The sequence below is a fragment of the Apus apus genome, chromosome 10 (assembly GCF_020740795.1).
Source record: "Apus apus isolate bApuApu2 chromosome 10, bApuApu2.pri.cur, whole genome shotgun sequence".
Classification (NCBI taxonomy): domain Eukaryota; kingdom Metazoa; phylum Chordata; class Aves; order Apodiformes; family Apodidae; genus Apus; species Apus apus.
In genome coordinates, this window is record NC_067291.1 from 15,819,158 (window position 1) to 15,963,336 (window position 144,179).

Below are 144,179 nucleotides of genomic sequence, written 5' to 3' on the forward strand. Positions count from 1 at the left end.
GAAGGGTGGTCTCCATCCCTGGGGAACAGATTACCGGTCATGGCAGTGATGTGTGTGTTTTTGGTTTGAACCGGGGAAGAGAAAATGTGCCAGTCTGTGAATGGCTGATGTCAGATTGTACTTACCCTTTTCCCAGATGGGAACAAATTGTGTGTTTATTTTTATTTCTGTATTATAACCATCATTTGCATTAATTTGTTTATAAGCTAACTATTTTTTAAAAGAGAAGTGATAGCAACCTTGTACTCCCCATGCAGCAGATATCCCCACTGAGTTGTCCCAGATGGCAGGTAACTGGAGCCCTCCCTGCTGTCTTGACCAAAACCCAGAAACTTCCCACCTCTTTTTTTTCCTTTTTCCACAGAATCCCCACTGTGATTCTGCCTGGTTTGAGAAGGATTCTGCTCATTCTGGGTTAAATGCAAGTGGGTCTCAGATACAGTGTGGTCCCTGCACCTTCCTTGCTGAATGGGCATTTCACTTCAGGAACTGAAGGAATATAACTGGAAAAACATTCAACTGGGGGGGGGAAAGTAACTGGAAAAACCTACAGGAACAAACCTTGCTGCTAGGAAACAATCTCAAAGCAAACAAAATAAAACTGACAGCAGTGGGTTGTCAAAATTAGAGGGGTGGAGAACAACAGGAAGGGAATAGGAAGCAGCAAGAGCCTTGGACGTAGTGAACTGGGTCCTGCCTGTATTTACAATGTCTTTATTTCAGCAGGTTTCTATGCATGTAGGTGAGCAAAGCAGAAAGCCTGGGCAGTGTAGATTAGTTGTTTGAATGAATCCCAACAGCGGCATTTCATAATGTCTTGTGCAAATGTGTTTAGCCTAACAATTTCTATTACTTGGCATGTGATGTAGTGCTACCAAGGAAGCCTGTGGTTGCCTTGTCAAGTTTTTATTGAAAGAGGGAAGAGCCCAAGCTCAAATCTGTCAGCTAATGAGAATAAATTCAGCCATGTCTCCAGTGAGCTTCCACAGTGCATGAAGTGCTGCTCCAAAACAGGCATTCCAGCCTTCCCATCAAGTGTGTTAGAGTTGGCATTTATTTCTTTTCTCCTCCCTCTGAAAATCTGATCATCTTGCACTTCACCTCAAGTTCAGTGAGAAAAGAAAGCCCCACAGTGCCTTTGTGTGCCTCAGATTCCTCTCTGTGAGGTTCAGAAAATTATTGCTTCTCAGTGATGCTGTGGGAGTCCATGGGCACTTTGATGTTGGGTTTGACTTCTGCAGAAAGAGGTGAAAATATTGTTTTTAGCTGATATATCTCTAGTGCACCTTCCTATTGGGGCAAAATTTGTTACTGCCTTGAGAATGCATGTAATGCCACTGAAGCTAATTTTTTTGTATGTAATATAATGATGCTGATACTATTAATTTATATACCAGTATAAATGAGAGGAGGGTTGTGTAGCTTTATAAACAGTTAAAGAATTTTTGTAGATGTCCAAACACTCTACGAGTTAGTCATAAAATTATTTAAATTATGAAGTAACCGACTATTTAATCTCATTCACATTACAGAATGTAAGAATTGACTTTGAAAGCAGACAGTGATTTCTCTGTCTGGGTTAATCCAACAGTTGCATTTCTATTGCCCCTTCTGTCATTTTCCCTAGTGATCAGGAAAACTGAGCAAAGTAATTTTTTGTCAACTGTGCAAACATTAGAATGGAAATGTGCTATGAGTTTGGGAAGCAGCAGTTGTGTAGTTAATGGTATGTATTTCTAAGGATATAGGTATAAGCTACAAGCTCTGTGGGTGTGTCTTTGGGACTGTAAATCTGCAGGTTTCATCAGGTTTTTTCACTGAGTTTAGATGATGATTTGACTGTCACTGTCTTACAGAATAAGGATGGTTGCTCAGCTGCTAACCAGAAAAGACATTGTCCTTGAGGATATATCTGTGCACAGAAGAGGTGTCCGTTTGACCTCTCCCTTACAATGCAGATACAGTGAGTGATTCTGTTTTGGCTCTTTTATTTATTGTCCTTCCCTGCTGTATAAATGCTCAGTATGAATTGCTCAAAGATCATTAGATTTAAAAAATCTGGAAGTGATCCATCCATCCTCATTTTCTCTGAATTGCCTTTCCTTCTTTATAAGGAAAACTAATTCTGCATTGGTGACTTTTACTGGCAGTGAATTACCATAAGGGAGTGTTTTGGGGTCTCAGCTGGGATTTCACGTGTCCTATGTGTCCTTTTCAGCTTCAGGTACTTGGTTTGTGGAGCTGTTTTTTGTGTTGTGCTTGTTTGCTAACATGTTGTGTAAGAATCCACGTAGCCTAGGAAATAGCTGAAAAAACCCCGTATAGACTGGAAAAGCATCAGCAGAGATGAAGGTGCCAGCTTTGCCAGCACTTCTTTGTGTACTAACGTTATCACAATTTGAATCCCATCAGTAAGTTTTATACAGAAACAGTTTCAAATTGGACAAATCTCAAATTTGTTGCAAATATGGACTTAGCAGAAGGAATATGATGTTTCCTCTTAGCAATCATAAAGTAGTGGGCAGACATTGCATTTTAGTGTAGGATTAAATACTTGTTCTGGCTGTTTGCTTCCTAAGTAATCAAACCTACCCACCAGATTGTATTTGGAAGCACTTACCACTGTGGTATGCTTTGGTTTAACTGTTTAGAAAAGTGCCTGGAAGTTTGAGGATGAGACATGAATCATGGTCTTCAGCGGCTGTTCACTTTCTTGATTGACTTGTCTTCTTCCTACGTTCCTTTTAGTCACCCTGGGAGCTGCTGAAGCCATTTCATGCAGGAGGCATTGCTGAGATTCCCCTTGCAACAATGGACTTGGATAAACCATCCGTCTGGGGTTCGCTGAAACAGAAAACTAGACCCTTCTTGCAAAACCTAAGTGTGAAGAAGACGAAGAAGAGGTCTAGCAAAATGGTGGAGAGGAAGGTCCACTCCCTGGACCGACGCCTCAGTGTGTCGGTGCCTGACATGCTGGAGGTGGAAACTCTTACGGAAGAAGAAACGACTTATTCAAGTACTCAGGTGTTGTCAAACTGCTCCCCCAAGAGCTTCTCCAGGTCTCTGAAGAGCAGATGTGCTTCAGTAAGGCTGGCAAGAGAGGACTGGCCGTGGGCACCACAGCAGCAGGGGGTGTGCACAGAGGGGACAGCCACCCACCCGGACATGCAGGTCATGGGCAGCCCCACGTCTGAGGGGAAGAGGAAATCCAGTGATGACCTCTTTGAGCTGCTGCAGAGAGCCCGCCTGAGCACCACGCTGACCGATGAGGGGGCAGAGGTGGGTGCTTGGGCATCAGCTGGACTCAGGCTTGTTGTGCTTCTCCTGAATTGTCTGGGCTATAAAGGGGAGGAGGAGGGGGCAAGTAATGACTGGGGGATAAGAATAAGCATAAACCATTCATGACCTGGAGCTGCAAAATAACCGCCCTCCATTCTTTTTCTTCTGGCAAGGTTGTGATACTTCAGATTTCTCAGTTTTGTTGGAATTGCTTGCTTAAGTCAGAAGTTGTTGCATCCCTCTGAGCTCCAAAATGTGCTGCTGATGCCTTTGCCATAGTTATTCTTTTTAGTTAATAAAGCTTTACCAGGGTTGCTGTATAGCAAACTCAGGTTACCATCCACCCACTCAAGACTCAGCTGAAGTCAAGAGGTGACAGACAATGAGTGAGCGAGGTGAACTCTGCTTGATCCTTGAATTAACCAAAACAAGCATGTGATGGAGAACAGTGAATGTGCAGCATCATCTTCAGGGGTATCACAGAATCATAGAATGGTTTGGGTTGGAAGGGACCTTTGAAGGTCCTCTTGTCCAACCTCCCTGCAGTGAGCAGGGACATCTTCAACTAGATCAGGTTGCTCAGAGCCCTGTTCAACCTGACTTTGAATGTTTTCAGGGATATATTTTTGGTTTATGGAATTAAAAAATCCTCCTGTTGAGTTTTCATTGGAAATGTTAGATTTTAAACTTTGTTTTGAGGCCTGTTCCCCATAATGTAGGTGCAACAGTTAGGGTAGCTGCTTTTCTTAGTCATCTGAGATGCAAAAATGGAAAACATGTTTTGGTTTGAAGTTGTCCTTTGGGAGTGGTGTTTTCACATGTTAATTCACATTTTTTAACAGCATGTTCAAAATGATGAGTAGTGCTGCTGTGGGGAAAATGGTCCTTTCTGATACAGAGCTCCTTGTTCTGCAGTCCTGTGTGTTCTCTTCAAAGCAGTGTTAGTTCCAAGTCTGTTGTGATGCAGAGTATCAGCCTGGTAGTCACTGACCATCACTTCCAGTTCAGTGTTGCTAAATTCTTAGCACATTGGCTTCACCTTGTTGGAGTGCACCATTATTCAGAGGTCTGCTTAAGAAAAATAGATGAAATAGTATGTAATTTTGTTTCTGTGATTAAACTTTACTCACAAGTTGTAGAAACTCACCCAATATATGGTAGATTGGACATTACGAACACATCATTTTAGTTTTTACAGATCGTTTTAATGACACAACAGTTCCTTCCTGCTGTTGTAGAGCAGAAGCTCTAACTTCAATTTATTGCAGCAACACTGAAGTTAATCCTAAATCCTGCTTTGAGTTGGAGCACAGGAAGTGCTTCAGGAGAAGGAGGTACCTGCATTTAAGTTTCCCAAATTGTCTATTTCTGTACGTGCTTGTGTGTATAAAGAACTTACTATGTACTTTTCTACCAAATCATATTGCTATATGAATATCCTACCTTCCTTCCTAAAATCTGCCTCCAGTTACAACTTTATAATATAGAAAGATTTTTTTTTCTAAAGCACACAGAGTAGAGGATAAAGCAAAGCAAAGTAGAAATAGGTAAAGAGTACTGAATAAATGTAAATGTGAATTATGTTCAAAGCTGAATTTGGTAAACACTTCAATATTCAGCTTTTTGTGTACTTCAGTGAACAGCTACAGTACACTCCGTGTACTTTGGATGGAGAAAGCTTATTGCAGAAGTTGTTGGTCTCCTAATTCTGGGTGGGGTTGCTGTCAGGAGCACAATAGCTCACATCATTCTTTAGTGAGCATCGCTCACTGATCACTGAGGTAAATCAGAAGGAAGGCAGATCCCTGGAACAAAACAAACTAAAAAAAGCAGAAATGTAGGTTGAGCTTTTTTCCCCCTGAATTGCTTGTCACATGCTACCTACTCATTTCCTGATTATCTTTGGTCACCCAATATTATCAGATACTTTCTGAGCCTCATGCTTGAGCTCAATGTGGGCTTGTGGTTTTTACAGTCATCTGCCTTGCCGTATAGAGTTCTCACTGTCAGAGCATGTGTCTTCAGGGAAGGCTCTTGCCACAGGCACTGCACTTTCATTTGCTAAGAGACTTACTTCATCTGTTCTCCATCACAGCCCAGCAAGGCAAACTTGAAGGGCGAAGGAGCAGCTGCAGTTGCATTGAACCCGCCCTCCCTGGTGGACTCAGGTTGCAAAGGGCACCATTAATGCCACTTTTTGCAGTTGGGTTTTGTCTGTGGTCACATGTCATTGCTGAAGTACTTGAATGACACTTCTTTATCTTCTTACTGACACCTTCCACTGAGTCAGTGGCAAACCATAGCCTTGTCACATTACTGATGCACTCGGTGCCCTTGTATTTGCAATCACTCTTTCACAGAAAACAAGAGAAGATAAGAGGTTGTAAATCTTGTCTGAGGGAACATTTTATTTATCTTTATATATATATATTAATCTATATACTCTTATTGGATACGTTGTTGTAGAGATACGTTTGAGACTATCACCTGCTTGGTGGATGTGGCCACTTGTTTATTCTTTGAAGTTCAGAACCATCACAGTAGTTAAATAAAATCAAGATTTCAGGACCATATTTTCAGCAGGGAATTTATCTATATTCAATGATCTCATTGAATTAGCTACATAGAAATTAGCAATTTACATTATATAGAGATAAAATTAAAAAAAACCAAGTTTTTTATTTAAAATTATAATCTTTGTTCAAAATCTCTTGATGTAATGCAAGCAAAGAAGGTAGAATAAATATAAAATCATAACTTTGAGGGCAATATTTTACTATCAATGCTATCAGGCCAACAGAGAGGGTACTGTTTTAATGTTATAATTTCAATACTGTTATTTTATTCTCACAGAACTGTCAGAGTTGGAAGGGACCTCTACAGATCAGCTAGTCCAATTCCCTTGCTAAAGAAGGATCTCCTAGAGCACATTACTCAGGACTGCATCCGTGTGGGGTCTTAAGTATCTCCAGAGAAGAGAACTCCACAACCTCCTTGGGCAGCCTGTCCCAGTGTTCTGTCACCCTCAAAATAAATAAGTTTTTTTTTTTTCATATTTAGATGGAACTTCCTCTCATCCAGCTTGTGCCTGTTGCCCCTAGTCCTGTCACAGGGAACTACTGAAAAGAGTCTGGCTCCATCCTCCTTGCACTCCCCCTTTGGATAAGGTCTTCCTTCAGCTTTCTCTTCTCCAGGCTAAAGAGCCTCAGCCTTTCCTCAAAAGGGAGATGCTCCAAATCCCCCAGTCATCTTTGTTGCCCTCCACTGGACTGTCTCTAGTAGTTCCCTGTCTCTCTTGAACTGGGGAGCCCAGAACTGGAATGTTTCAGATGTGGCCTCACCAGGGCAGAGTAGAGGGGAAAAATGACCTCCCTCAACCTGCTGGCCACACTCTTCTGTATGCAACCTAGGATTCCATTGGCCTTCTTGCCCTTGACAAGGGCACGTTACTGGCTCATGGGTAATTTATTCTCTACCAGGACTCCCAGATCCTTTTCCTCAGAATGGCAGGTCCACCCCTAACCTATATCGGTGCATGGGGTTTTTCCTCCCCAGGTGCAGGACCTTACACTTGCCCTTGTTGAACCTCATTAGGTTCTTCTCTGCCCAGCTCACCCAATACCGTGTTTATGCCATGTAAAATAAGCTGTTAAGAGAAGCCATTATAAGTGTCAATGATAATGCCTGAAGGAGATTCGTGTGAAGCCAGAGACTATGAGAAATCGTGGGTTTAATGCACACAAGTGAGATTTTATGCATACTAGGCAGGAAATTCAAAGTTAGGGTTCCCCTAGCACCTGTAATTCAGCTCTGTTGTGCAAGAAAACTCTTCTGCTGCTTTTTATGATGATAATTTTTCTACCTTTAATGTGTTTTTGCAAGATGGCCAGGTTACGATTACTGTGGGAACTGTAATGTTAAATTTTGTCTGTCATGCAAGTGAAATTTTACTTGCAATGCTGGATGACTGTACTTCCTGATATGCAATGTATGTGTTTGGGGGGTGGAAGAGGAGAGGAGTTACAGAAAAGAACGTTTATTTCAGCATATCAACATCTCTAAGATTTATGATCTCTGGTTCTATGTTTGTACAGTGTTCCACACAATGCAAATCTCACCTGAGAGACTGGGGCGTTACCATATTGCACATAACATTTTCACAGGAGGATCGAATTCCACCTTTTGTGCATTTCTGTAGACAGGTTCTTCTTAGCACAAATCTTGGTATTTGAGTGGGCAGTGTTTGCTCTGCCATTAGGCCAAAAGATTTGCCTAGGCATGTGGGTCCTCTTCAGCTAAAATGATGACCAAAGACTATTGGAGCAGTCAAAATAGCATCAGAGGTGTCTCGACCAGTGAATCCCTTCTGTTTGTCCAGTCTAAATGCTGTGTCACCACAGCCTCAAGTTTCTGGATGAGTCAGTATTTAGAAAGAATTTTTTTACTTCCTCTCTTACACTGGGAACTAGATACAAATTGTTTGGGTCTTTCAGTTACTGCCAAAAGTGTGGGGGAGCATGTGTTCAACATCTCTTTTCCCCTTTCCCTTTGACCATTTCTTTAACTGTGTTTTCTTGAGCTTTTTTTGCACCCCCTGTCAGAAAACCTTTGCTTGGACCTTGCCTACCTGCTCTCCCACCCCTGGGTATTGCTGCTGTTGCCACTTCTGGTATTTTTAATTTTGTATTAGTGAGGACACTTGGAGATTCGACAAATAAAATTCTTCTCGGGATTGGGGGCCAGCATTGCAACACTGCTAAGACACCAAGTGCAATAACCTTCAGGCATCAGAAGAGTCTGTAGTAAGGACCTGCAGCACTGAAAGCACAGGTCTCTACGGGGGAGGAGAAGAATTTATTGCAATAGCTGGAAGCAGACACTTATTTTTAGATTAGACTCAAGAGACTTAGTGCAGTTATTGTAAAACAGGAAAAAGAAATGTACTTTGAATTACAGAGAGGAAGGTTCTCTAAGCAGAAGTAAAAGAATTTCACTGGTTACATGTATGCATGAATATTTTCTTGATCCCTATATTACTGTTGTCTAATTAATTGCATCTACTTTCACAGTACCCATGTGGAGAAATGGATCTAGACTCTTCCATATCATCTCAAATTTTTGATGATCAACTGGTAAGTCCTTTCATTTAAAAACATTTTGAAACTTGATCAGAAGAATTTATTTTAGGTTTAGATTCTTTGCTTCTTACAAACTAAAAAACCCAGCAAGTGAAGAAGCTGTCCATGGATTTCTCCACTGTGGTGGTTTTTATTTGTTGGGTTTTTGGTTTGTTTAGTGTTTTGGGTTTTTTTTTTTTTGTTATTGTTGGGTTTTTGCTTGTTTGGATTTTTTTATTTGCTATTGTTTTGTTTTGTTTGGTAGTCTAAAGCAGTTGCTAATGTTTTAATATACCTGAATATTCTGGGTTATTTTTTTAAGTCTTCTATAACTTCCATGATGCACTGGTCACTGCTGAGAGCATCAGCATAAATACTGAAGTAGCAGCCCTGTGTACAAACTGGAATCAAATAAGGACAGGCTGTTTTCACCAGCTGTGCTGACTGGATGCTGCTGCTCCTGTTGAAGTGTGTAACCCTGGTAGCATCTCTGAGGAACAAGACTTCTCTTGAGTTTGATACCTCAAAACTTTACCACTAGCATTCCTAGTAAATGAGTAAAGTGTAAAGAAATTCCATCCTATCAGTAGCTATATGAAACACAGTCCTGGTGAGTTCATCAGATGAGTACAAAAGGACTTGATGATCCTTATGGGTCCCTTTCATCTTGAAATGTTCCCTGAAAGCACTATAAACAGCTCAGGGGAAAAAAAAATGCAGGAAGATGGTAGGATTTGGAAAACCTGGGCATGCATTTGATTCTTATTACCACCCATATTCGGGTACAAACCTCCCAATTTTACCCCTTCCTTTGCTGAATGTGCCTGATGCTGATCATTTAAATCCCAGAATCGTCATGGTTGGAAAGGACCTCTTGAGTTCAACCATCAAAAAAAACCAACAACCCAACCAAATAATAAAAAACCAAACCAAAACACAAAGCCTGGTAAAGAAATGTGGTGGATTATTTTGTTGTGTTTTTTTTTTTTTTCTTCTTCCTGTAAAGGATTGCCCTAAGGGAAGCCAAGAACTTTGTCTCTGCAAAACTGAGAGCACACCTGCTTCGTTCACGGTTGCTTCAGGAGGTGTGCAGTGGTGACTGATTTCTTTGTTCTTCTTAGGCTCTAGAGGAAGCAAATGATTGCCTGAGTGACCTGCCCAGTCCCTTTGCCTACCTGCTGACCATCCACCTGAAGGAAGGACGGAACCTGGTTATCAGAGATCGCTGTGGTGAGCCCCACCTTTCAGCTGCTTTTCTTCCAAATTCACGTGGCTCTCCCCTCACTTCAGTTTGGTAGCAGTTGGCTTATTTTCTTATCTCTGAAGGAACAAGTCATTACCTTGTGTCTTTGCCTGGGTGAGAACATTCAATGATTTGGTTTATCCACCTTAGATACAGGGGGAGGGAGCTGTGCTCTGCCTACTGCTCCTTCTGCCTGACTGCACAGCTGCAATCACTGCCTTGGCTGCACTTGGCATCTGTGTGTGTTCAGGAACTGTGGAGTCATTCATCTCAAGAAATTCTATTTGAGCTTAAGAAAAACAAAATCAAAAAGTATTTTGAAATTTGTTAAAAGATGGAGCTATTCTAGGAGTGCTTTTTGGGGTTATTTACCAAGATTTTAATAAAAGGGAAAGCATGGGAGCAGGGCTGTAAGCCAACAATCCCCTGTAATGTGGGATGTAGCCTGAAGAGGACAACGCTTAAAAAAAAAAATGACAAAAAGCCAAAGAAAAATTACCAATTATATATCAAACAGATTGGTAAAGATTTGGGGAATTCCTAGAAAAACTGTGAAAGTGCCTGCTGTTAGTCTGACTCTTCAGGCTGTTGCAACAGGGAGTAAAAGTGCCTACAAGCTGCCAGGCAGTAGTTTCTCCGCTTGTTGTGGAGGGAAGAGCTGTCCTGCTGAGCGCCCAGCAGAGGCTTGTAGGGCTCTGCAGCAACTGCTGCTCCAGGACCTTTGATCTGAACCTGTCCGAGTGCTCTTCCATATGTCCAGTCTTTCTGCAGTTTAGATTTATTCACTTTATTTCACTTTTCTTATGCATGAGGAGACAATTCTAATAATTTTTGCATTGCAAAGTAGATGAGCAATTTCTTTCTTGTGATAGAACAGTAAGGTTTATTCATAGAGTTTTAAAGAAAATAAAGTTGCACGGCTTGAAGGCCTTTGAAGGTTTGCATCTGGAGGGACCTGTATGGATTTAGAAACCTCCCCACATGAAGTGCTTCTTGTTGGGATTTCCCTTCTCTGTTATCTCAGTTAACTTATTCCATGCTGGTTTTTCATATCTTCATCAAACTGTAACTCTTGGCCAAGTATATGCTTGTTTTTCTTCCCAGCTCCCAGCTTTTCGAAGGAGTAAATGAATACTTAGATTAAGATCTTTAAGCAAGAGCATGTCTTTCCTAACAGTGTAGCAGTTAATCAGATTTGCTTGCAAGCTGCACAAGCCAGGACACATCCAGCTGCTTATATGAAAAAGATGCTATAAATGAGCAATTCCAGCAGAGAAGTATTTCTGAAGAAGACAAAGTATAGTTTTCTCTAGGCTGTGTAAGAAAGTAAATGCTTGTCTTAGTGAAGCATTGGACAACACAGTAAAACAGCATAAGCAAGGGGGGAAAAAAAGCATTTTGGTGGGTCTCTGCTTTGTGGTCAATTACCACTCATTTAGTAAACTATATGATGTCATGCATCATTCAATAAAATTCCTGCTATTGGTTTGTTGTTTTGGGTTTTTTTCACAGACACTGGGAACAGGGGGAATAGTGACTTAATGATTATTCTTCAGTCACCATCATGTTGTAGTGGTGTTTCCTCAGAAAAGCAGTATGCTGCTGATGCCCTGATGCACATTTTGATAGGTCTCTGCTGTTGTACTGGTTACTTAGGATCTTTGTGTGACCCTCAGGCCTGACATGCAACCACTGTGCTTTTAAAAGTGGGAAGTTGTCAGCTTTGCTCATCTCTCCAGTGTCAAAAATCTCAGAGGGAACTTGTGAGCCAGGAGATTGCAACTTCCCTCTTCTCCCTCCACCATGGTGCCAGGTAGAGCTGCTGGGCTGTGCTGGGCTGTACCAGCCTGCTCCAAACAATCTGAGTATAGGAAGGTCGGCAGCAGCCAGCGGGTCCTGCGAGTCAGGCTGCGGCTTGGGCTGAAAGCAGAGTTGTCCTCATTAACGTGTTGGGAACCTTCTATTAGACTAGGTTGCTCAAAGCCCCATCCAGCCTGCCCCTGAACACTTCCAGGGATAAAGCCTCCACGATTTCTCTGGTCAACCTCCCTCGACCTGCTGGTCATAGCAAATACCACGTGGAGTGTGCTATACGTTAAATAACGAGATGTTCACATGAAAACCACCGGCTGAGAAGAGTATCCCAGCATCTGTAGCCGATATCAGTTTTGTAATTTTTCGAAGATGTAATATTCAGTTATTACAATATCAGCATTGCTCTGTAAAAAAAATAAATCTCAAAGCAGTCATCAAACCCACCAGTTTACATGTCCTCGGGGGGAAGCTCCGCATCTACTCCAAGAGGAGGAAATTGTCACCCAAGCCTGGTGTCCTCACCCCTTTTCCCCCACGTTCTCTCCCCGCAGCGGGGCTGAGGGGGCCCCGCGGCCGGGCCGTGCTCGCCCTCTCGTGGCCGTTTCCCGCAGCCTGCGGGGGAGCCCCGGGAACCGGCACCAGCCCCGGGAACCGGCACCAGCCCCGGGAACCGGCACCAGCCCCGCCGGGCTCGTCCCGCGGAGCTCCCCGCTCAGCTGCCGGCTCCGTTGCTGCCCTAAACGCCACAAGTTCAGAGCTGGGCGAGGATGCAGCAGCTTTAGCTGCGTTGTGTGTTTCAGCTCTACAGCAGCTCTTAGGGCAAGAAGTGATGAACAAGATCAGCTTTAAATTCAAGCAAAGTCTCTTGCATTGCAGTTCAGTCTTGCCTTCTGCCTCTGTTTTGTTCCAATGTAAGAACTCTGTATCTCTGAGTGCATATAAGTGTAAGGTGTGTGACAAAGGAGAGATGTTCCTGCCATTGAAAACGGCTTTCTGGAAACTCCTGGTTCTGCTCAGCAAATTCACAAGGCTCTCCCTGAATTGACTCATTATGTGCTTAGCAGTTATTAAGGAAGAATTAATTACACTTGGCTGAGCAAAGGTGAGCAGTAGTTGGGCTGGAAACCACAGGCTATGGGAACAACATGTGACTTTACTTTTTTTCCCAACTTTCCGGGTATTTTTGCAGACTTTTGGACTCGCTATGCACTGCTCTTTCCAGGGTATGTTCCCTTTGGTGTGATTTAAATTCCTCCTTCACTTTACCAGATCATTATTACTCTTTCCCCCCTTCCCCACCTCTGTAATTTTATCTCTGTTAACATCTGCCCTTTCCTATTTTTCTCTTCACCTTTTGCCTCTTGCATCACTGTGTGTTTTTTGTCTGTTGTCTCCCCAGTTCCTGACTTTCTGTAGCTTCTCTGCTTGTGCCTGCTCTCTACAGAAGGGATGCAGTGCATCAGCCTGAGAGTTTGGCTTAGCTGCATGTGTTCCCTGTTCCTCCCTGTAAAGTGTGTAAGCACTTTACAGCAATAAACAATGCGAGAAGAATATCTGAGATGTGGTGTTTCCTTTTTTTTTTTTTTTCCCCCCAAGTGTAGGGGAAAGAAAAAACCTCCCATACAGCAGCACCCAATGTGTGCCTCAGCCAAGGTGGCATTGTGCTGTTAGAGTAGGATCTCTGTTCTGGTGCAAAGAGGAGGGGCTCCAAAAAAGTTCCTCTGGGGGTCAAAATTGCAGTGTCTTCTATTAGGGATGCAGGATGAGAGAGGTGTTACCTCTTGGTCAGCTGGCTTGAGGTCTGATTGACTTGCTTTTCACGGTCTCTTGGGGTACAGTCTAGCTCAGTCCTCCATTAGAAGCAGCCTAAACAGATGGTGAGGTGTGTTGGCAAGTGGCTTTCATGTTACCTGCATGTACCTTTGGTGCCTAATGTTAGACAGTGCATAAGACCTGTGTTTCTAGTTCTTGTAACTGATGAATTAAACTCCAAAGGTTATGGGTCTGTGTGTACATATACAACAGCAGAAGTTTGGGTTTGTGTACTTTTTATAGTGTTACTATTACTAGATGACATGATGTGTCTCTGTGAAGACAAGGAGCTTGTGATCAATGCAGTTTTTGTACAATAAGCAGTAAGAAAGTGAAAGCTTATTTTATTAATTAAATACTTGTGGGGCACTGGTAGTTCTGCAGAAAAGGGATAATTACTCTGTTTCTTATTTGGTGTAAAAAATAAAAGTAGTCAGCATTCTCAATCACCAGTGCTGTAATTTTGTTGCACTCTTAGTGGACTTATGCCCTCACTGGACCTTTTTTTTTTTTTTTTTGTGAAGCTGGTGACTTTGAGGTCCAAGTGCTTTGACTGTGAGAGGCTGGAGCCTGTTTCTGCTTGCTGGTTCACTTTCACCGGGCTTGGTGATACCTCCTGTTTGTTTGAGTCAGTCTAATGAAATCTGAGATGTCCTTGTCCCTTATGGCTCTGAGATGCTCTGACTGTCCACATTGCTACCTGTACAAGCCACCTTTGCCCAGTGATGATGCTGTGACACTGAGCAGCAGTGTGATGGCACAGCTGTAAGTAAGTTCCTTGAGTTGACAAACTCAGCTCTACCACTGTAAGAAAACAAATATTGGGTTTTGAGTGCCTGTAAGAGTGAGAAGCCCTTCCTGTTTCCAAATCTTGTACTTTCAGAGTCTATTTTTTCAATTGTTAAATGATGTGGTTACAAGAAATACATTTTTTGGATGTGGTATCAGCTGGTGAGTGGTGTACTCATTACTGCCTTTTTCCCTCCCTCCCCTGCAACTGTGCTGCTCCAGCCTGAATTTTGTCTTTTTTTCCACACAGTCTTGTGTTCTCTAGATTTTTTTACAGGATCTTTGTGCCATGTCTCTATTTCTTTTAGGTTTCCCTTGTTGCTTCCTGTTGCTGCGCTTTGGTTTTGCTCTCATTTCTCTCCTCTCATCATACAGCTGAATATGTGAAGGAGCAGGGTGGGTTGCAGGAGTACAGAAAGTACTGTCACCTTTCTGGGTACATCCTGCCTCCCCCATCCGGGGCACATCATCACCTGCTCTCACATCTACCATCACCCACTGCCAGAGGGTCCTGGAGCTGGCAGAGAGGCTGTGCTGCTCTGCTGTGTGGCAGTTCCCAACATCAGTGTGAGCTGTGCCAAAACTCAGTCTGCCAAGGGCAAAATAAATTTAAAGAGGACAGAAAAATGTGTTCTTTTAACTTAAACAGTAATGAACCTGCAGTAGCCCACCACACATAGCTCTGGGCTATCTGTTGCCTGGGTCCATGCTGGTACCAAGCTGCTGGAGGAAGGGATGTTTGTGCTGTTCTAGGTGTTTCTCAGCAAATTTTCAGAGCAATTAGGCTGAATCACTCCCTGCAAACACATTGGTTAATTTAGACTTCCTGTGTTTTCAGGGTATCTGCAATTAGATCATTAGTCCTTCGGGTTTATTATTGAGATGTATTAAGCAACTTTTCACACTTCTTTTTGAAAAGCTTAATCATGGCAAATCTGCAACTCTTAAGACTTTAAATGATGTTGGGTATTATTTTGATGTTTTCTGAATCCCGTGTAGCTCTGAGCACAAGGGCTTGTGCTGTGAGTGCTCATGCCAAGGCCAGTTTCTGGAAGTGCAACTTTGTAGAGCCTTATACACAGTGATCCCTGTGAGTATCCCTCCTTGATTGGCTGTGGGAAATGAAGGCATAGAGATAAGAACCTCAGGAAAATTGAGAACAAACAAAAGCAATTAATCCATTATATACATAACCACTTTTGGTAAAATAATGTTAAATTAAGGAATACAGGGATGGCAGCACAGGAAGAGAATACACAGGGCCCAGAGAATACATGTGACTTTTCTGGTAGAAAGCTGTAGATAACTGTAGATAACCAGTTTTTTAAACTGACCAAGCTTCACCAGTTGTCAGAGCTGGTTCTTGGGGGCAGCTGCCTGTGTTAACAGCTCATGCTAGGTCCTTCTGAGACCCCTATAAGGAGATTTTTTTAAGGCCAAAGACCAATAAAAAAAGATTTACACTAAAGGCCCTCAGTGCTGGCTAGTAAAGTCCAAGTGGCTTCTGCCCTGTCCTCATCCTCTCCTGTGTGTTCTTACCCAACTGGCAATACATCATTCAATTGGTCTAATGGTGTTTTGGTCTTGGGTTCTTTCTTGGTTTGTTTATTTTAGTTCAAATTTTTTAAAAACATTGTTTCTGAAGAGTCTTGCATAGAACACGACACATTTGCTTCTTTCATTCTAGTTTCTACAGTTCAGGCTTTCCCCCTCCCCATCATCTTTTTTCCTTGTCATCTTCACACTTTTCTGGTCTTCTGGGTTTGGAGGGGTTTTTTGGTTGTGGTGGTGTTTTTTGTTGCTGTTTTGCCTTTTTTTTTATGCTTGTCGGTTTATTTTAACTTGAAACCTATTGGTGATGCTTGTTTCCAAGCAAGGTTTCATTTCCATCTGGTCATGTAAAACTAGCTAGGCACAAATCTTTCCAAAATTAGCTAAAATTCCTGCCAGCAGAATACTTTTCTTCCAGATTTCCCCTTTAAACCTTGATCTCAGCTATTTGCCTACAAGAATATAGTGGTTTTCCACTTAAAAAGAAAAGTGTGTGTTCCATTTTAAAATGTCTTTTACTTTTCTTATAAATAACTCCAGTAATTCTATTTCTAGGAAGATTTTAAGAAATTCATTCTTTACATGCATATAAAATAAATCCTTCATTTCCTTCTTCAGATTAAAATTTAGTTTTTTAACCAAAGCTTAAGATGGTCTAGGTTATATTTTACACTGTTCTTTGATTTTTCAGAATGTTAAGGCAAGTCGGTGGTAACTTTTTTCTTTATTTATGTAATAAGACTTGTTTCATATGTTATATTTCCAGTAAGTTTACTCCTATAAAATAGTGTGTGGCTTGAAATTATATTGGGTCTTCTGGTTTTGGGGTTTTTATTCTAATTAAGAAGTGTGTGGCAGTATTAAACACAGCTGATGTGATCCATCTCTCGGTAGCTGCTAGAGGGCAGCAGTATCCATTTTAAAACACCATTAACAGTTTCTTGGGCTGCTAAACCCTTTCCTGCTGCTGTGTCCTAGAAACTTTCGCTCACTGGAGCTTGTGAATATTTTAGCTGATGCTTTTGTTCTGCCTGCACTCGTTGCTTTTTAGTGTTAGTGGAAGAAAATAGAAGTAAATGCTTATTACAGAAATGAATTCAAGAGAGGGTCGCTATTGAAGTGATGCATAATGTATCTTTCTCTAATGTGAAAACAGGTCCAGCTGATGGAATGATATTTTAGAGGTCATCCTTTCTTTTTATTCTCATTGGGTTTGATTTAGGCTAGAAGCAGATAATCCTGTTTAAAATATTTTATACATATATTTTGCTATGTGAGAAACTTCCTGTCTTGCATAACATCTAAATTAACCTCAAAGCATCATACCTTGCCTTTCCCACCAGAGAAGGATTTTTCTCAGGCTAAATTCTCAAATGATTTCAAGAATAATCAGTCTCCTTTCATTGCCACGTTGACATGTGGCTGCAGCTGATGTGACTGAGATGAGCAGGTTCAGTCCTTGCACTGCAAAAGAGCCCGGGTGCACATGCTTAAAAGTTGTTGCCTTCACTTGGAAACGGCTGCTGAAAAGCTTTTTATTTTTTAAATGGCCTGGCTTCTTCTGACAATGATTGTGTGCCTATCATGCTTAATGGAAATTTGTAAAAAATATATCCTTTTTAGACTGGCTAGTCTCTAAAATCACTAGACACTTTTACAAAAGTTATGTTCTTTTGGCTAGATTGTAGATTGTCTCTAAGAAATAGCTTTTAATTGTTGCAGACATCTTTCTGAGCTTGAATCCAGAAGGCTTCAAGCCTTGAATTCAATTGCAGTTAATAATTTGCAGTCTGTGCTGTTTGTCCCATCTGGTGGGGCTTGTCCACCTGGCTTGTTTCTCATTCTCCATCTCCTTTTTAACTTATTTTGATCACCTGGGTGCAATCCGGGCCCTCTTAAAGACAGAACTGGGCACACTGACCTAGGGAGGACCAGGAGCTTCGTTGTCACAACAGGAATGACTTAGGGGAAGCCTTGAAATCCCCAAAAGGGGCTGTGGTGCCATATCCACCCCGTCATTTCTCTCCTGGCCACCTAAGTCCACCCCAGCAAACCCCGCCAAGCCCTGGTGTGCCCCAGCTCCTGCCCTGGAGGTGAAAGTCCATCTGTTTGCTGGCACGGAGGTGTCAGCCCGTCATTTGTATGATCCGGGAGCCGCCGACCCCTGTCCCCTGCCTGCCTAGTTGAGATGTTACCCCTCTGACAGCCAGACAGGCGAGCGCCGCCGCAACCCGCACCCCTCCGCAATTATTTTCCCTCACAATTAACGCCGGTACTAACTTGACACCTTTTCCTTGTTTGGCTTTTGTAAACCATCATCCCCCTTTCGATTAATTCCCGGCATTAATATTTTCTCTCGCGCAAGTGCCGCCGTTCACCCGTGAAAGAGTTTGAACATTATGTAGCTGTCAAGACAGCGAGGGATTACCCAGTGTGCCTTGCCGGAGTAAGTGACACCACTGAGGCCCCGGTTTGAGATGTTTATTTTGAGAGTAAGCTGACAAGCATGAAGGCCTGATCTCAGAGTGGCAATCTTATTTAATTAAAGGCCCTCTTTTTATTGTAGCTTTCTCCCTCCCCCCCCCCCCCCCCCCCATTTTTTATTTAATAGAAATATCTATTACATAAAATAGTTATTTTATATAAATATATAGTATATATTATACAAATATTTATATAGCTATATTTATTAGTTTTCTTTATAAAACATATGTAACTATAAAGGAAGACATTATTTTTTTATATATATGTAGACGATTGCTGAAGCCTGGCTCACATGAGCAGTGCTTGGCAGCCCTCCACCCTCTTTTATTTTCTTTTATTGTATGACGACCTGGAAAGCTTTTGGAGCAGTAATGCAATGGGGATGATTGCTTAGCTATAGTCTTGCTTCCCATCCTTGGAGAAAGGGGTTGGACTTTTATACTTGTCAACACTGAACTCGCTGGCTGTTTGCTTTCCCTGTCTCATCTTTTTCTTTTTAGGTTTTGCTCTCACTTTTGGGTTTTCTGTAGCAGAAACAGATGAGTTATGGCCATTCCCCACTTGCCTCCATCACCCTCTTCCTGCTTTCATTTCAATCAGTTGCTTTCGTTGTTTCACCCAACTGCTATTTCATGCACTGAATAGGTTGTAGACAGTGTTGTTACTCATTTTTTAATACTACAGGTTGCTCCTGCTTATCCTGTAAATAAAAGCTAGTGTTTTGTTTGTTTTCTTTTAAAAGGATCTGAAAGAAACTAATACCAAAGAGCTCAATATGGTTATTTCTCAAATTCTGCAGCATCTGAGGGCTACTGTCCACATTGAGGGGCTACATTTTATATACTTACTCCCTCTCCTAGTGGAAAGTGTTCTGGTTTTAAGCTGTATATTTTATAAAGGTATAATCATAGTTTTGAGAAGTAGTCTAGGGAAAGGTCTAGTCCTAACCCATTGAAAACAATGAGAAGTTGCCCTCTGACTTTGCTGGTTTTGGATCAGGCTCTTCTTATTATTCTTTCTTAGAAGACAAGGAAAATAAAAATCTTTTAAATTTTTCAGCAGTTTTCACAGAAAGGGCTTGATTTCAGCAATTGCTATTTAGGAAAAAGATCAACTGCAGGTAGTATTTGAAAACCAACTGACATTTTCCTTCTGTGAATGAAGCACCCCATATGTGCAGAATTGGCCAGGGCTTTATGACTCTTCCCTTTTGAAATTAAAATAGAACAAAAACTTTCTATAATTCTTAAAAATAATTCCATATGTCCCAGAGACACAGTTCTTCACAGTACCATGTAATTCTAAATGGATGCTAACACATAACTTTTTTTCTCAAGTCTTAGACGTCTTCACATAACACTGACCAGAACTTCAGATGTTTAAATATGGATCCATTTTTTTTTTCCACGTTCTTACTGTTTCCCCAAACTACTGACAGGACTAAGCACTGATCTTACAATGGGTTGTCCTGATGAAGGGAGGGGCAGGTTCAGATTGGATTTGAATATGTAAAGTCTGGTGAAGAAGTCGGGTTTTCCCTGTTGGCAGCCCACACTGCAGGCTGGGGAGCAGCCAGGACTGTCACAGTAGCTGTTACTCTTCTAATGAAATTGGACTGTTAGGAGGGAAGTTTAATTCCAAATATAAGGTATAATACAGACAATATTTAATATGATGGATAAATGGTGCCTGGGATCAGTTTATTGTATATGCTACTACACCTCAGTTTTATTCTTTCCCTTATTTGCAGCTTGTGAGATTTTTTTTGCAGTCTGCACACATTAGTAAATCAACCACCTAGTTAAATCCTTTGTGTACTGTGTTCCCCCTTTTGTTTGGTGTCCTGTACTACGGTTGGTGTTAGTGTAAATGCCACTGGTTTAATAACAATAGTAAAAAGTTGATTCCCTCTTCTTTCCTTCAACAGCTGCAAGTTTTTCTATTGCTGCCGAGTGGCACAAGCATCACACTCTGTTCATGGACATCTGCTCCATAAAAATATGGGATGTTATTGCCATGGCAAATTGTGCCACTTGGATTAAAAAATGTGTTACCTGAATACTGTCTGTTGTCTTTACAGACTCTATTATGCATATGATTTTATCCAGAGCTGGTAAATAATATCAGTACTTTTTCATGGAAGCTTTAAATTTGGTTTTAAGTAAATTGGCAAGTGACACCAGTGATGAAATCCTGAGGGGTATTTTAGCTTTAGTTACTGTTTTCCTTGGAGCTCCTATCCAAGTTACAATGCTTTTGGGTTTTGGTCTTTATATATTCATAGGCACAGGATCACATTTTCTCTCTTCCACTGTCTGCGTTGGTAGTTGGCCTGTAAACAGACCTTCATGCTTGCTTCAGTTTCCTAATTTCCTAAATTAAAATATCAACCAAGTTACTGAAGAATAACTAACATTCTTTAAGAATAAGTGGAGATAAGCAAGCTATAAAGAATTTTTGTTGCCTGCTTTCAAACAAATTTCTGGTTCTGTTCAATAGATTTCCTGTATGAACTGGAAATTTTAATATAGGTAATTAAGGATACACGTGTATATATAAAATAAGCAATTACTATTTACAATTATTTATTGTTGTTTTTTTTAAATATAATTTAAGATTGTGGGGCAGTGCTAAGCTAATTTTTTATTCATTATCTCAGGTACAAGTGATCCATATGTGAAGTTTCAACTGAATGGGAAAACCCTTTACAAAAGTAAGGTGGTCTACAAGAACCTTAACCCAGTTTGGGATGAGACTGTTGTGCTGCCTGTACAGACCCTCGATCAAAAACTCTGGATCAAGGTAAGTTTTGGGTTTAGATCTTTGAAAGATGAGTAAATATTTTGTCAAGCAATTGTCTCCTTTTAAAAGGTACTGATTTTTATTCGCTGTGGCAGCGTAATGTAAAACATGATCTGGTTGGAGAGTTTCAACAATTTCAAATAAAAATGCACATACGTCTTTTCCAGATTTTACCTGCCTGTTTTGTTTTCTGTCTGAAAAACCCAAGTTGAAATAAAACTCCTTGCCTGGTTGTGTTTAAAGCGATGGAGCTAAATTCTGCTCATTCTTCCCATGCTTGTGCAAACCCAGTGAAAGCCATCGCGGTTTCATAAGCACGTTTTAAGAGTGTCATTTGGCTGAGTTGAACAGAATTATTACCTGGGATGCAGCCGTGACAAGTAGCAAAGCCTTTTCTCATTATGAGTAACATTACAGTTACCAGAACTGCAAGCTACCAGTTGTGAGCACTAATTGCTAAAACATCTGTAGCCAGAAGTACCTGATTTCTGTGCAGCGTTTCATTACGCTGTTGCACCGAGCATCAGGGAACAGGCACGATCCACAGCAGCACACACGTCTCTGTTTACATAATATTAAGAAGATACTTTCGAAATGCTGTTTAAATATTTAGTTAAAAATACAAATTAAAGCAGGGAGATGGAAAATTATCCCTGAATTATATCTAAGCTTTGATCGTTCAGACACAGAATTAAATGGAAAGGGCTTAAAATATCTGTGCTATTATTGGCTGGGATAAAACTAGTTTTATGATATGAAAATTAGAACTATGTATTTTATTTTGCTACCAGGTGTACGACCGAGATTTAACCTCTTCAGACTTCATGGGTTCGGCATTTGTAGCACTCACTGAACTTGAACTCAATAGGTAATGTTTGTTTAATTAAAGGTTGTTAATGCAGCTTATTTGAGAAACATAGGAAAATCATGAAGCACTTTTGCTCTGGCTTAGAATTTGTCTATTTATGAACACTTATTTTGGTAGAAGGGTGGGGAGCACACGTGGAAAACAAGGAGTCTCTTGAGATAAATCCTGTACTCATGTTTTTATCCAACATTATGTACTGGTTCAGACCCAACCTGGACAAGCACAGCTTGGTAGAAGGTCCCCTTTCCATTTCAGGTCTAGAAATAAGAGTTTCTATATGTGGCATTGTTTGGGGAGAGCTGCAGCAGAATAATTTATGGAAGTGGAAGAAGAAAGCAGGGAGAAGGCTGAGACCCTTTCTTAGCCCCACGTAGCACAGGGTGCTTTTTTCTGTGTGTAACTGGTCTGGGGAGCAGCTTGCCTGGCTGGCTGCGAGCGCCCTGTTTGCAGCCTCCCCCCGCAGCCATCCGTCCCCGCGGCAGCTGCATCTGGCCCTGATTTAGTGTGGAGGCAAACCCTGTGCCTTTTGTCTGCTGCTGCTTCGTCTCAATGTGGAGCTGGAAGCCAGGAATTCCAAGTTTTAGTTCTCTCTTTTATATTCCCTTGCTGTGCAACTGTTTTTGTGTTGTTTTTTTTTTTTTTGAGAAAAGTAGTTCTCCCTGTGTGGGTGTATTACAGCTCCCGTGGCTGTTGCACCCAAATTTCTAGAAACATCAATGAATTTTTCTGTGAGGTAGTTTCCAGCAGGTAAATACCAGCATTCCTGTTTTCAGAGAGGGAACTGAGTCACAAAGGGAGATTAAATATAGGCAGAAGTAAGGCAGAGTACTGGTCTTTTGAGTAGGATCCTAGCCATTAATGTTAGAAAATTCACCTGAACGAGGCTTCCCTGTCACTCTTCATCCCTATGAAGTGGATATAATAGTAACTTAATTCAGCGTGTACCTGCATGAGAAAAGTTACAAGTATTAAGTCATACTATATAAATGCCACGCTGCATTATTAAAAGGGTGATGTATTTTGTCAGAACTAGGAAGGAACCCTCCAGGTTTCCCATTTATGTTTAAACTCAATATTGGGAATTTCAGATGAGAAGCTGAAATTTGCACAGCTCAGCATGACCTTTAGTAATGAACTGGAGTCAATAAATGCACTTTTTTTTTTCCTCGTAGAACTACTGAGCATGTTTTAAAACTGGAAGATCCTAACAGTTTAGAAGATGACATGGGAGTGATTGTATTAAATTTGAGTCTAGCAGTCAAACAAGGAGACTTCAAGAGAAATGTAAGTGGCTTAGGAAATCAAATTTATAACTAGAACGTGTAGGGAGCTAAAAACCCCCAAACTGGCCTAATCTGATTTACCGGGAAATGTTAACTTTATTTTCAACCTTCAAGACTCAATATTGAACTTGAGATGGATTGTAACTTTAAAACAAGCCTTGTATTTAGCTGGGTAAAAGCTGTGCGGACATCTGTAGCTGGGTGGTTCTGTCTCATTGCTGTGACATGCAGGGAGGCAGAGCTTGCTGGGTATCAGCAGTGTGGTATCCACCACTGTGATGTGCAGGTTGCTGAAGTGAGTGTATGAACTATTCTTGCTCTGACTGCTATTCCAGAGCATGCTGTTTTCTGATTTCCACCTAGGAGTTTAATGCTTGCAAAATAATTATTTTTTAATTTTTTTTTCCCCATGACAATGAAAAAATATATCCATGTGAAATCTAAAAGCTGAGATTTGATGTTAAAACTGCGCCAAATCTGCAGAGGAGCACACTGGCTGAGAGCAACAGAGTGCTTGTAAAAACCCAGACTTTGACACTGAGAGTTTCTTGACTGAGTTTAGCTGAACTTGGCTCCTGATGCTGAAATATGGGACATTTAGTGATGCTAGAAACCCAGAAGTACCTGTCCAGAGACTGGAAACACCACAGCTGAAGCTGGTAGTTTTAAAATTTCAGGTCCTGCATGTAGTTTTTTGCTTTTGTTTTAATCTTTTAAGATTTCTACTATTATTTTACACAGTGTGAAACATACTAGTGTTGGTAAACTCATCCTGCTCCTGTCCAGCAAGGGTGGGGAAAAAACAAGATCAGTCATTTACTTAGCTCTGATTTTCAACCTAGTCCAATTTTAAATGTGTAATAAAATGTAAGGAGAAAATATTTCTACAAGTCTTCCATATAGTCTAACGTGAAAGCAGCTGTTTACAGCACATTATTGAATTATAGGTATGGAATTCCAGTCTGGATGGGGTTATTTATAGAAACATAAATCTTCTAAGGGGTTGGAAAGCAAAATAAGAACAGGCTAATGTGGGACGTCTGCCGTTTGTTATTTATTTTTCAAATAGTTGCCTTTTTGAGAAGTGTAAAATCTCAATATTAACATAGTTGTAGAGTTATTTCTGCTTCAATATGTGATTATTTAAAAGCTTAATGACAACATTTGAAACGTTGTTGTTGTATTTATAAATCTATATTGTGAGATGGCTTTGATCTAGGATGTAAATTCCCCCCTCTAACTTGTACAAGAGAGTGTTGTTGGCACACATGTCACTGGATTGCAGGAAGGGATGAAGCAGACATGTAGTTACTTTAGAAAAAAGCCGTTTAGCCAAAAGAAGCTCAGGAATTCTTCTGGGATTTTTAGGAAGGCACAAGAGTGGGCCTAACCAGTGAGACAGAAAATACATTGATTTAAAGTAGCAGCTTTTGGTACTCTTGGGTGCTTAGTTAACATTCAGAGTGCAGATGATAGAAGAGTCGGTGCACACTGTAATTTTTTTTAAAGACAATATTTTAAGCCCTCATATTTCAAATGCAAATTGCTCAGCCATTTCCAGTGGAATCAGAATAGTGAAATGGCTCTGTCCACATTAGCACTTACCAGCAAGATGTTGGTTTTGTTGTTTGTATTTTTTTTCTTTTTAAATTAGCTTATTGTAGAACCAGATGGCACCAAAAGTATAAGCTATGTTTCTTACTAATGGCTCTGGGTCCCTCCACTTTTCATGCTTGATGACTTTTTTTTTATTTCCCTTTTTTTTTGGTGCAATGCAGGTATTTTGAGTTTGTTGATTGCTCTGTTGCACGAGGAAGGGGATGTAGATGAATGCAGCTGTAGATCCAGCCCCTACTTAGTAATAAGCTTTTCTAATACATTTAGAAAGCTGCTGTTTGAATTATATTACTAAACACTTTCTCCATTTTACTCCTCTGTTTCTGCTTTCTGGGTTCTTTTTGGTACAATGGTGGGGACCCATGGACAGAGATGGTCAAGTCGGAAGAGGCGAACTTCATCCAAGGTAATCCATATTTTTTTTATCTTAAGAAGCCCTTTCCCAGCAGAAAGCTCTGAAGTATGGATGCAACCTGTCTTAAGGTTGTGGCTGTGATGCCCTTTGCTTTTTAGATTTTTTTTTTTAATGTGATGAGAAATTTCTGCTTTGTTCTTATCATAGGTGCTACGGTGGTGTCTAGTGGCAAGGGAGAGAGAGACCATTCAGCAAAGGGCTGGAGAAAGAGAGAAAAACTGTATGCAGGAAATGGGTATAAATTCAACCTAAAAAAAGAGCTATGGAGGATTTGAGTTAAGGATACCCCAAAGTTGACTGGGAGTCAGTACTGGAGTTGAACATGGGTGTCCTGGATCCCAGTCTAATTGTTTGGGTCACCTCTTGCCATGGCAGGAATTCTGTGAGGCAGTATTTCTTCTGGTGGCTCCTGTGGATTTTGAAATTCCCTTCATTCTTGGGATGAAGACTGAGCAGGCAGTTTTCATTCCCAGCAATGTAAAAGAATTTCCAAGATTTGTGTGCTTCTACATATCTACATAACTTACTTTCCTTACTCTTCTGTAGTATCTTTGCAGGCTTCCATTACTTTTATATTCTTGTACTGTCCCATTCTTGTAGTAGATTTTGACTTGGTTGGGAAACAGACTGTGGTTTTTTATTTGTTCTGTAAAGCTTTAATTTGCTATTGAGTAAATAACAATTATATAGCAACTGCTGGCCCCAGTACCCAGCCTGAGAGCTATACAGTCTAACTTTCTGAAAAGCAGAATTTGGCTTTTATGAGAACACATGCATCTTGATATTTTCCCTATATAACTGTTGGTTTGTGCCTAAATAAATTGAATAATTAATCTCCTCTTGTTTTATTTATTACAACTGTGATGTGCAATGTAGAGGAGCCAACTTTCTCAGGTTGTGCCAGCAAGTATGTTTTTTGTCAATGGCAGAAGTGCAAGTCCAGCCCTTGGAGCTGGAGGGCAGCTCGGTGAGCCCTGGGAACAGGGATATCACAGCCCTTCGTTTGGTGCCGAGAGCCACCAGGCATCCCTGAATGCCATGTGCCAAAGTGATGGAATAATTGAAGAGATCAGTGCTTTAGGTTTTTTAACTGAAGCTCTGGAAATTACTGTGGCCTCCCTCAGTCAGTGGAGCTTGATCCCCTTTTTTTCTCACACATGCACACACATCTGTCTTTTGATGCTGGCTGGCTTTGGGTCCTGGGGAAGTGGGCCAGATTTGAAACTGGTCCTTTTTGTCCAGAAAAGCCAAGATTTTGTCTCTGGTCCTGTCACTACAAGTTTTTTTATAATTTTGTTTTTTTGTCCTATGTTGTATCTCATTGCATTTTGAATATTTTTTTAAACATACTTAAGGGTTTTTGGACCTTTAGCTGTGAGCTATACAGACAGGTCATTCAGTTCTCAAGACTCTGGCTGGTGCCTTAGCATCTTTTTAAATAAAATCAAGAGATGCTGAAGCATGGTTCTGAGTGAAGTGAAAGCATGGTTTAAAAGAGGAGGGAAAAAGAAAGAGCTGCAATCCTGTGCTCTATTCTGTTCTAGTCACTAGAGGGTAGGAGAGCTTCAGTTCTTCCTAGGGAAGACACAGTTCATGCTCCAGTGTGATCTCTAAAGAAAAGCTCTGTGACCATCCAAAAGCAGTAAAATAATTTCCCAGCATGCGCTGGAAAAATCTGACAAAGCAGTATTTCCTAGTTTATTGATTCTGCTACTGCACTAAAACACTAGTACTGTACATCAATAACCATCTTTAGTTAGGAAACTCTGTCTGTGGAAGCAGTACTAGCAGTTTGTGGCAGAACATAAAGGCTAGAAAGAAAAATTGTGTGCATGGGGAATATAGGTGTCTAGGGAATGCACAAGAGGTTAGGGAAGAATAGCCAGAGAATACGATGGGGTAGAAAACAATGTTGCTGGACGAGATAAAGATACAGGAATAAGGGGGGGCAGGGGAAATGGAGACATATACAAACTCTGCTCTTTTTTGGCTACTGAGCTGACTCTTGTTGGTTATTGCAGGAGAAAAAGGCAATATAGTTTCCTTTTGAGCAACTGGATTGGGAAAGATCTAAATTTCATCTCTGTGGGTTTAGGCAAATAAAAGTTTTCTAATTGACATGGTTTTCCTGTTTTGTTTTTCACTGAACTATAGCTAACCTGTATTGTAATATTTAGCTTTTCTTCTGCAAATACAGGGAAAAATGCTTAAGGATGGATAAAATTAATAAACTTCCACAGCTTCTCTTATTCCATATTGCCTATATGAAAGAAACCTGGTTATACTCTAATTTGACCATTTTATGTTATCTTATTGCTGATGTGGTACATCAGTGTCCTAAATAGGTCTTGTCACATCAGCCATGGGAATCTTTCTGGCTTCCCAAATTCACCCCAGATAGTTTGTGCCTCTGTGGATGGCACTAACACCTGACACAACCCTATGTCACATGGGCAAAGGGGCTCATCGAGTCAGTTTTGGATACTGAGCACTCTTCATGTGTGTTCCCTGAGCTCCCTTGCTTTTTGAAGAAAAAGATGCATTTCAGACAACAACAAAACCAGCAGCAGTTTCCAGTCTAGCTACTGTCGCCTCACTGTCATTTCAGCTAAGATGCAGGAAGGATTTCAGCAACGGAATAGTGTCCTTTAAATCATTTTGTTGCAAGAGCTGTTGAACTGGATGATTTAGCTATCTGTTGATTACAGAGTATATATTTTTCACTGCTACTAGAAGGGAATTGTCGCACATTTGGGCAGACTACCAAGACATGGGCAGCACATCCAGATGCCTCATTTTTCATGGGAGCTGAGAGCAGCATTGTCTTCTGTGGGAGCTGTCTCCAAGAGCACAGCTTTCTTCATTTTCTCATGGAGGGTGGCATTGCAAAGGAGAGAGGATACTATTAGACAGCATTAATACATGCACTCATATCTGTGTATGGGCAAATTCTCCCCTCTTCTCTGTCTTTTTTTCCGGGGCTATCTGGGGTGCATAGGGAGTTGATAGCTATCCCTGCTGGAGCCAAACACACTAATGCTCAGTACCCTTGTTTGTCCCAGTTGGCTTGAGTCTCACCCTGAGTGCCTCATGCCCTGTTTCCAGCATTTGTACAGCTGACTAACCTTTAAGTGTTGAACATCTATGAAGTAAATAAGCAGGTTTGCTTGGGGTGGATTGACCTGCAGCAGTTCTGTCCTGAAACAAAAGTGCCGCACTTGCCACCTTGATAGCCTAAACTGATTGAATAAATTGGCTGAAAGGCTGACCAGACCTGAGTGCTCCTCAGCATCGCATTGCAGGGGAAAATCCCTCACACTTTTTTTTTTTCTTCTCCTGCGTGGGCTGTTAGGTTTTATTTTTGCCTGCCTCATTGTATTTGGCTTTCTCCCACGACGCCCCGTGGGCAGCGGCGCTCGCCGAGCGTTTGGCGGGTTCTCTTGCCACAGGGTCGCGCTTCGTGGCGACAATCTCCTGTCGGTTCACTTGCCTTTCTCGCTGCCCTCTCCTCTTTCCCAGGGGGAGACTGCCTCTGCAAAATGGTTTCGCTGCCTAATGAGGAGAGGTCCAAAGAGTCTTCCGATTTGCGAGTTGTTGTTTTCTCAAATGGCAAATTATGTGGCCCAGTTTTGATGTTGACCTCTTCACAGGGGCTGCAGCAGGGTTTCTGTTGTCCTGTCTCTTCCTTTTAGATGAAGGATGGGAGAGATGGGTGCTCTTCACACTTGGCCACCTCACCGTGTCATTTAAATGTACAATTTTTCTGCATCTCTTTATTGCTTCAAAAACAAGTTTGAACTTGGGGCATGTACGTGTGTCAGGAAAAGAGACAGATTTGAAAGCTGCCTTGATTCACCAGAGGGGATTCACCGGGTGCCTATGGAGGGAGATTATATACAAATGGTGCTATCGGGGAGACTCGAGCTCCTAAAGGATTTTGAGAAGCTGGGTCAACGAGCCGCTTCTTTTCCCTCCAAAGCTCTATCATTCTCTCTCCTCTCCTATTTGGCTCTGTGAAAGCAGAATATGGCCCACCTGGTCATTCTTGTCCAGCTTTCTTCTTTAAATGAAAACCAGAAAGCAATAAAAAATAGAAAGTAGGTGTGAAAAGCTTTTGTATTCATTTTGAAACCAGGAAATACGTTCTGAAAATGGTATTGTGAGCTCTGGTTTTCAATTTTTATATGCAGAGGTGTGGGATGTTTTCTGGGCAAATGTTCCTTCTAAGCAGTAGAGAGGAACCATCTTCTGTTCCTCACCTGTTGGGGTCCTGTTCTATCACCAGCCCATACTCTGGCTTCAGAGAAGACTACTCATTACTTACCTGATATTGCACGGTCCCTAAATCTGCATTAAACATGGGCTCATGTTTTTAAGGGTAAAACTTTCTGGCTATTCTTGTGCTTACTGTTTTCTTTCTGGCTGGCTTGTCTGAGGGATTCTTTTTGTTTAAGTTGTTCTCTGTTTTACAGTAATGTATTGCTCCTAAAGGTGACCTTTATGGTATCAGTGCATATTTGTACATAGAGCCCAGACCAGAAACAGAACTCTGTCTGGGCACAGTTCCTCCACTTCTGGTTTGAAGGCTATCTTGATTTCAGAAGTGATGGGGGGAGCTGAGGGTGGGATAAGTAAACTTATCTAATGTCTTGGGCTTGGGACACATGCCAACTTCCTTCATAGAGCATGTGTTTCCTAGTTTCAAGCCCTGTAGCCTGACCCTGGCTTCAGCCAATTTTTCTGTACCTCTGCAAAGCACCTTTACTTTGGTCTGGGACGTAGCCAGAGTGTGAGCTGGCTGACTGCAGAGAGCTTACATGAAAATATAGCAGGAGAGGTCTGAAGGACCTGGCACCTGGTCTAGGAGCACAGCTGGCAAGAGCTCTGGTCCAGCAGCAGGAGGAGCTGAAGTACCCAAATGCAGAGGCATCTGTAGCCTGGAAGGTAACAGGGAAAGCAAAGAGCTGAATAGATAAAAACACTTCAAAGTTGTCACTTATTAAGCAGTTGTGTCCTCTTTTTCTGGTCAGTACAGACAGGGGCTTTGATTTTTGTGGTCTCCTTGTGAAGACAGGTTAGTACAGTGATGGCTGGAGGGAGGGGAAAGTGTTTGGGGTGTTTTTTTCAGTTCTTGTTTTGCTCCTGAGTAACTTTGTTGGACTTTTGTGCTCTGCTCTGCAATAGTTTTGCGAGCTCAGAGGGAGGCTGTGAAGTTTAATCAATTAACTCTGTAAATCAGCTCGAAGTGAGTAGGTGCAGAGTATCTGAGAGGAGGCAAGATTTTTAAAAGAAATAGTACAATATCATTTTCCTGTCACTTGGGAGGCATTTTTCTGTAGTACAGGCTTCCCCAGGCAACACTAAAGTTGACTCATTGATGTTCCAGGTCTGTGGGTCTACCACACATCTCAGTTCTCCCAGATGTGCTTCCTTCCAGAAACCGGGAGTGGAATCTGAGATACTGCCTGTTTGGCTGGGATTTCCATCAGGGTGGTCAGAGGAACAGCCTGCCAAATGCCTGGGATGGTGGAGAGGTGGCCACAGGGTGTTTGCAGAGTGAGTCTTTGGTGTGCACATAGATGACACGGGGCACAGGCGTCATGCCAGACCTGATGAGCTTATGCTGTGGGAGAGACCTGGGCATGTCCAGGAAGTTTAAAGCATTCCTAATGTGACAGGCTGTCTTGCAGGGGTATGAAGCAAGCAGCCTTCCTGGGATCCATGCTGCTTCATTTGGAGAAAGGTTTGTGGTGGTGGCAGAGCTGGGTGAAGGAGGTAGGAAGCATACTGCAGTCACTGAGCCTGTGTCGAGGTGCTGCGGATAAACGCTACACCCCAAACCAGTTGCAAACATCTTGGCTCCTCTATCCAGCATGATGCTCTAAAGTGATGCTAGATCTTGTCCAGAAAGTAGCCAGGGAAGGTATTTGCGAGGGGCCACCTGTTTTGAAAGGTCAGAGTTCATGCATTGCAATGTGCTCTAGTAATACTGAGCTGCAGGTGCTGATTTTTCCTGGGACCGCCTGGAATCTGGGCTAATTTGGGCACCTCCCAGCAGCCCTTTGAACTGTCAAGTCAGTGGCTAAAGGGCTGGGGGTTATGTATGCTACAGAATTTGGGTAGGAAGACCCCCAGTGCTGAGTGACTCCTGAAAAATACTGTCCTGGTTAAAAAATGTAAAGAATCCAAATCCGATTTGAAAACTGAGTGATAACAACTGTCAGCCTGGAAGCTTTGAAGAGAACTGGATGCTTTGTTTTTAAAAGAAATTGTAATGCAGATAATAAACTTTGTCTGGTTTTTTTTGTGTGTGTGAACTAACATCAAATGCCTCTTCCTCCTCTGAGGAAGGAGCGAGGAGGGGAGGGAAAATCCTTGGTCCTAAAGCAGCAAGTACATCACATCAAACATGACTATGTTAAATACTAAAATGTTCAAAGTACAACTGAGATAGATAAAGGCTTTGATGGGAAGTGGATATTTCCCAGGGACATTACAAGCAATAATCCAGATGTTATGGTGTAATGCAACGAGTGTCCATGGATAGATGGGGAGCTCAAGCCAAGCAGCGCCTGCTGTAGGCTTTAGCCCTCCACTCCCATGCTGTTACGCCATATGGAAGCAATCTCCAGGCCCCTTTAATAGCCAGCTTTGGATTCCATTTTCACAGGGCTCATAGAGCTAAGTGGAGCTGTTTTATGGACAAGTTAGATAGAAGCCTTTCCAAGATAAACATCCAATTTGAAATTAGGACATACCAAGCTGCAAAATTATTTTAGGGCATATTTCATGGAAGCACTGCCATTTTTCTAAGGCGATTGCCAGACTGTAGAATGCCCTTTGATCCCTTGTGGACATTACTCCCTTTTTTATAAAAAGGATTTTGAAATAGTTGCAGTGTTTAGGGAGGAATATATCTGCCGGGACTTTGAAGTATGTCCATGGGAACAGTCATGCTTTAGCTTTTTTGGCCTAAAAGACAAACTTAAAAAAAAAAAAAGGGGGGGGGGGGGGGGCACGGAGAAAAAGAGAAGACGAAATTACATTGCAGCTGGATTTATGAATCAAAATCTCGTTTTCTTTTTAAAGGTAGGAATTTTTAACCAGTGTGCCAGGAAAGCCAAACGGGCTGTTTAAATAGAGGTGTATTCATGTGCTTGTGGGATTCAAAGAGTTAGGTCTTTTTAACTAGCAAAAAGCAAGTAAAAAATTTGTGAGTTCACCACCCATGATTTAAGAATTTTGTTGCTGGGTAATTGATCCATAAACAGTAATCTTCAGACATCAGGTGCTTTTGCAATCGTTTTATTTAGCAACAACATTTCTTGCTTTTAAAGCTAACACGTCCTGTTTTAAAGTGACTTGTGAAATCTTCTCCTCCATCTTGCTCCCACCTGTACGTGACATGATTGAAGCTCCTAAGTGTGGCGAGTTAAAAGTTGCTTCACAAGAATAAAATATGGCAGGGTTTTTACTGCAAGAGGAAAAGTATAGCCTTGAGTTTTAATGTTTCCAGCTCACTCCCCCCAAATAAAGGCCTATTTAATCATCCTCTGTCCAATAAAATATTGCCAGTTAGCAAACTGTTAGCACAGCCGTGCTATGTAGGATGGAGCTGTGAAGGTAACAAATGTGGCTACCAGGTATCCATAACTCCAGATAAAGAGCCTGGTGGTGTCAGTGTTTTTTCAGCAGGCGTCAGTATTTTTGATTCGTGAGCTTGGTTTCTGGAAGCAGGAGCTCCAAAGGCAGCAGGCACAGAGCTAATGTGGACAACGATCGGTTGAGTGATTGAGGATGTGGAAGATGTGTGTTCAGCCTTTCACCTGGCCATAGACATTATGGCTGTGGGCTGTTTCCCCAGAAGGAACAGGCCTGCATTTTACGGATGTAGCTGGAGGCATTTAAGAGTTTACTTTCTCTCCTCTTTCACTTTCCTCCCCAGCACTCCCCTGTGCCTTTCCCTGAGCCAAGGTGACAGATTGCTCTCAATGCTTGAGGTCTGCTCTTACCAGAGCTCAGCCAGGTTAGCTCTGGTGGTTAAGCTGACCCTGCTGATTCTGCTCTGATACTGAGTGAACACAGTCCCTTCATGGGACCAGCCTTAGTACAATACAGGCAGAAAATCCATAGCATGCTACTGTCCTCCATTCTCTGCTTACTCCCAGGGGATCGTGGTGCCTCTCTTGCTTCTGGTGCTTTTGTATCAGAGTCAGTTTGAGCATGAAAATGTTGGTTTGGGTGTGTAAATGTGCTGCTGACTTGCTTTTCAGTCGAGCTTCATGCGGAGCGTGCGACTCTCCGACTCTTTGTGCAAGAACCAGTTGTGGAATGGGCTGGTCACCATCACACTCTTGGAGGGGAAGAACATCTCCAGAGGGGCCTTGACAGAGATTTTTATTCTCCTCAAACTGGGAGATCAAAGATACAAGAGTAAGGTAAGTATTAAGGATTTTCTGAAGTTTGCTGAAGCCACTAAGATCCTTGGTGTTTCTTTTACTGGTGTTGCTACCTCAGATGGAACTATTCTTGAGTCTCTTCAATATAAATAAGATTAAAACCAGGAGACCAGATCAGGGACATTAACATTTTACTAATATGTTTTACATGCCAGTATAGAAATAGGAAGTTAAGAATATTGTGTGTATCTGGTTTGTGCATTTAACATACTCATCATATGGATGGATGTTTGACATAACTATGAAAGGAAATAAAGCTACACGCATCACACGTGTTTTGTTCTCTGCCAACACAGAAGTTGGGTTTGCAATGTTAGGTATGCTGGAAAAGCAGACCTGAAATGGTTGCCAATGCAGGGGAGTTATTATTTTTTTATTGCACCTTTCTTGAAAAATGTTAGAGATAGCAGAACCTACCCTTCACCCCACCAACACACAGAATACGCCAGTTTTCATTTCAATTTTTATTCTTTCAGGCTGTGTTTACTTGTATCCAGTACTGTTTCATGGTAATCTAAGAAATGAATGGGATTCCCAAAGATACAGATTTCATCTCCAAAGTCTAGTAAGGAGAGAGGGTATAATTAAAAAATATCCTGTTAAAAAAGCAAGAGCTCTGCATGTCGTGAACTGAAAGTGTGGAGGGAGGAGGAAACAAACCCCCTCCTGTAAAAATGTACAGAGCATAACATTCAGATGTGGGTGCATCTGAAACTTACACTCTGTCCCCCACATTGGATCTCAAACCAAGGGTCGTGATAGAATGTTTTCATTTAGAAAAGCAGCTTTGAAAATTAACACATGGGTTAGTTATTTCAGAATAAATATACATTATTTGAGTTAAGATTCCTTTTTATGTTTCTCTTTAATGGTCCATAACCTGTGTCATGAGTCTGCAAGACTGCAGTGTTTGCAGTCATAGAAAATTAAAAAGTTTAAAATGAAAAGTCATGTACATTGTGGCCTGCAGGGAGCTAATTGTTTAGTATTTCTGTCTGAGGTCCACTAAAAGTTGGGGACCACTGCTTTTGCACCCTAATCAGACTTCAAATTGGCGTGTTCTTTCCTGGAGTTTATTCAGCTTATGAAGCATGATCTCTCATGGTCCAGCAAAGAGACAGGGTGGGAGAAATCCTAGTCATGGTCTAGCTAATCCTATCTCCTGTTCTCACAGTGGCCATGCTGATACTGATGGTGGGTAGTGTAGTGTGATCTAAACTGCAGGTCCCAATCCAGTGAATACTCAGAGTAACCTGATCACATGAACAATCCCACCCAACTCAGAGGGACAATTTAGAGATACCAAACTAACTGGGTGTTGATAATTTCAAGGCTGCTCCTTCTTTGCCTATATCTTCACACAAAAGGGTGAAAAATACTTAATTAGGCTCCTGAAGTCATTCAAACTTGTTTTCAGGTGTCAGTTCGCAAAAGGTTTAGTTGTGATTTCTTCCAGTGTATGAGGTTGAATGTAACCATAGTCAGCTGGAAGTGGAAGCTGATGGATCCACCTTGCATTTCAGAATTGCTCCAGCCAGTTATTCATATCACACTTCTATATTTGTCATTGCTGGGAGAGGGAAAGATGAGGCTTTGTGTGATGGGCTGAGGATCTTTGGTTGGAATGACCTTAGTATTTGATGTTCTAACATCCACCCTTGTTCTTGTAGAAGAATTGATATGTGCTTTACTGTGGAAATAAGTACCATTTAAGAAAAGTAAATACTATAACTGCATGTTTTCTAGACACTGTGTAAGAGTGCAAATCCTCAGTGGAGGGAACAGTTTGATTTTCACTACTTCTCTGACAGGAAGGATATGTTGGACATAGAGGTCTGGAGAAAGGATAACAAAAAGCATGAGGAGCTTTTGGGAACGTAAGTCTTTGGGGTTTTTTTGGGAGATGTTAAGTTAAAGAGACAAATGTGATTTTTATATATTTTTTTTAAATAATAATTGATCAATTTTTTTTCATTGCTAGTATACTCTGTGTTTCTCTCCTTGTTCCAGTCATGTCCGGATGCCTCTGTATGTTTATTAAAACCTATTACTGGGTAATTGATTAACTATGACCTGAATGCAGAGACACCTAAGCTGGCTCTGCACACACTGACTGCAAAATCCCAAATCCTGCGGGAGCCGAGTGGCAGCGGCTGCTGGGAGAGCTGGTGGCAGCCGGGAGGCGGTACTTGTCTGCGTGTGAATGGTGGTACCGCTGCAGGCCTCTCCTGCTCCGCAGGCTTGACTGGTGCCACCTTGGGGAACTTTGTGTTCCTTTTGAGTGGCACTGGTGTCCCTTTTCTCTGTTTGCATCTCAGGGGCATGTTGTTGTAGTCTTGTTTACAGGTGGATCCTGTTACCTGAGCTTGCTTTAGTTGGGTAAACTCTTCCCCAGCGCCGCAAAGGACTGCTAACAGTGGATTTGGTGCCCCATGCTATTGCACAAGCTCATGTTGCTTAAAACAGCATTTTCCAGGGGTGGCCTCAAAGGTGATTTATCTATCTCCTGGCTGGTACCATATGTTGTCCCACTGCAATGTTCTTTCATAGCTTCAAGTTTTCAAGTAATGATCTAATGCCACATTAGCAGATGAGATGTTTTGTGAGTTATCAGTTTAACCTTTTATTTAAATTTCTTAGTAGGAATAGAATATGGTTCCTACTCTTACATCCTAGTCTTTCCCCTCCCCTCACACTCCTTATTTTGTTCAGTATTGGTAAGCTCTTTGTTTCCTAGTAGTAACCATATCTTTCCTCCTGTTGCCTCCTCCCTTATTTTGCCTTGTGGTGTTGTCCTCTAGACTCATCTCCTTGAACTGCATCTGCACAATTGGCTACAGGCAGCAGCTCCAAGAGCCACTTAATTTACCAGGGCCTCTCTTTGGTCTCGGGGTGCTTATCTGCTTGCAGGATCAGTGCCACAACCTCTAAATCCCTAGGGGCAGGGATCCTGTCTGCAGTTGTTTGCCATTCTCACCTGGTGAGGGTTTCACAACTTGCTGACTAAATAACAGTAACTCATAAGAACATTCTCTTATTTTAAGCATTCCAGTAGTTTGAAACTATTCCCTGAGAAGAACAATGCCCTTTTTGGCTCTACAAATGTTTGTGGTTTTGCAGAGCAGGAAATGTTTTCTGGCTGAATGCTATGGCTCATCACATGGAGAAGTGGCTGAAGATGAATCTGTTCTTTCCATTCTCATAGTTCCTTTTATTACTTCTGATATTCTGTTTAGAGTTAACAAATGCAGCAGTGTTTGCAGCTTGTTCAATCTTCCTGATGCTGGAGCAGTTCTTCCTTAAGTTTTTTTCCCTTTTTTTTTTTTTCCTTATTTTTTTTCTTTCCTACTGGCTTCTGGCAGGTGGTGTTCAGTGTGGCAAAAAATGATCAGCCAAATGCTTATTCTATTATAAAAGATTTCAGCACTGGGAAAGCTTGCAGGTGCTAGATTTACCTTAAAGTTATTTTTGCTGTCTATGTCGAGAGAAAATATTACTGTTGTTGCACAGCAAATGCACCATAGCATCAAAGCAGAAAAAAAATTCTACTAGACTTTAAAGAATGATTGCAAGAATAAGTAAACAGCAAATGTGTAATAACAAGCCTTGTTCGTACAGTGTAGAAACTTTTGCCACCCAATAAATAATATTTAATGAAGGGTTCAAGTGCAGCTTAAGCTGGAAAAGGATTATGTAGACAAAACATTATTATGAGGTGCCATGTTTACTGTCTCCATTATTTTCAAGTTGAATTTTGAGATTTCTGGATTTCACAACATCACTGGAAGATTCTTCAGTAAAATGTTCATAGGTTATATTTGGTCATTATGTACAGCAGTATAACCCAACTGCCCTCAAATACTTCACATGGTTTGAAGGAAAAGGCAAAATTTGCTGGATCTTAATTAAGAATTCTGTGGTCAATTTGAGGATTGAGTTAGGATTCATTATGCTCCCTCAGGGCCATGTAGGCTGAACTGTGTTGGTTAGACACACAAAGACAACATTTTAAATGAAGCTGAGAAGATGCACAAGGTGGAATCAGGTATGATAATCCAGACTGCTGAACTTTTGTGGAAAAAAGACCTCTGTTAATGCCTTTAGACCTAGGATTTCATGTAGGATGGATTCCTTAAGCCCCTGGAACATGGCTCTGCTCCCAGGCATAATTTGGTTTCAAGGTAAAATATTGTTTTTTGAACTAGGACCTGAAGTGTCTGTGGAGACTTTTGAAAGTGTAAAGTAAGAAATGCGTTGGACCTCCAGTACTAAAGACTAACACTTGGGGCCTTTGTCTGCTTCTGAATTAGTGAAGAAACATCCAGTGCCATTCCATGTCACCCTCATCACAGAATGAACCCTCACTCTCAGTGCACATTGCAAGTTAAGTTATTCAGCTTACCTGTGTTCTCCTTAGATTTTTCAACTGGATCCATTTTTTCTCCCTCGCTCAAAATACCACAGCGTAGAGTGGTTCTACTGCCAGGGTCCAACACTTAGGGGTGGCTGTGTTTGGGTGCTGGATGAAATAATCCCTCTATTTAGTCTGCACAGAACTGTTGGTAACATTTATTGAGTGCTTTTTGTGTCCTTGGGGATAAGAGGCATGCTATAAACAGAAGATTATGTTAATGTGTATTAATAAACAAAGGTGTTAACTGTGCTGAGTTTGTCCAGGCAGAGTTAAATTGTTTATGCCACGTTGTTAGAGAGTGTTTCTGCATTAAGGGATACGTTTTGAAAAAGAGATGCTGCAAAATGTTGGAGTTTTTTTCCTCACATATTTACCTCAAGAATGAGATTTTAGAAAAACTGCTAGACTTAAGACCATGAGCTATGAGATTGGAGTGCATCCAATATCTGTATGATGAATGCCTCCAGGAAACAGTGTCTTTCCAACAAGAAACAATCCTTATTTTAAAGGCCATGCTGTTGGGATGGAGCAGAAAATCTACTATAGCTGAATCCAAACCTTTCGTTTCAATTTCTCCAAGCTGCAGGAAGACTCAGACAACCAAAACTTATCTGTAGAATAAGGCAGAATAAGACCTTATTAATTGTATCTGTGACACCTGTGGCATTTGAAATTCCTTTCCAAATATTAATCGTAGATGCATCTTACTGTGATAACAATACTGACCTCTTTTGTGAAAGGCTTTCAAGAATTTTGCAGGGAGAAAAATGGCAATGATTTGTGCAGGTATTCTCATATGTATTTATATATATGTAAGGATACTTACTCATCAGAATTTGATGGACTATGGATTTAGTAATAAACTACAACTCCGTAATTACTGTGAGAATTTTAGTGAAATTTTAATGTTTGATGCTCTGATAAAATAAATTATTTAACCCCTAATTCGCTGTAGTGTTCTCAAGTAACATATCTCTGCAAAATAAATAAAATGGGCAGAAAAAAAGAGTTTGGCAGGTAAAGATGAGGGCTGTATGTCAAAAAAACAGTCTTAAACTAAAACTGAAGTTGTGGTATAATCCTCTGCAAGCCTAGAGGTTAAGGCAGAGGTGTAGACCTAAATATTGATCAGGACAAGAAAGGAAAGCATTAATTATTAGTGGTTAAAAAAAAAAAAAGCGATACATTGGTGTGCACAATGTATTCTCATCTTACAGAATTTATAATCTCTACAGAGAGGTTATACTAGCATTTAATATAAAATGTAGCAGAAGATGACAACAGACAGAGCTATCCTGCTCTGAGATAGGATTACTATGTTGAGAACTTAACTCAGGAGATCATTTACATCACCTGAAATACAGATAATCTTGAGTTTTTTCCCTTTGCATTCAGATCAGGCAACTTTTCAGCAAAAAGTGGATTGAGTCCATTAGTTTTATACTCTGCCCATTGTCATAGTTTTTTACCACTTTTCCTGTGAAATAATTATCTGTAATAAGGTCTTGCAGATAAAAAGCTGAGAAAGGAGGAAAGGAAGCATTTCTGTTTCAGGAGGATGGGGGGAAGTAGTTTGGAAATCATTAGACTCGTTTTAATAGGTGTAGAACTGTTTGTGTGGAAACTGCTGAATTTATTTAGTAAATTGAATGTCTAATTGTTTCACCAAGCTGCAGGCTTTGCAGTCTGATCAATTATGTTGTATAACCTAAATGAAACAGATTGGTTTTGGTTTTTTTCTTCCTTAAGACTTTTTTCATTCGCAAGTGCAAAAGTGGATTTTCTTTGCAGTTCCTCAAAAGAAAATACAGAGGCATACCATCACCTTGAGTGAACACAGATGTTTCAAGGAAGTTAGTTTTTACTAACGGAAAATCAGACATGATTTGAGGAAGAAATGCTTGTACTTCATCTCCTGCTGTTTTCCCCTCCACATGTGCATCCCTCTGACCCCCACACCCTTATATTCAATCTTTTCTTTGACCTTTGGATAATCAAATTCTTTTAATAAGAGAAACAATTTCAATTTGCCAAAACAAGCTAGAATCATGTTTGACTTTGCCTTTGAGATATGAGAGATTTCTGAGTTTATTTATTGGTGGGAGACACAGTGTTGTCTGAATGAGCTGTCTTTTCTCTCTTACCCCATGGAAAGTTCTTAACATGAAAAAGCAAATGCAGCTTTTCCCAGTTTTGAACTGTGAGTGGGTGGTTTATGAAATGCTGATGTGGGAGACATGGCCAGTGTTGCCAGCTGAACCACAGACCAGCTGGGTGACCCTGAGTTTTCCCCTCTCCTTGGTTCAGTTTCTTCAACTGTAAAAAAAAAAAAAAAACCACACCAAAAAACTCAAGATAACAACACATCCCCCCTTTTGCAGTGATACCAAAAGTATCAGTAAAACTGCTGCAGCTTGAGAAGCAGATGTGTTAGCGCAGCCAAGGTGATGTTGACTTCCAGTGTGGAAGTGATACTGTCTTTTTTCTCAATTGTTTGCTTTTTTGGTGGTTGTTTTATTTCTTTTCGGCATATCTTCTCTTGTCATATCTTTCTGAAGAGTCTAGGCATAGCAATGAGCTTCAAATGCAACCTCTCACACTTGAAAATTGTGTTGAGAGGCAGCCTACATGCCAAACGGTATTGGTACCCTTCCTGGTTTATTTTCTTTCTCTTTCAAAGCAATTGAAAGCAGTTAATAAGAGTAAACTTACAACCTGTTGTATGTTCAGTGGGGTGAATAGCAAAGAGCACACTTAAGGCAAAGGCAGCCCCATTGGTTCTGGTGGGAAGCAGCTTACACAAAGAGCTGTGTTTTAATAGACGGAGCTGGTTGTCTCACAAACTCATCAGAGCAATGACTTACTTCATAGCATAGTTTGTTGGGTTTTCAGGCTGAAATGTTTTAGGATTATTTTTTTTTTCTTGCCCCCCTTAGCATTCACAGAAAATAGGCTGTTAAGAAGCGGAAAGCATGCAATTTATAGCAGATGGGTATAAACCGCTCCAGCACTACTACTGGAATGGGATCAATCAGGAACACTACATGCACCATTTACCCAGAAGAAACCCACCTGGGGGAACCCTGTGGAATTTTAGCCTATTAAGACAACACCTTAACAAGTTTAGTTTAAATAAAAACTTGTCGGCAGGCATTAAGCGCAGCGCCAGCTCTCGCTCTCTGCCATCCGCTCGCCCTCCCTTTGAGCAGTGTGGCTCCCCTTGCACCGTGCTAACAAAGCTTCTCCTTCCTTCATTTTTTTTTGTTTTTTTTTTTTGTTTCCTTTTTCATCTGTAACTTTTGTTCAGCCTGTTCTTAAAAGCCAAGGCCCATGGAGGTTCAGAAAAGTTCCACTCCATTTACTGGACTTCTAAATAGAAGGTATTTAGCTGAGCCAAGTGATTAGGCTTTCTGTTGCTTTTAACCGCTCCCTTCACGTATAACTGGCTGTCTAGTGATCTCTCTCTCTGCTTCAGCCCATCCTCATCTTTTATTATGGTTTCTTTATGAATGTTTCTCTGTTTTTCCTCCTAATTATATATATATATTTTTTTTTTTTTTGAGGGGAAATATCAGGTTAATGATACATATTATGTACAGGGGTTGGGAGGGACTTTTAAGACAATCCTTCCCTTTGGGAAATAGAACAGTACGCTGAAAATGTAGCTCTAGTAAGGCTTGTAAAAGAGATTGGGGCATACAGTATAATGTAGCATAAAATGGAGTATGTGACTAAAGAAACTAATCTATTTTAGGCTAATGTTTTAAATTTTGTGTTTGCCCCTTTTCCCCCATGTGAAATAAAATTGTGTCTCAAATCCATCACAAAACACTAGGGGATTTTAGAGGGGTAGTGAGGCAGGCCAGAGTTAAGTTTTACTTTTCCTACTGTACTCACAGCCCAAACCTTTTAACTCTGCTTACCAGTGTGTGAACCAGAAAGCAAAATTGACAGTAAGTGCAATACAAACTGGCTAATTGGTTTCCCATGTTTAATTTTGAGATGCCTTTTTTTTTGCATTCTTTCCATCCTAAACAAGCAATAAGTTTTGGTGCCTGCATGCTACTGAAATCAATATAACTGTTGCACTTTTTTCCCAGCTCCTTTTTCTTATTAACCCATGGCAATGTCATTCCAGGTGCCAAGTTGACATAACTGCCCTGCCAACGAAGCAGACCAATTGCTTAGAGCTGCCTCTGGAAAAACATCCAGGGTCCCTGCTGATGTTGGTTGCTGTTGCCCCATGTACAGGAGTGTCTATCTCTGACCTGTGTGTCTGCCCTTTGGCAGACCCCAGTGAAAGGCACCAGATTGCACAGCGCTACGTGAGTTTGCATTTTTTTTTCTCTTCCTTTTTCCTCTTTTTTTTTAAAGCAGTCAAAATTGCAGGAAAAAAAAAGAAAAAGATTTGTCCAGTCATCATAACATGTCTCCTATCGGATAAAACTATTACATGGACTAGTTATTATGTTTGGAGTGGCAAGGAGGTTGGCAAGGCAGATAGACTTAAGCAATTTGGCTGCTTGTGTCTGAGTTTTAAACTAATATTTTTCTTTGCAAACTTGGATTGAATTAAGAGGTTATCATGGGGAATGTGAGACACTGAATATCATGTCGAGATCATAGTATACTTATATTTATTTCCTCCTTTGTTGAGGATGTGTTCTGTATGTTCAACTGCTGGAAGATAAAGACATGTGATAGCTTCCACACCTCAACCCTCAAAAGCTGGGCAAGGAGGAGTAATGTCCCTAAAATGAAGTGTGAGATGGAGGATGAGGAATTTGAACAACACAAATCAAAGTTACTTTTCAGGAGAGATTCCTCACTCCCAATTGAGTGTGTTGCCTTTCCAGCCCATGCTGCTTCTCCCGGTCTTTTTTGTTTTAAGTTGCAGATACTTGCATAAATATGCAGGGCTCCTTCCAATCTCCATCATAACATTAACAGGTAATTTATGTGAATGGAGAATTTCCTTAGGAGCAGGTGGTGTGTGATGACGTGAACCTCAGGGTCATGATGCAGTGAGACTGGGATAATGAACATGTATGAATGGGTATATCAGCTGCTGCGCTGACACTCCACAGCAATAGCAATGGATTTATAAATGTAAGTCACTCTTTCAGTAATTTCTGTTCCTTACTGAATTACAAACAAAATATATCTTTATGTTTTCTTCCTTGCAGTGTATAAAGAATTCCTTTTGGGACATAAAGGACGTTGGTTTCCTACAAGTCAAAGTTTTAAAGGCAGTGGATCTGTTGGCAGCAGATTTTTCAGGTATTTTATTTCTGTTTTGCAGCATGCAATGCTATAATGTCTTGTGAGTGCTACTTAGATGTCATGCAGTACTGTCAGTTGAAAACAAAAAAGTAAATCTTCCCATCATTTCTCCAGTGGTGAAACCTGCCTCAGGGAACTGAGATACCAAATGTTTCGACTCCCAGAAGCATGTGAAAAGGCCCAGTGGATGGAGATCTGATTTTCCTTTTAGGTCTAAGCAGTGTGACTGATAATTTCACACCTAGCAGGGTGTGCTGTGGCATTTCCCAGCAGGAATATGTAAAATAAGTCAATATCAAGTGATGGTGCCTACAAAATAGCCTCTCCATCTTCTTTTGGGTGCCTTGTGAGTTCGTGAATGAGACTGAAAGATTTTGGGGGCATCTGACATGGTGCTGAGTGTGTGGGTGTGGGTGGTGCTGCAGGCTGTCACCCAAAAAAGAAAGCTTGCCAGCTATGGGGATGCAAGTGTGATGTTTTCTCTTACAGCTCAATTGAGGCTTTGATTTGGGATGATCTTTTTGGTGCTCTTACTCCAAGAATAGGATCGAATTTCCACTGAGATGATTGAGACCTCAAATTGTGCTTGTTCCTGACAGCATTGAACACTAACACCTGTTTCCCCAGGGAAGGTCTAGGGCATTCACACTTCTCTGTAATGACTGCCTGGATGTTACTATTTTTATTATCACCTTCTCCAGGATTCTGGAGACCTTTTCATTCCTCTCTATATCTTGCAGCTCAATCACAGACACAGCATTGTGTGTTGTATATTTGTTGTCACAGTAATTTTTTTTAAGATAACTTGTTGATAAAGGCAGAAAAGATGCTAGAGAGAAAACACTCAGCCCATTCTCTAGTATGCATGAGGACATGGTAATGTAAGAGAACATTGCTCCTGAAATAAGGACCAAAGGAGGAAGCCCAAGGATAATCATGATGCTGTGTCAGGTTCAGTTCATTGCTTAAGGTTGCAATGGATAAAAAAAAAAGTTAGTGCAGGCAGTAAAATGTTGAAGAACTTTCTGAAACTTGAAAGCAAACAAAAATCTGCCAGTAATGAAAGGTAGCTTGTACAAAAATGCATTTCTAAATTGTCTTATTGTATGCATCTATATGGAATTAGGTGTGTAACTGCATCCTACTAAAAAATGTAAGAAGAGCTGTACCACAGCAAAGCAGAGCCTTTGCCAAATAGCAAGTCTAGAGCTATCTAGAAATACATGAGGTTTTAATACAGACAGTGTTCCAGGGAAGGAGCTGAGCCCAGAAGGTTCTCTACCCTTTGGAAAACTCCACTGATGCTAATGCAGTTGCATCAGTGATGGATTTAGCCCCCTTTCCCTCAGTACTTAAACAGGAGCGTGTGGGTGGATAATGAACATTGGAAGAGACACGCAGGTTCTTGATTCTGCAATTCAAAGACTTTTCATAGAGTATGTGACTCACATTCCTTGTGCATAGCACAGAATGAAATTCTGCTTAAGTAAAAGGTTACTCAGTCTGTCATTATATTCAAAATAACCCAGGCTTCGAGCCTGATTCATGAAGCAAATGACAAATTGTTTTTCAATGGCAGTGCTGAAAATATCCTAGTATTATGCCGTAATAGACCCACCAAATTGCAAAAGGATGCAGCCATTTTAGGTAAAAATAGCATAATTTCTGATCGTGAAATGAGAGACATAAAGATTAATTATCTGTTCTGAGCCATTCATAAATGATTAGTGCAGCAATTATGGGCTTCCATAATAGAGCCCTCCTAGAGCAGTGCCATATTTCCTGCATTACCAGGGAGACTGCTCAGATTTATTGTTATTGATAAAAGTAAATTTGAAGTCCAGCTAAAAATCTGATACAGAGAAAATTGCAGAGACAAGAACAGGTACAAAGACTTCCAAGGGTTAATAGAGGAACTGCATAAACGGGTAGCATTCCCTCCCTGTCCTATCCCACAGCAGTCACAATTCTTGGGTGGGTGAACTTCTGGAAACCAGACGTCTTATGTCAAGGATAATGCTGCCTTATACCTTATTACTTATTCCCATAATAAAAATGGACTTTTGGTAAGATTAGAGTTGGTTGTCAGTTGATTATATGTTGGCATTATTGAGTTTAATTCCAAGTTTTTTAGTTTACTGTAATAACTATCAGAAAACAACAAAGTATCTGCTTTGGCTTTGAACAGTGCTTTGAAAGTCCATGTTTTGCCATTTGATGTAAATTTCAGGCTATTTGTTGCATGGATATATCAAATATGTAGCAGCTCTTCAGCCACAGTTAGCCCAGTTTGAGCCTTCCACATTTTTAGTTTCCTAGATAATAGTTTTGTTGATGCGAAGGTGACTTTTTTCTGCTTTGTTGGATGTTTTCTGTGCATGCATGAGAGTTCTTCTCAAACACTGCATTTGCTCACTGACCAAAAAATAGCATTCAGAATACCAAATTATACAGTGGGTTTGTTTTTTGGCATATACCAGCTTGCATTTCAAGCAGTTTCTCTGAAAGGCTACATGCATTTTCCACACTTATCAGAGAATGGACACATAAGCTGAAAAGAAGACAAATAGATTCCAGTCATACACATGGTCTTTAAACTTTACTGATATTGACTAGTTAATACCCACTGTTTACCTACTGAAAAGATTCCTCTTTAGTTCATAAGCTTCTCAGAGTAATAACCTTAGGAGCTCTGCATTAATAATACCAAAAAATAAGGATTAAGAAGAAGACAGTTTTGCTTAAATATCTTGTTTGATTGCTATCTAAGCCCTTGCATTTCTGACCTATTCAGTTGCCTACATAAAAGTGAGGTTATTGTGTCTGTGGCTGAGTTATACATGGACACTGAAGATGAGATTAAATCAGATACTGAGCCAGACACATTGATAAAGGGTACTCTGCTCAGGATGGAAACTGCTGAGCTGCAGTGGGTTATGAAAACCACAGATTCATCTGAGTTACCAAATAAATGAATTAGCAAACATGTCTTCACCATAACAGGTGCCACTTTGACATCCTTCTTTTGAGAGGAGTTCAGTTTTTCTGGTTTTTGAGGGTTTGTTTGCTTTGAGCACGATACCTGGTTCACACATGGATGCTGCAGTTGTTACTGGGTTTTGTTGAAACTGCAGCGCTGTGTAGGGTCTTCCCAGCTCCAAGGACTTGCTGTGTGGAACTGATTTAAGAAATGCTGCTGATACCAACACAATGCTGTGCTTCTCCTGGTGTGGGTGCTCTAAGCAACTGAAGAAGACCACAGACTCTAAGCAGAGGATAAAACAGAGAGCTGTAACTGCAGCACTGATGCTTCCCTGAGTCAGAATCATGGTGCTGCTTTTGTTATGTCATCTGAGTAACTGTCAACATGAGCAGATTGTTCTTGCTTTAAAGACTCAGAGATGTGATTCACTGTAAAGTTCACGTTTCAGATGTCAGAGTAAAGCCACTTGAACAAGTTGTAAAGTTAAGTGTTAGAGTTCCCAGCACTGAGGATGCATTGGAGTTATTGTTTATTTAACAAGTCATTCCAACAGAACAAGGCAATTTGCAGTTCTTTTAATACGTTGTTTTTATTTGACTAGTGACTTTCCCAACCAAACTGCAAAGCAAGAGTGTGCATGCTAAATACCATAACTTCATTTGTTCTTCTTTTTTTTTTTTTTTTTGTCTTATCTAATCTAGGTAAAAGTGATCCTTTCTGTGTATTAGAGCTGGGAAATGACAGTCTTCAAACACACACTGTTTACAAGAACCTCAATCCAGAGTGGAACAAAGTTTTCACATTGTAAGTGGATTGCTTTTGAAGACCTGCTGCAATGCCAGTTAGCAGCTTAACTGTAAAACTATTGACTTTGGGAAAATACAAAGGTCAAGTTCAAGATATGTCATTTTTTTTTCTCAGAGAGGATGTTGGAGAAACATCAAATATTACTCAATTAAAGCCTTTTGCCTTTTAGTAGTTATTGCGTGGAGTTTATTAATAGAAGTCATTAAAAGAAAAATTACTGTGATATTTATAGGAGGAATCATGACTAGACATAATGGAGTCATAGCTGGATCCAAAAGATAATATAACAAAGTAGAGACCAGATACTCATGATTACATTTTCCATCATGTAAAACAAAATATGTTTTATTGAACCATGGTAGAATCCTTGTTTAATTAGTAAGTAAGTAGAAAATTAGAGTTCACGTTTCTGGTATAACTTCTGAATTTAAACCAGGCAAACATATCTTACCCCAAACTAGAATTTTAGATTTTAATGAAAATTAGAGTATTTTGTTCATATTTTTAGTGACTTAAATGATCACTTTTGCTATTAATAAGGTGTCACTTTCAGGCAGCAAAAGGTTTGAATCTTGCTTAATGCTGACAAAGATTCTTGTGAATAAGTGAGCGAGATAAATGTCTCCAAGAGTGTAGTAGTCTGTGGTGAGGGAGACAACCACAGGAAGGACAGTTTGAGAATGATGGACTTCCTGCAGAAGCAGCATTCATCAATACAGGGCTGGATGTGAACACTAAAGTATCTTATTTCTTTGATAGACGTACCTTGCTGGATTTCTGTTTCACTCATAGGTACAGCTGAAGGCATGTCTCTTGGGGTTCTTTGTTCTCAAGAAGTTTCCTCTCATCACAGTTTATTCTGAGATTGTGCCAGCAGATGAGTCTTGTCAGATGTTCAGCCAACAAAATCAGTCTAATAAGAATCCAAAAATATTTTATTTAAAAAGAAAGTTGGTGTCTATACTTCCTGTGGGTCTCAGAAACGCCAGCCATGGACTATCTCTAACTTCCTTTCTGCTGTTGAATGGCTAGTCCAGGGTCTTGCACCTCTGCTTAGATTTTGGTCATTAAAAAAATTTCAATTAAGCACCTTAAAAGCAATTGATTATTTAGATTTCTTTTGGATCACAGTGGATCGCCCTGAGTGGATGAATCTATTTCAGGCAGAACATTCAATATCACAAGAGAGCCCTTCCCCATCATATTCAGGTTTTCTGCAACACACTTATCAGTGTGTGTCATGGTGGGGTTTTAATATTTTATACCACTGGTAGCTTTATCATATGGAAAACTGTTAATGATCTGGGGAGGAATATGGAAGTATGGTTGCAGAAGTGGCAGGTTTCAATGTATTTTAAAGCCAACAGTTCTTGAAAATGGTGCATTTCATGGCTCTTTGGTTGCCACTAGGGCCTGGGTCACATCACATGCTAGGGTTGCTACTTGGGAGGGCTCTGTGAGCATCTTTAACTCTTGCATATGGGAAAAGGAAAAGAGGAGATAATGAATACAGCTCAGGAATCATCTCCACCTACCTGTGCTTTTGCAGACAGGCAAATACAACTTTTCTCAGATGAGATTGGTTCAATAACAATCTGATAAATATTTAGGATCAGGTGCCTGCTGCCACATCAGTAGAGCATTTGCACTGAATGGAACAGAAATATTGTATGTTTTAATTAGGGTTGTGGTTTTTTTTTTTGCTTTAAAAAAAAATAGTTGGTTTTGTTAGTACCTTAAAAAGGAGATAATTGTTCAAGTCAAATGAGTGACATGAGTTTTGTTTCCTGGATTATTTCTTTTATATGCTGAAGCCTGGATTTAGCTTTAGCCCTTGAACTCTCCCAGTCACTAGCTTTCTCTGTTGGAGAGCTGATTCTCATGCTGCATCAATATCGATGCACAAAAAATGTCTCTGCTGGGTGAAAATCATGGGTAGTTATTTTATTCACCTAGTTATGGGACTGAAACATGAGGGGGAACCTTGAGGAATACCTATAATTTGATTCATTTGGGGGGAATTTAATTAAATGCTAGTTTTATACTCTAAGGTATACAAACTTAATTAGTAAAACAGTATTCTCAGATCTTTGTGGAGGAGACTGTGTGTGTGTATTGACTATTATTATTTTATGTTTGCACTTTTTGTTCCAGCCCTATTAAAGATATTCATGATGTTCTGGAAGTGACAGTGTTTGATGAAGATGGAGATAAACCCCCTGATTTCCTTGGAAAAGTTGCCATCCCTTTGCTATCTGTAAGTTACTTTTGCCACATACATCATTCAAACATTGATGGTTTTTCTGGGAACAAGTTGCATTTCTTTTCCCCATAGCACCAAGCAACACAGATTTAGAGATAAACAAGTTTTGTGATCTCTATATACCTTAGTTGGCAGTGTTTATAGTCCTCCTTAGTGTAAAGAGCATTGCCAACCCGTTTAAGTACAAATCTGGTTGATTGGGAAGAAAATTACAGAAGTGTCTGTACTTCATCAGCACTATATGCCAGGTAGGTCTGAAACCATAATTGAGTTGTTCTGTATGTTTCCACATCACCATCTGAAGGTAACGTTTTAAGCATGTCTTTGTTCTATCTTTCTTTTTACTCCAAGAAAGTAATTGCACATCACAGTAGGATTGACTAGAGATAGCTGTTGTTACTGGCACAGCTGAATAAAATTACCTAAAAGGGGTGTTTTCTGCTCTGTCATGCTTTTTAAAGACTGGTGGTTTTTGTTCTGTAAACAAATATGGGAAGAGTGAGCGCTGCCATGGGAGTAAAAAATCAAAACTGGAAACAAAGCAAGCTCAGGGGAAAGTGGTTGCTCTGGAGATTGAGAGCTGAAGCTTTTTCAGAAATGGCCAAAAAAGGCCAAGCTAAAGAGAGGGGAACATAAAAGGGTCATTAAAATACATTAATAGAGAAATGCAGCTTTATGTTTCGTAAGACTGATTTAATTTTGGAACAAGCCTGGTGGTAAGAGTAAGCAAGGTCAAGAGGTTGGAAGCAGCTCCACGTGTATGTGCAGTGTGACAGAAGATTGTAGCAACTTCTGCTGCAAAGTTTGAGAACCCTCTGGGCTGTGACTTTTATTAAATCAAATTCTAGATCAGGCTTGAAATATCACAGGACTTTTGTGATCGTATCAGTCAAGTCATGTAAACATATTTAGCTGTAAGCACTGGGGATTCCTTGAGTTTTGAGGCACTGCTGTTTTGCAGGAGGTTCCCTGTGCAGAGGAGAGGGTGTCTCAGGTATTTATGCAGGGAGTTCTGTGTTGAGCCCTGTGCAAACAGTCATGTTTGCAATATATACCGTGAACCAAGCCATGCATGCAGTAGTGAGATGCTTTTGGGTAATGCCCAGTGTGATGCTGTGGGTAACAGCACTCTCAGCTAGGCAGATGGTGAATCCTGTTTGACATCACAGAGGACAAAATTGTAGTGTTGTTTCGAAACATCCTCGTGAGAGCATATTCACCTCTTCAGAAAGGCTGGCACACGTCTTTCATGGCTAGGGCAAGAATTTGTCTTGGAGTTCTTAGAGGTGTGCTGCTGCAGGAAAGGTAGTATTGCAATAATGGGAGAGTGAGGCTCTGTCCTGGCAAAGACTGGAGAAACAGGAGGCTTCTAGAGAGGATGCAGAAGTCCCTTCTGATCTAAACCGGCCACACAAGCCCCACAGAGTCAGCACAGTTTGGGTATGGGACCAATCAAGATCAGAGGGGGGAACTGGAAATATTTGATGTTTCCAAATAAATAATGATCTGCCTAACAAACTCTTGAACTGGCCTAGAGGATATGGTCTGAAGGTAAGGAATGCTTTATAGTGGTAAAGAAATAGGCCACTGTGCTCCACTTTTGTTATTATTTTGTCTAAATAAGTGTATTTCTTATGTATGCAAATTAAAAGCAATGTGGGTTCTGAATCTCTTCATTATAGTGTTTGCTTTCATCCACCATGTGCTCTTTCCAAGTTATTCTGGAGCCCAGAATAGAGGAACCCCTGCAATTTGGGGATGTAAAGAGCCTAAGCTATAGAAGCTGAGGAGTAACTACTGAGGTCTTGGTGCCCCACACACTGTCCTGTGCTTTGCCATTCTCCCTCCTCTGTGTCTCAGACTGCAATTTCTTTTTGAGGCCGGGAATATTTTAGCTTGTTTGTCTATTTTAGTGGCTTGAGTTGCCAATATCTCCAGTTTTAGAACAATATTAGAGTCACTTGGGCAGGGAGGATGATTTGATGTTTACAGGGAGGAAAAAACCTCTTAACATCTTTTATTCCATTTTCAATCACTTGGTTAATTTTTCCCCAAGTCCTCGTATCTCTGATGTTACTGGAAGAGAGTGGCTGGAGCAGCTGCTCTCCTGCAGACCCAGTGCCTGCCAAATGGTCTGCATGATCGGCAGCAGGCTGTGTGGGCTCACAGTGAGATGATGTTAGATTTGGATTTTCTGTTGATTTTATAGGCATTTGTCAAGTATCCCTTAGGAAGCATGTAACAAGGCACACTGCATGTGTGTGGCAATGTCCAAACTATTCAGCGTAGGTTTTTTTGTCCAAGGTTTGAGACAAAAAAAAAATAAAATAAAAATTGTTTATGCTTTCCCTTGCCAACTGATCTTCTTCCTTTCCATCCAAACTTCTCTGCCTCCTATTTCAGTCAAATCTAGTGTAAATATATTAGTCTCTGCATCTGATTAAAAAACATTTTGCACCTATTAAGTTAGTCTGGGCAGAGAACTGTAATTTTCTCATCTCTTTTTCTTGAAATGAGAATTTCTGTGTATATTGTCATTTTTACTATAAATTTGAATGTATCCTTTGAACCATTTAGATAAATATGCTGAAAGAGAACAACAGTTAAAGACTCCAGGAAGCTTTGCAAACCATATAGGTTTAATTTCTCTAGGTAATCAGGCCTGATATTTGCCTTGCATTAAATTCACTTCTGAAAATTGAAGTGCGTTTGCCATTTTTTTTCTCCTGTTAAAAATGCACAAGTTTGACTTGTGAGCTGTCAGCACGTGAAGTAAGTTTACTTCAGGAATTGTTCATGGATGACTAGATTATTCTTTTAATGAAAAATTGCCTTGAATGAAGTATATGTTGGCAGGGCATGAAATGCTTAATTAATTTGACAACAAATTTTGGTTGGAATGTGTTCAGGAGTCTTAAACTGGCATTTTGCAAATGCGTGCACACCCTCATCACATTAACATGAACACACACATAACCTTGCTGCACAAAATAAATCAGAGGTGGTGGAATTCCTTATGCTTTACATTGATCCTTGGCTGTGATCTAGGCTTATTGCAGGCACTGCATGAGAAACAAAAAGTTGGGCAGTTATGAGATGAGATTTAAAGTGTCAGATGATTAATAAAGCTGAAAACTTCATATCCTTTTGATAGGCATGCTGAAGCAATATTGGGTGCCTTCCCAATTTGCTTTATTTCTTATACAGCTCAATTAACAATGCACTGTACAGACATTGATTTGGATAGCGATAAAATGAATTTGGAATTTTCTCTCTTTGTGGGTAGGTGGGGAACAGAGGGAGAGAAGTGGTTATTTGTGTGCGTTTTGTCTTTAGCTTTTGCATGTTAATCAACCTATGCTATTTGTTTTTCTGCTGCCAATCTTTACATCAAACTGCTGTCCTCTAAAGCACAAATGAGAAAAGTAAACTGAAATGCAGCTCTGGTCTGCCAGGTCTGCCACATTCACAGAAAAGGAATTTGAATTGAAGACACAGATCAGTGCTACCAGCTTATTCAGGAAAACAGATCACTCACTTGCCAGAGGTGACTTGCAGACTCTAGCTTGCCCAGCCTTTGGGCTGGGATGGGTGCTGCTCACTCAGAGTCTGGGTAATGAAAGGGAAGTCCATTTACACCACTGAACCGAGCAAGTTTTTGTGCTAGAGACTGAAGATGATCCTGGGGAATGGAGAAGTAGGGCAAAAAACTTCATTGCTTCAAGGAGTTTGATAGGTTTAGAAGTTTTGTAGGTTTTGTGGGACTTGAGCTAATTATCAAAGAAGTCCTTTCCATCTCTGTGTTCCTTTGTATCCTAGATCTTAGTAAAAGCAACTATGTTTCTCTTTGTGAGGGCCTGTCTTTTTTGTTTTGCTTCAAGAGATTCCTATCTCCTAGAAGGCTGCAAGTTATTAGAGACATGGGAACATATAGTGTGCTTCAATGAATTTGAAAGCAGAGTATATCAAATATCTTTGTGTAGAAAGACCTTTGAGTGAAGTTGTATTGCAGAATGGAATGGTTTTTATCTGATGAATTATCAGCTCAGAGTAGACTTCAGCTGCACCCTTTTTTCAGCAAACAGGAAGAGGTCTATGAAATATTTTCAAGTGCCAAGCAAGGTTGGTAGCCAATGATACACTAAAAATAAGTAGTATGTCTCTCCCAAACATAATTATCTAAAATATGGCCTGGATTCAGAGAGCAGACAGCTGATGACTGCAATTACTTAGCACTTGACCATAGGTGTGGAGCTTTTTTCCAGGAGAAAGCTTCAGAGTTTGAGAGAAGTGAAAATGCAGCATTTATGTGATAAGAGGCAGCTGGGGGTAGTTCCTTCTGACTTGTCTCCCTGTCTTACACCAGAATTTTGGAATGGTGAAAAGTGCCCGATCTCTTGTCTTTCTCAAGTGCCACCTTGGATTCTTGTGCTCCCAGGGTTTTCAGCTTCTCCTCAGACTGCCTGGAAGTACTTGTGTGGCTGCTTGCTTTTTTTCAGACCATCAGCTCCTTATCTACTTGATCTTTGGAATCAATCCTCTGCCAATAATAAAATTTTCCATTCTACTTTGGATTCCACAGAAGGTTGTTGAAAGTGAAACATTTGGAGCAAAGAGGTTTTTTTTGGATAAATGAATGGCCATTTCATACTAAATCAAATCAAGGTATATTGCATGAATGGAGAAAATAAGAAAAAACAAAACAACCCTCTTTATTCCTGCCCAGGTGGATCAAATATGTGGCTTGCTTTCAGCTTTTCCTGGGGAAATATGTCCTTTGATAAGGGTAGGTGTGTGTCTATTACAAGACAGCTTTATGTTACTCAGGGCAAATGGTATGACATTGTGCATCAAAAATGAGCTCAAGCAGGAATATCAGAGGTCCCAAATGCTTTAGATGAATTACCCTTGGAGAGCAGCCATTACCCTTTCCACACGTCACGGGGGTTGATGTACAGAGGTTTAACCCAGCGTTCTTCTGTCAGGTCATCAATATATGACATTGAATCTGCATCAAAGCTGGATACAGAGTGAAGTTTTCTTAAAATCAATGTGAAAAAAAAAAGCCACTAAACCATATTTCTTTGAGACAAGAGCAATGAAAAAACACCCTTTGCTGCGTAAGGGTCCTGTCTTCTCCGTGTTTTGTGTCATATCAATCTCAGCTTTTGCTATTTCATTAAAATTCCCAAGCAGTCAGAAGGTTGTTGCTTAATAGATTTAGCATTGGCTGGCTACATCAATACTGTGTTTAGTCACATTTGTTTTACTGGGGACATCTGTGGGAAGAGTTTAGCAAATATATTCACTCATTTGAAAGGAACCTGGTGCTCTTTGGGCCTTGACTGTACGTTGGTCTCGTGTACCCGAGTGTTTGCTTCAGCTAAAGCACTGCCAGAAGTTGCCTCTGTCTGAAGTGTCTGTAGACCCAAATATCTAATGCACAAAGAATTCTAGCTTTTCTTCCAACTGGTAATTTCCTTTGCATGGTCCTGTATGGAGAAGGGCCTGTGATATAGAATAGATTAAATGTTCTGTGAAAATACTGGTATTTTTTTTCTTTCTGAGTTGATTCAGAACAGGGAAATGCCCCCAATACTGGTGATTCCCATGGGATAGAAATCCTGACTTTTTTTGAGAGGTTTTCTGATGGTCACCTTGGAAAGTGAAGCATGTTGATGTGGGATAGGAGCAACTGTCCTCGTGTTTGTCACAAGGTTGTGGGCACTCTTGGTTGGTGATTTTGCCCCAGTATGTTGTGTGCTGTTGAGAAGCTTTCAGAGAAGGCAGGCATTAGTGTTCAGTGTGGTTATAAACATAATCAATAGATGAATAATATTAATTTTTATCTCTTTAAGGACCTCATCGGCAGATATTTTCACATTTAATTAGAATATTCCTTTCCTTCCCTTTTACCATAAGTAGATGTAAACATTAATAGGAAAGGTAACTTATTTTAGATACAACTATCGGGGAACTTCATTGAATGAAAGCTGTGTGAGCTCAGAGATGTGGCAAGAGCTGTTGGGGTGACAGAAGAAATCTGATCTTTCTGACATTTAGTTTCATCCAAGGACCCCAGCTCCAGCTGCAACATTTGTTCACCTTTTCCACAGCTGGAGAGAGCATTTAAGCAGTCTTTGTGAACTGGAGAAAATAAGCCAGAGAGGAGAAAGAAATAGATCCAAAATGAAATTAATATGACCGGCTGTCTCTCAAAATTGAGGGAGATGTTGAACAGAATCTGAACTCTGGCCCAAGAACAGCATGCAATGAAAATGTAGAGTATTAAAAGCTATTTTAGATGTTTTCTTCTGGGCACAGTTGAGACATGCCACCGATCTAATCTCCGTGCAGTCATGGGTGTTAGAATTACCCTGCACCTTTTGCTGAACCACACTGGCTTAGCACTCTGCCAAAACTGTAGGAGGTATTTTTCTTTGACTTTTTTGCAGAGTTTTTTTCTTTTTATCCAAATGAAAATACAATGGAGAGATGCCATTTCATACCTAGCTGTTCTTTTTTTCTCCTGTGCTTTTTGACTCTGCAGAAGGTCAAAAGCTAGGATATCTGTAGGACTGTTTAGTCTTAGGCTAAGTTATATTGGCACATCTTTTACCAGACAAGTCAAACACTTAAAATTAAAGATGCCAAATGAAGCTGACTGTAAATCTGGATTTGCACTGCACTTTCTGCCCTGTTCAGTTTTACAGTAGCAGTGATGATAATACCGACAGCATTCAAAACATTTCTCAAGCAACAACCCACCCCCATTTTCAAAGACGGAGATGGAAATTATTGCTGACTTGAAAGTTACTGTATGAACACACTGCAACCAAACCCAAAGTGTGTGATTTAGTTCCAGATCTCAATAGTCTTTTTCACCAAAGTCAGAAGCATTTTTTGAGTGCTGAATACCATGATATTGGACTGGTACCTTCTCAGTAGTCACAGCATTTCTTTTCATTTTAGCAGCTTGTGACATTTTTTTTCCTTGTTGGTTGGGCTCCTGAAAGATGGAAGCAAGAAGTATATCCCAAGGAATATAAAGAGAACTTCCGTTTAATGGTTGCTCCTAAGGTAATAGGATGAAATGTTATTAGAAATGTGTGAAATACATGGAAAGTCTGCCTTCAAATAAAAAAAAAAATATGGAGAATCCAGAATAATGTTATTGTGATACATATTGAGCACCTACATCTCTGCAGACACATTGGGAGAAACCCACCTTCTGTTGCAGAAGAGTCCATGAATCAAAGATCAGTCTAAACCTGCTGCTGGTGGCATCCCATTGGACCAAAGGGATAACATCTGTACCTGTGCCTCTACCATCAGTAAATCCATCTTTCAGTTCATTTGGGTGAATGAATAGTCTTTAATTTCCAAACAAAGTTTGCTTCATTTTCATTCAGCAGGGTTTTTTTGTTATTGGTGGTGTTGTTTTGTTTGTTTGTTTGTTCTTGCTTGAAAAGAGAGGAAACTTAAAATAACAGAATCCTTTATGATGGGCTGACAATAGTGGATGTGACAGTTAGCCTGAGGACCTTGTGGTGCCAGTCCTTTTGCCCCAAAGAGGGGCTCACACATCAGCCGTTCTTCTGTTTTGGGGCTGCAGGTTATCTCAACCTGCTGGCCTCCAAAATAGTTTTTTGCCTGCCCCTATCTTGAGAGCTGCAGCATCCTTTGTTGCCAGCTCCAACCTCTCGTGTATTCTCTTGCAGTGAAAACAAAGGTGCTTAGTGATCATTTTAGTGCAGTGTCTATTATTGTGATTATTTATTGTTATTAAATATATTCTGCATATGCCTGCATAAGTCCCAGCACCCTGTTAAGCAAAGCTTTGGATGAGGACACTGTAAAAGCTGGAGGTCCTGGTTGGTCAGCACTGAGGATACAAAGTTGATCCTTGTGAGAGCCCCCTTGCCTTTCAACTGTTAGCCAGAAATCTACCCCTTGACGAGTTGCTGGTACAGAAAGGGTGGAGCAGCATTGGGAAGGAAAGTGACCTTTCCCTTGTCTCATAAAATCACTTGGTTCCCATTATGCTTCCCCCTCCCCACACTCATTTCTGCCATGGTTTATACGAGTGCCTCCTCTAAATGCCAAAGCAGCAATAGCCGTTTTAAATATGGTTGCAATTTCATGCTCCCAAATTTCCTCCGTTATCTTTAATCTTTGATCATTACAGTCCCTGAATGTAGCTTTTTGGTAAGCTGCAGTTTTTTATGTTACTGCTGTTTAGAATTAACTGGTCTGCTTCCTAAAAAGCCAAATGTTTAATCAATACATATCCTACTGTGTATAATAAATACATTTCTGCCATCACTTTTTGAAGAGAGAATGCTTTTGATTTGAGCCAAATAGTTTACAAAATGGTGAGGGAGGTTTTTTCCCTTGGTGTTTTTGCTGGTTTTTGTGTTATGTTTTGTTTGTTTGTTGCTTGTTTGTGTTTGGTTTTATTTTATAGATATTTAATGCAATAGGACCAACCAATGGATTAGAACCTAGAAATGGTATTGAAATTCAAGGGTGCGGTGGGGGGAGAAGTCTTTTACACAGATTAGTTAATTTTGAACATTTGTTACATTAGTATTCATTCCACTTAAGCTGATTAATTTCTTTGGATTGTGTTTGTTTCCTGGGTAATAATTTGACAACCTTGCTTGCAATAAGCTTGAGCATTAGAAAGTGGGTTAGTGTACTCGAGTGTGCAATAGGTAGGTAAGTTGTTGTTTGTGACTTTTTTCCTGAACTTTGGAAGAAAAATCCCATTTTAAACCTGTAATAACAGAAGCTGATTACTTCCCATCAACTCACTGGCTTCCAGGGCAGAATTTTCAGACTGGTTATTGCATGTGCTGCTCTACTATATAGTACAAGGTCTGTAAATTAAAGTTGGACCATAAGAGATTTAATCTGCAATTTTATAGCTCTCTAATCTAACAATCATTTTGTATTTCAGGCTCCAAGTATAATACCAGCATTTTGGGAGAGGTGTGGTGTTGGGGGTTTCTTTTGTTTGGTTTTTTTTTCGTGCTTTCGATTTATTTATTTATTTGTTTGTAGTGTCTTTAAGTGATGCTGTGAATTACAGCTGGGAAAATATTGATGTTTTTTCTTCCTCTCCAAACTGTAGATTAGAAATGGTAAACAAAGTTGTTACACACTGAAGAATAAAGACTTGGAACATGCTTCAAAAGGAGTAATTTACTTGGAGCTGGATGTCCTATTTAATCCTGTAAGTTGAAATACTTTCTCTTTGCCTATTACTGGCGTAAGAAATGTGTGCATCTACAAGGACGGGGATGTGGGGTGATCCTGTAAAAACCAGGAGCCGAGCAGGAAGGGTCCTGACCTGGTTGCATCTGGTGGTGTAGGGGTGTTTCATGCCATGGGTGAAGAAGTTTTGGGCCATCATAGCTCTGTGACGGTCGATCCAGGTGGATGCGACAATGCTGGGGCATTTTTGGACTGACAAGTGACCAGAGATCCCTGAAGGAGGAGGTGTCTATTACTGTATGCCACAGCTTCTTTTGCAACAGCCAAAAAAAAAAGGCTTAATGTTTAGATTATTATACATTACTTTTAACACATACTTTCTCCCCCAAAAGCTGACCCACAATGTTCTCTTCCCAGGGTGTTGACAGGAAAATTAATGAGGCATGTACACGCTGCACTTAGTTTTTAAGTGGCTGAGTCAGTCTCAATTGTTTATGCCCTACAGCCTTTTACCAAGTTAAATCCTATTTATTAAGGCCATCGTGGGCTGCACTGCAGCTCTGCTCTAGCTGAAGTGAGTCCAGCCTTGCCCAATTTAACTCATCCACGTTTTTCCTGGCAGCTCCTTATATGTCACATAGAGGCTGAAATGAGTTGAAAGATCCTGAAGTTTGTAATCAACACTAATAATACAAAGGTGAAATCATGAACTTAAAACTCTGTATCATATTAATTTTTTTTAATTTTATGTTGTGTTTTTTTCAGGTAAAAGCAAGTATTAGAACATTCAAGCCCCGAGAAAAGCGCTTTACTGAGGAGAACCGCAAATTTTCTAAAAAGGTGAAAATTGTCTCTTGCATCTGTTTGGGAGACATTTGAATTCCTGTAGCATGGTTGCGAGAGCAAAACCTGTTTATGCAGGAGATGCTGAATACATGTACATTCTGCATATTTCTGTATCTATCAAAAGGTTTATTTGTGTTAACCCAAAATTGCTTTCTCATCTAGTCTGCATCAGTAGTTCTGCTTTGTGCTTCAGAGAGGGGAAGTTGTGAGCTGTGGATGCTGCAGGGTTTGCAGCACCTAAAGCTTAACAAGAGCCTTATTCCCTTCCTTGGGAAGAAAGCAACCAGGTTGAAATTAATTATTTAAAAAGTCCACAGGATTTTAAAACCATGGCCATTGCCCTTTTCTAAAATAAAGATGCCCTCTAACAAGGCTAAAATTCCCTATTTATTTCTATGGACTAATCCAAAACATGTACAGAAGGAGGTTCAGTGTTTTGATTACATTTTCTCTTGCCCTTTTCCTGAGAAGTTGCTATATTTTGAGAATTTAAGGGAAATGAAGGTAGGTTTGTGTTACTGTTTTATTTAGTTTTGGCATCAAGATATGCTTTCCCATCCCCCCCCCCTTTTTTTTTTTTCCTTCTTTTCCTAAGAGATGAGGAAAACCTGGAAGGCTTGTGTGTAATCAGAAAGCAGATAGGAGCTGGAGTGTGTCTCTGAAATAGAGGCTTTATTTGTAATATGTGCCCTGGCATGCATTTGTAGTTTAAATTATCCCAGTTTCTGAAGCAATGGTAGGATATTAAAGTGTTTGATTAAACTCCTCTTCCCCTCCCCTCCTCCCACTCAATATTTATCAGATCTTATCAAGAAATGTTGATCGTGTGAAAAAAATCACCATGGCAATATGGAATACAATACAATTCCTTCGGAGCTGCTTTCTCTGGGAGTCCACGGTAAAGAGTGTGATAGCCTTTGTGGTAAGTGGATTTCTTCTTTCATTGCATGAGGCAAAGTGATAAAAGATCTTGAGCGTTACCCTGCCTTCCTTGCCACCAGCATAAAGCCCTTTGTCACTTGCTGTTACTGGTATTTTGTAGCTGCGTGGCTGCAGGTTTCAAGACAGCCTGGGCCACACTGGGCGTGATGGGGATGGAAATCAGCCCTTCAGGAATAGCTTTTTGGTGCAGAGGCACCACGGATGCCCATCTCCATGGTGGGTGGCACCATCCTTTAGAGGCTGCGACTGTGTGCTGACTCTGGATGGCTTTTTTCGTTTTAAAACGTGGCTCCTGGGTGGTAGGAAAGCAGGGAGGTGGTGGCAGGAAGGAGATGCAGGGGGATGCTTTTGATCTGGGTGATGCAGTGAGCTGATGAGTCTTGTCCCTTCCACCTTCCATTGCCATGAGGTGGCACTTCGGTGCAGGTTAGCAGTGCCTGCTATGGCACGCTCGTAGCTCTGCTGACATGGCCTGTTGCAAATCTATTCTCTTGGCCATAATAAGACACTGCTTTTCAAAAAGAAGAGAAAGGAAAAGGCAGAACAGTGAGTTCTGCTGTGCTCTGCAAACAAAAAGCCAAGATCTCCACCTGCCTGTCCCATTTCTCAGCTTTCTCCTTTTTCCTCTTGGTAGTAAACACCCCATTTGCAGTTTTCTCATGATCCACTCAAGCACAAAAAGGTTTTCCTGCTTTTTATTCTGTGGTGTGACATTTTCTTCATGCTTGAAATGTTTGGCATGCCATTAAGGGTTGCAAAATCCTTTTGTGGTGGTGCAGCATGCAGAAAGTAAGTTTTTGAGTTGAGTGTTTATTAAGCATTATAACAGCCACATCTCCAAGATTTTCTCCCGCTTTTACTGTCTGTGAATTATAAGTTGCTTAAAGGTTCTTTTGAGGAAAACACTTCAGTGTATTTACTAGAGATGAGTAAAGTGGACCATCCCTGACTGAAAGAAGCTCCAGAGCAATGACTGAGTCTTTCACCCTGCAGGTCAGAGGCATGACTGGCATGTAAGAGTAGGTAGGATTAGAGGGTCATTTCTCTGTACTTTTTTTTTCCCTGTTACTTGAAGGTCATTTAGATCATATTTAAAGTTAAAAGTTCAAGAGCTGGTGGAGAGCAGAGCAGCTGGTGCAAGGGAACTCTATGGTTGTGCATAAGGGAATTGGATGTCATGTCAATGGGGCTTGGAAAGGGGGGAAAGTATGTAAGAACACAGTGACAATGTCCTACAGCAAGAATCTAAGCACGTACTAAAGATATTTGCTCTTAAGAGATTTTGCACCAAATTATTTGTGAGGTTACAGCTGTGAAGTTCAGTTTTCTAGACTTTCTGGACTAGGAAAAGTTTGGAAGTGGTGAACAGGAAGAAAAAGAAGAAGGTGGAAAAACAGGTGTGTAGAAAAACAATTGATTCCCAGTGAAAAGGAGGACAAGCAGGTTACAAGTTACAGATTATGAACATCCTTGCTGGAGACCATAATACTTCCTGAACAAAAGTGGGTAATGGGAAAGGGATAAAAATACATGACTCAAATAATAATTACCACAGGCTTCTTCCACAAACCAAAATCTAAGTCTGTCTGATTTTTCCCACGTGGTAATAATTCAGCTCTGACACTTAACATGAAGTTCTAATTATATATCTCTCTCACTATTTCCAGCATGTGTGTTCGTAGTATTGAAAATACTCAGCAGGGGAAGTGCAGCATCCCTCCCAGCCCCAATCTGTATGTAAAATCCACTCTTTAGCAGGTTAAATAAAAGGTGTACTGAATGTCACATTTTAAAAATCATTGTTCCCCAGCAATGTACCTTTGGTATCTGGCTTTGTGTCAGCTTAGCCTGTACCAAATTTGTCTTTATTGACAACGTGCTTGGGGCTTAAACTGAACACCAGAGGTGAGGAAGATGAACAAAGATTCTTAACCATTTTTCAGCTGGGTTTGTGAAACCACAGCTGGTAGAGTAAGTGTCAACCAGGCCCTTCAACCACAAAAAACCTTTCCCCCCCCCCCCCCCAACAGTTGTCACCTCTTGGCAACCAGAAATAATCGTCATGACTGTATTCTACATATGCCACATACCTTCACTGTGATAATCCCAGAGACTGGGTGGTCCTTAGGACCCTCCTCCCTTGTTCTATTGCCCTTGGTTTTCCCTCTACAGGTAGCCCAGGCCCCTTCCTCCAAGGGGGAAGAGAGGGAGAGAGGAGGAAGACAAGCAGACAGTATAATCATATGAAACTTGTTTTCTTAAGCAATCGGACAAAAATCACTGCCAGACTGAAGAAGATATTTGTGAGATCATCAGAGCGTGGCAGTAGGCGAGGATGCAGTATCTTACACCTTCCTGTTTTAGTCTTCATTACTGTGCACCTCCCTCCCCATTAGTGCTGACAGCCTGCTTGTGTGACAAGGACATTAGCTGCCACCTCTGGGTGCACAAGAGAAAAAGAGGAACTGATGAAGAGGGAGGAAAGAGAGGGCAAAACTGGCAGGACACAAAGTGACTGAGAAAAATGTTATTGCCATGTTTTCTCATTTTATAAGATGCACCGTCCAAAGCTAAATTTCTCTATTAGTTTGCAATGGTGAGAGGAGACATTCCAAGAACGAGTGAGTAGTTTAAGGGTTTTTGTGCTATATAAATGAAATTATTTTTTAATCAGCGTTCTGCAATTTTATTCTGATGATTTTTAGTCAGAGTTAGTTGTATAGGCACAGAGGACACTGATTAGGCCTGCTCAGGCACAAGAAAAATCAGAATTTTTTCAGGTTTAGATGCTTTGGAAAAGGGGTTGAAAAGGAGTGAAATGCAAAATTTTACTTACAGTGTTGTTTTGCCAGGTGCATAAAGGGTTTGGTGCAAAGTGTGTTACACAAATTTTGGCAAAAGCATCCTGGGTTGGAGGAAAGAGTCACACGTAGGTTTTCTGGGTTCCTCAGAATGTATATTTCATTATTATTCTGGTGTTAAAAAAGAACACACGTGTTTGTGTGTGCCTGGGAGTATCAGGAATATTGTTACGTGTGGAAAATGTGACATGTACAGTTGCTAGTGTTCATGTAACAGGAGAGATTTTAGAAGACTGACACATATTTTGGGGGAATCCGTCAGTTCGGGATTTGTAGACTTTTAAGGCCAAAAATTACTTCTGAAATTCTAAGCTGTATTTTTTTTTTAATATTTATCTCTGTATTCAATCCAAATGTGTTTTGACTGAAACATGCCTCTCAAAAAGGGCTTTATTTTGAAGACTCCCAGAGACATACTCTAGTCAATCCTCCTGTGGTTCTCCTGTGTCTGACACCATCCATCTCCTACCCTGGACAATTTGCTCCCAGTTTCCAGGGTGTGTATTCTGTTCTTTAATCTGGTCCTCTTCTCTCTTGTCACACCTTTCTCCATTGAGACATCACTTCCACTCTTACCTTTCTAATGCACTTTTAAACTGAATTCCTGGTGTTTCCTCCCACATGCAAACCCTTACTGCCTGCTCTGCTCCCCTACTTCCCTGGTCATGGAAGCTAAATCTGTAATAACTGAATAATTCTCACTGAACAATATGTATTTTAAAAATATTTTAAAAGTTAATTTTAGTCACAGAATGATTTTCATGAGGAATTATGCATCATTGCACATTGTGCTTGTGATTTTATACAACATAATTACACCTTCTATTGACATTTTTCTCTGCATTAATGGTAATTATGTCATTTAATGAAATTACAGTAATTGCATTAAAAAACCCTATAATCTGCTGCAAATTAAGAGGATACATTGACTGGATTTTTTACTATCATATGTATTTTTTTAAAGTTTGCATGATAGTTGCAAGAGACATTGACAGGTTCAGGCAAACCATGGGAAAGCAGCCACCATAGCACCTCTGGGGTGACTGGCAGCGCTCGCTGCTGATTTGCTTCAGGGTCCCTGCACACTCACCCATGCCAGCATAATTCATTTTTACTGGCAGCATGTCCCACTATATCAGGTTCAGGCTTCTTGCTAATCAAGGCTGCTGCCAGGGTAGGTACAGGTGGGAGCTATTTTTCAGGCTCAGCCCAGGCTGGCAACGTGGGCCAGCCAGACAAGGAATGCAGCGTGCAGAGGAAGTATTTGTTTATTTTTTAGTGACATTGCAGTGTATCTGAGAATTATTTTATGGTGGGTTAGTACTGGGAGGAAAGGAAGGGGAATGTGCGGTGATGCAGTGTGATGTGGGGTTTCTGGTCAAATTGACTGCAGGTATTTCATGGTGGGCAGCTGGGAAAATGACAGGAATAATTCTGGAGCAGTTGCGGCTTCCCAAAAAGCCAGCTGATGCGTGAGTAGGGAAGCCCTGGAGGTTGTGGATGCCCAGCAGAGCTGCTGAGGGTTATGGATGCAGCAGGAAACCCAAACTTCATTTTATGAGCAACTTGCTGCAGATTTTTTTAGACTCTTCTCCATTAAGATCTCCAAAGCTTTTTAAATTCAGAGGGAGCTGCAGGATGCCTTATTTTGTGGTGCTGGCCTCTTGGTCTTTGGGAGCTGCAAGCCTGAGGAGTCACAGGGCAAGCTGGGTGAGGCTGCACGTATATGAATTACTGTGCCAATTCACTTCAGTCTAATCTGGGAAAGCAGCAGAGAGTTCAGACTCTGCAGCCCATGAACTTCTGGACATCTCTGCTGAGTGTGCCATTTCACACGCTGCCACTTAAGTTTGCAATACAGCAGCTGGATCTGAGCCCAGTTAAACTCATCTCATAGAGGAGACACCAACCATCTCATTAGGCATGAACAATTTTTGATCCCTTTTGAGCTGGGCTATATTTATACTGATGACCTACAAGCTAATGCCCATTAGCTTGTTGACACTGTTCTCTAAAATTGCTTGTTGTCTATCAGTAAGAGAGAAATGTTCTTTTCCCTCAGGAAGGATGTTTGTTAACTCAAAAATCTATGCTTCCTGGAGTTTACTTGGGATAAATCTCCCATTCTGCATGAGGACAAGTGCCTCCTGTATGCTATGGTTAGACTTTCCCAAGCAAAACACAAAATGTTCCAGTTCTGTTTGTACTAAGCATAATTCAACCCTGGACATGACAGGTTGGGTATGAGTAAAACATCCAGTTTAACTCGTGCATTGTTTTGCAACACAAAATGAGTTGGTTTGTTTTTTTCCTTGGTGGGAGGGGAGTTATAGGTAATTTAGGGGAAATTCTTGGGACAAGAGTTTAACAGGGAACATGAGGAATCTATGGAGAAAGGAGACTGGTAACAGCTATGAAATCCAAACAACTTTGGATAGAGACCAAATCACCAAGCATCTCTTGGACTTCTGGCCAACCAAGCAGAGGATAGAGGATACTTTTCACTGAGACTTTCCTTGTGATTTTACCAGTAGATGATGATAATTCTCTTACCTATAGGGTGGAGAAGGAAGATGTGTCTCATAAGAGCTTCTCTGAAATCTTTCTTACTTCTCCAAAATCTTTCTTACTTCTCCCGTGAATTGTCCACTCATTCTGAACATGCAGTTCCCTGATACAAAGCACAAACCACCCCACCATGACTATATGTGTAAGTGATGAGAAGAGTATAGTCTTTCTCCCTTTTTTTTCCATCCTTATAGCTGAAGATGAAATATGAATCATTGTTCCCAAACTATTCGGGAACAGCATTAAAGTAATGGTAGATTAAAATGTCTCCACATTAAAAAGCTAAATAAAATTAATAGATGTAATCCTAAAGAGAGAAGAATGAGTATTCTCCAAACACTGAATAGGGAACTTGGAAAAAGAAAAAACTTTAAAAAAGATAAAAAAAATGTATTAATGCAAAAGAGATGGTCTTTACTTCTGCTGTACTGTAGAGCTTTTGCTAAGGGCTTTTCTCAGTTCATTTGCTGCTTATGTTTTGCTAGTTTTAAAGAAGCAGTCATAAAGGGATGAATGCAGTTCCTATTTAAATGGGAAAGCTGTAAAATAGCAATGATACAAATACTTGCTCATATTTAAGATTAGACCTGGTACTGGAGGAGCAGCAAAAGCAGGTTTCAGGAATTTGACCAAGTAAGTAATTCTTCAGAGCCCCTAACGTTTCCTCCCCTCTTTCCCTTTGTAAAACCCTAGCAAAGGCACATCCTTAAAATTATTGTCTTCAACTCCGGTGAAAATGCTGGATCAGAGGTATGTTTTTATTTCGAGCTATTATACCCCAGTAGAAGCACTTTCCTAATGACAGAGGAAACCTTTACATCCTGCTTCCTCCACGCTGCCCGTGGCAGCGCCTGTGAAAATTCACCACTTGTGCATGCAGAGCTGTTAGGAGCACGTTACCTGACACATGCAAGTAACTGCTCAGATGAGAAACAGGCTTCTCTAGACAATTAAAGGAGATGGTTTCATCCTTCTCCCAGCCATTTTTGCATTACCAATAATATTCTTCTGTGTTTGAGGGGAGTACGATTTATGCTTGAGATCCCAGGCTTTGCTTTGTTGCAGCAGTTAAAATTCCTGGAATAGCAACAGTGATATTGATGATGCTGAGAGACACACAGCAAAGTAAACACATGTTATTTCCAGCTCTTTCAAAAATGCAAGAACAAACAAGGACAAAGTTAATAGGGAAATAACCACTTAGAAGTTTGACAACACGATAAACAAGATTTAAAAAGCAATATTTGAAGCTTTGGAGTCAGGGTGAATTGGAGCTGAGCAGAGAGCAGTACAAATATCATTTTTAGCTTTCAAAAGGTTGGATGGTCATATGTTTTCAACTTGGGGATTTCAGGAATTTGTTTTTTACAAGTGAATTTATCCCAAATAGAAATAAAACCATATTTTGCATCTGAGGAGTAATACTCATTTCCTGTGGGCCTCCTTAACAAGTCATTTACCCTCCATGGAAAGTCCTTTGCTTTTGGGTTTGGTGAGCTTGTTCTTAAGTGTAGCCTATGCCATGTTCATATATTTTGAGCAACAGTAGTGCTTTCTGTGCTGTCTACTCAAAACTTCCATGTATCACATAGAAGTGATTCCCTTGAGTTCCCTGGTAATGACAGAGAACCAGATTCCTGCTTCTCACCCTTTAATTACATTACATTGATTTTAGTTTATGATGAGGCCTTTCAATATATTGGTTGTGTGTGTTAACCTAAATAGTTTGGCTATAAAGTTTAAAGCCCTGTTCTGCCAGAGGATAAGGCTCTGTACTGCTGGTCAGGAGCAATGTGTGTGCAGGCATCCAGTAGAGAATTTAAGGGAATGAGAAGAAAATGCAGCTTTGTTGCCGTATATAGATGTAGCCCTCGAAGGTGCCTGCATTAAGATACATGGATCTATCTACCTATCTGGCTGTCTCCAGAACTGGTTAAGAAACCTCTAGTTTTCATCAGTCTAGCTATCAAATGACAGCCCCCAAAGCCAAACCCAAGTGTGCAAACATTTTATCTAATTAAGAAGATAAATAAATAAATATAAAAGGGCTGTTGATAGCTCAAACCTGAACTTATATGCATCTGCAAACAACCCTGACTGCCTTTCTGCTCGAGTTGTGACCTGTTGGAGAACTCTGCTCAGCACTTGTGTTTCCAGCTAATTTGATATTGCCTTTTGTGTGTGTGTGTGGTTGGAGCTTTGTCATTTGTTTCAAAGCTGTCATTTTTATTAGTCTCCCTGGCTGATCTTTTTGGGCTCTCGTCAGGTGGTGTATGTTCTCCATTGTCTGCCTGGTCTTGGCAAGCTGTAGGTCCTTTTATTGCCATATGACGTGGGCGTGCTTGCAGCAGTAGCCTGTAATTATACCCACCACAGGTGACAGTTACAAGAGAGCTTTGGTAATAATTTTAGCTGCCTGATCTGATGTTTATGAAGAGCGAACCCTCTTTGTGGTCTGGCTGGAGTTTGCTGTATTGTTTTGTACTTTAGCTGTTTGATTGATGAAGCCCCCCCCTCCCCCCTTTTTATTCTGATATATAATGTCTTGTGCCTTTTGAAGTTCTGAAGTTTTGTGAGAGATTATTGTTGATTTTATGCTGGTTTGCACATTTTGCTTTTTTTTTTGTGTAAGATGTTGTATTTGTTTTGCTTTGTCTGGCAGGGTAAAATAATATTCTTGCCTGTTGCTGGTTTTATTTGTGTACTTAACATTGCTAGACTCTTGTTTCTAGCCACGTTAGCAGATAGCCTGTGCTCTCCTAGCTGTGAAACTCATCACAGATTAGCATTTAATTATGTTTTTTTGTCTTTGACTGTTATTTAACTGTATTATGAAAGATCAAACTCACTATCCATGCAGGCAGCACTGGTTCCTTTACTCTGGATGGAATTGCAAAGCTTACATGTGCCAAAGGTGAATTTAGCTCATGATTCTTACTGTTACCTTACAAATCTATATCCCAATGTTAGGAATTTGCTGCAGTAAATGTGGGAAATGCCTGAAGTGCACACTGCCTGAAAGCTGGTTCTTTTATTTTGTGGTGGCTTTCTTTTTGCAGTTTTAGATTATTTAGAGGAACAACAGATTAAATGTCTTCAGAATTTGTGAGAAAGCGGTGATTTGCAATTCTTATCAATTGACTGGTAGGCTGAAAAACCAAGAGGAATTTATTTGTAACCATTTGCTACCTAGCTTACCTGGTTTTGGTATCTCTTTTATAATACATACCCATGGTTTCTATTAGGAAAAATGTATGTATTAGGAAGTGAAATTTTCATTAAAAGTAAGAATTCTTTGACTTTCTCAGTATATGCTTTTTTCCCCCAGAATCCCAGGTGTATTGATTTTCTTTCAGTCAGGATCTGCTTGGTTTCGTCTCATTATTCGCATTACTTTGACCTGGCACCTCTTAGAAAGTACTTTAAAGCACTTAGTTTTACAGGAAGATTGCAAACGTTGACTATTATCTCCCTTGTCGTTGGTGGAACAACCCTATCAGTGTTTTGTGGTTTTTTTCAATTTTTTTTTCTTAATTTTGAAAAAGGCACATCCTTTACTTTTAACACAGATGTTAGCTTAGGAGCGTGCCTTTCCTTGGAACAGAAAGGCACCATTTCTTCATCTAAAATGAGGGAATGAGTAGACACATGTCTGTAGGTGGTTTAAATCACTGTAACTCCCTTCATTTCAGCAAACCCGGGTTATTTAACATCACTTAAAAAATCTCCATCCTCATTTCGGGGCTAATTCTGTGTGAACAGGAGTAGCAGGGTTTCAGAAGAGGAGGAAAGTCCTGTAGATGGCGATGGACCCTCAGGAATGAGCCAGCTCTGCACTCAGGCTTTTGTCAGATTTTTCTGGCAGGTTTTCTTTCTCTTGCTTGAACTATTTTATTTTTAATTTAATTCACCCGTTCTCTCAGCACTAATCTAACACTAGTTGCAGAAATCTTGACAACTGGAAGAAATTTCCTATTCGAAGGTAATGCACCATTTTGGTTTTATGAGGGAGGCAGATGCACCTTGAGGGGTTTCTCTTAAAGAATTTTGCTTCTTGTGGGGTTTTGTTTGTTTCTTTTTTTTAATAAGAAAGAGTTGGATCCTGTACAAGATCTGAAATAAGAAGATTAGTATAGAAGCTACAGAGTAAATACATACTTTTAGAAGCCTGTTCTCTTTTACTTTTCTTCACTAGCAACTAAGACTAGCAACTAGCTTGGACTTAGGTTGGTCTTAAGCAACCAGGAAGTTCTTGGGTTGTTTAAGGATAGCAATAAAAATAAATCAGACTCACTTCCCCCATCTCTTCATAAAGACAAACTCTATTAATTGTAATTGTGACATCCACACTGCAGAAGACAGACTTGCCTTGGTTTCAGGTGTGGTTTGTTTGTTTTGGTTTTTTGTTTGTTTTAAAGGCAGTGCTGTGATTTTGAGAAGTGTTAATAATTATGTAAAACATGTAGTGTTTCATCTTAGTCTATCTGGTACACTGTTTTATTTTAGCCTTAACATTACCCATGCCAAGTCAGCCTGTTTTCTGAAAGATGACTGTCCTATGGGGGCAAAAGTCTGCCCTGGAACAGCCTTTATTTACTGTGCTAACTCAGGTTCAGAACTTTCTACTTGCTTTTTTGGAAGAAGTCACTGTCTTCTGTACTTTCCTTCAGCTTTCCTCTTTTAATGGAGCAGAGGAGCTGCACAGCTCTGTACCAAAGCCAATTGTCAGCTTTCATTAGATGTAGTCTATTGTTTGTTCAGATTAGAAATAACTGCATTACACTTTGACTTTGAAGGCTTGTTTGTTTTTAAATATACTAGGTATATGTGACCTTTTTGTCATTTGTGATGCACTTGGCTCGACAAATTTGAAGTATCCATTTAAACAGCAGCAAAAACTAATAGTAATGGAGGTACTTCAGAAAAGGCACTTTTTGTAGGTCCAGAAAAGTAAAACAAAATTGTTCAGCTAATACAAAGCATTACTAGACTCATATAAAGTATTTTTAGCTAGCACTGTACCTCAAATACATTACATAGGGGGAAAAACCCACTGCTTAGTGAGGCTGCAGCACTAGTTATTTAGCAGTGGGGGGGAATTCAGTTAGCTGGCTTAAAAACCCCATTATGCATTGTCCATATGAGAACTGTTCAGATGTGCCCTGTCAGAACATGATGGCCAGGAAGTCTAATTCCATTTTAAAAATGCACTAAGCAAGTTTTTTAAGTGTTTAGAATATTAAATGGGAAATGCATAATTGATAACAGTGATATTAGCTTTTTTCTTTTACTTGAATGTGCCCATCAGGAATTAGATGATGACTTGTTCTAGCAGTTAAGAAAACTTCCCCAGACACTTCCATGTAGACATTTGGGAAAATTACATGCAATGATATATTTCAATTTCCTTAATAAACTAGACCTGTTTTCCTAATTCCCTTTCCCTCAAGTCCCTCCACAGGGCTTAAGAAACGAAGTATCATGAAATTATTATCAGATAAATGTTTTTATGAATAAAAAAAAAGCAATATATGTTTCTTAAAAATAGATTTATATTCTAAAGCTGGGAGGTAAACAGTGGCAGTAGAAAGGAAATACGAGGTTAATAAAAATGCAGACATTTTTCAGAGCTCCCCTGTATTGTTTTAATCTTTTTTCTTTCTGTTTTTTTCTTTTTCTGGGAATTAGTCCTTCTGTGACAGCATGCATTGCAATGACTTTCCTGCTTTCTCTTTTAAAAGTTGGATGACTGCTAGCACAGGGTAGTGGTCCTTTAATGCCCCATGAACACTGTCTTGCACACTGATACCTACAGTAACACATCCAGAGTGACTATGAGATCAAATGCTCTGGTTAAAAAGCCTTAGGGAAGCATTATGTGTCTGAGGTCTGATCTATTGTCTGGGAGGTCGGAGAGTGTTAATGCACTCTGCAAAGATTAGACTCCCTCTCTAATTGCTCCAACACTTCCTTAAAGGATTTAAACAGTCAGGAAAGGTGATGCTCTGTGTCAGTTTTTGTCTTCTGACAGCCGTTGAAGTTTATCTGTCTTTCCATGGAGACCACTAGATCACATAAACCAGGCAGTGTCAAAATCACCAGCCCTGAGTCAGGACTTAGAGTGACAAATGCCATCACTTACAGCTTCTTTATTTGAGCTTTTAAATACTTCAGGGTTTGGGGACAAGATTGCTCTTACAGGTCACTGCAGTTACATTTGGTGATGGGACCTCCTAAAGTCTCACAAAAAGTTTAACTCACCGAGCTGGATGAAAAGTCACCCTTTCAGCTCACAAGTGTGGATCACACTCTTGTCCTTAGGGCACTGCTGGTGCTTCCCCACCACGTCCCTGCAGTGCCCAGTCGGGGCATGTGGCAGCCAGGGCTGGTGTCTGTAGCCCTGCTTGTTTATCTAACTGCAGTGTAACTCTCAGCTACTGTGAGGCACTCCTTGCTATTTACCCCCAAATCTTTCTTTCCCTCACTATGTCCAATAACAATCTGATTTCATTTGATTCACAGAGCCTAAATCATGTATTAAAAACAACTCAGAACTCTGGTAAATCTCAGACAGGAAAGTTTTTCTCCAGCTTAACCATTACTCCCACACTGACAACTACCCAACCCCATCACTGGTTTTACAAAACAAAAATTTGTCCCATAGATCTGTGCTACTTAAAAGAACCAGATTGCTCTTGTGCAGTTTAGCTATTTGAAAATGAGCTTGAAGTACCAAATAGTTTTGTTACTGGTTTAGAGGACTAGCCTTTTATAATGACACAGGTTTGCAAAGGGTGCTGCTTTTGATCAGAAAAACACTTTCAGAGCAAGGGATGAAAAAGGGTGAACAATAGTGAGAGAGGAGAAGCACAGCTCAACCCCAGGAGAATATGGAAGTTATAGTATTTCTGCAACAAGGCAACAGTATCCTCACATTGACAGTAGGACAACATGATTGTAATGAGAGTGGAATTTGACCCATCTATTTAAAAATGTCCATTCCTGTTTCACAGACAGATGTGTGTCCTGTTTCCCTGCAGCTCAGACAACACGCCAGGTCCTGATGAACAGAGAGCCATCCTGTAGTTATTTTCTTCTGGTGGATCAGAAGCTTTTTAATTTGAGATAGTGTCTGTGTTTTTGCTAGTCTTGCAGCATCTAAATGTGTTGGTGTATATAAGCAATTTCACACGTAGGAACGCATAAATATGACCTATATAAATATACATATATTTAGCAGATGACTAATACAGCTGTTCAAAGGAGAAAAGGATATTTTTTTTTTCTTGTAATAAAAAAAAAACCTCTTGGCTCTGAATCGGAAATTGAGGAGCAGAATTCATCAAGTGTATTCTGATCGTTCTCACATGGGTAGTTCCTCCTTCCCTTCCTGCATAGCATGTTCCTTTGCACTGTTGGTATATTACATGAAATGTTTCATCTGTATATAAAAATTAAAAATTCAAACAAAAATCTGGCCCACATGAAGAACAGGCCCTTTGGGCATATGGTTCATTATGCATATTCGTTTAATTACTAAAACACTTGGGATGTCTCTACTGCCCTTGCTTTCAACTTGTAAAGTTGGATCTGTTCTGCAGCACAGAATATGTTGAACAGGCATGTGTCATAAAGGAGTTTTCTCCTACTTAAAACTCTGTATAAATGTTCTTGGCTGGATTGTTAGCATTTACTGAATATTAGTTCAATCCTCTGCATCAGAACAACAGTTCTGAGTCTCTTTTTTCTTAACACCTTCTCTAGCCCCAAAAAGGCAAGTGCTACAGTGGTTGGTTCAGAGTTCTGTTCAGTATTGCAGGAAGGTGAGACCAAGGATTTGGATTTCAGGCACATTCCCACAAAGCACCTCAAGTCGCGTGTTGAAGCTGTATAACTTTTATTAGCTAAGAAGGGATTGCTGTGATAGTGTGACTTTAATTGATTTTCAGGGCAAACAGGTGGTGATGGTTTAGGCATCCCCTGGTCTCCTGCCATTCCTAATTTGGAGCTGCACATATAATAGCTTTATTAAAATAAACAATCCTCTGGCTTTAGTTCTACCTAAACAGCTGCCTGAAATTGCAAGAGTTTTGCAAGTTTGGGTATTTTAGATTGCTCTGTATTGTGGAAAGCAAGATGCTGAAGGTCTGCTAGTGGAAAATCTCTATTATATAGTCAAGCTGTCAATACTTAAGATTTTTGTGTGTGTGTGTCACTGCTGTTGTTGCTAACTTATAATAGTAACATATTTAAGGTATAATTACAGCGAGTCTCCCAGTCATCTTCATGCATTTGTTCTGTAATGCAGCAATTCTGTCACACTGCAGATTATGTACCTGCTGAAATTGTTGAAGTGTTGTTGTAATGTTTCTCACTGTTCTCAGTATCCACCGTGTCTGTGTGTCAGGTGTGGGGAGGGCTACAGTTCAGTTGGGATTTTTTCTCTCCTCCAGACTGTAGGAAATGGGTCTTGGGTAGACGAAGAGACTTCCTGGACTCTGGCGTGGGGCTGTCGTGGGGCTGTCTTGGGGAATCCCAGGTACAGCATAAGGAAAGAGAATAATCTGAAATTCTTTGCCTGAAAGGATGTCATCTTACTTCTTCATATGTGCTTTATAGGTGCGTTTTTGATCTGGGTTTACTATGATTTTTTTTTTCCCCTTCTTTTCCTTTTCAGTCTGGAAACATTTCTTCAAGACTGCAGATTTCAGAAAAGGGGGTACCAGGCAGGTTTGCAGCATTAGTGTGTACAAATATCAATTTCTCATTTAGGTGTGCTTATTGCAACCTGATTTATTTACTTCTTTTCATACCATAGCTGGAGACTGCTGGGGAAGCAACCTTATATGTGATCTTTCTGCCACAGAACACTGAATTAACTCTAATTAAACATACTTGCTTTATTAGAGAGTCCTTCTTCCTTGACTCATTCAGCTCTATTATGCACTATGAAGGTGAAGGAGAAAGTGATTAAAGTAGTTTAAACACATAGTTTGTGCCTTCCATTTGCTACCAGTTGCAACCCAGTGCTGAGAGCCCAAAGTTAAAGAACACTTCCCCCAAATTTCTTTCCAGTCCCTGTGCAGTGACGTCACCATCTGACCCTCACTGCTAATGTTTCTCACCATGTTAACAAATACATCTTCAAAGTAAGTGGACATTTATCAGCTCAGCTAATGATACATTTTTTCACGACCCTTTTAAGGTGCTCACCTTATTCAGAACAAATAAAATTAACCTACATTTTTATCTTGTTTTAAACAGCATGGGTATTTTTCTCTGACACTTTTTGGAAGACTTATTTACTATAAAACCAGGCTTTTAACTTGCCCCGTGCCTGTCTTCTCTGCAAGTAGTTTTCCGTATGAGTGTAATTCCAAAACTATGATCCTGCTGATAAACAAACCAAAACATTAGAGATAAAAATGACTATTTAATTTAGCTGCAATATGGAACTTTTTTTTTTATCCTTCCCCCCCACTTTGTTCTAGGACTTTCCCCCGTTGTCATTGTCTGTGATAGTTACCCCCTTAGAAATAACATGCAGATTTATTCCCTTGACCCACTCCCAGCAGATTACCCTAAAAGATAGAAAACTGTTGTAATATTTTTCTCCTTGTTTTTTCAATTTTAAGCTTTATTGCTGGAGGGTCTTAACTGTATTTTACTTGGCACGGGAAATGTAAAATATGCTAGATAAAAGCATGAGGGAAAAATTAGACCAGTCAGCATGCTAGCAAACAGCTATTTCTTCAGTGTCTGAAGCCTAAAAAGATTTGAAGTTATATTCTAAAACTGTTGTATGTAGATAAACTTAGAAGCCAAAACTCGTGTTGCTGTAGTTGGTTTTGTTTCGATTAAACTCTTTTGGGGTTAGGGATAAAGAAAAAGTAGCAGCCCCAAGGAAAATGTAGAGAGGCACCCTGTTAGACTGGTGGTGTTAGCATTTGGGGTCTTAATGCATGTGTCTTAAAGGACAAAGAAGACACCCCCAGACACACACCCTTTTGTGTTGAAAATTATCATCCACCTGGACCAATTTGACAGATACTCTTTAAAGAGCTGGATGCAATAGAGGAATCTTACCTTACACATAAACTTAACAGGTGATAAGTTCAGTGAAATAAATTTGAACTGAGCAGCTCTTCCCTGAACCCTTATTAAAGAAAGATCTCGAAGGATGTTGTTTTTCATTTCCTAGGCTGGCTACCTGATTATCATAATCACAATAAAGGAAAACCCTCACATTTTAGTTGTTTTAATTTTATTTTCTTGTTGCATATCTCTTTCTCATTCCAGGCATTGTTATGAATAAAGAGTAAATTCATTGCATGTGTTAATGACACAAAGGTAGTTCAGGATCAGAGTGCAGACATTTTGTGTTTGCAATCCTAAGCATCCCAGCCTTCCCTGATGAACTTACCAACAGTAGTGTCCCAAGAGGATGGTGGAGAACAGATTGTAATATTGTCAGCTCTTCTGATTTTGCTGTGACTTTTGCAGAATAGCATGCTTTTTTCTTAAAGCACCATTTCCTAGAATCCTGTGATTGCACATGAATCACAGCTTTCATTTAAAACACAAATGAGTTTCTACTTCTAGCAGCAGCAAAGAAAATGAGATCCCCCTGAAGACTCTAAACCAGACAGTGATAAAAATGGCCCTAGCACATACTGACTTCAGAAGTAAGAGATTTTTTGGATGTTCTTCAGGGATTTTTTCAGTTGTTTGTTGGTTGGTTTATGTCTTACTTTGTTGGTAGTGGGGGCCGTTGTGGGTTTTTTTTTTCTTTTCTTTTTGAATGTTCTTACTGATGTTATAATTGTGACCCTGATGTTTATAGTTCCTATCCTCCTACCTCCTTCCTTAGAAAGCTTTATTCTCTCTTTCCTGTTCCTTGTGGCATCCTCCCACTATGAATTGTCAAGCACAAAGTGGTTTTTCCCCTACTTAACCTCATCCTGAGCCACTTTCTCAGCAAGCTGCAGCTGGGACAAGCAGAGGTGGGACATGGGTACAGCAGCAGGACATGGTTTTGCAGCTGTGCCATTTGGCCTACGCAGGCAACTGAGGTGGGGAAACGTGCTTGTGCTGGTTGTCACCCAAAGCATCTTCTGAATACAAATTGGGTAGATCTACATGATAGCAAATTCTACAAACATATCCTTTATTTCTACTTCTCAATTATGTACAGTCATGCATGTAATAGAGACGGAGTTATTTCAGGGCACAGTTTGATGGTTTGGTTTGGCTTTGAGTTGTTTAGGTGGATTTTTTTGTGTGTGTCTTTCTCTGGTTTTAGATTCCAATTGCATTTGCCCTTGCCATGGAGAGCTTGTGTAGAAGAGCTAAGCTTTTTGCCAGTGATACAGCCTTAAAAAAATAGTAACTTGTATGCTGTTGTGTGGAGCAATGCAGAGATAATTTGTAATGTGGCATAAATATTTAAAGACTTCTATTCCTTCAGGTCATTTTTGATTTTGGTCATTGCCGTTCAATACAGCGCACGTTTCATGCCACTGTTGACACCCTCTGCTTTCTTTTGCTGGGGACACAAAGAGCAAATTGAATCTAAAGTAAATAGGTATCTTCTGACAGTACCAGTTTATTTAAGTATAATTTATCTTCCTGCCACGTTCTTCGTCATTACATTGCAATGAGGGAGCAACTCTGCTCATAACCGACCCCTCCTTGAGCTCCAGCTTGGCTGTAAGAGCCCTTTTCCCTGGCCATGGCATGGTCCAGGAGGATCATACAGATGGGGACAGTATTAGTAAGGGTGATTCTTGAATGCATCTTTGGAAGAGGATATGTTCTTAAAAAAGAAAAAAATAAATCTTTGGGAGCAGGACGTTAGTGGGAAATACATACTATGTGACTGCCTCAACATTTATTTGTCATGCCCTGAGGAAGGGCTATATTAGACTAATTTCCTTTTTTTTTTTTTTTTTGCATTCTCACTAGTTTGCACAAACCAATCCATGAGCACAAGCCTTGTTACTGCACTCAACATCACACCTTGTAACCTGGTTTCTGTTAGCATGGGCTCAGCACCACTGTGTTCATGCATCTGTATTGCCTGTATTGGGAAGAGACACCTCCATTTACACAGATCCATATACACACATATTCAGAAATGTCCTCTATGTGAGTGTGTTCATTCTCTTCCCTACTCTTTTACTTTCCTTTTCTAAGGGCAGGAATAAGTATCTGTCAGAAATAATTTGTTGTTGACAGGCTTATTTCCTCCAAGGGATTTGAATGCCCTTTTGGGGAGCCAGTATCTAACGTTATTGGCTAATGTCCTGTATTTTGTTTGGGGCATAGGGCCTGAAAGCTTAAAAAAAGAAAATGCTAGAGTCGTTGTCCCTGAATATTTAGCTGTAGAATTTTCTGCTCCTCTATAGAGCCCATTTCTGTGTACATGGCAACTTGAGACTACATAACCCAGAGTTAAGTTAAAATTACATCATTCCTCTCCCCTGTAAATAAAAGGGAGCACATCTTTGCATCTCAAATCAAAGTCAATGTTTTGGTTTAGTTCAAAACATAACGTGGACATTCACAGCAGTATCAGCTTCAGTTTTTTCTCCTCACTTTATGAGAAGCACAGAGTGTATTTATAAATGGCAAGGAAACTTTTGACAAAGGTGTTAGTAGTTTAGAGTTCTGTTAAATTGTGTGTGGTTTTGAAACTTGGAGTTTCAAATAATATTTTTCACGGCTCCACTGATGAAGCATTTCATTAGCATTGGAGCCTACACTGGCTGAGAAAATAACCTTTTACCATAGGTTCCTTCCATGCACTTAATCTCCTTTCACTTTATTTTTTCCATCTGATGGAATTCATCCCTCTCCTCCCATCACTGTTGTTTTCCTAGAATTACTCTGGCCCATAACACTGCATCTTCTACTTCTCCACAAAGACTTATCAGGAGAAAAAGAGCCAGGTTTGTGGGGGTTTTTTTAGAGTTAAATAATACTAATTAATGTGTAGAAAAAATCTGGAGAAAATCCTATCTAATGCTAGATTTCTAAACCTCTTAAAACTGTTCTATCCTATGACTGTGGGTTTGCTGGTGACAAATGGTTTATGGGCATACTTGAGTAGACACCCGTCTAAAATCTGTTCTTAATAGTCAGATCCTAAATTGGAACCAGAGGGGCAGAAAAACCAGATTTGAAACGTGTTTCTAAGGGTTTGTTTTTACTTTCAGTTGAGACCGCCTTCTCTCATCTTTTGTACTGCTGTCAAAAGGGCCACTCTCATGGCTGTTCAAACTCCATGCTTCTTGACAGGAACAGTTGGACCCCTCTTCAATGATCTTCAGATGAAACAGCTTCTAAACCTCCAGAGCTTTAACTTGTAGTTATTAGGTCCTTTGAAATAGCAACACATTAATCAGCTGAAATCAAGTAGTCCTTTCTCCAATTCTGTGATATTGCTGTGTTCTTCTAGGTAGAACTCTATAGTCTAAATATTAGTTTCAAGAGGTCTTTTTTTTTTAATCCTCTGTAGAAATGTCTATCCCATTTCAGTTTCTATTTTAATCATTGTTTTATAATGCTGTGAATTACATTGCTCAGTTCTATAATAGGCTTTTAAATGCTCAAATTGCCTTAAAAGAAGGAAGGCAGGAAGCTTGCTTCCACTTGTTTGACTTTTATTTTAGAAATTGGCAACTGTCCTTTTAAATTCTCTCATGCACACTCTGAAGCCCAGCAGAAAAGGTGTCAGTGATGTAATGGATTATGTCTGACAAAACTTAGTCTAACAATGATTGAAACATTGAGAAACCCATGGTTTGTTAAAAGTGGATCATTCAAAGCATGGGCTTGGTTTCTATCCCTGACTTCTGTGATATTGAGCAAGTGATCTGAACCTGTTCATGACTTCCCTCACCAATCTGGGTATTAGGCAACAAGACAGACTAGGGACTACAAAGAATTGAGGTGTTGTTCCTTGCAATAGCCATTATGTACATCAGCAGCTGAACCACTCTCAAGTTTTAGCAAAAGGTATTGCTAAGAAAATAATATAGGGAGGATAAGACTGGATCTTCTCCCAGGAATAAGGTATCACAGGGAAAATTAAAACATGCATGATTGAGAACCTTGTAATTTGAGGAGTGGGTGTCCATATCACAGGGCTGCTGATGCTGTGCTCAGTGTCAGGGACCTGCATGAGAGCTGATAAAATAGGACATGGGCCTGTCTGAGAACTGCTTTGAAAGCTGGTGCTGCAGAGCTACTCAAAAGGCTGTTAGAATGCAGAAATATTTCAATCTGAATGCAGAAATATCTCTGTCCATGTTATAAACACCCTCTGAACTTGTATGATGTACTGTATGTTCAAAGCAATCGTTTCCCATACCTCGGAGGATAAATAATTTCTGAATTGCTAAATCAATTTGTCTTGTTTCTGTGTTGTGTCACAGTAATGAAAGTTCCCTCTACTGTGGTTGTAGCAGTAAAGCAACTCTTCTGAAGGAGATGTGGGAGCTCTATTAAAGCATCCCTGTCTGAGTTATAACTCAGCAACTAATTAACCAGTCAGCATTAAAGGGGAAGCAACAGTATGCCTCAGCTATCAGTTGAGACTACAGTGAGAGTCTGTAATTAAGTTTTAAGATTTATTTAAGGTCTGAAACTTAATAATACAAAAAATGTACTGTTGGATCTAAAATCACCAAGGTCTTGATTTTGTATCTTGCCTAAATGACCTGTGATTGCGAGGTTGTATTATACTTGCAACTGAGCAGAGTGATGTTCATCTAGGAGGGTGACAGATGCACTAAAATTGGTTCAAGTCCTGCAATTGAATGAATGAAGAGAGAGGTTCTTCAAGAGCTTCATTGACTCCTGTAGGGCTTTGCCTAGCTGACTGCCAGTGGAGTCTTTTTGCTGCATTGAGCAGACTGACTTTGCTTGTTCCCCAGGGAGATAATGTAGATGCAACCTCCTCCAACAGGCTGAGCGAATGTTTTGAGTTAATTCCTGGCAACATGCATTTCCATGAAGGCGTTTACATAAGGATCCAAGTATATTTTTGTGTGTATGTCTATTTTTATCTGTCTAGATATACCTGAGAGAGAGATCTGTATTGATATGTACAATAACAGGGCGCTTGAGTGACATTTGAGATAGGACAGGAACTGGTGTCACCTTCACTTTGTCTTATAAAGCAAGCAGAGGTTCATCCAAGGGAGTTGGAATACCTTCAGAGGAACTTGTTCAGGCTAGAACTTTCATTCATGGAAGGCTTTTTAGCTTGGACTATCACAATTTTTTTAAGTCTTTATTAACTAAAGCCATACAAGACTCCAGTAAGACAGATCAAGTACCATGCCTTCTTGGCCAGGATTCTTGTGTTTCTGTTGCCTTGCTTACATATGAAATGTGGCTGTTGGGATTATTATCACTTCTGATTTTTCAGTACACTGAATAGCAGGATCAAAAAGAAGAAAAAAATAAATCAAAACCAAATCCTCTTCTACAGTCCTACGCTGCATGGGGATGTATTGTCTGGATGTCAGCCTATTTTATAAATGAATATATCTCAAAGATTGTTTTACAGGCCTACAAATGCCAAAAACAGGAGGACAGTCTAATTCCTTGCATAGCAACAGCTAACAAAATTAGGTTCACTCTAGGAAACGCAACTGCTGTTTGGACAGGGCTATGGAGGCAGTTGTTTCTTGGTTTGTGTTTGGCCCCTGGTAGACATTAACTGGCCATTTGTCTGATGTCAGGCAAGTCTTTTGGTTAAATGCTACAACAGTTGCTGTTTTCTAGGAGTCTAAATTCTCACCCTGCTGAATGTGGGGGGAAAGGCTTCCTTGGTACAGTGTGGTTAGGCTTTCAGGTCCATAATGCAAAATACATTAACTGGATCTGAATAATTTTCACCTACCTGCATTATTCTAAAAATGCGATGTTTGTTTCTGATCATTCCAGCTTCTTTTGGGGGAAGAAGAATCAGATAAATGTGTTTGTGCCCTGTCTTTAAAGGAGATTGTTTAAAATAGCTTCAAGTTACTACCAGCATCAGGCAGTTCTTCTGGAAACACTATGAGTAAAAAAGGAGATGGGATCACAACAGGCATTTTATGGCAGTTTTGAATTTAGTTTATTAACTTTGCATTGCCAGCCACTCCATGTTTGGAGTCTGTTCAGTTGTCGTTGATACTTGTAAGACAGGATTGTAGTTTGGCTTGGTATATTTATTTATTTAAATCTTAAGTGCTTTTTAAATGTCCATCATGTTAGTGACATGTTTTACTTATCCAAATTGTGGAACAGAACTTCAAAATTTGGCATTTGGTTTTGCTATTAGTGGATTTTGTCAGATACCACTCCAAACACACAAACTCATGTTTCTGGGCAGAGCAACCCGTGTGCTTATAATGGCAAGGGCATGGGGATGGAAACTAGGCTCACTGCATCCCTTTGAAATATTGTGTCATGTGCAACCTAGAGCCTTGCCTGTTGGAATGTGATGGTCCTTCCTCTGTGCTGCTGTGCCAAGAACATAGGTGTATTAAGTGTGAAGATGAATTAGCTAATTATCTCCTGTGGAGTGAGGAGGGAGGTGGATGTCTCTTATTACACAAGAGGAAGAAACTCGTCTAGCCTGTGAAAGACCCTGTGACAATTGGGTTGTTGTGAAACAGAGCAGGTTTACTTCTGCAAGGGGGTCTGTTATGCACTAGCACTAGGGACAAAGGGCTTTCAGGCTTGAAGGGCATGCCAGGGAGGAGTGACTAAAGCCTCTGGACTAACTTTATGTTGGTGGCCTTGTAGTTCACCAGATACAGAAGAGGAGAAGCTAGGAACTGGCAGCCTAATGGATTCAAACAGAATAGCAGCAGAGCATGCTTTGTGAGCAGATTTTCTTTGCCAAAATAATGAGATGAATGAGGTTAATAAGAGATTCAAGGATGAATGTACTTAGGGATAATGCCTGAAAGGCTTCTCTTATACGTCTTACTTTTCAAACACTTGTATGTATTCGCTTCTGTTGCTTTATTTCTCTCAGGTATTTGTGGTCACTGTCTGGAGCGTGGAGCTGTACATGGTGCCCCTGGCTCTGCTGGTGCTCTTTGCATACAACTTCTCCCTCATTGCAACAGGGAAGTTCAACAACACCCAAGATGCCCAGGTAAGTAAAAAGGCAGTAACATTTCTTGCAACCCCAGCTTGAATTTGTCCTTGGGCAAAATGTTCTGCATTTTAATGGTAATGAGCTAGTTGTAGCTAAACAGCATTTTTATTTTGAAGTTACTGAAAAGAAACGATCTCTATTTAATGATTCAATTCAAGCAATAAACCATTCAAAGTAGTAGGAGAAGATGATGAGAGTGTGTAGGAGGGGGTTTTCACTTAATAAATAGCTACAAATATTTTGAAGTTGAGTTAAGAAATACTTACAAAGCAACAAGTTCTTAAAAGCCATACCCCTATGCTCTTGCACTTTGCATCACACTGGTGATTCATGATTCACAGAAGGGGAAAGTCAATAGAAGCCAAAACAGAAGTTAGTTGTTTTTAAACCTTGTCCTGCGATCTGATCTGAGACTTTAGGAAGCCCTTATTCCTCTTCCTTAGCCCTCAGTTTTAAATGACAAATGCTTTTTTAGCCTTCAATTTTTTAACTTGATCTGGGAGGAAAAAAAAGGCTTAAATGTATCAAAACTTACAACTCGTCTGGCAAAGTGTTGCTGTTGTGGTATGAAATGCTGCTTGATGTTGACCACTATCTTAAATAAGAGTGGTAATTACAGTTAGAAATGAGAGTAAATTCATGTATGTCCATCATACTCTGTTTTTAAAAGTGTGATAAGTACAGAAGTGAAATACAGACCAAATTATAGATTCCTTCCAACTATTGAGAAAAGGCTGATTGACATCTGTACCTGTGAAGAACAGCTTTACCCAAACAAATCAAATAGAATTCATATAACAAAAAAATATCCTCGAATTAAAAAGGTAAATAACTGATTTATTCGTTTTACTGAGAAAAGCTGCTCTTAGTTCAGTTTTCATCCATTCTCAGTGGAAGGATTGTTAGCAAATAGGGCAAGTTTCATTGTGCAGACCTGGAGAAAGACTTGATTTGAAAACAAATGGTAAAATAGATGCTTTTCTCCAATTTCAACCAAGTCCACAATAATGTAGAAAGATATTTAGTGTCTTCAATGACTACCTTATTTCATCAAGAAAATGAGAACTTCCCATCTGGGAGAATCCCAGGCAAACAGGTGTTTTCGTTTTCAATACAAAACACAATATAAAATAGTACCAGGGAAAAATACACAGAGAAAACCTTCCAGCACCCATCACTCATCCTATGGTGAGTTTGTTGCATGTTCAAGTGAGTAGAGTCCCACATATGTCAACAAAACTGAGCAGTACATCATTCAGGTCGATGCTGCAAAAAGGCTCTGTCTGAAAATACAAATACAGGTTAAGTGCAGTAATATTGAAGAAAGGCCCATCAGAAAGTCAGCCCTTTTTCTGTCACACATTCTTCAGGCAATGCCATCCTGTGAAATTCCGGGGTGCGTTTTACATAAGCAAAGTTACATGTCTGCAAAAGTCTCCAGGATTGGGATCATATGGAACAAGTAGTCAAAGTGCCTTTAATATTACCTGATTTCTATTTTATGTGTGTCTATGATTCTAACCATCTGTAGGTCAAAACCAGACAATCAGATGCTGCCCTTAGTCACATCTGTCCTGCAGATGGGAAAAGGTTTTCTACAAAATACCAATGCCTTTTACACAGTCATTTATTTATTTTTCACTTCTTCAGGCCTTGGCTGCATGTGCACTCCCTTTTGGTTTTTATGTGCCAGCAAGCACATTTCATCTATATAGAGGAATGTGAGCATCAGTCTTTGCAAAAGTGGACCTCAAATTCTCTCTGATTTCTGTGCTATAAAATGGGTATAACTATTAACCTTCTACACATGATCCACTTGCCAGGAGGCTAGATTCATTAAGATTGGTAAAATGTTTTATGGTTTACAGATGGGGAGCTTCCACAGAAGTGTAAACCATGATCAGCATTAATTCAGCTGCTCAGAGTATTTCAGAGAGCCAAGGAGTAAAACTGGGTATCTGAGCTCTCAGTACCTTCTGTGGGAGAGAAATAAAAAAAAAAACAACCCCAAAACAAAGCAAAAAGACCCAAGCCCCCACTAAAAGCCAAATCTAAACCATCTTTTTATTGTGATTCTTCACATTTTTTGCATGTGTTCTCTATTCAAACTTGTAGTACACTGATTCAAATGTACCTATTAAATAACCAAGAGAAACTTGGAGGACCCTGTCAAAGGCTCAGCTTATGAAGTACCTGAATTGAAATCCAAGTGCTCCTAATTTCAAACCTTCAAGCCTTTTGTTTTCTCCCCTACCTGTCAGCATTAAAAGGTAAATGGAGGAAATAATGCTGCATAGAAATCTGACTGTGATTCGTGAGATTGATTATATTCATACTAACGTATTTTCAAAAGTCTAATGTTTCATTAATGGCCCTAAAGGGATGGAGCAGTAATTGCAGCAGTGAGGTTGGAATAAGTTGAGTATAGCATCCTCAGCCTTGACAAACTGGCTGGTTTGTCAGACTAAGAACAAATCTCTTTACAGACAGTAAAAGCTGGCAATGAATTTGAAAGCCTGTTGCCTTCAAACTGCTGGACACGGCCACTAGTGCTTTATTCAGACTTAAAGTTTGTATAGGGTTTTGCCTGCTTTGTTCAGGATATCATGAAAAAAAGGAAGTCCTTGAATACAAAATGTTCTTTCTGAAAGGTGAAAGTGATGATTTTTTTTTTATGACTTGCAATAGAAGTGGGAGAAAACTGTGTAATGAAATGTGGGAGTATCATTTTGAACATTGCTATTCACTGAAAAATAAGTGTAGTGTTTTGTAATATGGGCATCTGCTTTTGTGCAGGAGCTTATGGGCTTGGATGAAGATGAGGATGAAGATGATAAGGTAAGCCTATCTCAATATTGTCTTAGCTAGAATCAGAAGAAATATGGGAGAGCACAAACCCACCATCCTGTCTCCATGAGATCTTCTTTTATTATCTGTATTAACTGAGGGAAAAATGGTTGCAAGTTTGCCTATTGGCAAATTTGAAAGTAGGAAGAGATTCAGTAGTGGAGACCCCTACATGAGACCTTGGAACATTAAGTGAATCTGAGCAGTCCCCAGTTTGTCCTTGAAATCACAGTAGGCACGTGTTCATAGATGTGCACTTGGAGGTATGTGTCTGGGTGGATGAGGTGCAAAGATATGCACGAGTATCTGAAACCCTTCATCACATCGTTCTGAGTGTTCCGTGGACATTCTGTACTAACGGTTTTCCCCAAGTGATTTGGCATTTCCATTCCTGTGGGCCACAATTGGTGTGATTTGTGGAGGACTGGTATGAATTTTCTCAACATTTCTTTCAGAGCCTGGGAAAAAAAATTGGTTTAGTTCATCGGTTGAAATGTAGAAACAATTGGAATTGCCAAGGTCTGTTTCTTATTTTACTGGAGGATACTTACTCATTCTTCTCACTATGAAAAATTCATTGGAGGTTTGTTTTTTTCAAGTTTATCAAGCCACAGTGACAAATGATAAAAGGATTAGAGGGCATGACATATGAAGAAAGATTAAGAGAACCTAATGTATACAGCTTGAAAAAACATAAGCAAGTGAAGGAGGATCTGATAATCTATAAATACTTTAAAGCTAAAAGGTGAGGAATTATTTAACGAGCAACAGCATGCAAAGGAACATTAGCTGTTAGGGAGAAAATGTTCACAAGGCAATGTGAAACTTTCCAATTGCATACTAAGTTAATAAGCTCTTTCTTGAATATTCTGTGCTTTAAGAGTGTTACAGTGAAATTTTTGATCATTGAGAAGTAAATCAATACCACAGTTAGCAAGTGCGCCTCAACTCTTCTCAGCCACAGATGCTAGCATTGAAACTCAGTGGACTAATTAATGGGAATGATTATTTAAATTTAACCTGTTCTTCTGTGGTGTCTATATTTTAATGAGGAACCAGAAGTCCATCAAAGTTATAAAGTGAACTTTAGACAATCTAGTTGAATTGCAGGTTTCTTGCGACACACAATTGTTGTGTTTTTTTTAATGTTCTCATTTGTAATTCACTCTTCGCATCATAAAATTGGGCAACTAAATAGACCAGTATCTGGAACTCATGAGAAGTCATTAAATGGAAATTGCATGCTTTTTGAAGAAATACTGTGTATCTCTAAAAGTCAATAATTTCTATTTGCTGGGTACCCAAAGCTCAACACTGTAAATGTTGATCCTACATGTTATTTGTGTGATGCCTAAAGGTGTAACTTTCTTGCTGGAACTAATCCTGTTTCCTCTTTTTTAGTATTCATATTATTCATTTGCAAGTGCTGAGGTGGAAAAAAAAAGTTGAAATGTATTAAATAGGTATTTAATCCTCTGTTTCCTGTGCTATGCAACAGATTCATTGCTGCAAAACAAACATATTCTAGGTCAGATTTACCCTAAATATAACTCAAATTACTTTGGTTCTCTCTATAAATACATCTGGGTCACTTAAATGCAGATCTAATCACTTGCATTTTTTGCCTCCCCCCTGCCTCCCTGCTAAACAACTTCACTGTCATTTGCTTTCTTGGTTTCTTATAACTAAGAATGCAGGTTTGGGAAAGCTCCTGAGAGTCAGTGTTCAGTTGCTGGTGATTTGGCCCTACCAGTTGGTAATCAGTGTTGCTTCTGTCTCTGCGTTGTGCACGGTGACTCTGAAATGGAGAACTGGTAGAACTGCTCACTTCCAGCAGGCTTTCTCATCAAGATAACACTTTATATCCCAACATTACAGCAGTAATAATTCACAACTTGTAGTAATTGGTATACTGGTGTTGTGGGTCTCTTGGATTCTGGCAGGAGAGAGAGTCACCAGCCACTACATGTGTCTCATGTCTTTGTCCTTCCTGGGTTTATCCCCTTTGCGCCAACATTGGACAATGTTTGCACTCTGATGACTTGCATCTTTAAGCACATTAGGTTACTTTTAGTAACTTTTTAGTGACTTCTCCAAGTCTGAGGGTGGCCAGTGCTCTCTGGAAAGTGTAAGAAAAATGTAATTTTATGACATTATCTCATTGCAATGTCAACATTTAAACAGACAACTATACTTTAAAAAGAAGTTTGTATATTTTTTTTCCCTCTCTAATACACGAGCTTCTAAATCTGCTGGTGGGGTTGTGATACAGGAGGTCACTGTTTCTGTTTCCTATCATCTTGCTGTATCAAAATACTGGCACATGTAGCCTTGCTGGGCTCTGCTGCATGTTAGACATAACAGACCATGATTCTGGGAATTGTAACACACCGTCTAAGAGATGAACTGTTTACAAATTATAAATATACAGACGCTTAGTTCAAAAACCCAACAGCAGATTAACTCGCTCCACCTAAATTATTTGTCTTAAATGACAGGACTTAATTGCCAAGTGCCCCTTTCTTTCCCTCTCTCCCCTCCCCAAATACCAGTGTGAAAGACTAAAAGATAAGAGAGCTCTGTCCCTTTAGCATAAGCTGCTGGGTGGATGAATGTCTTCTCAGATTTGTGCCATCCTGGACACGGAGTTCAGGCTGTGCTGTGTCAGCTCTGGGGTCTGTCAGGCTGTCTGGGTAAGGATTGTTTGAAAATCACATCACTAAAACATCTTTTGCATGCCAGTAAAAAGGTACAGGCAACTTACCTGCAGCTCAGTGTAAGTTGTCTGATTGTTGACCATGTCTATTTATTTTACTTTTTTTTCTTTTTTTTGACAATGACTGTAGAGCTTCTAGAGCAGACAGTTACCCTGTTGAATGAGTGTATCAGAGCACCCAACTGGAATGAGTCTTGGAGTCTTCTCATGAACTTAAGTTGTCTGGATAAAAGTTTGCAGCTTCTTCAAAACAGACAAAACTTAAATTACTATTTCCAGGTCTGCTAAATGATTCAAATGAAAACTGGAGACAAAACTAAATCAACAACAGTTCCTGGTTGGTTGCTTTTTTTTTTTTTTCCTTGGAGGGTTTCTATCCTACGGTGAGCCAACCTAGCCCTGCTTGGCTCGTGAGATGTGATAGGGAAGGATCAGATGACAAGCTGTTTGGCCACTTCCAAGAAATGTTTAGAATCTCATGTATTGGAAAAAGGAAAAGCAGGGTAACCCCAAGGAAGAAAAACCCAATGTTTCTAATGTAGGAAATTCTCTGTCAAAAATAGGCATCAAAAATACACAACATTTTATGAACACAGTTCAAAAATACTCCAGCTGAACAAATTGAAGTCAAATTCATCCAGTAGCAAACAGCTGACATTTTCCATTTGAGTTAGATTCAGCGTGTGGAAACCTTCCTTATGGATCTTATTTGTACGGGTGGATTACGATGAAAATTGCATTAATTTTCTCCTCAGTAAAGGTCAGTAATTGAAACATGAACCAAAAGTCTATTGTGTAAGATGCTGTATCCCCATACTTAGGAAAGGTCATTCAGGACAATATCATCTCATTGTCTTCTTTCCTGGAAGTATAAATAATTTCATTAGTTTTTCTTTTTCTCTTCAATAGACAACAATTGCAATATAATATTTCAACATCTCCCATTAAGATTGCTGAAGAGAAGTGATGGTAAAGACTTAAAGATACCCCATAATACACAGGGTATGTTTAGACTAACGAGGAGCTCCCACCTTCTCCACAAAACTAGATCGTGTCCTAAATTCCCCCCCAAGGTGTGTGTTTCTGTTGGCATGGACTCCCTTAAATTGCTGTTGTTTCTTCAGTTGGCTCATTGTGGTTTCCTTCCCACAGCTTCCTAATGAGTCTGTGCACAGGCCACAAATATATATATTAGTGATGGAGAAGCTGAAGGCACAGATTCTTGCTACTTTTTCAGTACAGAGCTGGAGGCCAGGACACTTCTAAGCACACATAATCATCTGGTCTTGCAAGCATCTTGACTACAGTGTAATGCAAGTTACCAGTTTTCACTAAAGACACAATTATAGCTTCTGTAAATTTCCTCCAAGCATCTTATTAACCTAGTCAACAGTGCAGGGATTGCTCTTGTTGTGATTTTCCTTTTTTCTGGGAGCCTCCTGTGTGCAAGAAATGGGAAGACAGACGGTGGGCTGTTATTTCTTAAGCATTGTTTAGGATTGCTTTTATCTGTAGGTATCCCATAAACTGGCACAATCCTTGTCCCAGCACCATGATCTACCTATTCATAGATTTAGGAGCAATGGGAGAGAGGTGTTGAGAGGAGGGACTTGCAGAGGACTTTTAAGATATCCTGGACACTGTGGTATGGCTGTCCTCACACAGAAACCTTTGCAGCCTGGCAGTCTAAAATTCTTCCTCTTGTCCTGGAGGTAGGTAAGTCAGCAGTGTAACTTCTCTAAATCTCTGGGGAAATACTAAGTAGCACTAGGCAGGGCACTGGACTGAGAACACAAACCTCAGGGAGTTCTTGTCCCTTAAAAATTCCAACTGTTTTAAAATGTTGTTAAAATTTATTTTGAATTGGCCAGATGTATGAATAGTTCTATCTCCCTCCTGTTGTCCAAATCGCTAAAGATTGTTACCTAGATTATAGATAATGATCCAGTAGTTTAAGACTAATCACCAGGAGAAAGCACTGCTTCTGGCCAAAATGGGTTTATTTCCCCTTTCCTTTTTTATATCAAAGACGATTGATGACTTTTATCCCCATTCAGTCTTCTTTCCTGTTGCTTCGTAGGCACATGTTCCTCACCCCAATGGTGTCTTATTCCTGTTGTGACTACCAGTATTGCTTTAAAACTTGTAGCAATACCACCAGACTTTGGGTTACTTTACAAGTCTATGAAAACCTGAGCCAGTACAGAAAATGCCTCTTAAACCTCCCTGCATTTCATGTTACAACCTAAGCCTCTCCACATAAGCTTTTTCTTGGGTTGGGCTTAGGAGACTTTACTGGTCTTGTGTGCACTGATGAAATTCACCTCACGTAAGCAAAGAACGTGTAAGCATCTCAGAACAAGGCATGAAGTTGTCATCTTCTGCCTTTTAGCCAGTGTTCCCCCAGCCTTAACTGTAAGATAACGTGCCATTTCTTTAAAGACATGTTCTTTTAAGGCCGATGGTGCTCTCCTTCATATCAGTTTGAAGTGATTCTTTTGGCTCTGGTGGAATTATTCCAGATTTCACACCTTTTTAACTGAGAGCATAAATTGACCTGTATGTGTTGCATTTCCTCTATTTGGTAATTATTTCAAGTACACTCAGATTCACTACATTTCCACAGCCGGGCAGGCACATTTGCAGCATGTTGTTAATAAACAAAAAGGTCCTGTGATGCACAGTTTCAGGGCTGCACAAGGCAATTGCTCAGAGTTTGGCAGCCATCCTCTCTGGGTACCAGTCCTGGAAGTGCCAAGAAGCCCTCCTCAAGACACAGCAGACACTGCAGCACAGGGCAAGAGAGTGACTCAGCAAGGCAGATTGCTGGGGTCAGTTCAGCCTCCTTTGGCTCCCACCAAAGGCAGGATCCAGTTCAAGGTTGCTGTGGTGACTATTTTCAAAGCTCTGCCTGGAATTCATTTTAGCTACCAAGAGACTGTCTATCACTCCATGGCTACCACCTCCCACAAGAGCTTCATTCTGCTGCTAGACTGAAGCTGTTAGTGAAGTGTTCCCTGCAGACAATAGAGGCCAGTGGTCTGCTGTTTATATCCATTAAAATCTTTTTGGTTTCAGAAGTTCTTAATCTACAAGTATTTTAGCCTTAAGATGTTGGTTGGCACAGGTTTTGCTGGACACAGTAAGGTCAGAGTTCTGCAGTCTAGCACGGAGCAAGTTGAAGGTTAAATCCAACTTTGGCTAAGTCTGGTTTTCTCTAAATAACTACAGGATGTCTGTGGGTTTTTGGTGGGTTTTTTTGTTTGTTGTTTGGGGGAGATTTTTTTCTTTTTGTGTTTTTTTTGGGGGGGGTTTAAAAAAACCACCACAAAATGAACACCAGAATAATAGTGGAGGAAAAAAAATCATGCACGCCTGAGCTTTTTTTCTTTCATCTTTCCATGAAACCTGCTTGTTGCCAATACACTGAGGAATTCCTGTCTGGTATGTGGGATAAATCCTGGTAAAACTTTGCCCGGATGTGCTTGTTGCAGCAGTGACAATGAGATAGCTACTGTTAAAAATGTAAACCTAAAAGTTAGGCTAGCTCAGAGCTAGGCAGACTAACACTGAATTCCTGCAAATATTCAAGATTTTCATTCCTGACTTAGTTGTCTGTATCCTGTTTTCCTTCTTCCTTTGGCATTAATCCCTATTTATTTTTTCTCTCCTCTTTTCCTCATCCTTGTCCCCAAGTGTTCCTCAGTTTTATATATTGAGTTTCCCTTGGCATGCCAGAAATCTACTGATGAATACCACTTGTTTGAAAATAGTACGCAAGATTGCTTTCTCTGCAAGTGTTTTATATGAAATCCAAGGAGCAAGTATTTAGAACTTGCTCATGGCTTCAAGCTTAAGTTTTTAGTTATGTCCATACAATATTTGCTGTATACATCAGAAATACACTTAAAGAATGGCATTAAAAATTGTCTGCCTTTGGAATGTTGCTTACTCTTTGGATATATCCAGAGGAAAAATATCTAAAGGACAGTTTTAAAAAATAGGGAACAGCTTTTTGTAAAGGTGGATGCTATTAATTAAAACAAATGTTTCCAAGAAGTTAGATGATGTCCAGCATCCAGGTTTTCAATTTGTTAATGGATGCTTTGCTAGAGAAGAAGCAGAAATTAGCATTATTGGGTCTTTGTTGCAGAGTAGATGATTGATAATTTTGCCTTCAGTCTCTTCCTTCTGTAGGTCTTGCACAGGGACTTTTATAGCTTGCCCATCAGGAGTTGCTGTGTTGGTGCTGGAGATGTCCTCTGCTGGAGATGTCCACTCCTGGCCTGCCCTGTATTTCATACACTTTCAAATTCTTCATAGCTGGATGTACTTCAGTGTGGTTGTGTGACAGTTTCCTTTGCAACTGTGCCTGAATGTCTAGAAGCAGCCTAATGTAGTAGGGAACGGAAGGAAGATCACAGAGCTGGAGTAAAGGTGCACTTGGGTGCATTGAGTATATTTCAGAAGCAGAAAAACCTAGAAGCACCTTTCTTTTAGTATGGGAGAGATTTGGTGTCTTCTTTTACAAGTTTAAGTTGATGTACAGTAGCTGGACACAAAACCCTCCATTTTTCAATTTACTGGGTGTTGTTTTGTTATGTTTTTTTTTTCTTCCCCTGACATGCTTAATCTTTTGTAAAACCCCTTTTGTGTATTTGTTCAGGCAATTAATGTAGAAATGAAGGTTTTTAAAGTCAGGATATGCGAGGAAGATTTGAAGTAACACACTGATTATATAATTAATTCACAGTTGTAAATCCATTTTGATGGAGTTAATTCTTTCCCAGAGGCTGAACACTAGTTTTCGTCCACCCATAATGCTGTAATCAGCTAAGAAGTAAGGAAGGAAAAGCCTTGAAGGGGAATGGAAGTTTCATGAGCAGTTTTCAGAAAAAAAAATATCCAGAAACAAGCAGGGTATTTTATTTTTAATTCGGGCACAAGCTGTTGAGCTGTGATTTTGAACTGTGGGTATCCAAATCCTGTTTTCAAGCAGTATAATATGTTGAGGCCAAAGGAAATCAGAAAGGAGTAATACCTGAGGAGGGCAGAGAAAAATTAACTGGGTGGTGAGGCCTTGCACATATGGGAAAGTGTGTTTAGTGGAAGATGCATTTAGGATCATTTTTTTGCATCTTCCACAAACGTGGTAGTGTTCCTGCATAGCCTTCTGTGTGACAGAATCAACAGGTCAATACGGACCAATGACTGTCAGCCTGATGGACTGTGAACTTCCTTAGTGCTTCCAACAGTGTTTTGTGAGGGGCTGACTTCAGAAAGCATAAACAGCACTTCAAAACCTAAATATTTTGGAAAATCTCATTTGTTGTACTTCATTTGTCTGCATCTCTCTTGCTTCACCAGTGACCTAATCCTTCTGTGGCTGTGTTTAGACTGCAGGTTTCTAGAACAAAACAATAATAACAATGAAAGCATGTTGACTGATTTCCAGGATTCTCACAGGATTCTGCACACACACATTGCAGTGCATGCTCCAAGAGCACTCACCAGCCTCTCTAATAACTGATTGCATTTCAAGACTTTCTAATCCCAGTCTGTCTCTGCCTTTTCCTTGCTTGGGCATATTTTGTGTTATAAGTTGAAAACCCCATTGTCTCTGGGGGTGATTTTTAGCACACATGCTAGGTAAGAACAGGCATGCAATTGTCATTATATCCTAGGAACTGGTAGCTTCTGGTTTATTTTCTTAGTCTGCTTGGTGGCTGCAGCAGAAGTTATGTTATATTGGTTAAACTGCATTATCACCACATCTCTAAGCTCAATCAGAGATGTGTAAATGAAGTCAGCATGATGCAGATAGAGCTGTCAGATGATCTTCCTTGCAGCTCTGGATAGCAAGAGTAGGCTTGCCCTGTGTCTAAAGTGGTTTCTTTACCCCTCTGAATTTGGACAGAATGAAATTCCCACTGACTGGCTGTCCATGAACTGCACCCCATCTTCTGGTTCCACATTTGGTGTAAAAAAAGCCAACTTTGACAAAGGGACCATTGTGCCATTCCTAGTGAGTGAATAGTTAAATATAATCTTAATATGTCATTTACATTTGAGCTAACAAGGTTATAACTGGAGTTGTGTGAAAATGACTTTTTGGTGCTATTTTCACATAAACTGACTATTTATTTATTTATTTTGTTCTGGGGTTATTTCACACCCCAAGGGTTTAATTTTTGTTGGTTGTTTTATTAATGTAAAAATACTCATTTTCACACCCAAATGTGTGATTATTTAAAATGCTGCTTCTATTCATTGTGCACTCACTTGCAACCTAAAGGCAAATATTCAAATGTGCAGAGCTTGAGAACTCCATGGTGGTTTTGACCAGCTTTTTAAACTCAAAAATTACTGTGGAAAGAAATTGGCAATAAGTAATTCAAAGGGTTGCAAGGGCTGTACTGTCATGTCTTCCTCTCAGCATCCAAGGATGGTTTGGATGTTTTTCCAGCACACAATGATGTAGTGCAGTGTCCTCTCTGATGCACACAAGGCCTCTTGCCGCACAGTAGTGCCAAAAGGCTGTAACAACGAGCCTTGACCTCTCTGGCCCAGTGTGACTTGAAGTAGCCTCTGACCCTCTGTTCTGTTCTTAATGCAGAGTCAGAATTGCAGCAGTGTTGATCTAAATGTCTCTGTCCTTTCCTTACTCCCACCCACCCTTTCCTCTGCCTTAACTGGTGAGGACCTTGAAGAACATAGAAGCAACTTGCGTTTTACCAACATTTTCCTTCTCTGGGCACTGACTGGTTAAAACACAACTTAAAATGTCTTCTTTTTTTTTTTTTTTTTTCTAAATTGGGCTGGTTTTAGAGAGTCTAAATGTGATGTAAAATCAGTGTCCAGGGCTCTGCATTTTGTAATAAGTGAATGTTTTGCTGATTTCTTGCTAGAATATCTGCAACCACACCAATTTGCATGCCTGTGTGTGTGTTAGATTGCTGGCAAAGAAATGCTGAATACTGATAATTGTATACTGATTTCCAAGGCTGATTTAAGTAATTTTGATTTTTAATTCATTCTGTGCTTCCTTTTCATTTCTGCACATGTGTAGTAATGTCCTGTAATGTTGTTGCCTAAAATAAGCAGTAAGAAAAGAAGTTGTGAGATGACTGCTGTAAAAGGAAAATGACATTTTTTCCCCTTGATTCTTCTGCCCCAGTAAAATAATAGGTCTCTGTATACAGAATTATAAAATAAATGTTTTATTCACTATCTTGCTGCTAATTTATATACAGAAAACAACATGGTTGTTGGGAGCCTACAAAGCTCAGAAAAGTGATATTCAGAAGTACTGCACAAGAATATTCTTGTTCTTTAGAAGCACTGAGTACCCAGCACCCCCCAACAGGTCAGCTGGATTCAGGACTGCTCAGCATCTCTTCTGGTTTGGCTTGCAGCTGAGTTCTTCAGTGAAAGCCTGGTTTGAGATCTTGCAGACCATTTGTGTTAGAAGATGTAAAAACCTTTGCCCATGTGCTGAGGAAGAAAATAGAGGGGACTTGTCTCTTCATGTTAATTGTATGTAATAAACCCATGGTGTGTGTTTCCTTCAGTGCTGTACTTGAGTTCATAGATGCATCAGCAGTACTGGGAATCTTAGTTCATGTGAACATGTTAATACTGAATGTATAACAAGATATTTTCCTTTTTTTTTTTCTTAGGAATCTGAGAAAAAGGGGTTAATTGACAGAATCCACATGGTCCAAGAGATCATCATAGCTGTTCAAAGCATCCTAGAAGAAATAGCATCATTTGGAGAGAGGATAAAAAAGTAAGTGATATTTTTTTCTTGCTTATCCATGATTGAAAATGAAGGAGAGGCAGGAGGATTAAAGTGGAGTCAGTATCTTGCTCCAAAAATGGCTGCAAGCTGCAGCAGGAGAACCTGGCCAGTCCCACCTCTCCTTCTTCTTCCCTTTGGGTTTTTTTTACTCCAAAAACCTTTCCAAAGCATAGAGACAAGGATAAGTTATGTAGTCCACTGATGTAGCTCTCACATTTGCCCCTATTTCTGGTCTTGTCTGCTTCTGATGGGGCAGGGAGTCATGATGCCACACAAGGGAAAATATTGCTTGAAGATGTGGATGCAAAAGTATCAGGTGTTTATTTTAATTTCCTCTATGGAAAGTAGGTAGGAATTGATGGTTGATGTTGGCTTTCCCACGCTCTCCCTGCCCTGCCCTGGTTACAGGGGTTACCAGTCACTTATTTCCTTGCCCAAAACATTGATCTTCTTCTCTTGTTACCATTTTGAGCTGTCTGCTTCCTGTTGGTGCCATGAAGAAGCCCAAAGGGGGTTTCCTGGGTCGTGTTGTGAGGGGAGGCACATGGGGTATTCCTGACCTTGCAAAAGAAGGAGGTGAAAAGTCTAAAAAGAAAATCCCACACACAAATTTATATAACCCAGTCTTTACTGGAGCTTAATTGACTCACATTGTTTTCTGTTTTGAAGACAGTGATGGCTTGTGATTGAGCCACACTTTAATGAGGAGCTGGGTTCAAGCTAAAAATACAGCAAACACATGTGCTGTGGTTCCATGCTGGACACCCCAGCTGGTGTGGAAGTGGCCCAAAGATATATTCCAGTCTATGAACAGGGCCCTGTTCTGTCCAGCTGCGTGGCAGGAAGACTCAGAGTGCTTAAGCACTATTAATTCTTGTATTCATTTTGGTAACAATGGTCTTAAAGAACACGTTGGGTATTAATGTGGATGCCCAGTGTAATTTCAGAAGAATTGCATTGTAACTCAACAGTGATGTACCATTACAAACTTGCCACCAAAGTTTTTCTGTAAGTGACAGACTGAATTGTGCTACAATTTCCATCTGTCACTCTAGTTATACAATCATAAGGAGTTTTAATAGTTTAACTGAACTGAGCTGTTTTGCGCTTTTTTTTTCATCTTAAGCTATGTTGATTGATGATAATGGGTCCTCTCCCATCTATTTTTACTTAATATTTCATACATGTATTCAACCTTAAAAGTAATTTTTTTAGCATCTTATTAATTTTATCTGTCAAAGGAAGTTCATCTTATTTTTTAGCCTGATAAGCGGTTCACGTTCGTTCTCTGTTCTTCCTTCTCCCTGTCACCAAGATGTGATGAAGTTAGCAGGCAGGATGTATGAAGCAGAGTTCTCCAGATCTGTAACTCCACCTATGGATGAATTGGCATGCCTGGCATTCAGGTGTCTCAATGTTTGGTGCATGTTGTGGGGATGGATCTTACAAGGGCACAGGAGTAAAGATGAACTTCAAAGACGTGGCAGCAATAGCTGCTCACTTTGAGTCCACTGTGGGCTTATAGATGAGTGGTCTGAGTGAAAACAAGTCCTGTTTTGTGCCACAATGCTGCAAAAGTCTGAATAACTATAGTAACTGAGCCTCTTGAGAATGCTCCCCTTGGGAAAAGTCTGAGGCAGGTTGGAGGTGTGTAGAAGCTTGGGCTGTAGCTTACTCAAGACAGTTTCCTAAATACAATGTACTAAGAAATTGTTGAAAACAAAAGAAAATAGAAGCAAATATGTAACTAATGAGAGATTTATATATATTATTCCCTAATCATAGTATGCAGAGAAATTAACTGCTCTTTTAAGGTTTATCATTAGTCCATTATTACTTAATCCATTCCAAGTTACTCTTGAGGTTGAGCCTGGCTACCTGCCATATTTGAGTCATGCACAGACACACATCCCATGTCACCTCCAGTGTGGCCCACAGAGCCAGCTCAGGTGGCTTGCACCTGGGGTATGGTCTCATCTCCAGGTCAGATAATCTGCACATGAATAATGGAGAGCTGACCAGTGAGCAAAGAAGTTTAACAAGTGTGGTGTGTATAAGAAGACAAAACCAACTCACTGCATTTCTGACAACTTCACTGGACATTCCTAGTGACTACAGAGCACTGGGGGTGATTGCCAGGGACCCTGGGGAGTGATCTCCTTCATCCTACTAGCAAGGGGAAAGGGTGTGAGGACCATTTTATTATTGTATTATTCTTATCACGATATCTACCTCTCAGATACCTACTTTAATTCATTATAGCATCCAGATGTAGGAATTTGCTTATCCACCTTCCAAAGTGTCTGCAATTTACAAGTGCATTTGCACCTGGTGCTGTAAAGAGGTCATTAAATTATTATTGGGTAGTAGAATACAAGCAGTGTCCACGAGCAGAAGCGTTGAGAAGGATTGTTGTTTTTCTTTACAGCACATTCAACTGGACGGTGCCTTTCCTCTCTGTTTTGGCCTGCTTGGTCCTGGCAGTAGCAACAGTAGTTTTGTATTTTATACCACTGAGGTACATTGTTTTAATCTGGGGTAAGTACTCCACCACGTCTCATTTGTATGTAATAAATACCAATATATATCTACAGAACAAAATCAAACAAGTTTTACTTGACCTGTTACACAGATAATCAAGTTTTCTTGCTTAAAGATTAATAAATGTGCTATGAACTTTTTCAAATTGCCATTTTCCCCTCCCAGGTGATTGGATGATCTGCTTCTCTTGGGGTCTTTGTAAGTTTCCAACAGCACCAACAAAGAGCATTTATTCTAGATAAGCTACTTCCAATATTATTCTGGAGGAGATTAATTAGGTTTCTGGTTCTGGAGCCTGTTGGTTGAGAAATATTAGGGAATGGATAAGATGTGTTTGAAGAGCTGGACCACAGAGGCCTGAACCCCAGGAACCTTTTGGGTCTTAACTCCCCTGCGATCGGGAGGAGCTGTATGTCCGGTGCCCCATGGTCCAGTGGGAAGCATTGAGCATCTCTTAGCATCGTGGGTCAGAAAGTATTTGTAGGAAAGTGCATCATGAAGTAAAAGAGGAGCTTTTAGGAATAAAAACTTTCCTGGTGGTGGTATGAAGAAGAGTAAGATGGTCTTTCACAAAAGGAGATGGCATTTTATCTGCTGAAGCCCTTCTTAATCTCAAAATGGCCTTCTTCATTATTTGGGGTGATAGCTTTTATGTCAGCCTTCAGGTACAATGGCTGAGAACATGGTGCAGGTAGTCCTCACTGATCCACAGAAGCTCAGCCCCAGTGTGGCTCTGGGTTGTAGGGACCTCCTGTCACCCTTCCAAGACTGAGCTGTGTCTTGGCTCTCCTGAATGCAGAGAAGGGAGCGAATGAGAAGATGGCAGTACAAAAAAGCCAGTCTTGGGAAAAAAATAAATAAAGGATTAAATCAAAAGAAAGGGCAAAAGGGAAGGAGAGAGAAATTGCTGGGAGTAAAAACTTCAGGAACAAAATATTGCTGTTCTTGTGTGGAAGACATGGTGAGTGCATGAAAACTATACATCCGCTCAACATCATCTAGACTGACAGGGCCTTCAAATATGATACATGTTAAACAACTACCCTGTGGCAAGGCCTCAGCAGACCTTATGGTATTTTCTGTTTTCTGAAAATCAGGAACACAGAAAATTGTGTTGGCATTTTGCTACGAGTATATGGCTTAAAAGCTGAATCTCAGATGTGAAGCAGGTACATTTCAGAGACAGAAGGCTGGATCAGCCGTCGCATTTGAAATCACTTTCAGGGAAAGTATGATGAGATTTTGGACAGGGGCATGATGGAATTGAATGCTGTATTATGATCCTCAGAGGCAACTAGCATTTCGGGTTTTTTGCTGTTCTTTAAAATGGGTTAGCTGATTTTCTTTGCCTAATGATGCTTTGCTCTTCTACAACACCTTTACATAGCCACACTACTGGTTGCTATTTGTCAGTGGGGAGGTGGTGACAGTAGGGTGTTAAACAGCTGCATTGGCACAAAGGTAGAGCTGGGAAGGGTGTTCAGGTCTCTCACTTTCTCATCCTGCTCCATGCAATAGAGAAGACCCTGGTTGAGGGCTGCTCATTGCTCTCTTTCTTCAAAGGGAGAAGAGGAGAATACCTCCTGAACTCCTCAATAATAAGACCATTATACTCCCATGGATCTTCTCTCCAGACTGACAGCTGAAGTGTAACTACATCAACGGAGATGAGGAGCATTGTTGCTGCAGTTAATAAGCCAAATTATTTACCCTAATATCAAAGTAAAGTAAACCCTGTGATAAGTTTTCACAGTTTGCCCAAGCATCATAATATGGCCAACTTGTCAAATCTGGCTCTGCAAAGAGAGAGGATAAGCTATGAGACATGATGGGGAAGTGAAGCTTTCATTTTCAGAAGAAATTAAAGGAAAAATGCCTTTATCCTACCCAATTATTTTCAGAGCTCTGCAGTTCTGTGGGCATGAGGAGAGGGAATGTCTTTGGTCATGTAGGATAGCAAATGTAACAACAGTCTCAGCTGCAAATTTGTGTATTCTCCTTGTAATAACATCCAGAATGAATGTATGCCACAATCTTCTTTTTTGCCATGTTGTTGATGACAGATGATCCCCAAAGTAGAGAAATACCTTTATAAATAATGCCCTCTACTTCCTTCAAGAGGCACTTGTGAATGATTCCCCATGACAGGGAACATGTGTGTGGCTTTAAGTCTGAGGCACTGTTTTCACACTAATTTTTACTTGTGAATTCCTCTTCCCTTTTTCACCTTGCCTGAACAATTTGGGAGGGAGGGAATAGAAAGGGGTTGCATTATTTTCTTTGCTTTTTTTTCTTCCTAGGCATAAATAAATTTACTAAGAGGCTTAGAAATCCCTACGCCATCGACAATAATGAACTACTAGATTTCCTCTCCAGGGTACCATCTGATGTTCAAAAGGTAAGAAAGGAACAGCCATGGCCAACAGAGGCAACAGGCAGCCCTGAAAGTGGCTGGATGCTCTGCTTGGGGAACAGGATGCCAGTGCACTTTTGGATAACGGGGATAAATAAGGAACTGGGAAAATCCACAAAAGGAGGAGGGGGAGGGTGTTAGAAGAGAGGGGAGCCAAAATCCTTTATCAGAAGGATAAAATGATTGCAGAAAAATTATCCTGAAAAGACCTACTTAAAAACCATCTGAAAAATCACCCAGCATGGTTACTGAGCTATGGTTTCTGTCACCTTTCTGCTCCGGTATTTGTACAGAGAGAAGAGTAAAATGGTCTTTTGATAGAGATAACCATCCAAAAGGATTTGCTGAATTTCCCCTTTTCTCAAGATGGAGAGGAATAGGCATTATTTCCTTGACTTTGTGCTTGCTGTAGGTTTTTTGTTTTTTTTTTCACATCAGCTGTCCCTCAGAATTTTTCCTCACCACCCACCTTGAGCTCCAGGCCTCCCTTGGACAATGCTCTGCTTGTCTTTTTCTTTAAAGAAAGCCTCGAGCTGTGTATAAAGTACTCTGTGGTTGATCAGTTCAATCTTCTACCATTATGGAATTATAACTTTAAATCTAACCAGAACCTATCCTCCCCCCAGTTTCAGTCAAGTCTCGTCTCTTCTCTTATTTCCTTTGAACAACACCACTGTCTCCAGTAATCTCCCCTATCTTCCTGGGAATTATTTGAACAACAAGTCCTTTAGAATGTCAAGATCTGTTTGTTTCTTTTGGAGGAAGGAAAATAGTCTTGCTGGATAATGAAGCCACACAGTATAAAGGATTCTTTCTTTTGTTTTAAGCATCTGGGATCTGTGTCCTTGGGCCCTGATCCTGGTGCTCTGGATCCCACTGACCTGGTACCTTCCTGTGTGAATTGCGGTACGTTCACAGTGAGGTGCTGCTCACTGTGAATAAGGGGATCACAATCTTGCCTGTAGTGATTTTACTCTGCTGGAGACAGAAAAATAATTGCCCACATGCAGTGCTGAGGCATCTGGTAGAAACAAGGTTGGAAAAGGCTTCTGGTGACATTTATCTCAAGAGGCCACCAGATTGTTTGGTGGCAGCACTAATAACTTGAGAGAAATCTCGCCGTAGACTGGTGGGAGGGAAGAGGCTAAATAGAAAAGATCATAGAGACATTAAGCTTCAGTGTATTTTTATTTTTTGTCATTGCTCTTGTAGAGCAGTGATGGTTTGCATGTGCCCCTTTAGTGTTTATGTTTAAAGATAAGCTGATTTTCTATTTATGCTTTATTTAACATTTGCATTTATAACATTTCCTTGAGTGGTTTCTATCATTCTGGGATCCTTTGAGCTCTCTGAGGAAAACGATAACCATTTTCTATGGGAGGAATGATAAAAGTTCCTAGGATGGGACAAGCCTCCGAGTTTTCCATTAGTTCTAAAAATAGTGAGCCTGTGTGACAGCCACATGCTCTAGTAGAAGTCATCCATGGCAGCTCCAAACCATCCCTCTGTCTGCTTCGTTTTACGTGCTATCCATGCATCATCCATTCACTGTGGTAGAGCAATGAGTTAGAAATTAGCTCTGTCTGTACATTAGCCATTTACAACCCACATGTCTTGGACAAAAGACAGAGGAGGAGTGAAAAAGGTGGCACGTTCAGCAAAAGTTTCCTGTGATTTCAATGGGAATGCTTTTCTGCAGCACGACAGACAATTTGGAGATTGCACAGTCTCTGTCAGTTTATCGCACATGTTTTATCCAATATTTTGTATATGAAATTACTTTGAAAGGTAGTGCCAGCTTTGTCCAGCTTCTATTTGGGAAAATATTTTCCTTTTTTTGAAATTATTAAATATGTCAGAGTTCCAAGATCTGTGTACAGTTTTGATAACTGTCATCTTACTGTGTTTCGGGATCCACTGGAATTGAAACTCTGGAGAGAAGTTTATTGAACTTACTGTTAATGCCAGAAAGATAAGAAAATCAACTCCCAAACCAAAACAAACCCAAAAGATCTAGCCTATATTGCTGAAATCAGGTAGAACCCCATGTATCTCATTAGAAAAATCTGCTTTTAATATTTTTGTTTCAAGAAATGATGCATGGCTTCTCAAATCCTTCCTGCAATTAATCCCCCATGTTCCTGTGTTTAGAAAATGATTCATTACTTTTGAACCTTCCTTAGTTTCCCTTGGTTTGTCCTCGGGGAGCCATTAACACACACTGTAGTGAGCTAGAGTTACCTAACTGCGAGCGTCATGTCTGCTTGTTTTTACAGGTGCAGCAGGCGGAATTGAAACCATACAGCAGCTCCAGCCCCATCAGGAGGAAGCGGAGTGTGCTGTAGGACGCAGCATCTCCCACCATACCCCCCACATGGGCACATGTGCTTCCCCCTCTGTCCCCTGCTTCTTGCTTCAGAATAATCACTGCCACTGACTTGGGTTGGTTGGTTCTTTGAAGGTGTGGTTTTTTGGATAAACACCCAGCTTGGGTTGTCTTTTCTTCAAGGAGCCGTATCCCAAAAAAGAGCAAGGTGTAATGTATCAAGTAGTTTGTGGGGTATGAAGGAGAATAGGAGAGGATGCTGCAACAGCACCTTTTTTTTATTTCTTTTTTTTTCCCCACATTCAATTGCAGAGGCAAGGCTGGATGTGGCAGCACTCCCTGTGTTATGTAGGAAGAGATAATTCCTCTTAGTGTAGCGGATCAGCTGAGCTGATGTGAGGAGATGCTCTGAACCAGTTTTTAACATATCCAACAGATTTACATTAAGATATGAAAGCTATTCTTTTCTGAGTTAAATCACTGTGCCTAGAAAGGTTTAAGCTCTGAATTAACGAGACTTTGATACCCATCTTCTGTTCAAGCAGTGTACATTTTAAAAAGTTTTTTATCATAATTAGCAGAAAGAGCTAGGAGCTCCAACAGTATCTCAATATTTCATCCAGCACTTGTGGGGTTTTATTTTTTCTTTTTATTTTTTTTTCTTTCCTTTTTTATTTTTTTTTTTTTTAAGCCCACCCTGTGGTTAACTCTTTGGATACTGGAATCATTGGAGATCCATTGCTGGCAATGGATGCATGAGAACCTACTGCCATGAAAGGATGAAGAGACTGTAGAAATCCCAAACTCACGGACCTGAAAAGACTCTCTCTTGACTTGCATTTTATAATTCCATCTCATCAGGTATTTTCAGCATAGCTGTTGCTTTTCTGTCTAAATCCAGAGGGGTCAACACTACAGATACAAGAGAAAAAACACTTCATGGCCTTAAAGAAACAAGTGGTTGTGCAGAAAGAAAGCATGGTGTCCAGAGACATAGGTGTGCAATAGCTTGCAGACTTTGATTCACCACTGATGTCTCACAGGAGTCTTCCCCCTTTTTGGTTCAGGGAGTCTTCCCTGGTGGTTCACAAGAAGAGGATCAGAAAATGAAGTCATATGGAAATTGAGCAATGAAGAGACAGAAGGAAGGACCCCATTTTCTATCCTGAAGAAAATAAGATTTCTTGCTTGCTTACCAATCTTTTAGCTATTGTGCTTTAGCTTTATATAAATCAGATAACCAGCATTAGCCATGTTGCTTGACTGAGGAAACTGAAACACAGAATCATATGTAAACCTGCTTAATTTTGGTGAGAGTGTAGCCCTCTGTCCTTCAGGTGCTGTTGGATGTTGTGGCAACCACTTGCCACCACAATGAGTCATTGGTAGTATGGAGTTGCTTCATGTGATTCCCAGGCAGGGGTTATCACCAGTATCCCGTGGGGAGGTTGACAGTACAAAGAAATGGAGAATCCTGATAGACAAATGTATTTTTAACAAATGACAACTTTGGAAGTAATCTAATTCCAGGGAAAACCCGTAAAACCTGGCTTATGGATCAGTGAACCAAATGGAGTCACTCCATGTGGTTTGGTAATGCAATCCTGTCAGCCTGTTGCATGAATGTGAAGAAGGAAAACTAACCTCAGAATATCTTTAGCTGGATTTTTAGCCAGATTCAGTGATTTTTCAAGAAGTTTATTTTTCAAAGTAACAAGCTCCACTATGCCTTTGAATAAGGAGAGGCATATTTTCGTAGACTTGACTGGATAAAGAATGTATTTGGCTCGTGCAAAGCCATGCGTAGCTGCAAATGGAAAGGTAGAAGGTTATCATTGTTTAAAAAGCCACAAAAATGCCCCTTTGTGTGCATGTGTGCTTTTGTAGCCATCCACATACAGAGCTGTGTATAAAGAAGAGTACATATGTAATGTATTTATAGGTGAGTGTGTGTGGGAAAATGGGTAAATATTCAGATTTTGAAACGTTGAAAATGCTTATGAAAAATGCCAAAGATTCTAAAGCTTATCATCTCGTGTCTGTTTTTCTTCATTTTGTATCTTTCCTGGCATGTCTCTCTGGCTGAGCCAGATCTCTGCATGATTTGATTTACTTCAAGTTAATGAAGCTGGTTGGAAGGAGCCTTGTAGAAATTATAAAATCTCCAGTAAATCTCCTTCTCGTACATACAATAGATGTCTGCGGACCCCTTTTGTTAAACCAGTTTCTCAATCTTCTGTGTAAACAATGCCTCATTGTCTCGCTTTAAAGTATCATCTGGTTTATCATACTGTACTCTTGTCATTTTGTAAGGACCAAAGTCAGGCATATTTAAGCAGGCATGTGAGATTTGATTGTTGATTAGAGTGAAGACATTCGATTGCGGGGAAAATTGTTTATTTATTCAGAAGTTGGGACTAATACTTTCATAATTTTTTTAATGTAGATATATTGTGTTTCAAAATAATTTCTATTAGATTATTATGCTGGAGAAATACCAAATGAAAGGGTTTGGATGGTCCAGTACCTATGTATGTTGTAATGAGGTCTTTGTTTTGATAAACGCTGTTTGAAATGAAATAAAAATGGAGGTTAAGTTGATGCTTTTATCTGGGTAAAGAGATATGTTTCCCATTGTTTGCAAAATGTTTACTATGCTATAATTTTTAGTACCTGACTAGGTAAGCAAGTACATCCATCACTTACCAGTGTAGGGTAACAACTAACACTGGAGGTTACTTGTCATGGAGACTGCGCTGCCACAGGAGAGGAGGTAAACCCTTACCCAACCTGCTTCCTACTCTTTTAGCAGGATTCCCTAGCCCCTGCCTAAAGGAAAGGAGGATTCTGTGCATTTACTGCACACCCTACTAATCAAACTCTTTATTCAGAGTTTTAATTTGATTCTTAAAGCAAGATCCATGTCGCTGTGCGTTCATCTGCCTGTGTGAATTATCAGTATTTGCATTGTTAATCTATTAATTGTGTAGCACGGAAGTTGTAAAATAACATCTTAATTTAAGGTAGTCTTTTCAGTGCCACAATATATAATACATTTACATTCTAAAGTCTCTAAGATCAGAAAGCATCAAGAAATTAAAATCTAACTGTGAGTCTGTTGGATGACTGTGGGTTACAAAATCGTGTAGATATCAGAGTATGACTAAACAGATCCACTACTTGTACAGTATGTAAATAACTGGCTTTGACATAGATGTGCAAATGCAGTAGGCACTCATTTTTGCCCAAACATAAGCTGTGGCTGAAGGTTGGTTTCTTGAATAATCATTAATAGGATGGAGGACTCGGCTCCTCTATAGATCACTGTCAGTAAAATTCAGTCACCGAAATGCACCGTGTGGAAAGCAAGCAAACAACTGAATAAAGCAAAGTCAGTGGAAATGTCAAGAACCTTTTCTTTTTCTTTGCTTGCAAAGCTCTGATTTTAACCTTCAGCTGTAGCTGTTCCTCCCTCTGCTTCCCTCCAGTCTTCTCCCAAGCCACTCAGTGGTGGAGAGCCCAGGATCTTCCCTGTGGACCTGGGACTCCCAGCAGAGACCCCAGCCCTGCAGACCAGCCAGCCCATCTCTGTTTGCATGGGAAGAGAAAGTGCTTGTCCCCTGGAAATCAGACTGGCTGCTGCTCATTCATTGCCTGGGGTAAGAGCTCTAACAATGTCCTGGATCGGGCAGTCCCCAAGAAAACAGAGACTTGACATTTAATTTCCTGTGCTCTATATGGGGCTACATTTTTTTTTATTATTATTATTATTTTATTTGGAGGACCTAATCCTGCAGGCATCACTGCAAGTGGAACTGGAGTCATTTTCCCATCAAACCAGTAGGTTCACACCAGGAAGGAATTTGGCAGCTCTAACGTGTTAAGAAAAATCAACAAAATACATTCTAATCAAACCTTAACCTTTAGGTTCTCCATCTTTTAAACTAAGACTATTTGGGAAATGTTGGCTTTGACTCTAGAGACTATAGCATTTGTTAGAATGAATCCTGTTCTGATTTAATATTTTATGTGCATTCTATCTGTAAAGCTACATGTGTTGTGGTCCTGGTGCATCTGCTCCTTCAAATCACATGGGGACATCATAAGAATATCTACTTTTTAGCATCCTTACGGTTAGCAACTGGGGAGGAAGCTGAGATACTACAAATTGCTGTTAATTTTCTGTATTACAGATGGAATGTTTCAGTTGTTCTCAAGTTGGGGTAAGCTAAGCCAGGTGAAATTCCATCATTTTGGGACAAAGTATCTGCTTGACAGTTTATCAGTGAGGAAGGACCCTTAGCAGCAACAGTAATTATATAGTTCAAGAAACATGTGAGTAAAATATGTTTATGATTAACGTATTCACAAGCATTTAGAGATAATGGAGTGAAGAAAAGCTTTCTGAGATTATAACATTTTGCATCTCCTTTTTTCTGTGACGTTTTGACTTGAAAAAGTGGAGCATTTCAAGAGACTTTACAAGGTCATTTTGTTTTGAATAAAAGACGTGCTCTGACATGAATCATGAAACTGAGCACAGGGAAGCAGGAGGTGGCATTCAGGTCTTGGTGTTTGCAACAGCAGCAGCACCTGGGTGGGAATGAGTTCAAGTTCTCAGTGTGGCTTTAACCTGAGGGCTGGTGATTCTTGTTAAATTTTATGTGAAGGAACATTGCCAATCGGTTCCTGCGTGTTGGGTTGAACACCTGCAATTTCCCTCTTGGCTGTACCCGATCATATGCCTGTTACAGGGGAAGAAAGTAAGAGCTGAAAGACATGCTGGTGTAAACTTCATTTGCATTGATGTCCTACTGCAACCATACTTGTAACCTCTTGAGGATTTCCTTGCAGAAGGAAGGTAAGACACGCTCATAAACTGGGCACGTTAGTCTGGGTCTTCCAGGGTCAACCATGGTCAGATTTAGATGGTCAATAGACTGTGCCTCCCACCAGTGATTGTTGGCTGCTAGAATGACTCCATTAAACCTCCTTAAGCTACCACCTAGCACATTTAAAGAGTGTCCTTCAATCCATGAAAGCAGGATAAAGCACTGGGCTTCAACAATTTGAGGGGTAAATAGACAGGTATGAGTAGGGAACCTGTGCTAGATTTGGGCATTTCCAAGTGTGTGGTCAGCCTGGGTTCTCCTTCAGTCCCAAAGGCATATGGGGCTAACATGGTGCCAGATCCAAACTCTTTCAGAAAAGTGCAAAGTCTGCTCGCCAGCATTGTTAGTGGGACTTCAAAATGCTGGCAAATAGTTCAGCTGCATCGTCAGTAGGACTAAATGAATAAAAGGGGGGTTGCCTAGTGACAGTAGCCATTATTCTTACTGTAGGTATGTTTTTAAGGAGATCACCTGAAAAGCAGCAAACCAAAATGCATTCTTTGTTTTGTTTTTTCTTTCATTGAGCAAACACTTGCTTCTACTCCTGTTTTAGCTACTGCATGTGGAAGATGGGATTTGACTGACCTTTGCTCTCTATCATGTAGGGCAACTGCTACTCAGGGCTTAAGCTGTGCTTAACAAAACCACGTGTTACTCATTTGCTCAGTACTGCCACCTCCCAGAGTAGAGTAAATATCTTCATTTTCAAGTGGAGATGCACAGTGGAAAGAGCAGACAAAATAAGATTGTTAGTTTCATTAACTTGTGTGCTAAATTTTGCTTTGATCATGGCAGTCTGGTTTCTCTCTCCACCTTCTGTCTGCCTGTGGTTGGCTCACTCCACAGAAAGAGTGGAGCTGCACAGCAGCTACAACCTTAGAAGAAGGGGCAGGGACAGGGGGGCAAAGTCTCCTTCCATCTCTGGCAATAGACGACTTTACTGAAAGTCAATGCCATCCCCTTGCATTTATCACTGCCACTCTTGCTCTGCATATTTTTGGTATTCGCCATGCATTGTTAGCAGTGATTGTCATGTAATTAAATCACTGCTCATCACAAGAGCCTATTTTTATGCTGAGATAAGCATCAGAAGTCTGCTGCAGCGTCCCCCAGATCAATAAAGATGTTCCCTGTAGGATTACAAATAGTCTGGGGTTGTACAGGGCACTAGAATTAATTAGGAATGATTTCTCTTTTTCTTTCTTCTTTCAATACATTTTTAATTGTTTATCCATTTTCGATGGGCTTGTTTTTAACTCTACCGTGATGGCCCAGATGCTTTTGTTCAGACCTTTTGAGCATGATATGATGCCAAATTGGGCAACACTGTAAGCACTATAAGCAGTCACTATCATCACCATCTTCCCCTAGCCATGTGCAACTATTGCTTCAAAATATGTTTCTGGCTGAGATATTTGCATCTCAGGCTTTGCACTAAAGATTGCTGTTAAATGGGTTTATTAAGTGGTTGAGTTTGAAGATCCAAATACGATGTGTAACCTTCAGGTGCTATCCTGAAGATTTTTGGTATTTTAATTGCAAGACCAGAGGGCAAGTGGTGAAACCTAAGTCATTTATGGAGGAAGCATTTGCCCAAGGTCACACAGCAAGTCTGCGGCAGTAAAAGGACCAGACCCATGGATTATTTTGGTTCATACTTTCCTATTCTCAGCTGTCCACTCCCCTTTGCCTTTCTACCACATACGCACCAAACTGGTTTTTGGGATGTTGATCCAACATCAGGATCTGCTGCTCCTCCCTGCCTGCTCACCTGTCCTACCCACAGCGAAGTCCAGGGTAAGCAAGCACCAAGGATTTACACATGGCAGCACAGGGTGGGGGCTGCAGCCCCTGAACATCTCTGGGTTAAAAGCTTGCTGCGAACCCTCTGACCGAGCCTCTTCACACGTTGTCAGCTAGGGGGGAGCCGCTCACAGCTCACATCCTGCAAAAGTGGTGTAGCTTTGTCCTCCACTGCAGCATTGTGCGCTATTAGTAGAAAGTAACACGTCTGTCTGTCTTGTGCCAGTAGAGCCTTGGCCATTTCAGCAGTCAGTCCTGCCCTACAGCTGTACAACAGGAAGTTCAAGCTTGCTGCTTTTCCAGTTGTCACCTCCTTTCTTCCTGGGAAAGAGGCTCAGGGATTTTGCTCATCCCCTGAAGCTCTGCAGAGCTGCTGCTCACTAGAGGCAGCACCCTGGAGTGCAGCCTAGAAACATGCACAGAAAGTGAGAGTCTGGGGGGATGTGTAGGGGGTTCTGCAACTTCCCTATTGCACATGCGTAGTGTTAGGCTACTTCACAGAAGGTTTATTTCCAAACTGTTATTTTCCATTTTCTCATGTAATTTCCATCGTCACAGTGTGACTTTGATTAAGGTAATTCAGAACAGGAGATTACTTCTAGAAAATAGGTGCTTGCTTCAGAAATTTCAGCCAGAAATACAATTATTCATATTGTCAGCTCTTTAGGTCAGTTTGCTTGCCATCAGCCTTTCTATTATTATTATTATTTATTATTATTATTAAAGTATGTATCAGATAAATTTAACTTTATGTATTTTGGCTGATTCAGGTTTTGGGGAATGGTTGGTACTCATGTCAAAATGTACAAAGTTAGAGAAAACTGGACTACTGTACCAAAGGGGAAGTATACTGAGATTTTCAGTGGGCACCTGCCCTAAATCCAGTGGGCACTATCCCAGCTCTGCTAAGTCAAGGCAACTCTCACATTGGTTTGAAATTAGCCCTGTGCAGCACTGCAACTTCTGTGGCGGTTGTGTGATTGCCTCACAAATAATTTGTAAATTGTCCATGAACCATGTGTACAAACATGTCTGGTATGGTGCTAATTTACTGGCAAGGTCTGGGTACACAGATCCGACACATTGCTCAGGGGGAGCTTCAGCCATGCCCAGCAGCCAGTTTAGAGGTTTGATTTCTGTGCAGCATGTCAGAGATATCTGATGGATGGGCTCAGCCTCCCCTTCATCTGTGTTTAGAGGTCTCCAGCCAGGCCAGGATTTGCCAGATGACTGCATCAGAGAAGGCATCAGAAATGTTTCTGTAAGAATAACCTCTCCACACCCCCAAAAATGTATCTAGTTTGTGTACGGCTCTTACAAAACCCTCATTCAGGGCTACAGGACGTGGCTGGACATTCTCTGTCCTTTGTTCCGGCTGGGTTTATTTTGGGGTAGTCAGAAAGGAAATCCCAGTGTAGAGACGGGTGGAACGTTTTTGTTGAACTGATGCGATAAAGAAAAATACCTGGCCATTTGGAAGGCTTTGAACTCTTAGCATAAGGCTCTGGGAGATGGATGAGTGTTCGGAGAGGAGGTGACGGGGGAGTCAAAGGTCCTATGGCATAACTCATTGCTGTGAGAAGTCCCTTCCTCACAGTGAAAGTAGGAGAACTGGCTGGCAGCAGTGTGACCCGTAGCAGTCAATTCATCAGAAGGATTTCCCGTCTGAATATGCAGATGTGTGCACAATTATTTTACCTATCTTCACAAACACAGCCCACATCCCTGCACGCTTAAATAAATCTTGGCGCTGTCCCTTTCAGAAGACATTTCAGGTTCAGCCTGGTTGCCTGCATCCTGCATGGTTTTGTTCAGCTGAGTCCTTGCAAACAGCCTGTCTCTTCCCTTTCCGCTTCCCTTTCCTCCTCCTCCCATCCCACCGCAATCACTGCTGCCCAGACCCATCCTTCACTCGCACAAAACTGATTTCTGTTTATGGAGCAGCTGGCAGCAGCAGCGCTCGAGCCCTGAGCGATGACTAAGAAACAAGCCCACTTTTCCCTTAGCTGTCAGGAGCTTTTAGAAATAACACCCTCCTCTGAGGAAGTCAGAATAGCAACAGGAAAATAAGTAAAACCTATTATAAAACAGTTGTCCAAGAACTTAGGCACGGCGCGGGGTAGAGATCAATATGCTGTGAAGGTTAAATCTATTTTCACACTGTGTTCTGTTTCACAGTTTAATGGTGTTTTAATGTGTCTGTCACTGAGCCCCCTTCATGTTATGCAGGTAGAGCCTTTATAAAGGAGAAATAACGTTGGCTTTACAAGCTTCACAGAAACATCTTATTTACCAGCTGAGATCTGACGCCTTCCTCTCTGGAGATACGCCAGGGTTTGACTATTTTATTTTATTTTTTAGAAGACATAATATGGTGTTGCATTTACAATATTTTTTAGATGGCTTTTGGGGAATGCCTGTAGGGATGGGAGCAGCAGGAAAGTGCGTGTGCTGGTGCAGAAGGGACAGAAATATCTACTGCTGTTTGTAAAAGCTGAATACGTGGAGGATATGCAAAATTCCCAAGCTTGAGTTTGCATCCAATCCCAAATGGTAGGTTTGAATGCTTTAGCTTGAGCTTATCTGACATGGGGATGTTTCATCAGGCTTGGGGACAGCATAGAGCACAAAGAGGATTGGTCACAGCCTGAAGAAATGATGCTGAGGGAGGGTGGGGTAGAAGGAAGCTGTTTTCAGCCTGTGCCAGTGGAAAGGATGAAAGGGAAGGGAGAGAGAGAGGGAGCAAAAGTAAAGAAAGAGGTGTGAAATAAAACCCCGGATATATGCAGTGCTAAAGCAAAATCCAGGCCTGTCCTCAGTGTTTGGGATGAAGCAGTTTATAGCTCCACAGCTCAGTTCACACTCTTTGCCTAGAAGTTGAAAGAAAAAAAACCCAAGGCTCTTCTGCCTTACTTACATCTCTGGTGTTTCATCTAGGGAAGGGACAGTCTAAGGCATCCTACCGGAAGGGTACTAGTTCAGGGTGTGCAGATGCTGTGTTGGTGTGCTGACCCGCTTTGGTGACAGTGTTTTGACAAACCTGCTGCCTGGACGCAGCCTTTGGCCATTTCCTTCTCTCTGCAATGAGCCAGGACAGCACAGCTGGGTTTTCTCACGCTGGCTGGGCTGAGGAACCCACAATCAAGTAGCTTCTCGGGTTTTGCCATGAGTGCATCTGAGTGCCTGTATTGTCCAGAGGGACTCTCTTCAGACATTATTGCACTGTAACTGCTGTGCAGAGTCAGGAAAGTCAGGAGAGGACAACCTGCTTATGCTGGTGGCTTCTCTTGTGTGATCTCTCTCCTTCAGGTCTTTGCCCTCAGCGGGTCCCTCACATAGGCAGGAGAGCACTTGCTTTTGTAGCTGCTTTGCCTTCCCACCTCTCCCAGCTTTTGCTCCTTCAGTTACTCTTTACCCTCCTCTTCCTTTGTCTCGCAGCCAAATGACTTAGCTCTACACAACCCCCTTGGAGTCGTAGGCTGTAGGAAGGGAATGCATGAGAGAAGAAGATATAATATTGAGTCTTCTTAGGAGCAACTTGTTAAAAACCTCAAGCTTCCCCTCTACTGGTCATTTTGCCAGAGTAATGTGCTCTGTCAGGTACTGCTAAGGGCTGGTGCTTGCTAGACTGTGAGTTTTTAAACTTGTAGAGCATTGACTTTACTTAATGAGTGTATCCCACTGTAGCAGAAACGTCTGCAATGTGTGTTTTGGCTTTGGTGCACTGCCTGCTCCCAGTTCCTCTCTTCCCCCTTTCCGTTTTCCATTGTTGGAACAACAATCTTCTGCTGGATGCAGAGCGCAACTGTCTCTGTATTGTGGGGCCAAAATAAACTCTCTGCTAGTGTGTTTTCCATCCTCCACAAGGTAAAATACCAGTGCCGAGAGCAGCTGAAGCCTGGTGGGAGTCTATTGTCTGGAAACCCAATGACTGACTTCATGGGGCAGAGCTTTGTCTCAAGCAGTACTGCTGAGGAATGAATTTGTGTCTTTTGGAGCTGGAGGATCAAAGGGTTTGGACCCATGAGAGGTGGTGGCTTAACTTTGGAGGCTGCAGCTGTTCCCTCCCCAGCCACTGCTGCTGCCAAAGTGCCTCCTCTTGCATTAAAATGCTCCAAACTTTCTGGGCTGCAAACCACAGAATTGCAGCACTTGCTTTAACTGTCTTTTCCAATGGGATGGAAACCTCAGAAAAAGGTCAGAGCTGGGGAGATGAAATGTTAGGGAGCTGGAGTCCCAAGGAGCTGCCAAAATAAATTCAGCTCATTATTCTACCCTGATTTTGCAAATCCGAGATATTCAGGAAGGTTGTCACCCAATGCCTCATGCACAAGATCTGCAACATGTTCACATTTGGCCTTACGTGAAATAATAAGAAAAATGTTTTCTGCTCCTTAACAGAGCCTTGAGTTTGAATCTTGTCTTTAGGTTTGGGGTTTTTGGGGGGATTAATAATTTAGATCTCTCTTCTATATTTTCTGTTCATTAAGCGTGGAAAATAACGTTCAAGAACTTTTTCAAGTTCAGTTTCAGAACATTTGAAAATGCTGGATGATGCCACATGGAGACCTTGTCCTGATGGATTGTCTCTGGAAGCCTGAGAGGAGGTTGCCATCCTGACTCTGAGGTAATTAAGTTCTTCAGAAGTTCATTGCCAGTTCCACTTGCATTTCACAGAATTTCCAGTGGACTCTTACCTGTGAAACTTTTTGGCTTCTTGACTGGGTGAGGATATTTTTCAAGTCATGTTTCTGATACCGATGTTCACTCACGGTTGCTCATATTTTCGAAGTATCTTAAATTTCCTTACTTCACATAAAATTACTTCCCTGTAACATTCACCCTTACAAAATACCAAAGAAGCATCAACACCACCAAAGCAATTCAAATATTTGCAAAACATTTTTTAAAACCTTTACCTAGGTCTAATACAGGTACGTGCTGCTAGAAGTTATCTCTGTGTCTTTATAGTTACAGGACTTGACTTTATATTATATAGTGTTGTCAGCAATGTTTGTTTTTGTCTTTTAGTCCTAAATTTGCAGGTGTCCAGTCAGTTATGTCTCAAGACCAAATCAGGTCATAGCCTGGTAGTAAGTAATGCGATCCAAGTACAAATTGCTCTGAAATTCTAAGACTGTTTTTGCCAAGTGACAAACTATCAGTTAAAAATTATATTCACATTTCATGTACTTTATTAAAATCTCCAGCTACATTTCATTACAAGACTTGGGAAATGTTTTGCAACAGTGTGATAGTTCTGATAATCAGTCAACCTAAGATGTTGCAGGAAAAAAGGTTTCTCAACAATTATCCTTCCCACCCAAACCTTTTCTTAAAAGCAGTATTGGAAATTGTTAATAGTATTTTACTCCCACTATTGCCATAGGGAGTTTTATCAATGACTTGAAATGAAGTAATGTTGAAGGCCTTAATTTTTGCATTAGCAGGGAGTAGTTTAGTTATTTGTGGTTGTTATAAATAAGCCTGGTTCCGTTTAACCTAAACTGAGCAGCTCTCAGTTCACCTCAGTTGAGGTTCTCATCCTCTACTTGCACCAGCTGTAAAAATCTCTGCTCAGGTGCCATCATGTTGCAGTGACAAAAAATAAGCCAATGATTATAAAGAAATCATTGCACTCTGCTGCAGGCAGTGCAGAGGCTGAAACACGATAGCTGTGGCCCTACCACCACACTGATGGGAAGCCAGGAGATGTCAGCAAGGTCAGAATTGCTGTAATGTCTCTATGCATTTCCAGCTTTCCTTGCATTCCCCTCTTCTGGTCTCTTGTTTCCTTTCCATACCCCTTTGAAGCATATGCACCCTCTCAATAGACCTTCCTGGACAAAAATATAAGTCAAAAAATGAGGAAAGTTTCAAAGTTAGAGATCTCCTTCAAAACCTCATGGAAGGAGATATATTTTGAAGCATGAAGATGGCTCTGACCCACTGAGGTCTTTCGAGTAGCTTTCCTTTCTATCTTGGAAGGTCTGTACTTTTCATTTTTCTAATATGATTTGCTAATGTCCTTCTTGTCCTCAGTGTACCTGCCAGTTCTGCTCACAGATGTTACTTAAAATGAAGCATTTACAGGGTGTGATTCACCAGGTTTAGGTCTGAAATTGAGTCCCCTGCATTTGAAAAATTTCAGAGTCGTGCTGTGATTAGTGCTTGCAAAATTGTATCAACCTAATTGCAAATTAGATAAACTCAGGACACCGGTTCTCAGCTGAATTTGAGCCTTATCTGAAAGTATCAAATCATTCTGGCCTAGTTGGAGATGTCCCTGCCTATAGGGGGGTTGGACTAGATGACCTTTATAGGTCCCTTCCAATCCAATATGTTCTATGTTTCTATGATTATCTACACTTCTGCTGTTGAAGTTCATTGTAGGCTGCAGTATCTGACTGAGGCTCTGGAGATGGAGCAGTATTAACTCCTCCTGAACCACATCTGATGGACTTGCCTGTGGTCATGCAGCAGGGCTGTAACATAGCTAGACATCAAGTTGTGGTCTCCTGACAGTCAGTTTGTGGGCCTTCCTACTGTAAACACAGTTCTTTTACTCCATTACATTTGTTAAGAATGAGGAATTATTCACAGCTGCTGGATTTATGAACTGGGCACAGCAACTGCATGCACTGTGTAGCCTAAAAATGAAGCTAACTTTTGAGTTTGTTTCATAGCAAACTGGTCATGTGTATTCCCAGCAGGATTGCTGGAGAGAAACACTGTCCACTGTATTCTGGGCCCTGCAATCTGCATTTCTAATTAAAGCTATTCTCAAGTCCACTTATCTGGCGTGTGCATAGAGCAATGAAGAAACGACAATCTGCAATGAAACCTTTGTTTTAAAAGTCCTTATCTGTCTCTCATAGAAATGCCCAGTGCAGATGGCACAAAAGATGCCTTGACAATGGCACTCGCTGCTGCAAAGGCTTGTGACACTTTTGGTTGTTCTGATCTGCTTTCCATCTCTAGACTCCAAATTTAGGGGTTTACTCACGGGCACACGGAGTGTTTGATCAGAAATAGCTCTCAGTGTTTCTAGAACCTATGGATTTAGGTGTTGCTTGGGGTCTGAAACTTTACCTTTACATTAATCCAGCTTAATGACTTTTCCTTCTTGGAGCCCTCCATGGTAGATTGAGGGGCTGAGCTGAAGTACAACCACATTCAAAACCAGCTTCCTAAATTGCTCACTGGTGACTTTTGAGTCTTTGGTGTCTCTTACCTCTTTTGGAAGGAGAGCTGGATTTTGAGACTTTCAGAACAGCTTATAGCTTCAGCTTTCCTCTGATTGCTTGTCAGAAGTTTTGAAAACACTCTCTGTTTTTTCCTAGCTTTGAACCTCACTTCTTTCACCCACCTTGCCACTCTCCTTGCTTGGTGCCTCATTAGTAGATTTTGGCTCTGGTGCTTGCTGACAAGGTACCACACTTTCCATGAAGCCCCAGGCTAGATGAAATAGTCATCCAGCCTGCCCCACCAATTAGGCTGGTTACCTCTGCTTTGGGAACTAAAGGGCTAAACCAGAGTAGAAACCACATCACCAAAGGCATGAATCAAGGGAAAGGTTAAAGGAAAGAGTCCAGCCTCACTGGGGTGTGAGTTGCTAGTAATTCCTCTGAATGTTTATCAGAAGAAGTTGCTCTGGGCTAAAATGTAATTTATTGGAAAAGAGTCTCCAATGGTATTTGGTTTCATATTCAAGAACAGGAAAATGCTTTAATGGGTTTAAACACCACCTTTCATCAGTTCGTCTAGGGAAACTGAGGTTGAATTAATTATTTATTTTCTTTTATATGAATGTAAATCTGGAGATAAATTGTATTGCTTCTCATTCATATTCACATTTCCAGGGCTGAGAGAATACAAGCCTTCAAGGTGCATGAGCAGAGGAGTATTCTGAGACACTACAACTTCCCTGTACATCCATCTCTTGGATTTAGAAGAGGGTTCATTTTTGGGGTTGGGTTAGCTCTTGAGACTATGCTGTTGCTGTCAATAAAAGCACAACCTGCAACATTAGATCACAGTTTCATTCCACGGAGTTTTTCTCCTATGACAAATTTTTCTAAACCCCTATTTCTCAGTCCTTCTCAAGTACTTAATCTAACATGGTGCATCCCCAGTGTTCACAAGTTTGCAACAGTCTTGTCTAAATCATGGATTGCTTTAAAGAAGCAAAAGGATTTAAAGCTCTGTGGGCCTTTTTTAAGGCTCTTTCTCACTGCTGAACCTTTAGCAGTCTTTTCTTTCTATTTTTCACAATTTCCCCACTGTTCTCATATTAAGATGTTAATACTGCTTCTTGCTTTTAGAAGCCAGAGTTAAAAAAAAAAAAAAAAGAATAATAAAAATAAATCATAAGATTTGTGATATATATCCACAAGACTTGACAAAACTTAATTTTCCTTCAGATTTAGCATCTTCTTTTCATATTCAGGTTTTCTCAGGTTTCTTTGGCTTGAGGAGGCAGCCTAGGTCTTCAATTTTGCTGGGCAAAATATAGAAAAAAGGGGAGGGGAGCAGTGGGCTATTGCTATGACTGGGAAACCTAATTTTTGTTTCAGTCCATCAGTGAGTCAATGCTGGCTGGATGTAAGAGGTTGCACTTGTGACCAGATGGAGGAAAGCTGGAACTGGGAATTGTAATTGCAGAGCTCTTTCCCATGAAAAGACAGGAAACATATCTGGAGGGAAGCGTTCAGAGAAGAGGTAAATAATCTGTGAAGTGGTTAATCTTTGTCCTGTCTGGGCTGGTTTGCCTATTGAACTTTGTATTGCACTGCCCATCCTTCCTTTTTGTTGGAACCAAGGTGCACAATGCACATTGCCATTTTTGCCTTTCACAGTTTCTGCTGCCTTTGGCACTATGATTTCCAAAACCACTTGGTGACTGGTATAAGACAAAGACCTATTTCAGTAATTCCTCACTTCCCATCTCTTTCTGTGGCTTTAAAATTCAGCAGGATCTCATCCCTGTTATGATTCATAGCCTGGAAGACAAGAACACAGCTGGGTGCTGCAGTATGCAACAGGTATGGCAGGAAAAGGAGATACTTTATGCTGCTGTTGTCACCAAAAATAGATCTGCAAAAGTAATGATAGGGACTTTCAAGATTAAATACAAATAAGAAAAATAGCTGGATCTCACCTTTTTGGTAGCCAGAGGAATAAATGTTGCAGGCACACATGCCCTTCACAGATAATCCCAGCCTGTGATAGGCAGCTTTTAATTTCAATATAGTCTTAAAATAACAGCATGGAAAATGAGAATTTCCTGCTTCTCCCTGTCCTTGCAGAGGCCTAAACCAAGACATTACACCTGGGACCCTTGGGCCAAGAAGGTCTGACCCAAGCAGGTCTCACCTACTGCATGAGAACAGTGACAACGCACCTCCCTTGCCCATCACAGGCTGTGAAAATGTACACAAGGGGCAAAGTGCTTTGAGATCCTCAGATTGGGAAAGGTCAGGAGAGCATCACCATCTCTTCCAGGAGCTCCAACACCAAGGGGAAAAGTAAATCACACAAAGCTTAAATAGGAAACCGCAGCTGCTGTCAGATTAAATCTGTTACAAGTGCATTCCACTGCCTCGCTGAACAGTGTTTTATTTCACACCTCAAAATGTGAGGCCCTGTGCCATGGACTTGCTCCTTTTTCCCTATTCCCCCTAGATGACTTAATAAGCTGAAAGTGCAGCTGGAAATTAATGCTTCCTGTCTTTTTAAATAATGTGACATTGAAATCCCGGTATTTAATGCGTTGGCATTTAACATGCCACAATATTTCAGTTCCTTTGCACTGGTTGGGGTGCAGAAGTGTTATTACAGCTGTTCTGAAATTCTGACAAAGAGGTGCATTTCTCTCTTCTTTCCCCCCCCCCCCGACCCCCTTCACTATGTCCCACCATAATTGCTTTTTGCTGCATCTCTGAACCGTAACCATGGCGATCCACCACATTCATCAGAGGACCCTCTTGTTGTTTTGCTTGTGTGAATATAAGAAGGGGGGGGGTGGGAGAGGGGGCATAAAATATTTGCAGAACTTTCCAAAAAAGCAGGTTTTTTTCAATATTTTTTTTTTCTATTTTGCTTTTTATCTTTTCCTAATGACAGAAGCTGTATTGGAGAAGGGTTCTGGCCCAAACACCAAGGATTTGTTCATAGCCTAAAAAAAGGGAGAGGAGGAGTCTGGTTGTGGAGGTGTTGCTCTTTGCAGGAAACAGACTTGGATAACTGGAGCTTTCAAGACATTTGCCCCTGAAAGGAGGACTTGTTGTGTGTAGAAGGGGCAGGAAAGGTTGACCCTTTTCCATTTCTGTCTGATGACAAACTGGTCCTTGTTTGGAGAATAAGTTCATGCAGAACATTGTTACAATATGAAACTCATGCCATTTCTGACTGGGGAAGGAGAAACTGCCTGTCTTTGGACAAAAATTTGGAGTTGATTCTTTCTGGGTTTCCTGGGTCTGTGGTCTGCTCCTTATGCCATGGGTGGTGAGGAAGAGATGTTGAAGCCACTGGCTGTGGTGGGACAGGCAGGAGATGAAGGGGAAAGTGAGTGTTCTTGCTCTCAGATGTTTTTCAATGCTACCACCTCAGGCACTACCTCAAAATGCATAAAAAATTAGTCTGGAGACTTCAACACTGAGGGATTTGGGCTGTTCAATTTTGCTTGTTCATGTCCTTGAACTGCTTAGAAGAGATAGAAAATCTGCCTGATGTCCAAAGTATCCTTTGATTGGCTTTGCCCACCTAGAGCAGCCAATTCCAATGCATCAACCACTGTCGGTGGGTTTTCCAGAACACAAAGGAAGAAGAGCCAGCATTGGTTCTTAGAGGATCTGTTTGGAATCCTGTGATGTAGAGCATGGGCATGGTATGATTTTCGCTGTCCAGTCTGTCGGGTGAGATGGCTGGGGACAAGTGTTTGGTGCCTGGCATAACCTGACTGCTCTTTTCTGAGGAACTCTAGGAGTCATTCTACATGTGTTTATGCAGTGAGATTTAGCTGTAGAAGAGATTTGTTCTCCTCTAGAGGTAATATTGCTGATTTCCATGGAGTATGATCCACTATGTGATGTATTTCAATATCCTTCAATGTGACAGCCAGGAATGGAGTGATGGAGCAGCTGTGCTCTGGATTCTAAGGCAGCACTCACCAGATGATCTTGAGAGATTCCCCAAATGTCCTTGCTGTGGCAGCCACCTGTGGCAGTGCCTGATTGCCTCCTAAAGCAGAAGCTCTTGATGTAAAGCCTCATCTGAATGAATAATTATAAGACCCAAGGCTGTAAGTTGAGTAGGCTTTGTTTTGGCTTTACAGCTCTTGGCATGGGGGCTCTGGTCTATACGACCTCAGTGCAGCAACAGGCAGGTGCTGTTGCAATTCACCTCAAAGTCCAGTTTGAAACTCCTTCCCTTGGAGTCCTCTTGTGTTCCTGCTCTGCACTGGCTGGTAGCACTCATCAGCAGTGACTGTGGAGCTGTGACATTTAGGGAGACTTCTGCTTTTCCTCATTTCTCCTCAGCCATCTACACCTCTGTTCTCCCTGCCTTCCTCACTACCAGTGCTCAAATCCTGTGTGCATGCTGCTAATGCCCCAGTCACAGACTGGGATCTCAGCACACAACCAGCCTGTGTCAGTGGTTTCAGCCAGCTCGCTGGACCATGCCTGGTGCTGGATGAGGCAGGGGCATGTATCTCCTCCTGCTATCAGTTCAGAAACCCTAGAGGGGGAAGGTTCCTCAGGCAGAGCTACTTCTTGATGTGCCTCAGCATGGGCATTTGCTGGTGAGGCAGAACCACCAGAGCATTGCTCAGTGACCTGAGAGGTATTTGGTTGGAAAATGTCTGGTTCTGTTCTCGTCTGGGAGCCATTTGATCTGTCCCCAAAGATGCAGCATAACAAAGGCCCTGAGGCCCTCCTATGGGTGACAATGGATACACTGGGGTCTGTAGAGCAAACTAGATTGTCTACAAGTCAGAAAGTCTTAGAGACCCATTTCTAGGTGGGATTGTCAATACAGAATAACAAAGCAAAAAGCACTCCAGGCTAGATGTTATCAGTGATTATTTTAAAAATTATTTTTACTGTTTCTGATGTGTTCTTCAATCTGTCTTGTTGATGTTTATTTTTCCATTTGTGATAAGGGTCATATGTCATGCCTCCCTTGCATCAGGTGCTATTCAACCATGTGCTGTCCTTCCCCCAAACAGTTCATAAAGTCTTTCTCTGTGGGTGAGTTTTTGCTGGTCCTATGGTCGCTGAGTTGTACATGCCCTTTAACAGGGCTTTTTTTAGAGGATGCAGAACTCTTTATTTCTCTTCCCCAAAGCAATAAAGAGGAATGAACTTCCTCACTGGAAGTAAGACAGGCTATAAAAAGCCCAATAAAGTTTCAAAATATTTTCCATAATCAATATTATCATCTATTCATAATAATTAGCAACACCTGAATATTGACTTATTTGGATGTTTAGTATAGTGAAACTTATTTGTTCTCAAGTTTTCTCGATTTCTGCTTCATTTTCCCACAAAAGGAAGATAAACTTCTTCCATACTCCCTAGAAACCTGGGACCTAAATGATAATATCCAAGTGTCATTTCAGATATTATGTACATCTTTGTATACATCTTTCAATGTATATCTTTTCAGATATAACATACAACTTTCAAAGTATTCAAAATTCTCTGTTAACTTCTGAAGAAGTTTCTGTCTATGAAACATCCAGTCGTGGTTGCTGTTTGCAGTGTGAAATCAGAGGACAAGGGTAGAACCATTTTTATATGTAGTACCTGCACTATAGCCTATTCTAGCCATGTTTGAATGGGGATTAATTAGTTATGTGTCTGCAGATGTTGAAGTCGTGTTGTTTTACTTTTTTAAAAAACTACTTACACTGAAAAACATGAAACAATGTAAATTAAGTGGTGATTAATAAAATGTGAAAGAGCAGCTTTTCATGGAAGAGCCCTCATATCTTTTTGTGGCAAGGAAAATAGCAAGCTGAAGGAACTATCTAAGGTACCACTGGACCATGTGAGGTCCAGTCTGTGAGGCTGCAGGAGCTCTGGGAATGCAACATCTTCTCAAGCAAAAGGGCCACCATATCAGCTAGCTTCTTGAGCTGGTTGTCAAAGGGTGTATGCTTCAATCCTGAGATGCCAATTTAAACTTGTTTTTTCCCCCCTAGATTTGAGCAACGCCCAGAGATTTCTATCTTCTGCAGATGAAAAACAATAAACAGGTTCTCTAGGGTTGCATCTCGATGGGGCTAGAGAGGGATGTTTTCCATGTTGCTCATCTCTGAGTGAATTGCTCTGGCATAAGGTAGGTTCTGAGCCACAAGTGATTTTTGTTGTTGTTGTTGTTTAGCTCTCTATTTTGGTCGTTATGGCTGAACACAAAACAGGGCTCAAAGGGGCCATTTAGTGGAGCTGCCATAGGTGGGGGAAGATTCTTGAGGTTTCCTCAGAGCAGCATTACAGTGGTCTGTGTGATGAGCACCAGAAACCATAACGCCAGGTACAGCCAATGAAACTTAGAGCTGAAAATTAAATATTTTTAATTAAAATCCACATCTGCAAGCTTCTCGCTGGGAAGCCAGGGTTTGGCTGCTGAATTATGCTGACACATTGGGATCACCAGTGTCTGAGACGGCAATCCCAGAGAGGCAGCCAGCAGATCTTGCTGGTTAATATTTAAAAAGCTGCTGGCACCTGATGGAAACTGGTTTGTGAAATACTCTATCGAGGCTGATTGTTCCTGCTTGTGAGTAGTGTCACAGGCGGGTAGGTTAGCTGTCGCTTCTGTCTACAGGGCAAGCCTGGCCTTGATGCAGGTTCCAAGAAGTCTTTAGGCTGTTTTGAGGTGATGGACACTGAATTTGGTGTTACTCCTGCACTGTGCCATGAGCTCAAATTAGGTCAGTCCTGACATTCCTCTAAATTGCTCTGACTGCTCTTTCAGTGGCCATGAATAACACCTCTAGACCTCTCTGTCTTCTCTCCCAATTATTTGTAGGCAGGAGGAGGCTGTGGAGAGATGGCTAATGCACTGCTGGGGTTCCCAGCTATGGCTTTGTCACATGCCCTGTGCATCCACTCCACTGCTGGCTTATGCCCCTCTGCTAACATAATAATTCTGAATCAGTCTCACAAAGTCCTTCATAATGCAGCTACAGAGGCAGGGAAGAGCTGAGGTGGAGTTAATTACGTTCCTCTGTACCATTCTGTGTATGTTATAGGCCGTGAGAGAAAGGGTCTGAAGCCTTTTAGTGATGATTTCAAAGCCAGAGAGTAGAGCAGCACATTTATGCCTGGTTAATATGCCTCAGCTCTCATCAGCATTTAGCAACCCCCTACCTAGTCTTCACTGCTGTGTTAGTTTTTTTTATGGCTCTAATAGTATGTTTTTCATTAAAACCAAACAACAACAAAACGGATATTCTAACATCTTTTAGCAGGAAAGGAATAATGTCAAGTGGCAGCTTAAGAAAGAGGTGTCAGAAATGTTTTAGAAAGGCTTTTGGGACAAGAAAAGTTGCAGTTTTCTTTTCAGCTCCTGAATTTCAGATTTGTTGTTGAAGTTTGTGTCTGCTTAAAGGGTGAAACAGAGGTGGTAAGAGAGAATTTACAGAGTTCAAACATGAAGATCTGTGCTAGACAAAAGCTTGTCACCTTCATGTATCTTCCCAATCAGCTGGGAAACAAGACTTAATCAGTTGAGACGGTCTGAGCAAGCAGGATTATCTTTCAGCTTTCTCTAAAAGTGGTCAGATTAATACTTAATTCTGTCGAATGAGAAGTGAAATGGGGAGAAGCCAGCCCACCTTGGAGAAAGGCTGCTGTCAGTGTCAGGGAGGAGGTGATGAAACAGGAATGGTCAGGTTCACTTTTGTTTAAAATCAATTTCTTTTGCCCTAACACAATCTGGTTGTGTTTGTATTTTCAGCAATGACTGGGAATAATTAATTCTCCTTCACTTAACAGATCCCTCGCTCTTGCATCACTCCAAAGAAACCTTCAAATTATGTTAAAAAATGACTTTGACAACAAATTAGCTCAAAATTTTAAAACAGTTGTTGGTGTCCCTTTAACTCAAATCCTCTTTCCACTTCTAGCACAAACACATGAAAGAGGAGGCTGGTGTTCCTGAGTGAGCACGGAGGAAGATTGAGTTGTGTGTGGGAGGACAGAACAGGAGAACACTCTAGTTACTTGGGCCACTCCTTCAGCAAAATTATTAAGTATTGTCAGAAAGTACTTTGCAGAAGGGGGGGAAATTAATCTCCTAAACGTGGCTGAATTATGGGGCTGAGCTGGCAATAATAATAAAGTTTAAAACAAAAAAAAAACCTTTATAGAAAAAAGTTGCCTAATTTTCTCCACCATTCAGACGTATTCTGGGGAAACGCGAGATGGCTTTTTTGTCACTGTTTCCAAACTGGATAAATCATCTAATCTACAAGCCATAACAAATCTTTCTTCTGCTCAGCTCTTTCTGAAGTAATTTTTCCTTTAGAGGGAGAACTGCAGCCCCAAAATTGATTCAGAAGGGTCCAGGATATTTAAGCCTTCAAAGGTCATTCAGACACAAACTAAGACAGACCATCCACCAAACATGTGGAGATTGAGTTCAAAATCAAATCTAGATAGTCCAAATACCCAGAAGAATTTTCTTTCCATTTTCTATTTTGTCCCATCACTCATATACTGTTCTATTGAGTTATCTAAAGAAATAAAGCATGTTTATGTTATCTAGGTGTATTCAACAGACTTTATCCTGCTCCCAAAAGTCCATCCATCAGTTCCAGCCTCCATCTAAGCTGGGGACGTGTGGATCTGTAAGTATATCACTGCCTCTTTCTACACCCTGTTCCTCATGATGGCAGATCAGCAATACTTCAAAGAAAGGGCAAAACTGAGCCCAAACAAACCCCGTAAGCTTGTCAAAAGACAAAAAAGGGTAAAAGGGGGAGAAAATCCTTGTTGCTCTCCAGAAGTAACCACAGAAACCTGATGCATAAGATAAATACAATGCAAATAAAGAGCAATTCAATCTCCTTTTAACCCTTTGGGAATAATGCTGGCATGTAGGATTCATGTCTCCTTGGTAATATAATCCCTTTCAAAGGCTTACCAAATTCCAGTCCAGATTCCTTATTGTAAATGCTTAATGTTTGAAAACCATAAGAGAGTTTCAATGCTCAAATAATCAGTACTCATACTTTAATTTTCATGGTAAAATAATTCATGGTTGATCTATAATTAACTGATCTAGTTCCAATAGTGTCTTTCAACTTAAATAAACTTCTTTACTGTTCCCCTGGCCCCACCATCCTGAACCCTGAATACATTTAAGAGGTGTCACTATAACCTCTTTAGTCTTTAGCTGTTTAAACAAGACAAAGTTCCTTAACCTCTTCATAAGGGAGCCATTGCATTCCTGTCACATATTCATACCCTCCTCTGCACTTGCCCCAGCAAGGTGGTTGCTGTTAAATACAGGTACCAGAACTAGATGAAATATTTCCACAGGTTTTTTTGTCAGTGCTTTCAACATTTATACTGTTTTTTGTTTTTATTTTTACCAAAACCACCTCTTCTAATGCATTCTTGTCATTCCTTGGCTGACCAATAAACCAGATTCTTTCTTTCTTCTCTGGCACTTAATGGATTTTTTTTTTTTTTTTCAAGACTTTGATGTTCCTTTCCTGAGGACTTGGTGGATCCTTCTTTGGAAGAGTACAGCTGAAGCAGTTCCAGTTTGATGAAGACAGAGAACCATTGACCTTTGCTGGTCCTTGAAATCTCCTTAGTCCATTTCTGCTCGGCATCTCTCCAGCCCTTTTCAGCACGACTTGTGCTCGAAGCAGAGCAGGGCTTGTTTCTGCCCCTGGATGGTGCTGGTAAGATGAAGAGAAAGGACAATTCTATAATAATAATACTTGCATTATGATAGTCTAGGTGATTCTTCCTTGGTCTGTGTGGTTTCAAATTAGCAAATGAAAAGGGACTTTCACACACATGGAGAGGGTTAGTCCTACTCTACGCATCTTTTCCTACTGAGTTTTGCAAAACTATACCTGGCTGTCAGGTTTTTCAAGAGCCACAAAACCAGGTTGAAGCAAATTATAGGGACTGTGTGGATCACACAGAGAGTGCTTCAGCAGATCCATGGTGTTTTCCTGAGTGTTTCCAGTTTAGACCAGTAGGGACTGTCTCAAGTTATCATTCACTTTTGGATCAAAGATCATATTTTAGTATGAAGACTGCAATTATAAATAGTTTATAAAATATTAGTAAATTATTAATAAAGTAGAATAGTCAAGTCATGAATAACACGTTATAGATTATTTAAAGTGCATCAGTTCTAGTAGCATAGGTGAATATAAAGCTGCCTAATAAGCACAGTATTGAACAGTCCATAACAATTGATTTACTCATTACTTATTTCTATTGTTACTTGTTGTTCAGTATTTATGTGATCACCCCGACAGTAAATGAATCTAAACTGATTTTTTTTAAAACAATAATTTGGAAAAGTCATTCTTCTAGTTACTGAATTTTGAATTTGTTGAAGAAAACACATAAGCATTTTTTATCCTTGCAGAGAATGAAAAACATAAGACTAATGGGTTTTTGTGGCTTCCCAAAAGGTTTTGTACTTTCTGCCACTGCTATCAAAACTCTTTTCCATAAGCTAATAAAATTAATGTGCAGGCAAGGAACTAAATGTAAATAGTTATGTTCATCTAGGGCTTTGAAAAGAAAAACATTTACAACTTGAGAAATGGAAGTTAACAGGGCTGGTGCAAATGTGGTCCATGTGCAAGTGTATTTGTGAGATGGATGGGATGGACAGCTCTGGTTGTACATGACATTATCTGAGAGGGACTGCTGGGATAACTGAGGAAGGAGGAGGTAGGGTGAGCATCAAGAAGCATTTCCTTGCAGCGAGGTCTGTCAGGCAATGGAATGATCTCTCTGGAGAAATGGAGGAAGTCCTGTTGCTAGAGTCAATTAAGGGGTAGTCTAGACAAGCTCCCCATTAGGATATTCTCGTATGGACCAGTCTTGTAGATGGGGAGGGAAATGACATGAGGGATGGGAAAATGACCTCATCCATCTCTGTCACCTTTAAAATGCAGAAGCTGTGTTGGTGTTGGCTGCCCCTCCACAGAGGATGCCAGTAAAGATGTTACTTGTAGGGATGGTTTTGTGATATGATATGGGTGGGAAGGAGTCAGTAAATATCAGTGACTCATAAGAACTGGCAAAAAGTCTTTATGACATGTCTTCTAGTAACTGTTTTTTTGGTGAATTCTACAATAATTAGCTGAGCACATGGGAAAAAGCTCTGGTCCATTAATAGCACTTGATCAGTTAGTGTTTGGATTGTTAATGTTTAGATTTCATCATCTTAAGCAAAAGATAACAAAAGAAAAAAGATTAAATTGCTGTCCACCTAAAAATATTGGAGCCTCCTATGCTGGAGACAGTCATCTTGGCTCCATCCATGGCTGCATTACTCTAGAATTAATGCTGTAGTGTAATCAATAAAGGGAGCTCCACTATACCAGGGTAATTGCACCTGTCTTTGTTTTATCTCCCGTGACAGACCTGGGCCCTGTGCTCTGTGGCAGGTTATAGCCCTGAGCTGGGGGAGGGTTGGTTACCTGGGGCACCCACTGGCAGACAGTCACTGGCAGGGAAGGAGGGCTCTGCTGACATCTCTGCCCTCTCTGTCCTCGTGTCTGGCAGATGGAACATAATCAAAGACCCTGTCTGCCTGCCTGGCTGCAGGTATTGGAGCAGCTCCCTGTTGGTTTTACAGGGGACATAAATGTGATCAGATACAGGGCTGCTTCAATTTATACAACATTGGCACCTCCAAGACAGCTGGAAACCAAAAATGGCTTAAAAATATCTCAGGGATGCACCAGATAAATGCTTAGTTGAAAAAACTAGTCCTACACCTCCTGCAGACTGACAAGGGTCTGTCAAGCTGCACCTCTACTGAGGAACAGGGAGGAGATAATGATGGGTTTTACCTCACTAAGACAGGAATTATTTTTGTCCTGTGCAATAAAAGTTTAGTAGTGTAAATCCCACAGCACAACCATCCAATTCAGCTCATAGTCAGAATGTTATCCTGAAAATCACACTTCAGTTAACAAAACACACAGCAATTCTATCCTTGTCCAACAGCTAGAAGCCTTGAAAAATCAGGTAGGGAAAGCTTACAAGTATTTTTCTTTAACACAACGTAAATTGCTTTTGACTGTTTGTTGTTTTCTGGTGGGTTTGGTTTGGTTTTGGTTTGGTTTTGTTTTTAAAGCGAGTTTCCAAGGTCATTAAAAATGAATGTGGGCCTTTAAATTTCTAAATACCAGCAGTGCTCCCATTAGCTCTCATCCTCCTGTCAGGGTCTTTTCGGGAATATTGAAGCCACAGATGCGAAGGAAATGCGCCCAGTCGGTAGATAACGCCTGACTGGCCTCTGACCCTGGGGTTAAACTGCTGTCTGGGCTGTGCAGACCAGTAACCCCCTTCCAGGGGATGGAAAGCTGCCAGCCAGCTGTCAGCATGCCAGGGCATTACATCCAGTGCAGGGACACGATACGGTATCTTTTTAATGTCCTTTCCTTTTGTGCCCCTCTGCCTTAGCAGGGACGGGGGGGTTGTGCGAGCCTCCTGTTGGTTGTGTTTTCATAGCTGCCAACTAAATCTGATTAGTTTGTCTGTATTCCCAGGAAAGTAAATCTGCTGTTTATCACTGGGTCCATCAAATCCTGAATATTTCGACTGATGCTTGTTAAGGGACATTATTATTTATTTTCCTTATTGTGCGATAGCCATGAGAATTTTTTACAGTCTGTTGAATTACAGGTAAATGAGTGGTTTATCAAGCTAATCCAATGAGATTGGTAAGCCAGAGCCAGCCTCTCTGAGCCTCTCGTGCAATAAGGAAAGGGACAGAAAGGCAGAGATTCGTGTAGCTTTGATTTGGTCTTCGTGGCACTAAGAAGAGAAGGGCAATTGTTATTATAGCTGGGCCACGAAAGCAGTTTGCTTGTGGATGGAACCCTGTGCAGAGACAGATCCCCTCTGACTTCCCTGATCACCAAGGTCCTCCTGCACCCTCTGCAGAGCACTGCCTGCCTGAAGCATTTAGCCAGAACATGCCCTTCCCAAAGCCTGGAGATGCTACATAGCTTCTTAAACACCATCTTGAGTTGATTTGAGTTGGGTACCAGGGTATGGGACTCTCTTTGTTCCATATCCATCATAAATCTTTGTGTTTGCTGCTGCTCTGGTGATTTAGCCCCTGTCAGGTTCCTCCCTGCCCTGGCAGTATTTGCACTTTCAATAATACCCTGACTTTATCTATGGGAAACTGAGTTTAAGTGACTTGTCCTGAGTCATACATAAAGTCAGTGCAGAGCGAGGCACTGAACTGGGGGAACTCAGGTCCTGAGCTAACTAACCCCCTGCCCATCCTGACACCATCTTCCTTCCTCCAACCTGAGATGGAAAACAGAGGTCATGACCAGGCCCAGACTCTAAAGCACAGCTTATAAGCAAGAGTAGTCATGGGACTGAACAGCTTCCAAACAGGATCTTCCTACCTAAAATACATCCGGCAGTTCAGCCTCAGAAAAGACTCTTTGCTTTCCTCTATATTATACTTAGCTTCTTGTCTACCCCAGATGTGCCTGCATCATCATGATGGGTGAAATGCCTCCTGGGACGACACAATGTAGGCAGCTTTTATTAGAGCCATTTTTCCTGCTCTTGGAGCTTCCCCAGCTTTGACTCAGCACTAACTATCAGTGGGATTCAATGTGGTCTTCAAGGAATACACACAAACATACAAACTCCTGCTGCGTATCACTCACTTGGGGAGTGTCTTCTGCTCTCAATGGAGAAGATGCTAGTCTTTGTTTTTCCCTTTTCTAAAATTAGTATTATTATTCTGTATTTAGAAAGTGGATTTCAAAAGATAGATATTTTCCCATTGTTGCCATGAATTAATTCTTAGGGGAAAAAACCCCACAAACAACAAAAACCAAACTAAAACAGATGAGATTTTCAGTCTGGGAGTAAAGCAGTGATTATCATGAGAACAGGTCCATAACAGGTGTTTTTCTCAGATGGTAAAGGCCTGCAGTTAGTCTCAGTTTGATTCTTGCCCTGTTGTGTCTATTCAGAAATTGAAAAATCAAATTCAAAATACTGCACACTCACAAGTTTTGGTTAGCACAGTCTCTGATAAAAAAAATGGAGAACAGCATGAGTACAAATTGTTCTGATTTGGATGTAAACCAGTGCATTTGGCTTAAACTTGGTATGGCTTAATCTTCCTTTGTACCTCCCTTCCACACCAAAGCCCCTCACACACGGAAGGATTCAGGGCTGTGCTTAAAGCACAGCTAGACTTGGGAGAGCACATCTGCTGGCAGCAACAGCAGCTGTACAAAAGCATCCTCTGCTTGCTTTCATCTCCTTCCTAATGGAAAGGAAAATGGAGCATAAAGATATTCTGCAGAAGGTTAAGTGCTCCCATCTAAATGCGGTGGGTTTGGAGGAGTCAATGAAGCAAAGCTGGAGGGGGGTGGGGGCGGGAAGCAGGCAGGGGGGGCCTGCAGGGGATGCAGGGGTTTCTGTTGTTTGGCTGCAGATGTGTTATTCCAATTAACTTGAAAGCGGGAATGCGAGGGGTGAGTGGGGAGGGAAGGTGAGGAAGCGGTTTTATGGCAGGAGGTGAAGTCTACGCCATAGACAGTGATGGAGATGGCCCTCCTGGTCTCCCTGAGGACATCTGGTTTTATGTGAGGCAAGAGGTGTAAAACCGGTACGTGAAACCCAAACAGGAAAGGCCTGAATGGCACATGTGGAAGAGCTTAATAGGCACATGTTTGACCCAGGGCTTGGATTGCTGCTCATCACCTGGTGGCCCCTGTAATTACACAGACGTGTCACTATAGTAAGGGACAGGATAACCCCCTTGCCCTGATGTGATGGTATGTCCTACGTTTTGGCTGTGTGTGCATATCAAGGTCATGGAAAAAACTTTGGTTTAGTTCTAGGATGTAGATGGAAGAAAGTCTCTTTAAAACATCCCTGCTGGACTGCAATGTTGAAAGGTACCTATAATTGCACTGTGGTGAGAGTTTGGTGTGTTAAACAGTGTTCCAGGATGGGAAAGAGGAGGAAAGGAAGCGTGTGGGGGCAGGACATGATAATACTGAGAATAAAAGTTAATTAAAAAATAAAATCAAGAGAAATGTGTCTCTAAGGCCACTTCTTTCACAGAGACCACCTGTCAAACGCTTCCCTGTCTGTAAACCCAAGACTGGCTTCCAATCTACTCTACAGTCCTTTAATTTTTAATGCCTCTCCCCCGGTCTCACAGGTGGCTATTATAGACAGAAGCTGTCGCCTGGATGGATACAGATGTGTGTGATGCATGCACTGAACATGAGTGCTCAGGATTCAGGAACCCACACCAGCTGGGAGCAGGAGCTGCCAAAGGAGGTTGTTAAATTGCAGAAAGCAAGGTGTGTAAGCTTTGTTAGGGATTGCCATGCCTCTTTTCTTCCTTCTTCCTTTTTTTCCTCGACTCTCCAAAGTGTCATCTCGGTGCATTTGAAGTGAAAACAGCACTAGATGGTGAATGAGAGGCAAGACAATTCAAGGTGTGGTTTGTGTATGGGATTTTGAGGCAAAGAACTGCTGGTTTTAATCCAAGCCTTCTCAGTTACAATACTTAGCTTCCCCATGGCTATGATTCCAGGTAAAAGTGGGGGAGTCATAATTCTTTCTTTACCTGACTCACAGGGGTGTTGTGAGGCTCAGTTAGTTAATTATAGTAAAGCTTCTGAATAATAATCATAATAACACTTAGCAAATGAAAAGCGGGTATTATTATCGTTAAAGTAATGACAAGACACCCTGCTGAAAGAAACAAATATAATGCTGATTATTAAAATCATTTGTATTTAGTGGCAAATGCTCCTGCTTTATAAACTTAGAGATGTAATCTTGTCCCCAGGCCGTAACAAGAAGTAATTCTAAGTGCTTTGTTGTTAGGTTTCTCAGGATATGGGAACAAACAGGTAGCTTCAGTCAGAAGAGCCTTTATTTTAAAAATGAAGAGAACAATGGAAGAAAAGACAGGAAAAGCAACACCTTGCTGAGATGAGGCCAAAGGTGTGTGTCTTATCTGAGCTCAAGTGGCTGCTCTGCCTTATCCCCTCTGGTGCTGGTACTGCCCGTGAGCAAGGGATGAATTTGGCAACAGTTGCAAGGGGAGGGAACAAAAGGAGGGGAAGTTTGAGTTTAGAGGAAATCTGAAGGCAAGATTTTGGTACAAATGGCACGCTTGAATTAATTATTTCCACCAAGCCCACTGGTAAGCTCACAGATTTGCTGCTGTTCGTATAGCTCACCTACCTTTAGTTTAATTTTCACCACCCCATCTTGAGCTCAGTGCCACAGCCCAGCCTGGCTGCTCTGGCTCCTCTTTTTCCCTCATATACATGGTTGCAGCTTTCTCCCAGAAAACTTCCCTGCCTTGCTCAGGGTATAGCAGGAATATGCCCCAAAACTGCCAGGGTCTAAACACAGCAGTGCTGTGAGGCTGTTATGCCAGAGGGAGCAGCTGGGATGAGGAAAAAGAGGCAGAGTTTGGGTCAAACCTAGTAAAGAGAGAAAACAACTTGTACTTTGAAGTAAACATCTATCTTTTGGGTAATATTATATTTATTTTTTTATTCCCCCCCCCCTCCCCCCCTTAACTACAATTTAAGATGTGAGTGACTGGAATGGAGGCAGCCAAAAAATCATTGCTGTCAACAGCCTAGTGGAAAAAAATGCCTGCTCCCCTCAGAAATAGCCCCACCACAGCTGGTCATAGCTGGCTGACACCGCAGACCATGTCTCAGAAAAGGGTAAAAATATTGAACAGGTCTCTGGAGAATCTTGTCACTCTCTAGACGTGCTCTCTCCAAGTCCTGCATTAAAACAAATGGTGGAGGGGAAAAAAAAATATCTGCAGAGTCACTGTTTGGTTTGTAGATTCTGTGTTGATGGATGGGTTTGGTTACTAGGGCTATTAATCCAGCAGTTTTTAGGAACATAAAATTAAGTATTGGAGGAAATATGCTCCTTCTGTTTATGTAGTTTAATTGGTTGTAGCTCTGGTTCCATTGATTGCAGGGCTGTAAATTGCACTTGATGTTCACAATGTCTGGCTCTGAGATCTTGAATTCTGTTCTTTAAGAGTGGATGACTTATGCTGTGAGGGGCAAGTATTTGCTTAAGGAAGTTTGACTTCCTCAAGGGGATCTCAAAATTGCTATTAAAAAAGAAAAAAAGGGACTTAATTGTTAATACAACCTCTTTGCTTTTGGGCTGCAATATTTTACCTTAAAGTTGGCTTTTAATCCTGGGAATGGTTGTTATTCATATAAATCTAAGGCTTATATGGCATAAATATTTAGGTTGACCTTCGGATATTTGTATTTTGCTCTTGGTTATATTGTGGTTGAGGTTGAATTGTACTCTTGGTCCTGTGATAGCACATCTCTACTTCCAAGGTCTTTTGTTGCCACTTGTAGAGAGTTGAATTGTAACTGTTTTCACATCCTAGGGTGACAGTACATCTATTTTAACTTGTGAGCCTTCAAGCTCACAAATATGGCAAGTGCAAGGACAGAATAAGCTTTATGGTACATTAGACAACTCTTCTTTCTTTTTAGGAACCTGTCTGTAAGTTTTGATCCATTTCTGGAAGGGAAAGTTTTGAGACCCAGCAATTCATTGCCTTAACTGCAGCATCCTTAGGCAGCACTGAGCTGCCAAGGATAGAGAACATGTTAGATATATGAATTACCTTTACCTTTTATAAGGTCTCAAAACTGGCATTTCCCTGGATGACTGGGTTGAAAAGAAGCAATCCATGGAGGTAGCTCTTCTGGTCCAGTCTGGCAGAGGCACTTTTCACTCTTTTGCTTTCTTTGTTTAATTTATTATACTGTCATGTATAAACATCTTGAGGAAAATATTAATTAGAGTGTGTATTCCTTGACAACTAATTCTAAATGGATTAAATATGTTCTACTCGATGAAGCAAAGAGGTTTTGATTAAGAGAAATTGAATTGTATCCCTGAGATAATTTTCTGTCTCTGTATCTAGAGAATACAGGGAAACCAATGCCTGTAGAAGAAACTGAGCCACTACACTCCAAGTGTCTTAAAAATAATGTTCAGGACATACATATTAATTGATTTGCTGTAAAAATGCTTGATGCAAACTTGTGCTGAGACTTTAAATTGAGGTCCTGACCATTCTCTGTGGTCACTAGAGGATCCCACAAGAACGGGAACGACCTGGCAATTTCTAGTTTGGATAATTATGTTCTGCCTCCTTAATGTTTCCCATGCCCTTTCAATTAGTATGGTAATCATCTTCACTTTGCGACCTACACTGAAGTATAAGGGATGGCACATGCTGCTAAATAGCTGCCATGCTCCACCCCAGAACAAGCCACTTTGCAGCTGTGATGCTGGAGCCTAGAGCTTTGTCATCTGGTGTGTACTGGCTGATGGGACCAGGGCACTGGGACTGCTGGACCGTGGAGGGGTCAGAGCTGCCCCTTCTCTGTCAGCTGCTTCAGAAACACTTCTCGATGAAGAGTCTAAAATGTGTGGAAGTGAAAACATTAAGCAAAAGAGGGACAAATAAAGGGTTTGTGTGGAGAGGAGTGGGGAGGCATTGTAAATCCAGCAAGGTAACAGCAGGTGAGGAGACCTCCGTTGCAGCTCAAGGGTGAATTTTTAGTAGGACTAGTGCAGTCCATCAAGCAGCTGTGGAGGAATGAAGAGGTGCTGCAGCTCCCATCTCCCTGACAGTGTGATTTAAAGAACTGTTCTTTGCTGGCCTGGCCTTGTGTCTTTCAGTCGCCTTGAAAGGCAGAGAGAACCATGTCTCTGTTCCCTCACTGGCATTTGTCTTAAAAATAATACTAAAAAAAAAAAAAGGAGAAAGAAAAATTAGGGAGCATGTGGCTGAGGGTGGGGTAGAGAGTTTTCCACCCTGAGGCCCGTGGTGGGCTGCTGAATAATGAGGAATATTTCACTGTGCCTCACTTCATTTGTTTACATTTGCCTTAATGGCAAGAAGTTTTTTTACCCCTGTGTAACACCTTGTAACAGATACAGTTTACACCAAGACAGTAGTCCCAGCTGCCTCTGGATAGCAGAGTTTCCTCACAGGAGATATGTTGCGATTTCATATGTTTTTGTTTTGTGGGTTTTTTTATATGCAGCCAAAATGAAGTCTCTGAAGGAGGATCTGTCTTTTGCTAACAGCCATCATTTTTATATAAAGTCGAAGGTATTCATATTATGTCTTCATCTTCTATATCTCAACTAGTAACAATATCACAACTACTCCCTGCTGACAACTGTATTCATTTCTCATTAAAGATATTTCATGTTTTATTCAGGAATTTAAATGAAGCTATCAGAGCCTGTAATAGCAACAGTTTGGGATAATTGTATCTCATTGATGGCAGCCTCAAGAGTTCTAATTAATATATATTTAGCTCCCTGGCTGTCTTTAGACCAAGCGCCTCGGTATGAAAGACAGGGAGAGGTGAAAAGGGGAGGGGGAAGGGAACAGACTCCAAAATAACAGCCCCTTATTGAAATTTAGAGAGGAAAATCTGTGTTGCAAGAAGGAAGTGAGTCCTTTGGGATCCTTTCTTTCCCCCCCTGCTGCCCCTCTCCCAGTTTGATCCAAAATAACTTTTGAGATACAGAGTATTTCTACAGAACAGAAAATACGAGAATGTAGATTTACTGCCCACTTGTTTGAGGGGGAAGGAAGGATGACAAATACATATTTTTCTCCTCCAATCATACACCTGGTATCTGAGTTCTGCTTATCAGCTGTCTCTGCTTTTATTACCTCTTTTCCTGCCTCCTTCAGCCAGAGTGCTCCATTCAAAATTGCTCTGTTTCACAGATATGATCTGCAATGCAAACAGGCTCTCATTACACTTTTTCAGACAAAAAAAAAAAAAAAGGAAAAAAAAAAGCAGCTTACTTTGGTGTAGGATTGATTAGCCCTCACCATAGGGCTCTCAATTTTCTTATCCCCTTCAGTCTTTTTTTATTCCCCCCCACCCCTTTTCTTCCACACTGCCTTTCTCTCTGTGGTATGAAATGAGGCCAGGAAAAGATTTGGGGAGGGGGTATATTATTCTGTCATTGGAATTCATAGCACTTGTATTCACTTACAAGCCTGAACTATTTTCTCAAATCACTCCAGTCTCTGTGACTTTCTCAGACTGTAGTTTATAAATCACTTTTGTGGTACACTATCCAGAGGGGATCAAGACCCCTGGAAGCTTGAGTCATATTGAATTGCATTGTGTAACGGAGAGTCATTAGGAGTTTACAGTCAGAGGGAAAAAAGAAGTCTTATAAATAGGCTAATTCAACTGGCACTTATATGTTTTAAAGGCATTATTGAGGAAGGAGGATGGTAGTATTATTTGCTCCCAATTTTACTCTCATCAGCAGCAGCTAAGGGTGGCTCTTGAATAGGACCAGAATAGAGATTTTATAGACCTCCAGCTTTAAAACCTCTATTTTTTTTTCTCCTTTATTATTTAAGCAAGTACTAAGGACTGTTTAGAGGTTTATTTAACTGGCTTCAAAGCTGGAAGCTAATCCAGCCTATAGTGGTTCAAATTGCCTCAGTTTCTCCTGAATAAGAGTAGCTTTTCTCTTGCTTCCGTTGATTTTTTTAAAGGTGTTCATTTGAGAGAAGTATCTTATGCAGAGCAGGGGCTTTCTGACAGTGAGATGATTTTTATAGGAAGTTTACATGACAGCTGCATTTTTTCAGTAAGAGTCTGAGAGTAAGGCTATTCCACTACAGCATCTCTTATTTTTAATTATTTTTAAACAACAAAAAAAGAAAAAATGGTAAAAAAATAAAAAAAGGTGATGATGTAATGAGAAGGTATTTATTTCATTTGGGTGTGTTTCATTTGCAGATTCGTGACACAAAAGTGTCAGCCCCTGGGTGTTGCCTTGCTGCAGACTGGATTTTCTTGGCTGAGGTTGGAGGGTAACGAATACCTGGATATCCTCACGCTTACAGGTGTGGTGGAGGGAGAACAATAACCAGAAGCAGGTGCCTGGCCCTCAGGAACTTCAGCTCTCTGCCAACAAGTACAGTCCCAGGTGAAATTTCTGTGTTGTTTTTTTGTGTGTTTTTTGTTTGTTTGTTTGTTTTAAAAAGGACAATTTTCAGTATTATCTGCAGATCTCAGTCCAGTGTCATCCACTTCCATGCTATCTGCTGGCTCTGCCTCCTTGGCATCTACAGGATTTTCTCAGGAAAACAAAGTGAACCCAAAGTGAACTGGTGGATAAAAGCAAGAGCGGAGTCAGAAGTTCACAGGCTGGAGAGTTGAGCAGGCTGGCATGGCCAGCACCATCTCCACGTGAAGTGTCTCCACGTGGAGTGCCTCCTTGGGACTCAGTTGATGGGTTGCTGTGCAGCTCTGCCCCAGTGCTTCCATAACCTGGGCTGGAATCCAGCCCAGCCCTGAGAGATGGAGGGTCAGTCCAGCTTGATAGTGTCAGGTCAGAAATGGAATGAGGTTGGGATATCTCAATTGAGATTCGAGTGTATAAAAGTATAAATCAAAAAAGCAAAATCCTTGAAAGGACACCTTGCAGCTGTCTCGGGAAATGAAAGGCTTTAAAATAAGAAGACTCGACAACAGGAAAATCCTGCAGCCAGTGCAAGTAATAACACTATTTTGGTCTTGACTCAGAGAATAGCAAAGTCCTCTCTGTTGTTTGGAAATGAAGAGTGTACTGTCAGACCTGGGGAGAGGTGCTGCTGCTTAACACAAGAAGATGCCAGCATACAGAGGTTATATATGCACATATACACAAATCACATAATTTATACTCTTATTTTCTGATCACATCTGTTGAAAAAATTATTTAAAAGAGGCTTTGGTGACTGTAGGGACCCTTCTTGTGTGTCCTTGGAAACTCTCAGTGGGCTGAAAGTTGATGAGCAAAGTCATAGAAGGGGAAAAGAATGAGCTTTTTAAATCACGTTACTCTTGAATGCTGCTGTCTCATTTTGCTGCAGGATACTCATAATTTTATGCTTATTTAAACAGACACATATCTAGTTCGTGGGCATATTCTAGGAAAAAAAAAATAGAAAAAAAATGCATGTAGCTTAGAGTGCAGTTCTCATGGGCAAACACCTGATCCCCTTTAATAAGAGATAAAAGGGAAAGCATTCCCTTGCCAAGCTGCTCCATGACAGGGCTTTGCTCACAGTAGCACACTGGTAGCTGCACCTCTGGCTGGTGCCTGGCATGGCACAGGCTCCGTGTGCACGGGCAGGGACTGGTGGCAGCTGGTGCCAAGGCCACTGCCACCCACCGGAGCAGAGCTTGGACATAGCACCGAGTGCCACACAATTAGAGTACAGCAGAGGTTTAAGAGTGCAGGATGTGCACATCTGCCAATCAAACACAGGTCAAAGGTGGGCCTAATTGATCTTTCAAGCTGCATCAGCCTGGATCCTCAGTGTTTCAAGGATTTAGATTTTTTTTTTTTTCCCTTCAGTAGTTCCCAGTGGTTTGATATTTTTATTGCTATTAGTATTTCCTTGAGGAAAGCAAGTTGAGTGCTCAGTTCCCATGTGCTAGCGTATTTCTCCCCCTCCCAAGGATATTTATAAGTTTACATTTGTGGCTTTTCTTTTAAATGGTCCATGCTGGTACATTTTTATTTTCTGTACTGTCTGTCATTAGTTAGTTGTAAGCTTTGGATTACCTTGTCTTGCCCACAGGGATGGTCAGAGCAGTTTATGGATGGCTCAGCTGCATAAAGTGACAAAAGCTGTTCAGGCTCAAATGCTGGACCTGTATTTATGGGGCCAGCCATTCAATGTCTCTTCATACAGCTTTAAAGCTGCTGCTCCTGTGGCATTGTCTTTCATGGGTAACACAACAAGACTTGCTAAAGACAGGTACCTGACACCTGCGTAATTTATCTAGGACCCTTGAGGACCCAAACCAGAAGAGGTGGACTGACCCCCAGAAGTGTTACCCCCTGCAGATATCACCACCACTTGTGTTACAAAGAAAAGTGTCATGAAGACCTTTTTAAGGAGATGGAATATAAAGAGTTTGGTACTTGTTATGACTGAAATAAGGATGGCCGTAGGCTTGCTTTTCTAGTTGGCATTTGTGGATCTGATCTCTTTTGGTCCCTGTTGAATGAACTTGTGCTTTTATTAACTATTTTTTTTAAGGATATTCAAGGACTGATCTCTAAGTGAAGTATCACTCAGGGTCTTGGATTTCATGAAAAACCACTATAGGTGAGTTCAATAGTTCTGACATATTGAATTCTAGTAAGTCCTTACATCCATTTCAAGGCAGGAAGTAAATGTTGGAGATGTTGACTGAGTAACTTTGCAGGCAAACTTGTATCTTCACTGAACCAGAAGGTATCTCTTATTCACACCAATATGGACACACCAGGAACCCTGTAAGAAACAACATTTAGGAGAAGTTTCCATTGAGCAAACCCAATGTGCACTTAGCTCAGATAAACCCTGGAGAGTCAACCAGTGAGACATGAAAGTCCAGTGTAATTTGTGGTCTGATGTATCTTAGTTAAACTTCATTGCTCTCTTTCTACAAATCAAATGGGAAAAAAATCAGGCAAAATGACCAGGCATTCAGATGTGGTTCCAGAATAATCTGCTTCATGGTGTCTGGGTCTTGTCTGATTTCTGCTCATACGCCACTCAATGAGTCACTGTAGGTTTTAAGTTGACATTTAACCCATGCAGAAGCATCTACATGCTTAAAATGTAGATATTATTCAAGTGCATTTCATTTTTAACAATGAAGTATACTAGTAATTTTTAAAATATTTTCTTTTAAATGTTCTGTTTAGATGATTGTCCTTACAAGCAGCAGAGTGAGGGAGCTAACCTGCTTCTGTCCTCAAGTAGCTGGCAAAATGCTTCTTGTATGTAGAGATTTACATGGTGCCTTTTGCAAAGTTAGGGCATGAAAGGAAAATACTATGGAGGTGCAGCTCAAAATTTCTTCTGGTTGTTCTAGCAGCCATGTAACACAGAGGGTTCCTCTATGGAGGATGGATTGTTCTCCTGGGTAAGTAAAGGGAATCCTTGAGAGTTATTTGAAAAACTGCTTAAAATACATAGATAAAAATAGTCAAAAAGTTTAGTAGCAAATGGGAACTTGGCCTGAGAGAGATGGAGCAGGCAGGTGTCCTCTCCTGGTTGATTGTGGTCTTCCCTACCCTCACCATCTTCTTTTAGGATTTGATCCATGCAATTGCAGCATTTCAAAATGTTCTGGTTTGAACCCATTAGATTTGTTGGGGTGTCTGACAGCTCTTCCCTTTCTAAACTAGAACAGAAAACTACACACACTGAGAGAAACTAATGATATTGAAAATCTGCTAAAAGCAGGGTGAGAGAGAAAGGAGAAGAGAGGATTAAGGGAAAGCCCTGCTTTGGATCCATCCTTTTTTTTTTTTTTATGGTTGATGTAGCCTCTCTGACATATCCACAAGAAACAAAGAATTGAAATCAAATGCAAGTATCTGAGGTTAGAAGAGAATTGTCTGCAGCATTTCAACAAAGCCACCAATGGCTTGTGCCAGCTCTGGCTCCTCTCCCCACCTCTCCCTCCGCGTTCCCCTCGTTACACGATCCTACTTGGGAACATGTTATTGAGGACTGAGAATCAGGCCAGTGGCTGCTGATGTTAAAAGGACATGACATGTGCACAAGGCAGGGCAGAGGGGCTGGCTGCACATATTAAAGGCAAACACATCACAATCCGATTAGTAGAAATGGAGTGTGTGTGCTGGCTCTGGGAATTTTATTTATTTTATTTTTTTTTTAAGTAGTACTTCTGTGCTTTTTTCTATTGATTGATTTATTTTTGAACGCAGTAATTCCCTTCTAGCTTTTCTCTCTCCTCTCTTTCCTCCTCCTCCCCACCTCCAATTCCTTCATCCCTGCATTTTCACCTCACCAGAGCTCCTGAGGAACAGGAGTTCAAAGGCAATTGGAATAGAAAAAAAAAAAAAAAAAAGAAAGAAAAGAAAATATTGCAAATGCAAGGAGTTCTCTAATCTTGTTTGACCTGTCCTGTGCAACAGACAATTTCTGCAAGTCTTACACAAACTTGTAAATCTTCAGTACTGGGAGGGATGAAAGCAACACATGATGTTTCATTAGAATTTAAGCTGACTAGCTAAATGTGTGTGTCTGTGTTTATAAATTTTTGCTAGCTATGTATTAAAGTTGTTTTAAGTTTGCCTCATCTTCCTTAATATGTTACTTAGCCACTGGAGTTTTTATTGTTTTACTAGAATGCATCTCCTGTAGCTTTCTTTCATTATATCAGTAGGAATGAAAGGAAACAGATTCCTAAAGGCAGGATGGATTTTAAGATTCTGATACTTGGGAAAAAAATACAATTTTCCTTGGATTCAGCACATTTTATTGAATGCAGTCTGTATTTAATATCTATAATAATATCCTCAGGTTCTGATATAATGGACAACACTATCCTATTGGACCACAAGTATCCTGTTTGTTTAGCTGCTAGCCTAACTGAATAGTTAAACCCGTGGAAATTTATGTTTGCTTATAGTCCTATTGAGAATAAGGGAATTTCTTGTCCGCCTAAAGTTAGACTCACTGGAAGTAGCTTGTTGGTTGAGGCCCAAGGTTTCATCTCAAGTCATTATGCTCAAAGGTGTCCTTGCTCAGCAAATGACTTAAAAGCCTGCTCAATTTTAAGCATGTGCCCAAATACCATTTTGGTAACATGTGTGGTCATGAGGTTAGTCTAAGGGAAAGGTCAATCAGCAGAGAAACCAGACGGGGTTTTCTTTGCACTCAGGATGGTAAATACATAGAATTTAGGTAGAGGAAAACAAAACCATGGGGAGAAGGAGAAGTTCAAATGAGGTAGGTGGACCTGCATGGGCATTCTCGCTTCCTTCCTTCCCACAGCTTCCTCTGTTCCTATAATCTCAGCACAGATGTTTCCTTTTTAATCCCTGGCTCCAGCTGGCAGAGCATCTCTGCTCTCCCGTACTTAGTCGCAATTACTGCAGACATTAACTCTGCACATGCTTCGGAAATTGACTGCTTTTTCTTCCTTGGAAATGTGGCTCATCATCAGGTTTTTAACAGCCAGAAATAAAGGCCATTTGTGTACTGATGAATCCTATTCCCTTCAAGATTTGTAAGAGAGATAAAAGGCACAAGAGGCAGGCTTAAGACAATTGCTGGCATGGTGGAAAATTTGGCTGTTTAACTTACTACACCTTCCTTTACTAGTATGGAGAGTCTTCATCATGTGAGAGAGGAGGAATGGGAAAAATGTTAAGCACATGACACATTCACCTGCCTGCTGTTACTTTTCTGAGCTAACTCCAAGTGCTTTATTTATTTATTTTTATTAGCAAAGCAGAGGCTTGGTGTTCTAAGCTGATTTCAGGGTCTGTTTTGTTGTAGGTGAACTTTTATTTACTAATGGAGAAGGGGTTGATCCACGTGTCTGGAGTCAAAACTCCAAAATCTGCACCTGATGGTCAGTTCTGCTCTGTTCCTCCCACCCAGGCATGAGACCCTCTCACCTCACGTTCACCCACTTGTGGTGGGATGCTGCTGAAATGCCACCAGAGCCTGGTGTGACCCAGGCAAGATTCTTACTGAGAAAAACAGGACTGTTCTCTAAGCTTGACAGCAATCCAGAGTCCTCCAGCTACTGGATTCAGGGGTCTCAGTTTACCTTGACTAATCTGGTAGTGTATTTTTTT

The 144,179-nt window shown here is 40.7% G+C and overlaps 1 protein-coding gene across 1 annotated transcript; it reads left to right on the forward strand.

The window, feature by feature from the left end:
- The first annotated feature begins 2,790 nt into the window (after window positions 1–2,790).
- Window positions 2,791–104,205, forward strand: MCTP2 (multiple C2 and transmembrane domain containing 2). Its single transcript, XM_051628613.1, has 22 exons — window positions 2,791–3,279; window positions 8,349–8,411; window positions 9,518–9,626; window positions 20,750–20,892; window positions 21,684–21,760; window positions 22,933–23,044; window positions 25,031–25,066; window positions 33,349–33,513; window positions 35,281–35,411; window positions 42,087–42,273; window positions 43,135–43,228; window positions 46,916–47,018; window positions 49,176–49,278; window positions 58,421–58,522; window positions 59,269–59,343; window positions 60,152–60,271; window positions 82,759–82,881; window positions 85,681–85,722; window positions 96,127–96,236; window positions 98,677–98,786; window positions 101,090–101,187; window positions 103,479–104,205. The coding sequence occupies exons 1-22, from the start codon at window positions 2,812–2,814 to the stop codon at window positions 103,545–103,547; spliced, it is 2,640 nt and encodes an 879-aa protein (XP_051484573.1). The 5' UTR covers window positions 2,791–2,811; the 3' UTR covers window positions 103,548–104,205.
- The last annotated feature ends 39,974 nt before the right edge of the window (window positions 104,206–144,179 follow it).

Bases quoted from the DNA above. Each gene is read 5' to 3' on its own strand.
- MCTP2 (XM_051628613.1), top strand. From the start codon at position 2,812: ATGGACTTGGATAAACCATCCGTCTGGGGTTCGCTGAAACAGAAAACT. The intron at 59,344-60,151 runs GTGAAAATTGTC...AATATTTATCAG, and splicing joins ACCGCAAATTTTCTAAAAAG to ATCTTATCAAGAAATGTTGA. The intron at 101,188-103,478 runs GTAAGAAAGGAA...TTGTTTTTACAG, and splicing joins TACCATCTGATGTTCAAAAG to GTGCAGCAGGCGGAATTGAA.